The 119,798-nt window shown below is 36.2% G+C and overlaps 2 protein-coding genes and 3 long non-coding RNA genes across 12 annotated transcripts in view; 1 reads left to right on the top strand and 4 right to left on the bottom strand.

The window, feature by feature from the left end:
- Positions 1-24,006: 24,006 nt before the first annotated feature.
- On the top strand, positions 24,007-101,407 carry pde4cb (phosphodiesterase 4C, cAMP-specific b). Of its 4 annotated transcripts, none has more exons than XM_058072585.2 (15): positions 24,007-24,213; positions 77,408-77,599; positions 79,989-80,025; positions 80,117-80,190; positions 80,269-80,318; positions 80,477-80,589; positions 87,128-87,221; positions 92,429-92,601; positions 92,675-92,773; positions 92,851-93,015; positions 93,093-93,192; positions 94,254-94,408; positions 96,419-96,541; positions 96,713-96,895; positions 98,472-101,407. In XM_058072585.2, the coding sequence occupies exons 1-15, from the start codon at positions 24,011-24,013 to the stop codon at positions 98,925-98,927; spliced, it is 2,217 nt and encodes a 738-aa protein (XP_057928568.2). In that variant the 5' UTR covers positions 24,007-24,010; the 3' UTR covers positions 98,928-101,407. The 4 variants fall into 4 exon arrangements, with proteins under 4 accessions (XP_057928568.2, XP_078646509.1, XP_057928571.2 ...); XM_078790383.1 differs by lacking the exon at positions 24,007-24,213 and adding an exon at positions 41,413-41,798; XM_058072588.2 differs by lacking the exon at positions 24,007-24,213 and adding an exon at positions 45,628-46,179.
- On the bottom strand, positions 25,115-25,902 carry LOC144898375 (uncharacterized). Its single transcript, XR_013627315.1, has 2 exons — positions 25,666-25,902; positions 25,115-25,327 (listed from the first exon to the last, which is right to left on the bottom strand). It is a non-coding gene; the product is annotated as an uncharacterized LOC144898375 (long non-coding RNA).
- Positions 52,490-72,812, bottom strand: LOC131129259 (uncharacterized). Of its 5 annotated transcripts, none has more exons than XR_013627312.1 (5): positions 72,188-72,812; positions 71,795-71,872; positions 69,215-69,394; positions 66,840-66,973; positions 58,320-58,976 (listed from the first exon to the last, which is right to left on the bottom strand). It is a non-coding gene; the product is annotated as an uncharacterized LOC131129259 (long non-coding RNA). The 5 variants fall into 5 exon arrangements; XR_013627311.1 differs by lacking the exon at positions 58,320-58,976 and having other exon boundaries at positions 66,737-66,973; positions 72,188-72,268; positions 72,582-72,810; XR_013627313.1 differs by lacking the exon at positions 58,320-58,976 and having other exon boundaries at positions 66,737-66,973; positions 72,188-72,265; positions 72,582-72,809.
- A 7,278-nt stretch (positions 101,408-108,685) lies between the features above and the next one.
- On the bottom strand, positions 108,686-109,197 carry LOC131129265 (uncharacterized). The gene is made up of 3 exons (XR_013627225.1): positions 108,975-109,197; positions 108,790-108,862; positions 108,686-108,720 (listed from the first exon to the last, which is right to left on the bottom strand). It is a non-coding gene; the product is annotated as an uncharacterized LOC131129265 (long non-coding RNA).
- Positions 109,198-119,783: 10,586 nt separating this feature from the next.
- The window catches only part of LOC131129103 (phosphatidylinositol 3-kinase regulatory subunit gamma-like), a 15,395-nt gene continuing 15,380 nt past the window's right edge, over positions 119,784-119,798 (bottom strand). Inside the window, exon 12 of the mRNA XM_058072261.2 lies at positions 119,784-119,798. This exon is cut by the window's right edge and continues 1,105 nt beyond it. The gene's annotated coding sequence lies outside the window, so the exon portion shown is untranslated.

Here is a 119,798-nt window from a genome sequence, read left to right as displayed (position 1 = left end):
TAGAGCCATAACCTTATTAATGTCAATAATAATGTGCGTCTCATTTACTGTGATTCCAATTGTATTTTACAGTACAGTACAATTTAATACAGCCTAACACGTAATGATAATATTGTTTGTAATTGTGTTGTAATATAAGCAGCAACGTGTTGGTATGTATGTCCTTAAACTATTTATGATTTCCCTCCTGCTGTCTTTTTTTTTTTATCTCCTTCCTTCCACTATTTATCTGCTTCCTTTATTCTGCTGCCTCACTAAGACAGACAGACAGGGCTTGATGTGGATTATTTCTTCTTTCCTGTATCCTGTATTTCCTGAGGGAATTTAGAACCTCCTAAACTCGATTTTAGTGGGGGCTAAATTGCTTTTTTTGGAGAGAATAGAAATAATCAGTTCCAGCATCAAACTGCTGCCACAATAAATCCTGAAGCAACGTTGTCAACTCTGGTACAAGTGTAAAAATAAGCAAGTTAATATTTAGACACAGAAACAATAAAACACTCCAGTGTTAACTTTAATGATAAATATATAACGTGAAAGGTTTCTGTGTTTAAGTGTAAAAAGAAGTAAAAAAAAAAAAACCTCAGTAAGTGATGAAAACGAGAGTTCATCCTTTGAACTGGGCTTTGGTGGTGAAACATCACCTTCAGCGGTGTGACATCACGCGTGACATGGAGGTTTGAACTCCAAAGTTTTGTGCGTCATGAAAGGCAGGATTTTGTCACAATTTTATAACTTCACCGACCTTGAGGGCAAAGTTTTTTTGTTTTTTTTTTTGTGCTGTAGTTCTTGTTCCTGACTTACCCTTGGCCCAATTAAAATTAATATTTTGTTAGATAATACACTCATTTGCTGATGATGGTGTGATGTTTTGTTCATATGGATTAAGAGATATTGAACTGCATTCAGGCGAGGTTTTATATGGCACACTTTTTTTGGCGTTGACTTTAATCTCTGACATAATGTGGCACCCAATTTACACAGTTAACAATTACAACATAATAATCTTATAAATAAATGAAGAAATAATAGTAAAAAATTAATAGTAAAAATAATAGTAAAAAAAGTACACAAAAAAAGTAAAAATAGATTTTTAAACAATTTTTTGTTATTAATGGGCAATTAATTGATTAATTGCTGTTTAATTGATTACCCAATTAATCAACAGCTATTTTGGTAAGCAATTAATGGCACGCTTGCTACGCATCCAAAAGAAATCGAACTAAATGGCTTTTTTTTTTGGCGTTGACTTTAATCTCTGACATAATGTGGCACCCAATTTACACGGTTAACAAATTGCAACAATCACAACATAAAAATCGTATAAATAAATGAAGAAATAATAGTAAAAAAAATAGTAAAAAATTAACAGTAAAAATAATAGTAAAAAAATAGTTTTGTAAACACAAAAAAATTTTGTGTTTACAAAAACTTGTAAACCCAACTGGAGCTGCAGCAATTAATAGATTAATTGCTATTTAATCCATTGCCCAATTAATCGACAGCTATTTTGGTAAGCAATTAATGGCACACTCGCTACGCATCCAAAAGAAATCGAACTAAATGTCATTTTTTTTGCCTTGACTTTAATCTCTGACATAATGTGGCACGCAATTTACACGGTAAACAAATGGCAACAATCGCAACATAAAAATCGTATAAATAATGAAGAAATAATATTTTTAAAAAGTAGTAAATAGAAAAAAAAAAGTAAAAAAATAATAGTAAAATAATAGTAAAAAAAGAGTAAAAAAAAATAGTACAAATAGTTTTGTAAACACAAAAAAATTTTGTGTTTACAAAAACACAACTAGAGCTGCAGCAATTAATTGATTAATTGATTACCCAATTAATCGACAGCTATTTTGGTATGCAATTAATGGCACACTTTACTAAATAGTAAAAAATTGTAAAAAAATTAATAGTAAAAAATAGTAAAAATAGTTTTGTAAACACAAAAAATGTTTGTTTACAAAAAAAACTAAATCTAACTGGAGCTGCAGCAATTTATCGATTAATTGCTGTTTAATCGATTACCCAATTAATCAGCATTTGGTAAGCTATTTTGGTAAGCAATTAATATTTTTTAAATTGAAATATGCACATATCCACATATTTGTCCATCCAACTATCCATTTTTATACCGCTTATCCTCATTAGGATTGCGAGGGTATGCTGGAGCCTATCCCAGCTGGCTTTGAGCGAGAGGCGGGGTACACCCCGGACTATTATGTCTGTTGTAGCCAAAACACAAAGATATTCACACAGATCAGCTTTGACTTTGGAAAACTGGGAACAACCTGGTGTTTGTGCACTTATTTGCTCTGTCAGTTCAAATCTTCTATTTCTGAATAAATATGCAGGCAATCAATGAATTATTGACTAATTGTTGCCCTGGTAATAAGTACTATTAATATACTGTATATAGGATACATTTTTGCCAGCTTTGGCGCCCCCTGGAGGGCACGTCGCTCGTAGCATCTGCTTGTATTGCCTAATGGAACAACTGCCTCTGCCTGCATTGGGTTGCTTTTAGCATCATTAATAGCATCCTTAAATTAAAATCTCTTTATGCGATACTTGGTAGAAGAAATTGGACCCCCCCTGACTGACACAAAGTAATACGACTGAATACAAAAGCTGTGTCAACAACAGGACTATTACTATGGCTGTGCTTTACAGTGGTGTACAGTTGCACCACATGATACTTGGAGCTGCTTCTAATGTTTCTTTACCATGGGGGTGTCTAAAGTGTGGCCCGGGGACCCTTTGCGGCACACAGCTGTTTTTTTATTGGCGCTCAGCACATTCGAAATATAAAATTAAACAAGAAAAGTAATGAAAAAAAGAGCATAAATAGAATTTTAAAAATGCAAATAAAGTTTAGTAATAATTTAGAGTATTAATTTTAGAGTCAAAGTGGTTAGCGTGCAGGCCTCACAGCTAGGAGTCTCGAGTTCAATTCCACCCTCAGTCATCTCTGTGTGGAGTTTGCATGTTCTCCCCGTGCATGCGTGGGTTTTCTCCCCGGGTACTCCGGTTTCCTCCCACATTCCAAAAACATGCTAGGTTAATTAGCGACTCCAAATTGTCCATAGGTATGAATGTGAGTGTGAATGGTTGTTTGTCTATATGTGCCCTGTGATTGGCTGGCGATCAGTCCAGGGTGTACCCCTATTCTTGCCCAAAGACTTTATTTTTATTTTTATTTTTATTTTTATTTTTATTTTTATTTTTATTTTTATTTTTATTTTTATTTTTATTTTTATTTTTATTTTTATGAATGAATGAATGAATGAATTTTCGAGTCAAAGTCATACTTTTAGTCACATTTTTAAGTCTCATTTGGGAGGAAGAAAAATTAATTTTAGACGCATAAACTTGAAACTTTTAAAGAAATTAAGTTATTTCTTGAAAATTAGGTTGGGGTACTGTAAAATCTAAAATAACACGATAATAAAGTCATATTACGAAACAAAAAAATGACGAGTAGAATGTTAAAATATGCAAAATAAAGTTGTTAATAAACCAAATATTATGTTAGTAAATAATACAAGTTAGTCATTAAAGAAACAGTAACACAATTGGGGAAAAAAAGCAGTCAATATGATAGCTTTTCTACCACATTTATTACTACAGGAGCATTGGATATAGTTTTTAAATGTACTAAAATTGGAGTTAAAATGGGATGAGACCATAATTTTGATTTGAGGTATAAACAGGTTAAGTCAAGCATGCAGTGAATGCACCACGGCCCTTAGGCTTCTTAGGCGTCATCACTTCTTTATATCCATTAGGTGGCACTCTGTTCCTGCAGTATCCGCCATCCCTACCATGCATATCTGAATAATTGAAAGGGGAAATGACTATAGGTTTATTTTTCTTTGAAGAAACGCCTCATGGGGTTAAATGTGAAATAGTGGTCACAGTGACAGGTGATGGTAGTAAATGTCAGCTGCTCTCTTTCCTCCTCTGCTGTCTGTCTGATGACATCCATTGCAGAAAAAATATCACTTGTCATAGTTCTTTAGAGAATTCCCTGCCACTGCTTTCCGATTCTAAGTCTGACAAGATAACGACACGTTGACATTTTTGCCTTCTGATACCGCTGATACCGGTTCCGACAGCTTATGTCATCTTTTTGGGACTTTTATCTAGTTTTTCAATGCTTAATACATAGCTTTTATTGAGGTCTTCCTACATTTTTTAAAATGTTTTTTTTTTTAATTTTCCAAATATTTCAACTTTCTTTCAAATTTTCTTTTAGTAATATTATGATTTTATTCACATAATATTAGAACTTTTTCCCTAACCTAATTTTCAAAAAATGACAAATCTATTTCATAATTTTACAACTTTGAAGAATATTCTTTAATATTTCCAGTCATTGCTTCTAAAATGAAAAAAAAATATGATGAAAAAAAGTTCATTTTCATAATATTGGAGATTATTCTCGTCAGATTGCCAATTTTTTTCTCAGTCATTGCCGGAGAAAACCCAAAATGTTAAATTTTCCAAATATTTCAACTTTCTTCAAAATTTTCTTTTAGTCATATTATTATTTTATTCACATAATATTAGAACTTTTTCCCCAACCTAATTTTCAAAAAAATGACAAATCTATTTCATAATTTTACAACTTTGAAAAATATTCTTTAATATTTTCAGTCATTGCTTTTAAAATGAAAAAAATATTATAAAAAAAATAATTTTCATAATATTGTGAGTTTATTCTCATCAAATTGCCAATTTTTTTCTCAATATTTTGACTTTATTCTTGCAAAATTACAGCTGATTTTCCAGTTCTGTTAACTATTTCAACTTTCTTCTTGTAAGTTTCTATGCCGCTTATCCTCACTAGGATTGTGGGGGTATGCTGGAGCCTATCCCAGCTGTCTTCGGGCGAGAGGCTGGGTTCACCCTGGACTGGTGGCCAGCCAATCACAGGGCACATATAGACAAACAACCATTCACACTCACATTCATACCTATGGACAATTTGGAGTCGCTAATTAACCTAGCATGTTTTTGGAATGTGGGAAGAAACCGGAGTACCCGGAGAAAACCCAAAATTTTTAATTTTCCAAATATTTCAACATTCTTCAAAATTTTCTTTTAGTAATATTATGATTTTATTCACATAATATTAGAACTTTTTCCCCAACCTAATTTTCCAAAAATTACAAATCTATTTCATAATTTTACAACTTTAAAAAATATTCTTTAATATTTCCAGTCATTGCTTCTAAAATGACATTATTTTTTTCATAATATTACAAGTTTATTCTCGTCAAATTGCCCATTTTTTCTCAATATTTTGACTTTATTCTTGCAAAATTACAGCTGATTTTCCAGTTCTGTTAACTATTTCAACTTTGTTTTTGTTCACCCTGGACTGGTGGCCAGCCAATCACAGGGCACATATAGACAAACAACCATTCACACTCACATTCATACCTATGGACAATTTGGAGTCGCTAATTAACCTAGCATGTTTTTGGAATGTGGGAGGAAACCGGAGTACCCGAAGAAAACCCAAAATTTTTTATTTTTCAAATATTTCAATTTTTTTCAAAATTTTCTTTTAGTAATATTATGATTTTATTCAAATATTAGAATTTTTTCCCCAACCTAATTTTCAAAAAATTACAAATCTATTTCATAATTTTACAAATTTGAAGAATATTCTTTAATATTTCCAGTCATTGATTCTAAAATAAAAAAATTCTAAAATAAAAAAAAAAAAAAAAATATTTCATGAAAAAAAGTTTTCATAATATTGGCGATTATTCTTGTCAAATTCCCAATTTTTTTTTCAATATTTTGACTTTATTCTTTACGCTTATCCTCACTAGGATTGTGGGGGTATGCTGGAGCCTATCCCAGCTTATAGGACCCTGGACTGGTGGCCAGCCAATCACAGGGCACATATAGACAAACAACCATTCACACTCACATTCATACCTATGGACAATTTGGAGTCGCTAATTAACCTAGCATGTTTTTGGAATGTGGGAGGAAACCGGAGTACCCGGAGAAAACCCATGCATGCACGGGGAGAACATGCAAAATCCCCCAATTTTTTATTTTTCAAATATTTCAATTTTCTTCAAAATTTTCTTTTAGTAATATTATGATTGTATTCAAATATTAGAATTTTTTTCCCCAACCTAATTTAAAAAAAATTCTAATCTATTTCATAATTTTACAAATTTGAGGAATATTCTTTAATATTTCCAGTCACATTCATACTTATGGACAATTTGGAGTCGCCAATTGAGTGGGATTGAACTCGTGTCTCCTAGCTGTGAGACCTACGTGCTAACCACTCAACCACCGTGCAGCCTCTTTTCTTTTCATTTACTCGGTTGTCTAAAAACAAGCAACAACTGTGTTTAGCCAAGTGGCCAAGCATGTCTCCAGACTTGAACCCAATTCAGCACCGGGAGCACAAGGTGGCAACCATCACCAGCTTTTCCAAGCTGTACACAGACTACTCCAAATGAACTCTAACCGTATTTACAATCATGAATGTTTAGCATTGTGTGACAATCACGTTTTCCCCCTCAGCGGATTTACAGTTTGATGACTAAACTCTTGAACGTTGCTCAGACTCTACGAGGCCTTATCAGCTTTTGTTATAACCCGTCATATCTGCTCTGCGTCACTGCGGCGATACCATCACAGGACGTTTTGTTTTCACTTCATGATGGCGGACTTAATATCCGCAGACTTTTTCTTCTTTGGAAATCATCGGAGACCTGAGTTCCGAATATCATTTTAATCACTTCAAAGCATTTTTATTGACTTTAAAATCTAAAAGGTTTGCACAGGAAGTACCTCAGGAAAACACTGTGCTGTTTATTTAAATTGAGATTTTTTTTTTGTAGCAGCGGGAGAAAGCTGTATGCTTGCTGCACATCTGCAATACTAATGAGCACCATATTAGGTTTTTGCATGATGGCCGTCATAAAAGGTTGTTGACCTTCCTAAAGCAGTTAGTCCTTAGTGGGCTACTAATAAGATGACTCATTAGGATTGAAGAGCTGGTTAAGCGTTCATTTGAACATTTGTGGTTGTTTTCACATCGTGTGAGGGATACAGCTGATGGATGATTTAGATACACTATTTCATCTTCCAGGAAAATGACACCAACGGGGATTTATACTGATTTGGCTTCCCTCGGCTCCAGCTCCCATTGTTGTTTCTCAGTCAGTAGTCCCTTAAGTAGTTATGAAGTTATCAAGTAATTATGAAGTGATTTGTAGCCAGCCATTCATTTTCTATGCCGCTTATCCTCACGAGGGTCGCAGATATGCTGGAGTGATTTGGATTAGAATTTTATTTATTTATTTAGATTTTATTTTAATGTACAACCAATCCAGGGTGTACCGTGCCTCTTGCCCAAAGACAATTTTAATTTTAATAAAAAAAACTAATTTTAATTAAAATTTAAAAAAATGAATTTTAATTTTAAATTGTCTGGAGTGATTTGTATTAGAATTTTTATTTATTTATTTTAATTTTATTTTAATGTACAACCAATCCAGGGTGTACCGTGCCTCTTGGCCAAATACAATTTTAATTTTAATTTTAATTTTAATTTTAATTTTAATTTTAATTTTAATTTTAATTTTAATTTTAATTTTAATTTTAATTTTAATTTTAATTTTAATTTTAATTTTAATTTTAATTTTAATTTTAATTTAATTATTTTTTTCTTAGTCAGTAGTCCCTTAATTCAAGTAATTATGAAGTGATTTGTAGCCAGCCATTCATTTTCTATGCTGCTTATCCACATGAGGGTCGCAGATATGCTGGAGTGATTTGTATTAGAATTTTTATTAATTTATTTTGTTTTTTTTTGTTTTTTATTTTATTTTAATGTGTATTTTTATGACAATTGTCTGGCGACCAGTCCAGGGTTTACCGTGCCTTTTTTAATTTTTATAACTAATATTTAACTATATATTTAACTATTTAACTAACTAATTTTTAATTTTTAATTTTTAATTTTTAATTTTTAATTTTTAATTTTTAATTTTTAATTTTTAATTTTTAATTTTTAATTTTTAATTTTTAATTTTTAATTTTTAATTTTTAATTTTTAATTTTTTTTTTAATTTTTAATTTTTGAAACGTCATGTCTTTAATATTTCAAGTTTATGCTTCTAAAATTATTTTTCTTCCTCCCGAATAAGACTTAAAAATCAACAAAATCAATCAAAGGCCTACACATTCTTGTCGTTTTTCAACTGTTTTTAAGATTGTGCTCAGAAGGGTATAATAGGTTATTCCCAGTTCTGCCCATGAATCCATTAATTGGCCATTCATTGGCATAGGTCATTGGGCAAAGGGCAATAGGGCAATACACCATAAATGCTGTCATTATAGCGAGGCTTTCAGAGGTTGGTGGTTCTTTCCAGTTAATTGGAAGCAGGCGGTTGTGATTTCCCAAATGTCAAAACTAACATGACAAGAAGTCCTTGGTCCTCGCTATGAGTTCCTTTCCTGCGACGGCGAAGTCAGTTGAGTTTTAGTTAAAGTCACTCACACTGTACACAGAACACATGAAGGATATATGAAATACAGTAATAAAAAGACGTAAAAGACAAAGTATATGAAACGAAGTACCTGTGTTTGAGGAAGATAACGAAACATATGACCATGCTTAGTTAGCACTGTCCATTTTTGTCTGCCGTTTTTTACTGTAGTGCATTATTAATAATTTATGGGGGTGCGTTGTAACCACAAAATGTCAGAACTACAGGTGTCAAATTAGTTGTGATCAATTCATTAGAATAATATTATTTAGTGCTTTTTTATTTAAAAAAATGTCCTTGATGCACTGCCATCAGACAAATCTGCCTCTTTTTACTGTTGTGCATTGTTAATAATTTATGGGGGTGCGTCGTAACCACAAAATCCTAACTACGGGTGTCAAATTAGTTCTGATTAATTAATTAGAATAATATTATTTAGTGCTTTTTTTATTTAAAAAAAAATTCTCGATGCACTGCCATCAGACAAGTCTGCCTCTTTTTACAGTAGTGCATTATTAATAATTCATGGGGGTGCGTCGTAACCACAAAATGTCCAAACTATGGGTGTCAAATTAGTGATGAATTCATTAGATTAATATTATTTTGTGTTTTTTTATTTAAAAAAATGTCCTTGAGGCACTGCCATCAGACAAGTCTGCTTCTTTTTACTGTAGTACATTATTAATAATTTATGGGGGTGCGTTGTAACCACAAAATGTCCAAACTACAGGTGTCAAATTAGTGATTAATTAATTAGAATAATATTATTTAGTGCTTTTTTATGTAAAAAAAATCCTTGATGCACTGCCATCAGACAAGTCTGCTTCTTTTTACTGTAGTGCATTATTAATAATTTATGGGGGTGCGTCGTAACCACAAAATGTCAGAACTACAGGTGTCAAATTAGTTGTGATTAATTAATTAGAATAATATTATTTATTGCTTTTTTAATTTTTTTTATTTCCTTGATGCACTGCCATCAGACAAGTCTGCCTCTTTTTACTGTAGTGCATTATTAATAATTTATGGGGGTGCGTCGTAACCACAAAATGTCAGAACTACAGGTGTCAAATTAGTTGTGATTAATTAATTAGAATAATATTATTTAGTGCTTTTTTATTTTAAAAAAATCCTTGATGCACTGCCATCAGACAAATCTGCCTCTTTTTACTGTAGTGCATTTTTAAAAATTTATGGGGGTGCGTCGTAACCACAAAATGTCCTAACTACAAGTGTCAAATGAGTTGTGATTAATTAATTAGAATAATATTATTTAGTGCTTTTTTATTTAAAAAAAATCCTTGATTCACTGCCATCAGACAAATCTGCCTCTTTTTACTGTAGTGCATTATTAAAAATTATAAAAAAAATGTCCTAACTACACGTGTCAAATTAGTTGTGATTAATTAATTAGAATAATATTATTTCAATGACAGGATGTTTTTCTTTTGTTTCAGCTGCTGACTTGCTGCAACAACTTGACTAGCGTCAATGTCTTGGCATGAGGTAAACACACACACACACACCCACACACACACACACACACACACACGCACATACAGTGGGTAACAAAAAGTAATATGGTAATATTTATCCTAACAATAAACCGCTAAGCTGCCATGACAAGATGAATTACTGCCTAATTGCCGCTGTGTTCCCTTTGAGGTACATAGGAAATATAATTACTCAGTCATGGTAGCTTATAACCCTTAAGAGAATATTTTTATTAATTTATGTGACTATTAGACATGAGTCAGAATGAATGTGAGTTATGAATATGATTAATCAGGTTTTGTCATAACATCAAATCTCTCCAGTTATGATCTATGACTGCATGGTAATTGACGTTGCACATGCGGTACCTGTAGGTTACAGTACTACGTAAGGAATGCAGAGACAGGTTCTATTCCGGGAATGATGTTAATCACAGCCTTTGCACCCGCGGGTGTCATTATGTATTCAGTATGGGTGAAAGTTTTCTAGCTTTGCTTGCCCCCCCCCCCCTGCTGTGATACATGCTCATAAATCAGACTCACAGTGGGACGGTCATCATGCTGCCGTTTTCCCACCATTGCCAGCGATTATTATTATTATTATTATTCACTTTCTCAATTAGGGAAATAGCAGCGGCTTTGATTGCTCCCATGCATATTTACAATATCAGCACGTCGTAATGAAATGCTCTCATCTCTGATTACATCATGCTGGTACACACTGTTCCTGTGTGTGTGTGTGTGTGTGTGAAAGTTATTTTCAAGGCATAGTGCCATGTTGTTAAATTCCTACTCAATAAATTAATCTAATCTCACCAGCTTTGTATTGGTGAATATTTGAACAAAAGTAGTGGGACGCTATAAATAAAGCTATAACAGATTTCACTTTTCAGGGATGTGTTTTTACAAAAGGGCTGCACGGTGGATGAGTGGTTAGCGCGCAGACCTCACAGCTAGAAGACCCGAGTTCAATTCCACCCTCTGTGTGGAGTTTGCATGTTCTCCCCCGTGCATGAGTGGGTTTTCTCCGGGGTACTCCGGTTTCCTCCAACATTCCAAAAACATGCTAGGTTAATTAGCGACTCCAAATTGTCCATAGGTATGAATGATTCAACCCCCATTGTAAATATAACACACAACAATAACAACAAAAAAAACAGCAGCAAAAAAAAAAAGAAAATTCTGCAGTAGTTTTACAAGAATAAAGTCAAAATATTGACCCGGTCTTCCATTGCTAACCACTCATACAGCATTTATTTTATGATATAAAGTAATAATAGTTGAAGTTGACACATTATTTAGTACAGTCAAACCTCAATTTTCTTACAAAAACTCTGATAAAAAAACAAAATATACAAAACCGAAGCAAATTTTCTTCGAAGAAATAATTTAAATTCACTTCAGACACCCAAAAATCTTCAAAAAAATTATTTTGTAGAGAATAATTTATAGCTTTCCATGTAGAAAACAGTGAGAAATATCCATAAATACTGATGAAAAGGATGAAAAGGACACATAAATGTATCTTGAATTCAATAGTTATGAAAGCGCTCGCACTCGCAAGCTTCTTTGGCCCCATGGTGGGTTATTTAAGTATTATTTATTATTATTATTATTATTATTATTATTATTTATTTAACTTTATATAATGCAGTTTTGCTCCTAGCGGAGATTGGAACCCAGGTCTTCCCGGTCTTCCCATGCTAACCAGTCATCCAGCATTTATTTTATGATATAACGTAATAATAGTTGAAGTTGACACATTATTTAGTACAGTCAAACCTCAATTTTCTTACAAAAACTCAAATTTTCTCCAAAGAAATAATTTAAATTCACTTCAGACACCCAAAAATCTTCCAAAAAAATGATTTTGTAGAGAATAATTATATCTTTCCATGTAGAAAAAGGACACATAAACATATCAAGACTGTCAAGATTGGCCATGCGTATCTTGAATTCAATAGTTATGAAAGTGCTGGCACTCGCAAGCTTCTTTGGCCCCATGGTGGGTTATTTAAGTGTTATTAATTATTTATTATTATTATTATTTATTATTATTTATTTAATTTTATATAATGCAATTTTGCTCCGAGTGGAGATTCAAACCCAGGTCTTCCCGGTCTTCCCGGTCTTCCCATGCTAACCACTCATCCAGCATTTATTTTATGATATAAAGTAATAATAGTTGAAGTTGACACATTATTTAGTACAGTCAAACCTCAATTTTCTTACAAAAACTCTGATAAAAAAACAAAATATACAAAACCGAAGCAAATTTTCTTCGAAGAAATAATTTAAATTCACTTCAGACACCCAAAAATCTTCAAAAAAATGATTTTGTAGAGAATAATTATATCTTTCCATGTAGAAAACAGTGAGAAATATCCATAAATTCTGATGAAAAGGATGAAAAGGACACATAAAGATATCAAGACTGTCAAGATTGGCCATGCGTATCTTGAATTCAATAGTTATGAAAGTGCTGGCACTCGCAAGCTTCTTTGGCCCCATGGTGGGTTATTTAAGTATTATTTATTATTTATTATTATTATTATTTTTTTAATTTTATATAATGCAATTTTGCTCCGAGTGGAGATTCAAACCCAGGTCTTCCCGGTCTTCCCATGCTAACCACTCATCCAGCATTTATTTTATGATATAAAGTAATAATAGTTGAAGTTGACACATTATTTAGTACAGTCAAACCTCAATTTTCTTACAAAAACTCTGAAAAAAACAAAATATAAAAAACCGAAGCAAATTTTCTCCAAAGAAACAATTTTAATTCACTTCAGACACCCAAAAAAAATCTTCAAAAAAAGGATTTTGTAGAGAATAATTATAGCTTTCCATGTGAGAAATATCCATAAATACTCATGAAAAGGATGAAAAGGACACATAAATGTATCTTGAATTCAATAGTTATGAAAGTGCTGGCACTCGCAAGCTTCTTTGGCCCCATGGTGGGTTATTTAACACTCTGTAAAAAAAAAAAAAAAAAAAAACTCTGACCGGGCCGATATTCAAAATGAAGTGCAAGCAGACGGACCAGTTTGACCGCACGAAAACCGAGATATTCAAAAACTGGGTTACAATTTTGGTGAAAATTCTCATTGAAAACTACAGCAAATACGAAAACCAAACCGTATCAGAAATGATTTATGTTTTGCATTCTGCATCTACAGTACATCATGGCGCTGCAGTATCATTCAAGCGAATACGTGCATGCTGTGCTAAGCAGATAAAGCTAACACCGTGATATCTCTGAACGAGGTGTGGGAGCTTCCATCCATCCATTACGCTCTAACCACACTTCACACGCACGGACAGTGTGAAGATCAGGTGTTACTGTTTCTGGCAGGTTCAAACATTCGCCTCTGTTTGTCATTCCATGTTTTTCACTAACTTTATTTCATTTTTTTTTTTTTCCCAAGATGCCTGAATCAAAACTTGTTATCTTTGTTTTTAACAGACAATAAACGGGGTAAAAATGTCAAGCCACTGTGCTCATTCGATGAGACGAAACAACCCAGCGGCACCTTTTGATTTGTTTACCAAACCAGAGCACAAAAGGCTGTGATATAAAAGGCAATTTATGAAAGAAAATTATGCAGATTGGCGGCTGTCGTCGAGAGCCACATTTTAAGGATCTCTCTAGTGGCACGAGTGGCACTGCGGTTGAGTGCGTGTCGCATTTAAACGGCTTGAATCATTGACTTGTGAAAAGAACAGACGGTGAGCATATTTCCTGCATAATTGACTTTACCTTTCTTAATCTTCTGGATTCGGCTACAGTCGTCGCAGATATTTATTTGGAAACTTTTTACCGTGCAGGCAATGATTTAAGTCACAATCACATTGGTAACTGTCAAGGAGTGGAAAATAAGTTATGGATGCAACTTAATTACGTTTGTGGTCGACGGTCAGAAAAAATCAATACCTAATGCATTGAAACCAAAATTGAAACACCAACCCCACAGCGCTAGAACTGATTTCATTTTTAAAACATAATGAAACAGAATGGCATTATATGTACTTTTCCAAAATAAACACACTTTTTTGTTACTTTACTTTATTTGCCTTTTATTTAACCTACAAATGTGTCTGACCCTGTATTTTTTCCTCTACTTTTATTTCTGTATTTTTTTTGTAATTATTATTATTATTTTTCATTTATATTTTTCTGTAATTTTTGCTCGGTGATTAAGGGTGCAGACAATTATGATAATCTACCTGTTTTGATCTGACAAATTTAAGTAACTTTGATCAAATGCAAACAGCTGTCCCTACTAGCCATTTTTGGTTAGTAGTTAACAGGTGATGATGGAAAAACAACACTGACGCTGTGAATTCCGAGGTAATTATACAACCACTTGATAGACATGATCCCGTACCAGCTCCAAACACCATCTTGTTATGGGTTACCAACTTCAGAGCTACTGGATCTGCATTGAAACCAAAATTTAAACGCCAACCTCGCAGCGCGAGAACTGATTTTAATTTTTTAAACATAATGAAACAGAATGGCATTATATGTACTTTTCCAAAATAAAAACACTTTTTTGTTACTTTACTTTATTTGCCTTTTATTTAACCTACAAATGTGTCAGATCATTTTGTCTGACCCTGTATTTTTTGCTCTACTTTTATTTCAGTATTTTTTTTGTAATTATTATTTTTATTATTTATATTTTTCTGTAATTTGTAATCTGTATGTACCTGTTTTTTAATTATTAATATTTTTTTTTATTTATTTTTTTGTAATTTGTAATCTGTGCTTTTTATTTCTGTATTTTTTTTGTATTTATTTTATATTTTCCTGTAATTTTTGCTCAGTGATTAAGGGTGCAGACAAGTGCGATAATGTACCTGTTTTGTAATTATTATTATTATTTTTTTTATAATATTTTTCTGTAATTTGTAATCTGTACTTTTATTTCTGTATTTTTTTGTAATTATTTTATATTTTTCTGTAATTTTTGCTTGGTGATTAAGGACAAGTGCGATAATCTACCTTTTTTTGATCTGACAAATTTAAGTAACTTTGATCAAATGCAAACAGCTGTCCCTACTAGCCATTTTTGGTTAGTAGGAACAGTCGATGACGGAAAAACCACTTGGTGTTCGACTCCAGGATAAGTTTGTATTTATTGCGTCTTTTAGTTTTTATGTACCTACCGACCTTTTGCATCGTAGTACTGAAAAATCACTTTTGGTACTTGTGAGTCAGCCACGTCGACACGGCAACAGCCCCTTGATAAAATACACAAGCGTGTCGAACAAAAGCGTAATGATTTCATTGGTTTTTCAGAGGCGGAGGCCTGCTGAGCATCTTATGGTCCCATCTGATCACACACTGGCCTTCCTGCTTCCATCTCATTCACACTTCTTGGTAGTCGCGTGGCGGGACATCAGCCGGGTGGTAACGCTGCCGGCTGCTTGGCTGGAAGAGAACGTGCCACTCGGCTAACAAAAACAACATGTTGAAGACACTTCTGATAACGTGCGTACATTACGTTGGGTCAAGAGGTCTTGCGTTTAAAATGTCAGCCTTCGCGACCTGTTTCTTGCGAGCTACGGAAGTCGAAACGTGACCTGATTTCTTAAATGTTATTTTCATTCCAGACGAGCATTATTTAATGGCGGGGGACACTTGGCTGAAGTGGGTATTGATTTTTTTGTGGCGTGTGTTTTGCTTGGCTGCCTTGGTCTCATCTAACACGTTTAAAATAGTACTTAGGTTCCCCCTTTCACACAAGCAGGCAGAATGGATTAATCACATTCTCATTTGTCAAGTCTACCCCCCCCACCCCCCTCACGGTCATCTTTGAACTCTTGTTACACCGGATACATCAACAGCTATTCAGTGAGGAGAAGAGTTGCTAGTTCAGTGACTGTTAACGTGTGTAAAAGATCTGTTGGATGTCTGCAATATGATAATATGGTTGTATGCCAGCTTGTTTCAAGAGCGCATTTTGCATGTCGTATTCTCATGTGCTGTTTTAATCCCATTAATCACAGTTTTCAAATGAATTAGTCATGATTAATCACCATTTCAAATACAGTAATCCCGTGATATTTGAATTGGCTGCAAGAGTGCATTTAGTATTCTCATGTCTTTTATAATAAGTAGTGCTGTTTTAGTCCCATTAATCACAGTTTTCAAATGAATTAGTCATGATTAATCACCATGTGAAATACAGTCATCCCTTGATATCCCGTGATATTTGAATTTGCTGCAAGAGTGCATTTTGCATGTAGTATTCTCATGTCATTTATAATAAGTAGTGCTGTTTTAGTCCCATTAATCACAGTTTTCAAATGAATTAGTCATGATTAATCACCATGTGAAATACAGTCATCCCTTGATATCCCGTGATATTTGAATTTGCTGCAAGAGTGCATTTTGCATGTCGTATTCTCATGTCATTTATAATAAGTAGTGCTGTTTTAATCCCAATAATGAATTAGTCATGATTAATCACCATTTCAAATACTGTAATCCCGTGATATTTGAATTGGCTGCAAGAGTGCATTTTGCATGTCGTATTCTCATGTCATTTATAATAAGTAGTGCTGTTTTAATCCCATTAATCAGTTTTTAGTCATGATTAATCACCGTTTGAAATACAGTAACCCCTTGATATCCCGTGATATTTTAATTTGCTGCAAAAGTGCATTTTGCATGTCGTATTCTCATGTCATTTATAATAAGTAGTGCTGTTTTAATCCCATTAATCACAGTTTTTAGTCATGATTAATCACCATTTGAAATACAGTAACCCCTTGATATCCCGTGATATTTGAATTTGCTGCAAGAGTGCATTTTGCATGTAGTATTCTCATGTCATTTATAATAAGTAGTGCTGTTTTAGTCCCATTAATCACAGTTTTCAAATGAATTAGTCATGATTAATCACCATTTGAAATACAGTAATCCCTTGATATCCCGTGATATTTGAATTTGCTGCAAGAGTGCATTTTGCATGTCGTATTCTCATGTCATTTATAATAAGTAGTGCTGTTTTAATCCCATTAATGAATTAGTCATGATTAATCACCATTTCAAATACTGTAATCCCGTGATATTTGAATTGGCTGCAAGAGTGCATTTTGCATGTCGTATTCTCATGTCATTTATAATAAGTAGTGCTGTTTTAATCCCATTAATCAGTTTTTAGTCATGATTAATCACCGTTTCAAATACAGTAATCCCTCGATATCCCGTGATATTTTAATTTTCTGCAAAAGTGCATTTTGCATGTCGTATTCTCATGTCATTTATAATAAGTAGTGCTGTTTTAATCCCATTAATCAGTTTTTAGTCATGATTAATCACCGTTTGAAATACAGTAACCCCTTGATATCCCGTGATATTTTAATTTGCTGCAAAAGTGCATTTTGCATGTCGTATTCTCATGTCATTTATAATAAGTAGTGCTGTTTTAATCCCATTAATCACAGTTTTTAGTCATGATTAATCACCATTTGAAATACAGTAACCCCTTGATATCCCGTGATATTTGAATTTGCTGCAAGAGTGCATTTTGCATGTCATATTCTCATGTCATTCATAATAAGTAGTGCTGTTTTAATCCCATTAATCACAGTTTTCAAATGAATTAATCATGATTAATCACCATTTGAAATACAGTAATCCCTTGATATCCCGTGATATTTGAATTGGCTGCAAGAGTGCATTTTGCATGTCGTATTCTCATGTCATTCATAATAAGCAGTGCTGTTTTAATCCCATTAATCACAGTTTTAATTCATGAATGAATGAATAGTTGTGATTAATCCCCAATTGAAATACAGTAATCCCTTGTTTATCACAGTTACCCGACTGTGATATTTGAATTTGCTTCAAGAGTGCATTTTGAATTTAGTATTCTCATGTCATCTATAAGTAGTGCTATTTTCATCCAATTAATCACAGTTTTCAAATTAATTAGTCATGATTAATGGATGTTTGGTGATGAAAATACACAAAGAACACAATTTGGTTCGCACAGTGTTTTAATAACACGATAAGACACATACTAACTGGAACATGTATGCAAAACGAGGCAAAGTACACTAACCAGGAAGTACGCTAACCAAGGTTACACTGTGTTTTATTAACAGTAAAATAAAATATATTAATTAAATTTGTTAATAAATTTACGGCAGCGTGTATGTAACCCGAGGACCACCTGTATTTATGTATTTTTATAAGATATGAATAATAATAATAATAATATTGTTTATCAAATAATTGTCATTTTAAGGAGACACTTGAGTAGTGTCATGTTTTGTTAGTGGCCATCACCTTTCTATCTCTTGAACACTATCCTTATTTACAAGAGTGTTGCACACACACAGGAAATGGGACCTGAGAGCCGCGTGCTGCTTAGCATAATAGTGAATATGGATGTGCAGAGGATGGGATAAGAGGTTGGACCACGTGCGCACAAGACCAGATGGACTGTGATTTATGAGGGCCCTGGGTGTCAGCTGGGTCGCTTTTATGAATTTGATTTTGTTTTTATGCACATCATGTTTGTGCTTTACTAATATGACAATCATCGATACAGCCTCCGTGTCCACACCCCTTCGATGGAACTACAAGAGATGGATGGATGGATATTTGTTGTTTTTGTTAACAATATTATAAACATTCGTTTTTTGCTGCTTATTCTCATGAGGGTCGCGGGGGTGCTGAAGCCTATCCCAGCTGTCTTTGGGCGAGAGGCGGGGTACACCCTGGACTGGTGGCCAGCCAATCACAGGGCACATATAGACAAACAACCATTCACACTCACATTCATACCTGTTGGCAATTATTATGTCATCTTTTTGGGATTTTTTCACGGTTTTTCAATGCTTAATACATAGTTTTTCTTCCTAAATTAAATTTTTTTTTCATTTTCCAAATATTTCAACTTTTTTCAAAATTTTATTTTGGTAATATTATGATTTTATTCACATAATATTAGAACTTTTTCCCAAACCAAATTTTCAAAAAATTACAAATCTATTTCATAATTTTACAAATTAGAAGAATATTTTTTAATATTTCCAGTCATTGCTTCTAAAATGACAATTTTTATTCTTGTCAAATTGCCAATTTTTTTCTCAATATTTTGACTTTATTCTTGCAAAATTGCAGCTGATTTTCAAGTTCTGTTAACTATTTCAACTTTCTTCTTGTAAGTTTCAATGCCCCTTATCCTCAGCTTTATTTTGTCCCAGTTTTTCAATGCTTAATACATAGTTTTTCTTCCTAAATTTAAAAAAATGTTTTTTTTTTATTTTCCAAATATTTCAACTTTCTTTGAAATTTTCTTTTGGTAATATTATGATTTTATTCACATAATATTGGAACTTTTTTCCCCAACAAAATTTTCAAAAATTACAAATCTATTTCATAATTTTACAACTTTGAAGAATATTATTTAATATTTCCATTCATTGCTTCTAAAATGACATTATTTTTTTCATAATATTAAGAGTTTATTCTTGTCAAATTGCCAATTTTCTTCTCAATATTTTGACTTTATTCTTGCAAAATTACAGCTGATTTTCCAGTTCTGTTAACTATGTCAACTTTCTTCTTGTAAGTTTCTATGCCGCTTATCCTCACTAGGATTGTGGGGGTATGCTGGAGACTGGTGGCCAGCCAATCACAGGGCACATATAGACAAACAACCATTCACACTCACATTCATACCTATGGACAATTATTATGTCATCTTTTTGGGACTTTTTTCCCAGTTTTTCAATACTTAATACATAGTTTTTCTTCCTAAATTTTTTAAAATGTTTTTTTTTAATTTTCCAAATATTTCAACTTTCTTCTAAATTTTCTTTTGGTAATATGATTTTATTCACATAATATTATAACTTTTTCCCCATCTAAATTAAAAAAAAATTACAAATAAATTCTCTAGACTCATTTCCTCCTGCCGCTCGACAGGTTCGTAGGGAGTCTCTCCCCGTGGTCCACCAGGTGGTGAGACGACGCTACTCTGGGCAGTTGCATCTTCCCCCGCTGCGGAGGAGACACTCGTGTCAGGAGCACCCGTCCGACAGCCGGAGGTTTTCTGCAACATATGGCCTACCCCTGCACCGCCTGGAGGCTCTGTACCGTCGAGCGGTGGCCAGTCATGATGAACACCGGTCTGTTTTTCTTCATTTTTCACTAACACTCAGTAATGCAGCCATGTGTAATGCATAAATATGCTAAGAAAATATCCTTTTTCCCATTGCCTGAATTGTTGATATAGTGCAGCATTGGCACAAACTCTTCTGATTCTAGTTCTGTCACAAGATTGGGTCTATTTTTAACCTTTAATTTAAAAGTACAGTCCATAAATTGCCCCCAGACACAGAGACAAAGAGACTGTATGACTGACAAAAGGGTTCACTCCGTTCATGCTGTTGTTCTATGCAACAAGGTGCTGCAAGCCATGCACAGAGTGAACTCCCTTTTTGCAGGTTAGCAAAACGCACGCACATAGACATAGATACATAGACTTCCTTTATTGTCATTGCACAATAACACAGCAGTGAAATTGCCAACCAAATGTTGTTGCCTGGCTCCTGTGTAATAATAAATAATAATAATGTGGAGAATATATAGATGACATCAAATATGAACAACAATGTACAGCGTAAACAGTAATTTGTACAAATAATTCAAATAATTTTAAATAAGTAATAACATAGCAATATATTCAGGCTGGCAAAATTAGGATTTTTTTTTGTTTTTTAATTTTAATTTTTTCTTTTCTTTTTAATTTTAATGGTTGTTTTTGTTTTTAATTTTTATTTTTTATCTTTGAATTTTAATTTTAATTGTTGTTTTTGTTTTATTTTTTATTTATATTTTTTAATTTTAATTTTAAAATTAAAATTAATTTTAATTTTTTATTGTTTAATTTGATCTTTTATTAGTATTTTAATTTTAATTGTTTTTGTTTTATTTTTAATTTAATTTTGTTATCTTTTCTTTTTAATTTTAATTGTTTTTGTTTTTAATTTTATTTTTTTATCTTTTAATTTTAATGTTAATTTTTTATCTTTTAATTTTAATTTTAATTTTTTATCTTTTCTTTTTAATTTTAATTGTTGTTTTTGTTTTTGTTTTATTTCTTTATTTGTATTTTTTTATTTTAATTTTAAAATTAAAATTAATTTTAATTTTTTATTGTTTAATTTGATCTTTTATTAGTATTTTAATTTTAATTGTTTTTGTTTTATTTTTAATTTAATTTTTTTAGCTTTTCTTTTTAATATTAATTGTTTTTGTTTTTAATTTTATTTTTTTATCTTTTAATTTTAATTTTAATTTTTTATCTTTTAATTTTAATTTTAATTTTTTATCTTTTCTTTTTAATTTTAATTGTTGTTTTTGTTTTATTTCTTTATTTGTATTTTTTAATTTTAATTTTTTTATCTTTTAATTTTAGCTTTTATTAGTATTTTAATTTTAATTTTAATTGTTTTTGTTTTATTTTTTATTTGTATATTTTAATTTTAATTTTAATTTTAATTTTAATTTTAATTTTAATTTTAATTTTAATTTTAATTTTAATTTTAATTTTAATTTTAATTTTAATTTTAATTTTAATTTTAATTTTAATTTTAATTTTAAAAGACAAGATACCCCTACCTAATTCTTCCCCTTAGTGTTTGAAATCAGCTCAGGTAGCATCTTCAAATTGTCCTATTTTGGTTTACAGCCATGCAAACTGGAGCCTGGGTTTCCCGAGTACTTATTACTAGTGTCATCTCAGTATTATGTATTAAGTATTATGTGTTTTTTCTGCATGTCTCAATTGACACACATCATTTTTTAAGTAACATTTCTGCCAGCTCAATCCAGTCTGGTTCTTCTTCTCTGCCATCTTGGAGGCACTTGTGGCCCTGAGAAAGGACGTTTAATCTTTGCTCATACAATTCCCTGTCCAACTGGAGAGATTCTTCCGTGTGAATATCTCACTCAATTTGCAGCTGAAGCCTGGCATCAACAACCTGTATGTGATGCATATACTGCGGTCGTCTCCCACCATGCATTTCTGGTCTCTATTATGAGTTGGGTTATTTATTGGTATTTATTTATTCATCACAGGTGTGTGATGTGTGGTCAGTCATGGTTTTTGTTGATGCAGGTAGTTTTTCGGGAAAATTAATTCCAACATATACTGTGACATTTAACAATGATTACCTTTTTTAAAAAAAATCAAAAATATGTCAAAAACGTCAATACTTCATTGAACTCAATGGAGCAGTACCTGGAAATCGCCTGTTTTGGGATGTAGCTTAGTGAAAGGTCAGACTTTACCTGTTCCCATCATACATTCATAGTACATTACGTCCTGTGTGTATGGTAATGGTTTAATTTCATTTGAACATGCATCAGATTACAATTGAATGCATCCCATAATCAGTTCCCAGTTCCACATGTCCAAAAGGAGTAGGAAGAAGCAAAGCTTATTAAATCCTACCCCTCCATCTGGTACTTTTACAATCAGTAACTGTTACATTTGTTCACTTCCTGCTTTCCATAATACAGTTTAAGGTTTTTTTTTGTTTTTTTTAATAATGTACCTCGTACCGAAGTAGGAGGTGACATGAGCATCCAATGCCATAATGGGTACCATAGTAAGTGTCAATATAGTGATATATATAGCACATCATGACTGGTTCAAGACTCTTCATCCTTGTATTTAGCAAATTTATTTTATGTATAAATTTATTTTATTAATTTTTTTAATTTTTTTTTAGTTTTTTTCATTTTTTTACATTTTTTAATTTTTTAAATATTTTGTGACGTACCAAAGTACTCTGTGATATGAGCATCCAATGCCATAATGGGTACCATAGTAAGTGTCAATATAGTGATATATATATAGCACATCATGACTGGTTCAAGACTCTTCATCCTTGTATTTAGCAAATGTATTTTATTTATAAATTTATTTTATTTATTTTTTTACATTTTTCTTTATTTTTTTCATTTTTTTACATTTTTTAATTTTTAAATTAAAAAATTTTTTTTTTTTTTTTTTAATTTTTTGTCACATACCAAAGTCGGAGGTGATATGATCATCCAATGCCATAATGGGTACCATAGTAAGTGTCAATATCAGCAAGTTGAAGTATTTGTGATTTTAGAAATAAGGAGTTCTCTGTAGGCGGCATTATGAATTATCCTTACTGGCCTTTTTTGCAGTACATTTAGCGAGTGAAGATTGCTTTGGTTGATTGTAATGGTTGTTTGTCTATATGTGCCCTGTGATTGGCTGGCTGGCCACCAGTCCAGGTTGTACCCTGCCTTTCGCCTGAAGACAGCTGGGATAGGCTCCATCACCCACTGTGACCCTTGTGAGGATAAGCGGTAGAAAATGAATGAATGAATGAACAGTTAGCCTAATAGGTTCCATCTATATAATGAATGTATATAGTGTATGTTTGGTAATATTTTGATTGGATTTATGGTATTTTTAAATTTTTTTTATACGTTTCAGTCTCCGTCAGACACTTTGGAAGCGACTATAGATGTGTTAGTTCGATTCCATGAAAGCACATACATGCAGTATTTCCCTCTCACATGTCCATTAAACGCTTAGAAAATGCGCACTTAATGTTGACACGAATGATGGACAGATGGTGGGCAGCTCGATTCCAGGAGGGCGGAGAGAGAGAGAGAGAGCGAGAGAGAGAGAGCGAGAGAGAGAGAGCGAGAGAGAGAGAGAGCCACAAAGGCCAAGAGAGACAGGAAGAGGACTTAGCAAAGCAGAGAGTTGCAGGAAGCCTCGTAGCGTCTTCAGCACCGCAGAACGTGGACAGCAGCGCGCCATGTCCCGCCGCGAAAACCTCCTTTAGTGTCCTCGTTTCGTGTCACAACGTCCGTGTTTTTTTTTTTTTTTTTTTGTCTCCGTTTCCAGCAGATAATCGCCCACTAATCAAACAAAGTCTAAAAAAAAAATGGAGTGCGCGGCGCTGAGCAGAGAGGGAGCGGGTCTCGCCAAGCCACCCAAACACTTGTGGCGGCAGCCGAGGACCAACATACGGATCAAGCAGCGCTTCAACTCGGACACCGAGCGCTACCTGTGCCGTAACCGGACCCTGGAGAAGCTTCGCCCGGTTCTGAAGAAGCCGCGCTTGTCCTGGCCGTCCTCGCTCAAACGGTAAACAATATTAAACTTGGAAATATTCAATATACAATAATATATATGATATATTATATATTTAATAATATATAATATTCTGCTGAGTCTTTATTAAATATACAAGCACTTGGTTATTAACATATTTATCCCACTTGAGTGAGCTGCCGGTACATCCATTGCAGCTCTGTACTGCAACATATTAAAACAAGGGTGTCAAAAGTGTGGCCCAGGAGCCGTTTATGGCACATGGCTTTTTTTTGTGTGGAACTAAAGTAAATTAAAAACAACAGTGAAAAATGGTTAATAGAACAAAAAGGCATAATGTAATGATAAAAAAAAAGTGTTTAATGACTAATAACATGTCAAGGGCGGTCTTGGTAGCTTTGCGATGCAAATGTTTTTTTTTTTTAATATTTCAACTTTTTTCAAAATTTTCTTTTGGTAATATTATGATTTTATTCACATAATATTAGAACTTTTTCCCCAACCAAATTTCCCAAAAATTACAAATCTATTTCATAATTTCTGTATCAAAACATTGAAGAATATTCTTTAATATTTCCAGTCATTGCTTCTAAAATGACATTATTTATTTTTATTTTTTTTCTGAATATTTTGACTTTATTCTTGCAAAATTACAGCTGATTTTCCAATTCTGTTAACTATTTCAACTTCTTGTAAGTTTCTATGCCGCTTATCCTCACTAGGATTGTGGGGGTATGCTGGAGCCTATCCCAGCTGTCTTCAGGCGAGAGACGCGGGGTACACACTGGACTGGTGGCCAGCCAGCCAATCACAGGGCACATATAGACAAACAACCATTCACACTCACATTCATACCTATGGACAATTTGGAGTCGCTGGGTAGACAAATGATTTTTTTTCAGATTAAAATGAACAAAGCATTATTAGAGCCCTGTAGACATGACAAAACACGACTATAGTCACATTTATACTCTTTTTATTTACAACATATTGCGCAACTGCAGGGTCTTGAGACACATGCTAACTCGCAAACTAGAGAGCTAGCGACCTAAACGGTAGCCTTCATGTTATTTCCTTTCAACTTAAATAGCCAAAAACTTACCACTTCCACACGGATAGGGAGGATAACTATTAACAGTTATTTAACCTTTAACATGAACATTAATCAAACGTAATAATTTTTTCTGGGTACATGATACCATACAGCATCCATATCAAACTTGCACGGGCCGCGCTAACATTAAACTTTCATATCAAGGCGGGGGCCGCATGTTTGAGACCCCTGTAGTACACAGTGGCCACAGGAAAGCTGCAGGATTCCGTCTCTTGAGGAAAATGAGAATAATCTTTGCTGACTCGGTGTGTTTGTCAACTGGCTAGAAGGCATAATGAAGGATCGTTGCTTTCTCTTCATTCTCATGTTCTTGTTGTGCTTGAAGGACAACAACTTAGGTTTTTTTTGGGGGGGGGGGCGGTTGGCTTGACATGCGATGGCAATTAAATTCAAAGATTGTCTTGTAAAGATCCGTCATCACTGAACTAAATCCTAGCCAGGGCCTTCAGAGTGGTCTTAGTTCTTCATGAGTGTCACCAAGGTGTCAGTCACACATCCATGATCTCAATCACATCCCAAAGGTGACATTTTTGTGATTTGAGCCCTGAGATATGAACCTTCTGGAAGTAGTCATGGTGGTCGGTAAGAATACTATAGGCTGTGGAAAAGGGGGGGAGGGGGTCAATTGTATTATTTATTATTAAGTCGTTGACTGCCTGCCATTTTCAGAGAAACGAGATCCATACTGTCAGAGTTTTGGGGCATTTTTGCCGACACAAACAAAGGCTATTCAGTTTTAGGACTACATAAACACTGAAACTGGTCAAGAGGCGGGGTTAGCCCAACATTGAAACTATGTAAAGACAATTTCGACTCTCTTCTTTCATCAGAAAAAAGTTCGTTTTTTAGCCTTTTTGTATCTTTATAAATCGGTATTAGAAGAAAACACCTGATTTTGACCAAAAATTAGAGAGAATTAGCTTTTTCTGCAAATAATCAAATTTCGACTCTTTTCTTACATCAGAAAAAAGTTTGTTTTTATCCTTTTTGTATCTTTATAAATCGGCAGTAGAAGAAAACACCTGATTTTGACCAAACATGAGAGAAAATTAGCTTTTTCTGCAAAGAATCAAATTTTGACTCTCTTCTTTCATCAGTAAAAAGTTTGTTTTTAGCCTTTTTGTATCTTTATAAATCGGCGTTAGAAGAAAACACCTGGTTTGGACCAAAAATTAGAGAAATTAGCTTTTTCTGCAAAGAATCAAATTTAGACTCTTTTGTTTCATCAGAAAAAAGTTCGTTTTTAGCCTTTTTGTATCTTTATAAATCAGTTTTAGAAGAAAACACCTGATTTTGACCAAAAATTTGAGAAAAATAGGTTTTTTTTGCAAAGAACCAAATTTAGACTCTCTTCTTTCATCAGAAAAAAAGTTTGTTTTTATCCTTTTTGTATCTTTATAAATCGGCATTAGAAGAAAATGGCTGATTTTGACAAAAAATTCGAGAGAATTCGCTTTTTCTGCAAAGAATCAAATTTAGACTCTCTTCTTTCATCAGTAAAAAGTTTGTTTTTAGCCTTTTTGTATCTTTATAAATCAGAGTTAGAAGAAAACACCCGATTTTGACCAAAAATTAGACAAAATTAGCTTTTTTTGCAAATTATCAAATTTAGACTCTCTTCTTTCATCAGAAAAAAGTTTGTTTTTAGCCTTTTTTGTATCTTTATAATTTGGCATTAGAAAATAACACCTGATTTTGACCAAAAATGAGAGAAAATTAGCTTTTTCTGCAAAGAATCAAAATTAGACTCTCCTCTGTCATCAGAAAAAAGTTTGTTTTTATCCCTTTTTGTATCTTTATAAATCGGCATTAGAAGAAAACACCTGATTTTGACCAAATATTCGATAAAATTAGCTTTTTCTGCAAAGAATCCAATTTTGATTCTCTTGTTTCATCAGAAAAAAGTTTGTTTTTAGCCTTTTTGTATCTTTATAAATCGCCGTTAGAAGAAAACACCCGATTTTGACCAAAAATTAGAGAGAATTAGTATTTTCTGCAAAGAATCATATTTCGACTCTCTTCTTTCATCAGAAGAAAGTTTGTTTTTAGCCTTTTTGTATCTTTATAAATCAAGCGTTAGAAGAAAACACCTGATTTTGGCCAAAATTAGAGAGAATTTGATTTTTCCGCTAAGAATCAAATTTTGACTCTCTTCTTTCATCAGAAAAAAGTTTGTTTTTTATCCTTTTTGTATCTTTATAAATCGGCATTAGAAGAAAACACCTGATTTTGACCAAAAATTAGAGAGAAAATTAGCTTTTTCTGCAAAGAATCCAATTTAGACTCTTGTCTTTCATCAGTAAAAAGTTTGTTTTTAGCCTTTTTGTATCTTTATAAGTCGGCGTTAGAAGAAAAGGATAAGCCCATCTTGTTGTCGGTCACACCAAATTCAGACCCGTCCAATGTGATGTACAGAATCAGATAATGTAGCATTTTTCTTTTCCCCCCATTTTCCAAATTGTAGCCTCCATTCCTGTCTGACAGGACCGTCACCCACTGAAGCTCATCTTCTTTAAGGGTCTGTGCAGAGATGTTCTTCTGCACAGACATTTTGAGTCATTGTTGCATTTCTATCATCTCACACCATCTGGCCGTTCTTCTCTGACCTCTGCCATTAAACAAGGTACTTTTATCCAAAGACCTGTCGCTCAGTGGATCATTTCCCTTTGTTGGAGCGTTGGCTGGAAGGCTGGGATGGGATATTGGGGGGGGGGGGGATCACAGTCATTCAGTAGGATCCTACCAGGTTGGTATGCTGCTTAGAAAGCCTTTCTCATTCTGATGCTTGCATTCATCATTTGCTGGCATTTAATGGTAATGGTAATGGTAATGGTTTTATTTCATTTGAACGTGCATCAGATTACAATTGAATGCATCCCATAATCAGTTCCCAGTTCCACATGTCCAAAAGGAGTAGGAAGAAGCAAAGCTTATTAAATCCTACCCCTCCATCTGGTACTTTTACAATCACTAACTGTTATAAAACATTTTTTTTTAAATTTTTTTTTACATTTTTTAAAAACTTTTTTTAGTTTTTTTAAATCTTTAAAATTAAAAAAAAATGTTTTTAGCCCTTTTGTATCTTTATGAATCGGCGTTAGAAGAAAACACCTGATTTTGACCAAAAATTAGAGAAAATTAGCTTTTTCTGCAAAAAAAATCTATTTTAGACTCTCTTCTTTCATCAGAAAAAGTTTGTTTTTAGCTTTTTTTGTATCTTTATAATTCGGCGTTAGAAGAAAACACCTGATTTTGACCAAAAATTAGAGAGAATTAGCTTTTTCTGCAAAGAATCAAATTTAGACTCTCTTCTTTCATCAGTAAAAAGTTTGTTTTTAGTCTTTTTATAGCTTTATAAATCGGCGTTCGAAGAAAACACCTGATTTTGACCAAAAATGAGAGAAAATTTGCTTTTTCTGCAAAGAATCAAATTTTGACTCTCTTCTTTCATCAGAAAAAAGTTTGTTTTTAGCCTTTTTTGTATCTTTATAATTCGGCGTTAGAAGAAAACACCTGATTTTGACCAAAAATTAGAGAGAATTTTTTTCTGCAAAAAATCAAATTTAGACTCTCTTGTCTCATCAGAAAAAAGTTTGTTTTTATCCTTTTTGTATCTTTATAAATCAGCGTTAGAAGAAAACACCTGATTTTGACCAAAAATTAGAGAATTAACTATTTCTGCAAAAGAAAAATCAATTCTTTCATCAGAAAAAAGTTTGTTTTTATCCTTTTTGTATCTTTATAAATCAGCGTTAGAAGAAAACACCTGATTTTGACCAAAAATTTGAGAGAATTAGCTTTTTCTGCAAATAATCAAATTTAGATTCTCTTCTTTCATCAAAAAAAAGTTTGTTTTTAGCCTTTTTTGTATCTTTATAATTCGACGTTAGAAGAAAACACCTGATTTTGACCAAAAATTAGCGAGAATTAGCCGGGATAGACTCCAGCTCCCTGCATCCATGCTCAGGGAAAAAAAAAACCAGATGTCAGATAATGGATGAGAGGTTTCTTACATTTGCAGAACGGTGCTTTTCCATTTCTAGCGTGAATAGCGTGATTGATGTTTTAGCTAACGAGGAACTGTTCCGTGCACATCATCAGTCAAACTAATGTAGGAGGCGGCCATTATTTATGTGTTCTTGTTGGTTTTCTACTGCGTCTCATTTCTCACTGCCTTGGTTGAAGAGACTATAACGTTTGACTGCATTGTTAGCTAGCTCATATTAACTTGTTTTGTGTTATAATGCACAGAAAGGGAAAAAAATATGTGTTATGTTTGATATAAAGATAGATTCCGGTAAAATGACAACAAAATTAGTTGATTTTAAATTGCTAACTACTGGAAAAAGTCACATTTTTTGGTCTGTGCGGTAACTATTTTTTTGGCAGCAACAAAAGGCTTTAATTAAAATGGTGTGTGTGATTGGCTGCTACCGAGTGGATGAGGCATGACAGGCGCCTTAGCTCACCTCTCTCTCTCTCTCTCTCTCTCTCTCTCTCTCCATGACACTTTCTGTCAACAAGCGCCGCCGCCGCTCATCTCAGGCGTTTCGCTCACAAGACGAACTGTTGTGTTAATCCCCTGATAAATAGAATAATAAGATTTTTCCTTGTAAGATATCTCCGTCATGTGAAAAGATGGATATGGAAGTGTTGCAATTGGAAGGAAGTTTGATTAATGAGAATTTAAACACATGTACACAATGTAAACACATACACTGAAAGTAGTTTTGTTTACTGCTGTTTTCCATAGGAAACAATGTGTGAATATACATGAATATATATTTATAGGAACTATACATAGGAATATATATAGGAACTTCATTCATTCATTCATTTTCTACCGCTGGAGCCTATCCCAGCTGTCATTCCAAAAACATGCTAGGTTAATTAGCGACTCCAAATTGTCCATAGGTATGAATGTGAGTGTGAATGGTTGTTTGTCTCCAGTCCAGGGTGTACCCCGCCTCTCTCGCCCCAAAACAGCTAGGATAGGCTCCAGCACCCCCACAACAGTATCACTCGGATATTGTGAACATCCAGCAGCAACACAACATTTTGGTATGACTACTATTTTGATGAAAAATATACTGAACCAGGGCTGCACAGTGGATGGGTGGTTAGCACAACAGGCTTCACAGCTAGGAGACCCGAGTTCAATTCCATCCTCGGCCATCTCTGTGTGGAGTTTGCATGTTCTCCCCGTGCATGCGTGGGTTTTCTCCGCGTACTCCGGTTTCCTCCCACATTCCAAAAACATGCTAGGTTAATTAGCGACTCCAAATTCTCCATAGGTATGAATGTGAGTGTGAATGGTTGTTTGTCTATATGTGCCCTGTGATTGGCTGGCTGGCGACCAGTCCAGGGTGTACCCCGCCTCTCGCCCGAAAACAGCTGGGATCGGCTCCAGCACCCTCCGCGACCCTCATGAGGATAAGCGGTAGAAAATTAATGAATAATATTAATATGAGGCTGCACGGTGGGCGAGTGGTTAGCACGCATGCCTCGCTGCTAGGACACCCAAGTTCAATTCCACCAATTGCATGTTCTCCCGGTGCATGCGTGGGTTTTCTCCGGGTACTCCGGTTTCCTCCCACATTCCAAAAACATGCTAGGTTAATTATCGACTCCAAATTGTCCATAGGTATGAATGTGAGTGTGAATGGTTGTTTGTCTATATGTGCCCTGTGATTGGCTGGCCACCAGTCCAGGGTGTACCCCGCCTCTCCAGCACATTCTGCAACCTTTGTGAGGAAAAGCGGTAGAAAATGAATGAATGAATGAATGTTGGTGCAAACCAAAAACTGAAGTGCCCTTTAGCCTTTTAAAAGCTATTCAAATAACTGATATTGTCTTGACCACATTAGGGTCATTGCAAGGTCAGCATTAAAAATGTCAATTCCACTTGGTACATTCCCAGAGGGGGGAGCACCAGTGTTGACTTTTATAGCTTTTCTTGCTACGTCCACGTAGCCGAGAGGTGGTAGATATATTCCGTGACGGCGAAGTGCTCAATCACCATGCAACTGCCGCGCTGTCGACAGACGGATCAGAATCTCGATTGGCCGTGGTGATTGCTTTCGTCTCGGTAATAAGCGGAGGACGACTGAACAAATACGTCTACCTGCGCGGATGAGCTCGCCCGGATTTACTCCAGGATTCCCTTTTTTCCTTCGGGCTCACTGTGACCAGGAGACGACGAAAAAATCATCAGTGGGGTCAGTTTTCCATGAATGTTTTCACTTACTGGCTGAGCTTTTCCCACCATTTGTGGGAATTGTGTATCTGAAGGATCCCTTCAGGTTGTTTTCAACATCAGGCCAAGAGTTTAATCCAGTCCCAAAGGAAGATACTAAGCAGATTTGGGGGGTGAAAAATTGGATTTGGATACTGAAACTACTTCAAAGTCATTGAAGTAGTTCACTACTTCACGTTTTTATTGAGTTGTGGACTCCTGTAGAGTAGCTACACGCAATAACCAGAACATAAAGCTTTCTAGATCTTCCAGAATCTGCACCTATTCCAGTTGTATTTCTTTAGATTTTGTGTTTTCCGCGAAAAGTTTAAATTTATTCCACCCACGCCCCGCCTCTAGGCACTCAGCACTTTGTATTGAGTTGTGGACTCCTATAGAGCATCTACACACAATAACCAGAACTGAAAGGTTTCTAGATCTTCCAGAATCTGCACCTATTCCAGTTGTATTTCTTTAGATTTTGTGTTTTCCGCGAAAAGTTTAAATTTATTCCACCCACGCCCCGCCTCCAGGCACTCAGCACTTTGTATTGAGTTGTGGACTCCTATAGAGCATCTACACACAATAACCAGAACTGAAAGGTTTCTAGATCTTCCAGAATATGCACCTATTCCAGCTGTATTTCTTCCTATTTCATGCTTTCCGCAAAAAGTTTGAATTTATTCCACCCACGCCCCGCCTCTAGGCACTCAGCACTTTGTATTGAGTTGTGGACTCCTATAGAGCATCTACACACAATAACCAGAACTGAAAGGTTTCTAGATCTTCCAGAATCTGCACCTATTCCAGCTGTATTTCTTTAGATTTCGTGTTTTCCGCGAAAAGTTTGAATTTATTCCACCCGCCTCCAGGCACTCAGCACTTTGTATTGAGTTGTGGACTCCTATAGAGCATCTACACACAATAACCAGAACTGAAAGGTTTCTAGATCTTCCAGAATCTGCACCTATTCCAGTTGTATTTCTTTAGATGTCGTGTTTTCCGCGAAAAGTTTGAATTTATTCCACCCACGCCCCGCCTCCAGGCACTCAGCACTTTGTATTGAGTTGTGGACTCCTATAGAGCAGCTACACGCAATAACCAGAACTGAAAGGTTTCTAGATCTTCCAGAATCTGCACCTATTCCAGCTGTATTACTTTAGATTTTGTGTTTTCCGCAAAATTTTTTATTTATTTATAAAATATACTCCACCCACACCCCCGGACTATACAGGGTTCAATTCCACCCTCGGCGATCTCTGTGTGGAGTTTGCATGTTCTCCGGGTACTCCGGTTTCCTCCCACATTCCAAAAACATGCTAGGTTAATTAGCGACTCCAAATTGTCCATAGGTATGAATGTGAGTGTGAATGGTTGTTTGTCTATATGTGCCCTGTGATTGGCTGGCCACCAGTCCAGGGTGTACCCCGCCTCTCTCGCCTGAAGACAGCTGGGATAGGCTCCAGCATACTCCCACAATCCTAGTGAGGATAAGCAGCATAGAAACTTACAAGAAGAAAGTTGAAATAGTTAACAGAACTGGAAAATCAGCTGTAATTTTGCAAGAATAAAGTCAAAATATTGAGAAAAAAATTTGACAAGAATAAACTTGTAATATTATGAAAAAAAAATGTCATTTTAGAAGCAATGACTGGAAATATTAAATAATATTCTTCAAAGTTGTAAAATTATGAAATAGATTTGTAATTTTTTGAAAATTAGGTTGGGGAAAAAGTTCTAATATTATGTGAATAAAATCATAATATTACTAAAATAAAATTTTGAAGAAAGTTGAAATATTTGGAAAATTAAAAAAAAACATTTTTAAAAATTTAGGAAGAAAAACTATGTATTAAGTATTGAAAAACTAGGAAAAAGTCCCAAAAAGCATCCCCCCCTTTGTGAGGAAAAAGCGGTAGAAAATGAATGAATGAATGTATTGTATATGTACTTTATTCTGTATTATTATTATTATTATTATCGCTATGTTCTTTAATTTTCCAATACTGGCCCTCATCGTGTCCTGCGGTAAAACGCATCGCCTGACGTTATTACACGTAATGAATCTCTTGATGTTATGACTAGTACACACTTGTATACACAGGAGATCCTTCAGCTTTGGGTGTTGACACTTTTGTGTGATTGATATTGATCCGCACGCACTCCGGCTCTACGAGACTCGTTTCTAGTTAGTTCTATTGCAGCCGGAACGACAATGATGAATGGCTTTATGAAAGCGCAACAAGAGAGAAGCAGACCATTACGGTTAAACATCACATCCTAAGTAAATCCAAACAAACACGTTTATCAAGCAGCCAGCCATAGCCGTTTCCTAGAAACACCTCGACTGTTTTTGCTACGGGTGAACCGTCTGCATTGGGAAGGAGGAAACATGATGGCTTTTTGTGACGGACTAAAGGACTAAAAGGCAGCATGCAAAAATGGACACTAATTATTGTTAAAGGTGTTTTTTTAGGTGCTTTAGGTTAAAATAGTATCAAAGTTTGACTGGAGCCTATCCCAGCTGTCTTCGGGCGAGAGAGAGGTGGGGTACACCCCGAACTGGTGGCCAGCCAATCACAGGGCACATATAGACAAACAACCATTCACACTCACATTCATACCTATGGACAATTATGTCATTTTTTTGGGGACTTTTTCCCAGTTTTTCAATGCTTAATACATAGTTTTTCTTCCTAAATTATTATTTTTTGAAATATTTTAACTTTATTAAAATTTTTCTTTTTCTTTTCACATAATAATATAACTTTTTCCCCAACCAAATTTTCAACAAATTACCAATCAAATTCAAAATTTTACAGCTATATTATTTATATTTCCAGTCATTGCTTCTAAAATGACATTATTTTTTTTTCATAATATTCCGACTTTATTCTTGTCAAATTGCCAATTTTTTTCTCAATATTTTGACTTTATTCTTGCAAAATTACATCTGATTTTCCAGTTCTGTTAACTATTTCAACTTTATTCTTGTAAGTTTCTATGCCGCTTATCCTCACTAGGATCGTGGGGGTATGCTGGAGCCTATCCCAGCTGACTTCGGGCGAGAGAGAGTACACCCTGGACTGGTGGCCAGCCAATCCCAGGGCACATATAGACAAACAACCATTCACACTCACATTCATACCTATGGACAATTTGGAGTCGCTAATTAACCTAGCATGTTTTTGGAATGTGGGAGGAAACCGGAGTACCCGGAGAAAACCCACGCATGCACGGAGAGAACATGCATTGTATGACATAAGCCCCCCGTGCCCTGAAGACCCGTTCAAGCCATCTGTCTGAAGTCTTCTATCAACTCATCACCAGAATCCCACTTCTGTTAAAAACATCATTAGTGGTCCCAATGCCTAAGAAAGAACATCCTGCGGCATTGAACGATTGGCTCTGACCTCCCACATAATGAAAGTTATGACTCGATGCTATGGAGAACAATGTCTCTCATCCTCTCAACAACAGCCTGAAGAGCAGCCACAGCATCAGACTGTGGAATTTCAGAATGTCGTTCATATGTGGCCTCCACTCAGTTACTCTTATTATTTTTCATTTTTATAATAACTACACATTTAGTCCATTTTTCTACATTGTAGTTTTTGGTTTTGATGTTCTGGAACAGAAACTGAGGTTTCACGACGGTTGAGTGGTTAGCGCGCAGACCTCACAGCGAGGAGATCAGGGTTCGATTCCACCCATTGTGACGCCGATTTATAAAGATACAAAAAGGCTAAAAACTAACTTTTTCGGATGAAAGAAGAGAGTCGAAATTTGATTCTTTGCAGAAAAAAAAATTCTCTCTAATTTTTGGTCAAAATCAGGTGTTTTCTTCTAACGCTGATTTATAAAGATACAAAAAGGCTAAAAACAAACTTTTTTCTGATGAAAGAAGAGAGTCTAAATTTGATTATTTGCAAAAAAAAAGCCAATTCTCTCTAATTTTTGGTCAAAATCAGGTGTTTTCTTCTAACGCTGATTTATAAAGATACAAAAAGGCTAAAAACAAACTTTTTTTTGATGAAAGAAGAGAGTCTAAATTTGATTCTTTGCAGAAAAAGCTAATTCTCTCTAATTTTTGGTCAAAATCAGGTGTTTTCTTCTAACGCCGATTTATAAAGATACAAAAAAGGCTAAAAACAAACTTTTTTCTGATGAAAGAAGAGAGTCTAAATTTGATTATTTGCAAAAAAAAAGCGAATTCTCTCAAATTTTTGGTCAAAATCAGGTGTTTTCTTCTAACGCTGATTTATAAAGATACAAAAAGAATAAAAACAAACTTTTTTCTGATGAAAGAAGAGAGTCTAAATTTGATTCTTTGCAGAAAAAGCAAATTTTCTCTAATTTTTGGTCAAAATCAGGTGTTTTCTTCTAACGTCGATTTATAAAGATACAAAAAGGCTAAAAACAAACTTTTTTCTGATGAAAGAAGATTCTAAATTTCTTTTACATAGATTCAATGTTGGGCTTACCGACTGGTTAGCACATCGGCCTCACAGCTAGAAGACCCGAGTTCAATTCCACCCAATTCTGTGTGGAGTGTGCATGTTCTCTCCGTGCATGCGTGGGTTTTCTCCGGGTACTCCGGTTTCCTCCCACATTCCAAAAACATGCTAGGTTAATTAGCGACTCCAAATTGTCCATAGGTATGAATGTGAGTGTGAATGGTTGTTTGTCTATATGTGCCCTGTGATTGGCTGGCCACCAGTCCAGGGTGTACCCCGCCTCTCGCCTGAAGACAGCTGGGATAGGCTCCAGCACCCCACGACCCTCGTGAGGAAAAAGTGGTAGAAAATGAATAAATGAATTTTTAATTTTTTAATTTTTTAATTTTTTAATTTTTTAAGTTTTTAATTTTTTAATTTTTTAATTTCTTAATTTCTTAATTTTTTAATTTTTTAATTTTTTAATTTTTTAATTTTTTGAGTTTTTAAGTAAATTTGTAAATTAAAAAAACTTGAACTATATTGTGAAAGCAGTGCATGCGTGGGTTTTCTCCGAGTATAAAACATGCTAGGTTAATTAGCAACTCCAAATTGTCCATAGGTATGAATTTGAGTGTGAATGGTTGTTTGTCTATATGTGCCCTGTGATTGGCTGGCCACCAGTCCAGGGTGTACCCCGCCTCTCTCGCCTGAAGTCAGCTGGGATAGGCTTCAGCACCCCCACGACAGTATCACTCGGATACTGTGAACATCCAGCAGCAACACAACATTTTGGCATGACTACTATTTTGATGAAAAATATACTGAACCAGGGCTTCACAGAGGCCGGGTGGTTAGCACACAGGCTTCACAGCTAGGAGACCCGAGTTCAATTCCATCCTCGGCCATCTCTGTGGCACCCAGCACCCATTCTTTGTTACGGTTGTTGTTTAATGGAATAAAGGTTCCATGATGAGTGAATGTGATCTACTGTACCATGGAACCATCTGCTGCATCATGATAGCCCTGTAAGTGAAGATTGCCACATTGGTGGATGGGATCATTCACACAGGAAGCCATTGTCATAAACGTAATTTAGTTTCCTCGTTAAACACGACAAGCGAGGACGATTGACGTGATCCATTAGCGTAGTCAAGGGAAATCTTAGCATCAATTAGTCTGACAAAAGGTTAAAATCGCTTACATTTGTCACTTTTTGCATAGGTCAGTGCAAAAGTCCTAAATGTCCCCCCTTCCTGACATCGTAAAGATGATAATATGATGCAGTTTTTGTCGTCGTTATTTCCGGATTCTGTGACAAGCACGGGTTCCACAGCCAGGTGGAGATGATTTATAGCAGGCCCCTCCAACCCAGCTTACCTCGGGGGCTTGCCGGAGTTAGACTTGCAATCAATGGCGACCAGCCTGTCAGCTGATGATGACACCGCAGGAGGTGATTACTCTCCATGGCGAGCTGACTCGCTGTGTCAGAAAAGAATAATAATCATCATCACAACTCCAAACACACACACGTATATATAACACACACACACACACACACACACACAGAGCAGTCACGACAACGACAACAATAACAACGACTGTATGCTAACAAAACATAGCAACTTGCAACTGGAGCCGACATCACTCCCGTACTCCCAGCATGCTTTGCGGTGCTTGCCAATTTAATATATATACATTTCTAAATGTATTATACATTTATAATACATGTATCATTTATAATGGATACATGTATTATAATATCATATTAAATTATAATATAATAATATATAAATTAAAAAATGTAAAAATTGTTCCAAATTGTTCTTTACATGATCCAAATTGTTCTTTCCATGATCCAAATTGTTCTTTACATGATCCAAATTGTTCTTTCCATGATCCAAATTGTTCTTTCCATGATCCAAATTGTTCTTTACATGATCCAAATTGTTCTTTACATGATCCAAATTGTTCTTTCCATGATCCAAATTGTTCTTTACATGATCCAAATCGTTCTTTACATGATCCAAATTGTTCTTTCCGTGATCCAAATTGTTCTTTCTGTGATCCAAATTGTTCTTTCCTGATCCAAATTGTTCTTTACATGATCCAAATTGTTCTTTTTGTGATCCAAATTGTTCTTTACATGATCCAAATTGTTCTTTACATGATCCAAATTGTTCTTTACATGATCCAAATTGTTCTTTCCGTGATCCAAATTGTTTTTTTTGTGATCCAAATTGTTCTTTACATGATCCAAATTGTTCTTTACATGATCCAAATCGTTCTTTACATGATCCAAATCGTTCTTTACATGATCCAAATTGTTCCTTACACGATCCAAATTGTTCTTTCCATGATCCAAATCGTTCTTTCTGTGATCCAAATTGTTCTTTCCATGATCCAAATCGTTCTTTACATGATCCAAATTGTTCTTTCCGTGATCCAAATTGTTCTTTCTGTGATCCAAATTGTTCTTTCTGTGATCCAAATTGTTCTTTCCTGATCCAAATTGTTCTTTACATGATCCAAATTGTTCTTTTTGTGATCCAAATTGTTCTTTACATGATCCAAATTGTTCTTTACATGATCCAAATTGTTCTTTACATGATCCAAATTGTTCTTTCCGTGATCCAAATTGTTTTTTTTGTGATCCAAATTGTTCTTTCCATGATCCAAATTGTTCTTTACATGATCCAAATCGTTCTTTACATGATCCAAATCGTTCCTTACACGATCCAAATTGTTCTTTCCATGATCCAAATCGTTCTTTCCGTGATCCAAATCGTTCTTTCCGTGATCCAAATTGTTCTTTCCGTGATCCAAATTGTTCTTTCCGTGATCCAAATTGTTCTTTCCGTGATCCAAATTGTTCTTTACGTGATCCAAATTGTTCTTTACGTGATCCAAATTGTTCTTTACGTGATTCAGATCATTCCTTACGTGATCTAAATTATTCTTTACGTGATCTAAATTGTTCTTTACATGATCCAAATCGTTCTTTCCTTGATCCAAATTGTTCTTTCCGTGATCCAAATTGTTCTTTCCGTGATCCAAATTTGTCTTTCCGTGATCCAAATTGTTCTTTCCATGATCCAAATTGTTCTTTCCATGATCCAAATTGTTCTTTCCATGATCCAAATTGTTCTTTCCATGATCCAAATTGTTCTTTCCATGATCCAAATTGTTCTTTCCATGATCCAAATTGTTCTTTCCATGATCCAAATTGTTCTATCCATGATCTATATGTTAGATTCCTTAAATGGCCCATAGTGACCAGAATGAGCAGTAGAATAAAAACCAGTTTCTCACAGAACTGTAATGTATTTGTCACATTTGCATAACTGATGTTGTGCCTTAAGGTAGCCTGGGTCCTCCAGCATCATCCTCCCATACAGTATAGTATAGTTATGATAATGAGTAGGCAAGTTAGCGTAGGTCGTACCAAATATACAAACATGACGCAGGATACGCTTTTTGTACAAATAAACCTTAGAGTCCACGTTTGGCTTCAGGTGTGTATGGTGTGTATGTTTCCTGTTGAAGGCCTTTCAGGTGTTTGAACACAGATTGTGTGTGTGTGTGTGTGCGTGTTGGATGAGGAATTGCGTGTCTTTGTGTCACCTTTTGTGCGTCTGATCCGGTGGTGGGAGGAAGAACGGTATGTGAGTCACTCTAATAAATGGTTCCAATCCCAGCGTTAGTCACACAAAAGGGATTCAGTGTTGGTCTTATCTCGCTCAAAAATCATTTTATGCATTGTGATTATTTTCTACATACCCTCCAGGTAACCCCTTTGTCAGTTGCAAGTGGTATCATCTTAGAATGTGACAAGGACTACAGACTACAAACTTGAAAGTTGGCAAATTTTTTCATAATAAAAAAAAAATCCCCAGAATTTCACCCTAAATTAGTAGTAATATATAGTAGAAATATATGATATCCATAGGCTGCATGGTGGTCGAGTGGTTAGCGCGGTTATAAAAGCAATCTTCACTGGCTAAATGTACTGCAAAAAAGGCCAGTAAGGATAATTCATAATGCCGCCTACAGAGAACATACTAACTCCTTATTTCTAAAATCACAAATACTTCAACTTGCTGATTTTGTTCATCTTCATTTAAATTAAATTAAATTAAATTAAAGTAAATTAAAGTAAATTAAAGTAAATTAAATTAAATTAAATTAAATTAAATTAAATTAAATTAAATTAAATCCGACATCCTTAAATAATATTAAGCTAACAGTCCAAATTTTACTTATTTTTTATTTTACTAATTTTAGTATTATATTTTAGCAATATTACGAGAAAAAAACAACTAACCTAACCAACAACAAATAAAGTTGTATTTTTTGGAAAATTAGGCTGAGGAAAAAAAATCACAATATTATAGCAAAAAAGTAAATATTTTACTAGAATAAAGTCATAATAGTATGAGGAAAAAATAGTCACTTTTAGTGAAATATTAAAGAAGAAATAATATTAATAACATTAGTAATATATTTTAGCAATAGTATGAGGAAAAAAAAGCAACTAACCTAACCAACAAATAAAGTTGTAATTTTTGGAAAATTAGGCTGAGGAAAAATAAAAATTAATTAATTAAATTAAATTAAATTAAATTAAATTAAATTAAATTAAATTAAATTAAATTAAATTAAATTAAATTAAATTAAATTAAATTAAAAACATTAATTTCATCCGACATCCTTAAATAATATTGTGCAAAAATTCAAGATTTTACTAGAATAAAGTTGTAATATTATGAGGAAGTCACTTTTAGTGAAATATAAAAGAATAAATAATATTAATATTATATATATATTAATATATATAATATCAAATAAAATTAAATTAAATTAAATTAAATTAAATTAAATTAAATTAAATTAAATTAAATTAAATTAAATTAAATTAAATTAAATTAAATTAAATTAAATTAAATTAAGAAAGCAGGAAGTGAACAAATGTAACAGTTAGTGATTGTAAAAGTACCAGATGGAGGGGTAGGATTTAATAAGCTTTGCTTCTTCCTACTCCTTTTGGACATGTGGAACTGGGAACTGATTATGTGATGCATTCAATTGTAATCTGATGCATGTTCAAATGAAATAAAACCATTACCGTTTGAGTGGTTTGGCTACGGTAGCTGCATCAGGATGTTAGCGTCTAATTTTTCCCAGCACCCCTGAACCTGGCTGGGAATCAGCTTTCCCTCGAGAGGGCGGTTAAAAGTTGAGATGACATTGTCAGGCTTCTCGTTATCTTTTATCTGTGGCGGGCTGTTTTTAGATCCAAGGGGGGGGGGGGGGGGGGCACTGACCGCTACAGTGAAAATCTCTATGTTGACACTCAACAGCTATTTGGTATTTGTGTGTAATCGCTACTTCCTGTCTGGTGTTGAAGGAACCAGACTGGTGTTGCTGGTTTACTTGCGCAGGAAGTGGTTTGCCGGGGTGTTCGATGACGTTTGTAATTCAGGCTTGGCCATATTTAGGCAGGGCTTAGCGCTTTGTAAACAGCAACTCTCGGCAGCAGGGAGGGCTTCCTGTGTTGTCCCTTCAGAGTATACAGAAATGCAGCTTTGTTCGACAGCTCAAACCGCTCTTACGCTAACCGGGTTTGAAAATGGACGGCTCGACGTTAAGACGCTGCGTTTAACGTTTTTTTTTTTAGCCTTGACAGCAACATGAGCGAGGGCCTAAGATTAGTCGGCTCACCTTGCGGATCCCCGAGGATGTCACCGTGCGGATCTCCTCTGATCTTCCGAAAATTCCTGGTGAACCGCGGCATCGCCAAGCAAAGACGATTTACGTTGGCACAGGCAACCAGGTACTGCCATTAAAACTTTTAGTCTAGTCCAGTCTAGTCTAGTCTAGTCTAGACTTGCTTTTCATTGCTTTGTGGTTAAAACAAAGTGTTGTCTAAAAAGGAATTGTGTATTTTTTTTCTTCTTTTACTGGTGGAATTTAGAAAAGTTCACTACGTTACGTTCTGTGTGTATGCTAGCGAGCCCCGTCTCCACCCACCAAGACTGTAAGACTGTAAAAAAAAAAAAGTCTCACTCCGTTCATGCCGTTGGTCTTTGGAACAAAGTTGGCGATGCACAGAGTGAACTCTCTTCCTGCCTGTTTGAATATTGTTATAAATCGTATTTAGAAGGTTTTTATTTATTTTTATTCTTTCATTATTCATCATTTTCTACCGATTATCCTCACAAGGGTCGCAAAGGGTGCTGGAGCCTATCCCAGCTGTCTTCAAGCAGAGATAATTATCATATGGAAGCAATATGATGTAAATACATTTCACACATTAGATTTCAAACAACCATTCACACTCACATTCATACCTATGGACAATTATTATGTCATCTTTTGGGGACTTTTTCCTAGTTTTTCAATGCTTAATAGTTTTTCTTCCTAAATTACAAAAGAAATAATTAAAAAAATAATTAATTTAATTAAATAAGTAATTTTAAAAAATAATCATTTTTTTAAATTTTTTTTTTTTAATTTTCCAAATATTTCAACTTTTTTCAAAATTTTCATTTAGTAATAGTAATTAGTCATTTTCTTTTCATAATATTATGATTTTATTCACATAATATTAGAACTTTTCCCCCCAACCTCATTTTCAAAAAATTACTAATCTATTTCATAATTTTACAACTTTGAAGAATAATCTTTAATATTTCCAGTCATTGCTCCTAAAATTACATTATTTTTTTCATAATATTACAAGTTTATTATTATAAAAATGTTTTTTTTTAATTTTCCAAATATTTCAACTTTCTCAAAAAAAATCTTTTAGTAATATTATGATTTTACTCACATAATATTATAACTTTTTCCCCAACCTAATTTTCAAAATCATAATATTACCAAAAGAAAATTTTGAAGAAAGTTGAAATATTTGGAAAAAAAAACAATTTACATTTTTTTTTTTTTTTAATTTTCCAAATATTTCAACTTTCTTCAAAAATTCTTTTAGTAATATTATGATTTTATTCACATATTATAACTTTTTCCCCAACCTAATTTTCAAAAATTACACATCTATCTATTTTATAATTTTACAACTTTGAAGAATATTATTTAATATTTCCAGTCATTGCTTCTAAAATGACATTATTTTTTCATAATATTACAAGTTTATTCTCGTCAAATTGCCAATTTTTTTTCTCAATATTTTGACTTTATTCTTGCAAAATTACAGCTGATTTTCCAGTTCTGTTAACTATTTCAACTTTCTTCTTGTAAGTTTCTATGCCGCTTATCCTCGCTAGGATTGTGGGGGTATGCTGGAGCCTATCCCAGCTGACTTCAGGCGAGAGAGGCGGGGTTCACCCTGGACTGGTGGCCAGCCAATCACAGGGCACATATAGACAAACAACCATTCACACTCACATTCATACCTATGGACAATTTGGAGTGGCTAATTAACCTAGCATGTTTTTGGAATGTGGGAGGAAACCGGAGTACCCGGAGAAAATCCACGCATGCACGGGGAGAACATGCAAACTCCACACAGAGATGGACGAGGGTGGAATCGAACTCGAGACTCGTAGCTAGTTTGCTATTTCAAGGCCAAGGTCCTGTTTACATGAGAACAATCCATCAAAACACCAGTTTTGTTTCTTTGCGTCTTTGAAACGTTTTTACGACCGCCCCCATTTCACACGGAGCCGCAACACCGCTTGAGGACAGAATCATTAGCATGCCTTGCCCGTGTCACGCAAGATACTTTATTACTGGCATTTTACTCTGCAGGAATTTGAATTTGAAAACGCATTATGAAGCGTTATTATGCTGCATGACAAACACACACACACACACACAAACACACACACACACAAACAACAACAGCCCTTGTTGTCATCCATTCATGAATGAATGTGACCTACTTGGCATGCTAACATCCTGTGTGCTACTAACCAACGGACAAAATGGAGTTTTTATGGGGTTTTATTTTGAAAAAAAAATCAGACTGGCTTTCCTGTCTGTTTATGGTTCCATATATTTATTCATTTATTCATTTTCTACCGCTTTTCCTCATGAGGGTCGCGGGGGGGTGCTGGAGCCTATCCCAGCTGACTTCAGGCGAGAGAGGCGGGGTACACCCTGGACTGGTGGCCAGCCAATCACAGGGCACATATAGACAAACAACCATTCACACTCACATTCATACCTATGGACAATTATTATGTCATCTTTTGGGGACTTTTTCCTAGTTTTTCAATGCTTAATACATTGTTTTTAAATAAAAAAAAAATATATTTTAATTAAAAAAATTAAAAAGTTTTTTTTTTAATTTTCGAAATATTTCAACTTTTTTCAAAATTTTCTTTTAGTAATATTATGATATTATTCACATAATATTAGAACTTTTTCCCCAACTTAATTTTCAAAATATTACAAATCTACTTAATAACTTTACAACTTTGAAGAATATTCTTTAATATTTCCAGTCATTGCTTCTAAAATGACATTATTTTTTTCATAATATTGCAAGTTTATTATTTTTATTCTCGTCGAATTGATTTTTTTCGTCTGCCTAATTTTCCAAAAATTACAACTTTATTTGTTGTTGGTTAGGTTAGTTGCTTTTTTCTCATAATATTGCTAAAATATATTACTAATGTTATTAATATTAATATTATTTCTTCTTTAATCTTTCATTAATAGTGAATTTTTTCCTCATAATATTACGAATTTATTCTAGTAAAATCTTGACTTTCTGCTATAATATTTTGATTTTTTTCCCTCTGCCTAATTTTCCAAAAATTACAAATTTATTTGTTGTTGGTTAGGTTAGTTGCTTTTTTCTCATAATATTGCTAAAATATATTATTAATATTAATATTATTTCTCCTTTAATATTTCACTTAAAGTGATTTTTTTCTTCCTTATAATATTATGACTTTATTTTCGTAAAATTTTGACTTTTTTGCTATAATATTATGATTTTTTTTTTCCTCTGCCTAATTTTCTAAAAATTACAACTTTATGTTTTGTTGGTTAGGTTAGTTGCTTTTTTCTCATAATATATTAATAATATATTACTAATATTATTAATATTATTTTTTTAATATTTTACTAAAAGTGAATTTTTTCCTCATAATATTACGACTTTATTCTAGTAAAATCTTGACTTTTTCCGAAAATTCCAAAAATTGCAACTTTATTTGTTGTTGGTTAGGTTATAATATTGATCAAATGTATTACTAATATTATTAATATAACGGGGAGAACATGCTGATGGTTCCATAAAATAAAATAAAAATAAATGCAATATTTATCAAGTCTTGCTGTGCATCCATTTTCAGTATTTGTTTGATTGCATGTCCCAACAAAAACCGAGCTAATCCAGCTCTACCAGACACTAAAACACCCTGCAGACATGCAGTAGAATCGGGTCTCCCTAAATCCTAAACGATGTAGCAACCCCAAATGCTATTATGCTAAATGCTAAATGCTAAATGCTATTTTATTCAGTCTTTGAATGCTTAACATTCTCGTCCGCCTTGTTGGTCATCCTCTTGTAACTCGATGCCGATGCTTTTAATGTGGCGGGTTTGCATGAGCGTGCTGGCATTGGATACCCAGCTTAGGGGGCTGTCCTCCACTGCAACCTCGAGGGGGCTGGGGTGGGGGCGGGGGGGGGGGGGGCAGCACAAGCGCTAACATTGCTAGGACGAAGAAGTGGACGCTACATTGCAAGAGCAACATCGAGAGACGAATTGAGAGTCGTGCTCCAGTCTTGTCTTGTCGAGACTTGTCTGGGACCTTACTGGATCATCTGTTCGGCATTCCTCTGCTTTTCTTACCCCCCCCCCGTCACCCGCCCCCCACCCCCCACCCGCCACCTTTACATCCCGAGGCACTGAGGATTAATCAGATCCTTCCTGCATTTGCCTGTATCACTTTTGTTTGTCTCTCTCACCTGTTTGCTTGGTGAAAAAAAAAAAAAAAAAAAAAAAAACTCATGAAGTCGGTCCACACCCAATCCGCTGGTACTTCAATGAAAACACGAAAACAAGTTTGAGAATTTCCATAAGAGGATCGGTTCAGATGTTGGCCTTACTGACTGACTGACTGACTGCAGTTGACAGCCTGAGTTAAGGGTTCAGACTCACGATGAACAGAGACTCTAGACTGGCAAGGAAATCGGTGGCGGCAGGTTTTGGACATGGCCGAAGACACTCATGCTTGGGGTAGGTTGGAATTTTTCCGTATTATTACAAAGGAATTATTGCTACCGAATTCAATAAGCTGATTTAGTGGTTGATGTTGGAAAAAAAACGGTTGATCGGTGGTCGAGTGGTTAGAATGTTGGCCACATAGTCAGGAGATCGGGATGACTTGGGTTCGATTCGCTGTGTGGAGTTTGCATGTGTGGGTTTTCTCCGGGTACTCCGGTTTCCTCCCACATTCCGAAAACATGCTAGGTTAATTAGCGACTCCAAATTGTCCATAGGTATGAATGTGAGTGTGAATGGTTGTTTGTCTATATGTGCCTTGTGATTGGCTGGCTGACCACCAGTCCAGGGTGTACCCCACCTTTTGCCGTGAAGTCAGCTGGGATAGGCTCCAGCATACCCCCACAATCCTAGTGAGGATAAGCGGCATAGAAACCTACAAAAAGAAAGTTGAAATAGTTAACAGAACTGGAAAATCAGCTGTAATTTTGCAAGAATAAAGTCAAAATATTGAGAAAAAAATTTGGCAATTTGATGAGAATAAACTTGTAATATTATGAAAAAAATAATGTCATTTTAGAAGCAATGACTGGAAATATTAAAGAATATTCTTCAAAGTTGTAAAATTATGAAATTGATTTGTAATTTTTTGAAAATTAGGTTGGGGAAAAAGTTCTAATATTATGTGAATAAAATCATAATATTACTAAAAGAAAATTTTGAAGAAAGTAGAAATATTTGGAAAATTTAAAAAAAAACATTTTTAAAAATTTAGGAAGAAAAACTATGTATTAAGCATTGAAAAACTAGGAAAAAGTCTCAAAAAGATGACATAATAATTGTCCATAGGTATGAATGTGAGTGTGAATGGTTGTTTGTCTATATGTGCCTTGTGATTGGCTGGCTGGCCACCAGTCCAGGGTGTACCCCACCTTTTGCCGTGAAGTCAGCTGGCATAGGCTCCAGCATACCCCCACAATCCTAGTGAGGATAAGCGACATAGAAACCTACAAAAAGAAAGTTGAAATAGTTAACAGAACTGGAAAATCAGCTGTAATTTTGCAAGAATAAAGTCAAAATATTGAAAAAAAAATTTGGCAATTTGATGAGAATAAACTTGTAATATTATGAAAAAAATTATGTCATTTTAGAAGCAGTGACTGGAAATATTAAAGCATATTCTTCAAAGTTGTAAAATTATGAAATTGATTTGTAATTTTTTTTTAAAATTAGGTTGGGGAAATACCGGGTCATTTTTGACCCACTTATGGAAGGTTGGGGTAGTAACATAAAAACAAAAAATTCTTAAAATGTAAGTTAAAAATGTGAATGGCATGATATCAAAAATATGTTTTTTTAGGAATACCAGAAATATGAAATGATTAAAAAAAATTTCATTATGAAGATATTTCAAGAAAACAACCTGACCGGGTCATTTTTGACCCACTTATGGAAGGTTGGGGTAGTAACACAAAAACTAAAATTTCTTAAAATGTATAAAAGGTAAGTTAAAAATGTAAATGGCAAATGGGATCCTTTTATTGACAACTCCTTTCTCGTGTTCCCATGAATGGAATTCACATTCCTAAAACAGGAAGCTTGAGGAAGTGGCGTCTCTAAGTAAAAGTATTTTAATTGAAGGGTGCGACATGCAACACAGGAACGTCCACAGTCAACACAGTTGACACATTGTTGCTTAAGGGTTGAAATAAATCCACAGAAATAGTTGGGCAATTCCGAGGATGGTTCCTGAAATATATTATCATTCTATTTTGTTTTGAGCGTGACTTCCTGTTTGGTGAAAATGTTTAAATCGATATGAACCAAACACAGTTAGCGGTTGTGTCGGCAACCTATTAGAAAACAGGCAAAAATGTTCATCACTGATTTCTAAAGTCAAAGCTTTTACAGACTTTATTGATTCCAAAAACATGCTAGGTTAATTAGCGACTCCAAATTGTCCATAGGTATGAATGTGAGTGTGAATGGTTGTTTGTCTATATGTGCCCTGTGATTGGCTGGCCACCAGTCCAGGGTGTACCCCACCTCTCTCGCCTGAAGACAGCTGGGATAGGCTCCAGCATACCCCCACAATCCTAGTGAGGATAAGCGGCATAGAAACTTACAAGAAGAAAGTTGAAATAGTTAACAGAACTGGAAAATCAGCTGTAATTTTGCAAGAATAAAGTCAAAATATTGAGATAAAAAATTGGCAATTTGACAAGAATAAACTTGTAACATTATGAAAAAAATAATGTCATTTTAGAAGCAATGACTGGAAATATTAAATAATATTTTTCAAAATTGTAAAATTATGAAATAGATTTTTAATTTTTTTTAAATTAGGTTGGGGAAAAAGTTCTAATATTATGTGAATAAAATCATAATATTACGAAAAGAATTTTTTTAAGAAAGTTGAAATATTTGGAAAATTAAAAAAATATATTTTTAAAAATTTAGAAAGAAAAACTATGTATTAAGTATTGAAAAACTAGGAAAAAGTCCCAAAAAGATGACATAATAATTGTCCATAGGTATGAATGTGAGTGTGAATGGTTGTTTGTCTATATGTGCCCTGTGATTGGCTGGCCACCAGTCCAGAGTGTACCCCGCCTCTCTGCCGGAAGACATCTGGGATAGGCTCCAGCACCCCTTGTGAGGATAAGCAGTAGAAAATGAATGAATAATTGTTGCTCATTATAGTATCTCCATTGCTTGATTGTTTCAGTGTTGTGTATTTTGTACTACAAATTCCTGTGTGTTTGTATTCCCTGTCCCGGTTGGGCGGCTGCACTGGGACTATTGGGTGCGCTGGGATTATTGGGCTTTCCACTCGACTGCTTTGTTGGCTCAGCTTCACGTCGCACACCCCACCATGACCACAAACATGTCACATGTCACGCCACGAGCTGCTTCCATTAAAGAGCTTGTAATTGTACTCGTCACTTCATGTCGAAGGTTAGCGCTTTCATTTACACTGTCCTGGCTTCAAGTGGGGGGGGGGTTGGGGGGGGTGCTTTGCTGAACTTGAATGAATCGTCACGTACGCCATCTTATTGGTCATTGTCATTTCACTAGCTTTGAGGCTTACCTGTAAAATTAGCTTAGTAAGTGCTAGTGATGAAGTCATTACAGTCCTCCCTCGTTTATTGTGGTTAATTGGTTCCAGACTCGACTCTTGTTGTGACTTGAGACTTGAATTGGGCATACACTTGAGACTTGACTTAAGATGAAACATTTAGACACCCTTGCGTCGTGATGAAGTCATTACAGTCATCGCTCGTTTATTGTGGATAATTGGTTCCAGATCCGACTCTTGCCATGGCTTCAGACTTGATTTGGATATGTACTTGAGATGTGTCGTGGACATATATTTGAGACTTGTCTTGGATATATACTTAATTCTTGTCTTGGATATATACTTGAGACTCGACTTGGACATACGTATACCTGAGACTTGACTTGGACATATACTTGAGACTTGTCTTGGACGTATACTTGAGACTTGTCTTGGATGTATACTTGAGACTTGTCTTGGACATGTACTTGAGATGTGACTTGGACATATACTTGAGACTTGTCTTGGACATACTTGAGACTTGACTTCGACATTTACTTGAGACTTGACTTGGACATATACTTGAGACTTGACTTGGACATACGTATACTTGAGACTTGACTTGGACATTTACTTGAGATGTGACTTGGACATATACTTGAGACTTGACTTGGACATTTACTTGAGACTTGACTTGGACATACGTATATTTGAGATGTGACTTGGACATAAAATTGACTTGGACATATACTTGAGACCTGTCTTGGACATACTTGAGACTTGTCTTGGTTATATACTTGAGACTTGTCTTCGACATATACTTGAGACTTGTCTTGGTTATATACTTGAGACTTGTCTTCGACATATACTTGAGACTTGGCTTGGACATACTTGAGACTTGTCTTGGACATTTACTTGAGACTTGACTTGGACATACGTATACTTGAGATGTGACTTGGACATATACTTGAGACTTGGCTTGGACATATACTTGAGACTTGACTTGGACATTTACTTGAGATGTGACTTGGACATATACTTGAGACTTGTCTTGGACATACTTGAGACTTGTCTTGGTTATATACTTGAGACTTGTCTTCGACATATACTTGAGACTTGTCTTGGACATACTTGAGACTTGTCTTGGACATTTACTTGAGACTTGACTTGGACATACGTATACTTGAGATGTGACTTGGACATATACTTGAGACTTGTCTTGGACATACTATACTTGAGACTTGACTTGGACATTTACTTGAGACTTGACTTGGACATATACTTGAGACTTGTCTTGGACATACTTGAGACTTGTCTTGGTTATATACTTGAGACTTGTCTTCGACATATACTTGAGACTTGGCTTGGACATTTACTTGAGACTTGACTTGGACATACGTATACTTGAGATGTGACTTGGACATATACTTGAGACTTGTCTTGGATATATACTTGAGACTTGACTTGGACATACGTATACTTGAGACTTGTCTTGCACATATACTTGAGACTTGACTTGGACATTTACTTGAGACTTGACTTGGACATATACTTGAGACTTGTCTTGGTTATATACTTGAGACTTGTCTTCGACATACTTGAGACTTGTCTTGGACATACTTGAGACTTGTCTTGGACATTTACTTGACACTTGACTTGGACATACGTATACTTGAGATGTGACTTGGACATTTACTTGAGACTTGACTTGGACATATACTTGAGACTTGTGTTGGACATACGTATACTTGAGACTTGTGTTGGACATACGTATACTTGAGATGTGACTTGGACATATACTTGAGACTTGACTTGGACATATTCTTGAGACTTGACTTGGACATATTCTTGAGACTTGTCTTGGACATACGTATACTTGAGACTTGTGTTGGATATATACTTGAGACTTGACTTGAACATTTACTTGAGACTTGTCTTGGATATATACTTGAGACTTGACTTGGACATATTCTTGAGACTTGTCTTGGACATACGTATACTTGAGACTTGTGTTGGATATATACTTGAGACTTGACTTGAACATTTACTTGAGACTTGTCTTGGATATATACTTGAGACTTGACTTGGAAAAACATATGACATGTCACAAAAAAACATGTGAAAAGAAAGACAGCTCCTGATTAGGAGAGCCAAATGTATTTGTGGCTGTCCAAATGTATCTGTGGTGGGCTGGCAAACAGGGACTAACCCTTCTGCAAGCTTATATATACCATAGTACATCTTACATTGGAAGCCTGGTGTGTGTTGTACCACCCGTCATCGCCAGTGCAACCCGCTGCAAGAGCGATAAAGGGGCAAACAATAATAAAGCAGGCCCCCAAAATAACCCCCCCCCCCATGCCTGGAATAGTTCCACAGCCCCGCCAACCTGGCTGCTCATTACACGTGAATGTGACATGTGTTTCTCGTTTCCCATGCATGCACGCACTTGAACGCACACCCCGTCTCTGACGTCATTCCCATTCTCGGATATACTGGTGTTTAACGAGCACTGGTAATCCAGGCCCTGGTGACGTTTCCCTTTAAATGTTGAGGCGAGTTTTGGGGTCAATTAATTGAGGGGTGTAATGTGTTTGCATCCTTGGCATGTGGGCTGGTGCCATTGTGGTTGTTGGTCGCCTGGGTGCTGGTTCACTTTCTTTCCTTGGCATAGGGGGACATCTGCTGGCAAATGTTATTATGACTTTATTACCATATTATTATGGCTTTTTAATCAACCTAATTTGACAAAAATTACAACTTGTTTCTCATTGTATTAATTAAAAAAATATTTAATATTTCACTTCTATGCTACTAAAATGAAGTAATTTTTCCTAATTTTATTTAATTTATTTTCCTTATTTGATCTCCTCAGGTTATTTTTGTAAAATGTCCTTAAATTATTTTTCTTGTAATTATGACTTTATTTCCATAATTTACAATAATTACAACTTGTTTCTTATAGTATTAATTAAAAACTATTCTTTAATATTTCACTTCTATGCTACTAATATGAAGTATTTTTTCCTAATTTTATTTTTAATTTATTTTCCTTATTTGATCTCCTCATGTTATTCTTGTAAAATTTCCTCAAATTATTTTTCTTGTAATTGTCATAATTACAAGAAAAATAATTTGTCATAATTACAAGAAAAATAATTGGAGGAAATTTTACAAGAATAACCTGAGGAGATCAAATAAGGAAAATAAATTAAAAATAAAATTAGGAAAAATAACTTACATAATTTACAAAAAATACAACTTGTTTCTCATAGTATTAATTAAAAACTATTCTTTAATATTTCACTTCTGTGCTACTAAATTAAAGTTATTTTTCCTAATTTTATTTTAATTTATTTTCCTTATTTGATCTCCTCAGGTTATTTTTGTAAATTTTCCTCAAATTATTTTTCTTGTAATTATGACTTTATTTTCATAATTTATAAAAATTACAATTTGTTTCTCATAGTATTAATTAAAAACTATTCTTTAATATTTCACTTCTATGCTACTAAAATGAAGTTATTTTTCCTAATTTTATTTTAATTTATTTTCCTTATTTGATCTCCTCAGGTTATTCTTGTAAATTTTCCTTAAATTATTTTTCTTCTAATTATGACTTCATTTCCATAAGTTATAAAAATTACAACTTTTTTCTCATAGTATTAATAAAAAAAAAATCACTTCTATGCTACTAAAATGAAGTTATTTTTCCTAATTTTATTTTATTTTATTTTCCTTATTTGATCTCCTCAGGTTATTCTTGTAAAATTTCCTCCAATTATTTTTCTTGTAATTCTAACTTTATTTCCATAATTTACAAAAAAATACAACTCGTTTCTCATAGTATTAATTAAAAACAATTTTTTAATATTTCACTTCTATGCTACTAAAATGAAGTTATTTTTCCTAATTTTATTTTATTTTATTTTCCTTATTTGATTTCATCAGGTTATTCTTGTAAAATTTCCTCAAATTATTTTTCTTGTAATTCTAACTTTATTTCCATAATTTACAAAAAATTACATCTTGTTTCTCATAGTATTAATTAAAAACAACTCTTTAATAGTTCATGGCTATATCACTGAAGGTTGATGTTGACTCACCGTAATTATTGGATTGGAATGAATGCCCGGGTATGATTCATAACCCTGTAGAGCTAAAGAGCAGTATTCCCAAGTAATGACTTGGGAATGACTCTGCACCTGTGGGAAAGCACATGGACGTTATTACCATGATGACTAGCACACTTCATACAAACAGGATTAGTATTTTAGTATAAATGTTTGTGTCCGAGGCTGCGCGGTGGAGTGGTTGTTATCACGTCTGTTGGAGCAAATCTACGTAGAGGCCGTATGCTCTTCCTGTGCTTGTATGGGTTTTTTCCAGGTATTCCCAGGCGTCCTCCCACATATCCAAAACACGCATATTCGGGTAATTGCAGCGTCTGATTTGCTTGTTTGTATTTGCCCTGTGGGTGGAGTCTACCTTTCATAGAAGGTCAGCTGGGGATAGGCTCCAGCTCACGTGCTGCAGTGTCATAGCTTAGTTTTTCCACAAGGTGGCACAAATCATTTAGTATACAGTACCGGGGGTGTCATATTTTTGTCATATTTCCATGTTATTATGACTTTATTCCTATATTATTATGGCGTTTTAACCAACCTAATTTGACAAAAATTACAACTTGTTTCTCATAGTATTGATTAGAAAAAATATTTAATATTTCACTTTTATGCTATTAAAATGAAGTTATTTTTTCTAATTTTATTCCAATTTATTTTTCTTATTTGATCTCCTCAGGTTATTCTTGTAAAATTTCCTCAAATTATTTTTCTTGTAATTATGACTTTATTTCTATAATTTACAAAAATTACAACTTGTTTCTCATAGTATTAATTAAAAACTATTCTTTAATATTTCACTTCTGTGCTACTAAAATGAAGTTATTTTTCCTAGTTTTATTTTTAATTTATTTTCTCGTCAGGTTATTCTGGTAAAATTTCCTCAAATTATTTTTCTTGTAATTATGACTTTATTTCCATAATTTACAAAAAAGTATTATTAAAAACAATTCTTTAATATTTCACTTCTATGCTACTAATATGAAGTATTTTTTTCTAATTTTATTCAAATTTATTTTTTCTTATTTGATCTCCTCAGGTTATTCTTGTAAAATTTCCTCAAATTATTTTTCTTGTAATTATGACTTTATTTCCATAATTTACAAAAAATACAACTTGTTTCTCATAGTATTAATTAAAAACAATTCTTTAATATTTCACCTCTGTGCTACTAAAATGAAGTTATTTTTCCCAATTTTATTTTTAATTTATTTTCCTTATTTGATCTCCTCAGGTTATTTTTGTAAAATTTCCTCAAATTGTTTTTCTTGTAATTATGACTTTATTTCCATAATTTATAAAAAATTACAACTTGTTTCTCATAGTATTAATTAAAACTCCGCACAGAGATGCCCAAGGACGGAATTGAACTCGTGTCTCCTAGCTGTGTGACCTGCGTGCGTACCCGGCCGCTGTGCAGCCCTGGTTCAGTATATATTTCATCAAAATAGTAGTCATGCCAAAATGTTGTGTTGCTGCTGGATGTTCATTATATCCGAGTGATACTGTCGTGGGGGTGCTGGAGCCTATCCCAGCTGTGCAGCATACCGAGCTAGACATAGACTAAATATTGCGTAAGGTAGTGTTGTGTATGTGTTCTATAAACAATTACCCAGTGCATATAAAGAGCCGTATTGTTATAAATGCTACCAAAAATCATAATAAAAAATCATAATACAAATTCCAGACAAAAGTCAGCATTATGTCTGAGACAGGTTAACAATAATTTCAGTTCTCACCTCCTCACATAAATCATACTCCCCCGTCACAGCTTATTCTCATTAGCAGAGTTAATGTTGTCATAAGAGCCGTCAGCCAGCTGGGCTGCAGAAGCCATTTGGCGGGCGGATTCGGTTACAGCGTGGCCTCACAAACACCTCATTCTCAGCGAACGTCCACCCCGGCATCTGTTTTGAGGTCCAGCATGTTTCACAAGCACGTTGCACAAGGAGGGAAGTGACCATGAGTGGGCGGAGTGTGACGTTTGGGGTTTGGGTTAGGTTAACAAAAGAGCAAGATTCTAACCGCACGTTTGTAAGCAGGATGTTCTTGTGTATTCTAGAGCCGTGTTTTCCGACCTTTTATTGAGCCGAGGCCCCAGAAAAACTGCGATGGAATTTATATCGGGGGTCTCAAACACGCGGCCCGCGGGCCAAATCTGGCCCGCAGGACACTAGTTTGAGGCCCCCCGCCTTGATATGAAAGTTTAATGTTAGTGCGGCCCCGCGCAAGTTTGATATGGATGCTGTATGGTATCATGTACCCAGAAAAAATTATTACGTTTGATTCATGTTCATGTTAAATGTTAAATAACTGTTAATAGTTATCCTCCCTATCCGTGTGGAAGTGGTAAGTTTTTGGCTATTTAAGTTTAAAGGAAATAACTTGAAGGCTACCGTTTAGGTCGCTAGCGGTCTAGTTTGCGAGTTAGCATGTGTCTCAAGACCCTGCAGTTGCGCAATATGTTGTAAATAAAAAGAGTATAAATGTGACTATAGTCGTGTTTTGTCATGTCTACAGGGCTCTAATAATGCTTTGTTCATTTTAATCTGAAAAAAATAATTTTTAAAAAGTTTTTATTATTTGCCGTTTTATTATTATTATTATTATATTTTTCTGTTTTTAATAAATGCATTTTTTTTTTGTTTTTTTCGCCAAGACCCTAGCTCCAGTGGCCCCCAAGTAAATTGAGTTTGAGACCCCTGATTTATATTGTGATTCTATGTTCAAGGCCATGTGCTTATGTTAGATTTGTTATTATTTTTATTATTTTTCACTATGTCTTGAATTGATAGGTGTTCCCAGGCCAGTTTTTAAATATAATCCATCCAGCGTATTCTAGTTCTGTTCCTTCTCTTGGCTAGGCAGGCATGCCCATAACACCTCACCAGAAAGTAAACACAGGCAGCTCTGTAAATTAAAATAGTCTTACAGCTACTTACAATATCTGCAAATGACAAGCACGAGGGGTGGTGCATTCAATTCCGCAAATTTAATCCGTCATCTGAGGTTGAATATACGTAAAAAGGAGTACCTAGATTAAAAGGATGCTTCGCCAAAGCGATAAAACTTTCAGAGGAAACACAAATATCCAAAAGACGGCAAAAAAAGGAAGAGCGGATGACTAAAAAGTGGTGGATTGCAAGGTTTCTGACCTATTTTCCTTCGTGATGTGCCCGCCAACACGTCTGATTCGGCCCCTTTGCCCTGTGTCTCAAAAGACAAATATTTGTCTGTGATGGCGACAGCGGATGACACACCAGGTCCATCGAGTCCATCCATCCTTGATTTTTTTTTTTTTATAAACTGAAATGGATTATTGGTATGTTTATGTCAAGAAGTGTCAATTTCTGATGATTTGGACTGATTTTCACAGCACACATAATATTGTGTTTTAGGGCTATATATGCTATATATGGTATATACCAAAAGAAAGGTTAGCCTCTCATCTTTCATGAGAAGAAAAAGTTTGTGTCTACCTTTTTCCGTTCTTTAGTAATCAGCAGTAGAACATAGATAAGTTTCAGCAAAATGTGAAAAGACACATTTCAAGCATAACTTTCACTTTGACACAAATGCCATACATATTTAGCCAAAATTTATAAATCCTATGCCACCGCATGAACAACACAAAAAACGGACACTGTGCCTTTTCACTTCCTGGTTGCTGTGCAGTGTGTATTTCTATTGGAAAATTGCAGGCAGAGCTCTTATAAAATGCACTAGTGCCACTTTGTGGCCGTTTTTCTGTCGTAAACCTGCACCAAACATGATCTCTTTTATAGTGGAGTTGCGTCATCACGTCTTTTTACCTCTAGCGCAGGGGCCGCATGGATTTAACAAAATTGACGGGGGGCCAGACTATATATTTTACACGTAACAGTCCACCTGGAGTTATTGTATGCAATCATGCAATCTGCTATATGTGCACTTTGAGATCATTTATTTCATGTAAAGTGCGTTAAAAATTATTATTTATAAAAAATTTATTAAGATTTTTTTTCCTCTGCCCATTTTTCCAAAAATTACAACTTTATTTGTTGTTGGTTAGGTTAGTTGCTTTTTCTCATAATATTGTTAAAATATATTACTAATGTTATTAATATTAATATTATTTCTTCTTTAATATTTCACTAAAAGTGATTTTTTACTCATAATATTACAACTTTATTCTAGTAAAATCTTTTTCTTTTAATATTATGATTTTTTTTCCACTGCCTAATTTTCCAAAAATTACAACTTTATTTGTTGTTGGTTGGGTCATAATATTGCTAAAATGTATTACTAATATTATTAATATTAACATTATTTCTTCTTTAATATTTCACTTAGAGTGACTTTTTCTTCCTCTTACTATTATGACTTTATTCTAGTAAAATTTTGACTTTTTTGCTATCATATTATGATTTTTTTTTCCTCTGCCTAATTTTCCAAAAATTACAACTTTATTTGTTGTTGGTTAGGTTAGTTGCTTTTTTTCTCATAATATTGTTAAAATATATTACTAATGTTATTAATATTAATATTATTTCTTCTTTAATATTTCACTAAAAGTGTTTTTTTCCTCATAATATTACAACTTTATTCTAGTAAAATCTTTTTCTTTTAATATTATTTTTTTTCCTCTGCCCAATTTTCCAAAAATTACAACATTATTTGTTGTTGGTTGGGTTAGTTGCTTTTTTCTCATAATATTGATAAAATGTATTGCTAATATTATTAATATTAACATTATTTCTTCTTTGATATTTCACTAAAAGTGACTTTTTCTTCGTTATAATATTATGACTTTATTCTAGTAAAATTTTTTTGCTATAATATTATGATTTTTTTCCCCCCTCTGCCTAATTTTCCAAAATTACAACTTTATTTGTTGTTGGTTATGTTAGTTGCTTTTTTCTCATAATATTGTTAAAGTATATTACTAATATCATTATTTTTTTATTATTAATTTTTTGTTGTTATTATTTAATATTTTTAAATTTTGTAATTTTTTGTTTTCATGCATTTTAGTAAGGGAACTGATATTTGAGTGTGTATTACCCAACTTTCCCTGTCCAGTAATCATTTATGGCCATTCCGGGTTCCTCTAACACTGCATGTAGTGTTACTGACTGCTCCGACCCACGTGATGCAGCTACAACAGCCACACTAAGTTGCCCAACCACAGACCCTCCTCTCCCTGACACTTTTACGCACACGCACACACACACACACACATGCATCGTGGACATACACACGCACATAGTTCATGTGTTTTTTTTAAAGGCCCACTCTGGCCATGTGCCCGGGGAGGAGGAGCCAAACAGAAAGAGCCATAGAGGGGCAGAGTGAAGGAGGAGTGTACCCTCAGAGAGTTCCGCTCACTTTGGATTTGAAACAAACCGCCTCGGTCTCCGCTGTCACGTTTTTGCGTCCAGCTCTTCGCCACCACATGAATCAGCGATGTGAGGAAATGGCTCTTTAATAGCCGCCGCTCCCTTGGCTTTGGCCGCGCGTTGGACGGGAGGCATGCGGCTGGAACACAGCGAGGAGGGCTTTCCTCCGTCTGTCCGTGCGTCAAAGGAAACCCGGTGCGGCGTGAGGGGGAAGGAGAGCGCGCACAAGAGCCGAGGAATAGTGGAGTGTCCCTGGGAGGAGGAAGGGGACGATTAGAGGAGAACAATCACAAAGAAAGAAAGAAAGGACACCACCGCGACTTTAAACATGAGTTTGCCGACTAACTGTGTATATCTGGCCCCCTCGTTCCAGGACCGCTACTTCAAAATGCGCAATGGGAATATCTGCGGGTCACCGTGCGCCGTCAATAGACCCATCGATATTGTGCAGAAACGAAGACGGTAGGCAAGATGTGGAGTCAATGCATTACACTCAATTCTCTTATCATCCTCATTAATGAAGCCCCTCTCATTTTTAGTCATATTCCATTAAAAATAACACAAAAAATGTTTTTCATGTAAACATTTTTATATTTTTTAATATTTAATATTTGTAATGCATTACACTCAATTCTCTTATAAACCTCATTAATGAAGCCCCTCTCATTTTTAGTAATATTCCATTAAAAATAACAAAAAAAATGTTGTTCATGTAAATATTTTTATATTTTTTAATATTTGATATTTGTAATGCATTACACTCAATTCTCTTATAATCCTCATTAATGAAGCCCCTCATTTTTAGTAATATTCCATTAAAAATAACAAAAAAAATGTTTTTCATGTAAATATTTTTATATTTTTATATTTTTTAATATTTTTAATGCATTACACTCAATTCTCTTATAATCCTCATTAATGAAGCCCCTCTCATTTTTAGTAATATTCCATTAAAAATAACACTAAAAAATGTTTTTCATGTAAATCTTTTTATATTTTTATATTTTTTAATATTTAATATTTTTAATGCATTACACTCAATTCTAATGAAGCCCCTCCCCATCTATTTTAATCTATTTAAATCTATTTTAATCTATTTTAATCTATTTTAATATTTAATATTTTTAATGCATTACACGCAATTCTCTTTTAATCCTAATTAATGAAGCCCCTCTCATTTTTAGTAATATTCCATTAAAAATAACAAAAAAAACAAAAAAAAATTTTTTTGTAAATATTTTAATATTTTAATATTTTGTGACTAATTATATATATGACTAAATATATGTGACTAATTTTAGTGTATTTCCATAGTATTTTTGTCTTAGTGAAGTCAAGCTATACACTGCAAATATCCAAGATGAAATTAATGTATTTATTTTAATTTATTTATTTACTACAAATATGTTTTCCTATCTTTCCGCAATTTTATAATCTGAATTTTCAATGTTTTTTATGATATTTTTATACATAGTGTAGTGCTTGATAAAAATGACATTTGATTGACGCATGGCAGCTTTAAAGGCACTGTGACTTTAAACATTTATTATGACTGTCCACCCCTTACAATTGTAACAGTTCATTTGGAAGAAATTTGTTCAAAAACTGGATATATTAATATATGACCTGAATTGTTATTACAGCATTTATCATTGAATGGCTGATGATGATGATGATGTGGCTTTGGTCGAATGGGAATGTTTGCGAAAACTCTTCTCAATCAGGATTACACACATGTCATCTCCCTCTTTGTCAGCTGTGTTATTCTTCTGGTCAAGACCTTCAACAAAAACTGCATCCATGCATTGGTTGTTGATGTCATCTCATTTACGTAATTGGCTATGACGCATGTGCATTTACAGCGGAATCTAAGTTCGCGTCCTCGGGCCATTCAATCGATCGCAACTGGACTGTTTGGTTGTCTTGAGAAGACGTTTCGCCTCCCATTCGTGTAGTCTGAGAGCTCGGTGCAAGATCCAATCGGTTTATCCTCTAAAGGAGGAGACAGGTTGGTTCTTGTCATATGACCAACTGAATATTTGAAATGACATTATTTTTCCTCACTCGTCAAACTGCAACTTCTTTTCTTGTTAGAATATTTTTTTATATAATAGTTTTTTTATATTTAATATTTTGACTATTTTAATATTAACATTATTTCTTCTTTAATATTTCATTAAAAGTGACTTTTTCTTCCTCATACTATTATGACTTTATTCTAGTAAAAGTTTGACTTTTTTGCTATAATATTATAATTTTTTTGATTGCTAAAATATATTACTAATGTTATTAATATTAATATTATTTTTTCTTTAATATTTCACTAAAAGTGACTTTATTCCTCATAATATTACAACTTTATTCTGGTAAAATGTAGACTTTTTTACTATAATATTATGATTTTTTTTCTCTGCCTAATTTTTCAAAAATTACAACTTTAGGTTATTTGCTTTTTTCTCATAATATGGCTAAAATGGCTAATATGGCTAAAATATATTACTAATGTTATTAATATTATTTCTTCTTTAATATTTCATTAAAAGTGACATTTTCTTCCTCATACTATCATGACTTTATTCTCGTAAAATTTTGACTTTTTTGCTATAATATTATGATTTTTTTCAAAGTATTGAAAGTATATTTTTCATCAAAATAGTAGTCATACCAAAATGTTGTGTTGCTGCTGGATGTTCGCAGTATCCGAGTGATCCGAGTCGTGGGGGTGCTGGGGCCTATCCCAGCTGTGTTCGGGCGAGAGGCGGGGTACACCCTGGACTGGTCACCAGCCAGCTAATCACAGGGCACATATAGACAAACAACCATTCATACTCACATTCATACCTATGGACAATTTGGAGTAGCCAATTAACCTTGCATGTTTTATACTCGGAGAAAACCAACGCATGCACGGGGAGAACATGCAAACTCCACACAGAGATGGCCGAGGGTGGGATTGAACCCTGGTCTCCTAGCTGTGAGGTCTGCGTGCTAAACACTCGACCGCCGTGCAGTCCTGATTGATTAAATTCCCTGAATATTCATAAGCTTAGTTAGCTTAGTTAGCTTGGTTAGCGTCAATCTGTTGTAAACATATCATCATGGTCCATAGGACATTAATAACAAACACAACAACAAGACGGTAAAAAGATGGCTTACTTAAGGTAGTACTTTTTCCACAACCTAGAAAAGAACCCGACCAAGCTTTGTACTACACGTATGTAGTAGTACATGTATGTATGTAGACCTAGAAGTGTAAAACTATGAAAGCATGTTTTGTGTTAATTAACCTTCGTACAAAGAACCACAAGTCAATCACCGATAAGTACTTCTGCCAGTACTTAATATGCGTGTTTTCCACCAGAAGGAAGTATGACTAATTTTTAAGACAGTCCTGATGACGTGAGCCTTTTTCAGGACTAAAATGTCTCGAGGCTGTCCCACTGGTGAAACGCCTTCACGGAGACACGGATAATGATGGCAGGGTCAACCACATTCACGGGCCTGATGCATAAACCACATGTGTGTAATAACACGTGTGAAAAAGCGGCAGAGGAAGGCTTCACTCTATTATTACTTGGAATGGTTTCAACCCAGTCTTTGTGCTTTTTCCATATAAGAACGTTGTAAAGACTGCTGGATTATGGGTAGTTTTTTGTTAGACGTGCGCATCCAGGCCGGGATTTCATGTGTGTGTTCAAATGTGACACGAGTGGTGTTGAAGCTTACTTTTGTACTGATGGTTATCAGCTGTTTTCTCATAGGACTCAGTAGTACGTAATAAGATCTTTATTGGGGCTAACAGTCTTTTCTACTGTTTGGTTTTATCCAAACATTGCATGTGTATTTTATGGATTATGGTAATGGTAATGGTTTGATTTCATTTGAACATGCATCAGATTACAATTGAATGCATCACATAATCAGTTCCCAGTTCCACATGTCCAAAAGGAGTAGGAAGAAGCAAAGCTTATTAAATCCTACCCCTCCATCTGGTACTTTTACAATTAGTAACTGTTACATTTGTTCACTTCCTGCTTTCCTAATATAGTTTAAGGTTTTTTTTTGTTTGTTTGTTTTTTTAATTTTTTTGTCCCGTACCGAAGTACATTATTTTTCCTCACTCATCAAACTGCAACTTCTTTTCTTGTTAGAATATAATTTTTTATATAATATTTTTTTTATATTTAATATTTTGACTTTAATCTGGTAAAAATGCGGCTGTTTGTTTGGCTTTTTTTCCAAACCATATTTTGACTTTTTTTGCTATAATATTATGATTATTTTTCTTCTGCCTAATTTTCCAAAAAATATTATCATAAAATTAAAATTATAAAAGAAATAATAAATAAAATTATTATTATATAAATAAAATATTATTCTAACTTTATTTGTTGTTGGTTAGGTTAGTTGCTTTTTTCTCATAATATTGCTAAAATATATTACTAATATTATTAATATTAACATTATTTCTTCTTTAATATTTCACTAAAAGTGACTTTTTCTTCCTCATACTATTATGACTTTATTCTAGTAAAATTTTGACTTTTTTGCTATAATATTATGATTTTTTTTCCTCTGCCTAATTTTCCAAAAATTACAACTTTATTTGTTGTTGGTTAGGTTAGTTGCTTTTTTCTCATAATATTACTAAAATATATTACTAATATTATTAATATTAACATTATTTTTTCTTTAATATTTCACCAAAAGTGGCTTTTTCTTCCTCATACTATTATGACTTTATGCTAGTAAAATTTTGACTTTTTTGCTATAATGTTATGATTTTTTTTTCCTCTGCCTAATTTTCAAAAAATTACAAATTTATTTGTTGTTGGTTAGGTTAGTTGCTTTTTTTCCTCATAATATTGTTAAAATACATTAATAATGTTATTAATATTAATATTATTTCTTCTTTAATATTTCACTAAAAGTGATTTTTTTCCCTCATAATATTACGACTTTATTCTAGTAAAAGTTTGACTTTTTTGCTATAATATTATGATTTTTTCCTCTGCCTAATTTTCCAAAAATTACAACTTTATTTGTTGTTTGTTGTAATATTAACATTATTTCTTCTTTAATATTTCACTAAAATTTACTTTTTTCTTCCTCATAATATTACGACTTTTTTCTAGTAAAATTTTGACATTTTGCTTAATATTATGTAGGGATGGCGGTACAGATAATTATTGGCCCGATATCAACATAAAAATGTGGTTGATATCGGTATAAGATTTTTTTCCCGATCATGAAAACCAATATTTAAAAAATGCTGTGTGCAGTATCGGTATTAGCTGATATCGGTATCAGAAATTTAGAAATGGACCATATCGGTTTTTGGCCAAAAAGCTAATATTGGACATCCCTAAAATGTTTATATATATTTTTTTACTTCTTAACTGTCAGTAATGATTACTGTATTGTAATGATTGTTCTTTTAATGTCATTTCCTGATGTTAGTCTTTGTCTATGGTGTTAATAATTACATTTAGACCGGCTTGCTGGCTTACTAAATCCTGACTGTTGTACTTCTAGACTACTCAACTCAAACATCAGCGTTAAATATCCCAACGCAACACACGCGGATATTGCATGACTTTTCCGGCTCTCCGCTACCAGTTCAGCTATGAGCTGTGACCTTTGGCGGTGTCACAGCAGGTTAGCTAACCCCGTGGTGCCTCGGCCCGTGTCATCACACTGAGACATGACGCACAGCTCGCTCATGATGAGGTCAAAGTTCACCGCGAGCTGCCAGCCTGTTGTGACATAATATGAAGAGTTGTGGAAGCTCTGCCAGAGCAGCCAAATTCTTGGTGAGTCAGACGTAATTCTAATTGACAATATCAGCGCCGGCTTTGTGTTTGTGCGGCCAGTTCCTCATTTGGACTCGACCTGCTGATGAAGATCCAAATCCTGTTCCACTGTGGTGACATCAATGCATCCACAGGTGGTCCTCCGGTTATGACGCACTTTCATAAGCCGGAGTTCCATCGTGTGAGGTTTTCCTGCGTACATGCAGGAAATTATTTCTTACCGCCCAAAGGTTTTTTTTTTTATTTACTCCACCCCTGGTCCTCCTCCAGATACGCCCATACCGCGATGATTGGTCACATTGCCATGCGATCCCGGGGACTTCCCGGACAGCTGCCGAGCTCATTTTGTCCGTTTACCTACACCAAATAAACAGTTAGGATACGGATGGATAGATGGATAGATAGATAGATGGATGGATAGATGGATAGATGGATAGATAGAGAGAGAGAGAGATGGATGGATGGATGGATGGATGGATAGATAGAGAGAGCGAGAGAGAGGGGGGATGGATGGATGGATGGATAGATGGATAGATAGATGATAGAGAGAGAGACAGAGAGAAAGAGATGGATGGATGGATAGATAGGGAGAGAGGGGAATGGATGGATAGATGGATGGATGGATAGATAGATAGATGGATGGATGGATAGATGGATAGATAGATAGATAGATAGAGCGGGTGGATAGATGGATAGAGAGAGGGAGGGGGGGTGGATGGATGGATGGATAGATACGTAGATGGATAGAGAGAGACAGAGAGAAAGAGACGGATGGATGGATGGATGGATGGATAGATGGATAGATAGAGAGAGAGGAAAATGGATGGATGAATAGATGGATAGAGAGAGAGAGACGGATGGATAGATGGATAGAGAGAGAGAGGGGGGGTGGATGGATGGATGGATGGATGGATGGATGGATGGATGGATAGATGGATAGAGAGAGAGACAGAGAGCAAGGGACGGATGGATGGATGGATAGATAGAGAGAGAGGGGAATGGATGGATAGATGGATAGATGGATGGATGGATGGATGGATGGATGGATGGATGGATGGATAGAGAGAGAGACAGAGAGCAAGGGACGGATGGATGGATGGATAGAGAGAGAGGGGAATGGATGATAGATGGATAGATGGATAGATGGATGGATGGATGGATGGATGGATGGATAGATAGATGGATAGAGAGAGAGAGACGGATGGATAGATGGATAGAGAGAGAGAGGGGGGGTGGATGGATGGATGGATGGATGGATGGATGGATGGATGGATGGATGGATAGATGGATAGAGAGAGAGACAGAGAGCAAGGGACGGATGGATGGATGGATAGATAGAGAGAGAGGAGAATGGATGGATAGATGGATAGATGGATGGATGGATGGATAGAGAGAGAGACAGAGAGCAAGGGACAGATGGATGGATGGATAGATAGAGAGAGAGAGGGGAATGGATGATAGATGGATAGATGGATGGATGGATGGATGGATGGATAGATAGATGGATAGAGAGAGAGACAGAGAGAAAGAGAGGGATGGATGGGTAGTTGGATAGATAGAGAGAGAGGGGAATGGATGGATGGATGGATGGATGGATGGATGGATAGATAGATAAAATGATAGATAGAACGATGGATGGATGGATAGATAGAATGATAGATAGATAGAACGATAGATGGATGGATGGATAGATAAAACGATAGATAGATAGATAGATAGAACGATGGATGGATGGATAGATAGAATGATAGATAGATAGAACAATAGATGGATGGATAGATAGATGGATAGAACGATGGATGGATGGATAGATAGAATGATAGATAGATAGAACGATGGATGGATGGATAGATAGATGGCTCCCGTATTATAATAAATAATAATAACAATGTGGAGAACAAATAGATGACATCAAATATGAACAACAATGTACAGCATAAACAGTAAATTGCACCAATAATTTTGGCTTAATAATATAATAATTATAATAATATAAGGAAGTCAACCTCAAAGTCGGTGCTAAGCTCGGTTTTAGCCACCCAAAGCATATTTTCAGGGCTCACTTCCAAATGCGCAAACCTAATTATGTGACACTTTGGCGTCGTTTATCAGGAGAAAATGGAAAAATCATAAATGTTACCTTTACAACCACAAAATTCACCTGAAATAATTGAAACGACCATCAAAGTTCCAATTCAGTAACACCATCACCCCATTCCGTTCTAAGTACCAATACATCAGAGAGATTATTCTGGAATATTATTGGCTAATGACGTGAAAGAATAAAAGGGGCACAGCAAACCTTCAGAAAACAGCCGTGATGTGTTTTTGCCACGTCCGTCCCACTGTGAGCACAAGGACTGGATGCTCCTTAGCTGCCTCCAGCTAATTAGAGGAAGAAGTGGCCCAATCGTGTCTCTCCGTCGGACTCAATCACTGTAAACCGAAAGGCGCCAATTAGTGCTATATGAACACGATTAGAGTAGAGCGCAGCATGGCCTGTTAGCGGCCCCGGGTAGAATCCGTGTATGTGTGTGTGTGTGTGTGTGGCCTGAACCAGCCCACCCAGTTGTGTATCAGTGTGATGTCAGGTTGTTCGATTTTTTAGATCGATGCCGGAGCCAAAACTCTGTTTGGGGCTGCTGGGTGGGTAATGACTATGTGTGTGTGTTGTGTGCTTGTGGGTTGTTGTGGCCCCGTGTGTGACTGTCCTTTGCAGCTTCTAATGATGTTAATGCTGACCAGCCACTGTATTGAACTCTGCACCGCTGGGCGGACAGAGCTAATCACTGCCCATAGACTCTTTGATCGATACTTTTTCTGGGGGAGTGAATCAGCCTTTGGGGTAGTTCAGAAATATCAATCGCAATTATATTTATATTTAAATATATAAATGGTCATAAAGGGAAAATGCTAGTCTTTCTTTGTCAAATGTCTTTGAGCGTCCATTCATTGTGGGAATTCTGAGTGTCGAACATTTACAATAATTCCACTCAGCAACGGTTGGTATTATTTATATCAGGCCAAATGCTCAAATGCTTCAATGTTTAAAAAATGTGGCTTGTTTCTGCAAGAAAATCCAAATTGTTGTGATGTTTTAACCAACATAAGGTTCCTCTTGTGTTTGTTGACAAGCTTAACCAGGCATAACTTAAGGACAATGTGTTTTATTGTTAATTCATAATGACTGATGTGAACCAGGGGCGGCATGGCGGTCGAGTGGTTAGCATGTAGACCTCACAGCTAGGGGACCAGGGTTCAATTCCAGGGATCTCCCCATGCATGCGTGGGTTTTTACATTACCGTCAGCAGTCATGAGAGGGCGCTAGGCTAGCAACACAGAGGATGAAGAATTCAATGGATTTTGGTGATGTGGAAAGAGATCGGGAGCTTGGTGAACTCGTTGGCTTGTTATGTTAATTAAGGTTATTCGATTAAGCCTTGGGTTTGTTCTTGATGCTGTTTTGTAGCTCATTCATTCATTCATTTTCTACCGCTTATCCTCACGAGGGTCGCGGGGGGGGGGTGCTGGAGCCTATCCCAGCTGTCTTTGTAGCTGAATAACTGTAAATGTGTCACGTTAATAAGCCTGTCACGATAACAAACTTTTCTGGACGATAATTGTCCTACAAATTTTTGCCAATAAATTCATTCATTCATTCATTTTCTACCGCTTATCCTCACGAGGGTCGTGGGGGTGCTGGAGCCTATCCCAGCTGTCTTCGTAGCTGAATAACTGTAAACGTGTCACGTTAATAAGCCTGTCACGATACAAATTTTGCTAGATGATAATCATACCTATGGGCAATTTGAAGTCGCTAATTAACCTAGCATGTTTTTGGAATGTGGGAGGAAACCGGAGTACCCGGAGAAAACCCACGCATGCACGGAGAGAACATGCAAACTCCACACAGAGATGGCCGAGGATGGAATTGGAACTCGGGTCTCCTAGCTGTGAAGCCTGTGTGCTAACCACCCGGCCGCTGTGCAGCCCTGGTTCAGTATATTTTTCATCAAAATAGTAGTCGTGCCAAAATGTTGTGTTGCTGCTGGATGTTCACAGTATCCGAGTGATACTGTCGTGGGGGTGATGGAGCCTATCCCAGCTGTCTTTGGACGAGAGGCGGGGTACACCCTGGACTGGTGGCCAGCCAATCACAGGGCACATATAGACAAACAACCATTCACACTCACATTCATACCTATGGACAATTTGGTGTGGCCAATTAACCTAGCATGTTTTTGGAATGTGGGAGGAAACCGGAGTATCAGGAGAAAACCCACGCATGCACGGGGAGAACAAACTCAGAGATGACCGAGGGTGGCATTGAACTCGGGTCTCCTAGCTGTGAAGCTCCTAGCTTTTTTCTGCGGGAGCTACGGATCAAAATCTTATGCAATTGCCAAATTTGAACTATGAAGTAATGCGGGGCGTATACTAGTATATGTATTTTATGTATTCTATGTATATAACATACACGACAGCACCCTATAACCTTTACAGGTGAACTTCATTTGACCTTGTCTAAATGTTTGAATGTCCAACTGTTCAATGTTTCAGTGCTTTCTGCACAAGTTGCTGTTCTTAAAAAATAGCTGACTAGCAAAATAAATACTACATAGTGTATGCATACTGTATGTGTACAGTATATGTACTAAGCAGAGCTGATGACCTGCCTTGAACGTGATCTTGTCCTCTCCGCAGCTATATTTAGACGTGAGCTGCTCTGAGATGTTGATGTTGGACGCCGAGTATTTGCTGTGTTTTGACAGTCGTCCGCGGTGCTGGGTCAGGTTGGTGGGGTGATCAGCTGGCTCGTGCGCGTTTCGACGCCGTCATCGTTGCATTGTAGCACGCTGCAGCAGAGATCATATTGAAAGTAGTTCGTTAAGACGTAAACAAACAATGTCACGATGAAAGAAAAGATCAGTTTGACATGGCGCTACAAAGGGGAAGTAGGAGTATCCCCGCCCCCTGCTGCTTTTAGAGCAAATACACAATTGGTTTGAGGTGCAAAGAAAACATATGCACGATTAAGCGCCATCACGTGGTCAATTTAGCATGTCCAAAAAGTAGCATGGCTGCTTTTCCATGTCTGTAATTGCTAATTCATTCACTCCATAACGTTTACATGTTGACGCTTGTAATATTTCATTGGCTTACATTTGGGGATTTACAGTTTAGTAAGTTTATTCACTTACTTTTTTTATTTTTTATTTTTATTAAAGACAAAAAAATAGAGAATGCATAGCAATGGATAGATTGTTTAAAAAATTAATAATAATACGCACATATGAGTGTAAAAAAAGAAAAAATGATAAATAGTAAATGGCTTGAGTAAACAAAAAAAATAAGGTCATTACTCATTATAACCGCCTGACTCACTGTGTCATCCTACAAACAACATTAAAGTCATCATACAGTAACTTAACACTCCCAAGGTACCTAAGAATTATACATTACACGTACCAATACCGGTTTAAGATTCATTCATTCATTTTCTACCGGTGCTGGAGCAGGCGAGAGGCAGGGTACACCCTGGACTGGTGGCCAGCCAATCACAGTGCACATATAGACAAACAACCATTCACACTCACAATGGACAATTTGGAATCGCCTAGTTAATTAATTAAATAACCTCGCATGGTTTCGGAATGTGGGAAACCCGGAGAAAAACCCACGCATGCACAGGGAGAACATGCAAACTTGAGAATTGAACCCTGGTCTCCTAGCTGTGAGGTCTGCGCGGTAACCACTAGACCACCGTGCCGCCCACTTTTACATGTTGACGCTTGTAATATTTCATTGGGTTTATAATTTGTTCACTTAATTTGTCAAAGACAAAAAATAGAGAATTCATAGCAATGGATAGATTGCAGAATGTGTTGAAAAAAAATTAATATGCACATATGAGTATTAAAAAAGAAAAAAATGGTAAATATAACTAGCTTGAGCAAAAAAAAAAAAGTCATTACTCATAATAACCGCCTGACTCACTGTCATCTTACAAACACCATTAAAGTCATCACACAGTAACTTAACACTTCCAAGGTACCTAAGAAGTATACATTACATGTACCAATACCGGTTTAAAAGCAACAAGCAACATAGATGAATAGTGCTCCAATGTTGCTTATTTGCACCAGAGGGAGCCACAGGAGCCAGGGATAGTCTGAGGGGAGGCTGATGTCATTGCAGCGCCCCAATGAATGTGTTGCTTCGACGGAATGTCATGTGGGAAAACATTAAAATGTTGGGAGGTGTTAATTTTGAACTTGTATTGGCGCTTGTTTGTATATTTCTGAGGTATAATTTTGGAGTGTTAAGTTGATGTGTGATGAATTCAGTGTTTTCACTGAGATGACACTGTGAGTCATATTGTTATACTCATATATACTGACCTCCACCGATCTCCAGTGGGTCGACGAACGGGTTGTGAGTGCATCAACAAGTATAGACATTAAGAATAGATATATAACTAATGGAGTAAAAATGTAGATTAATCTTTATTCCATGTCTGCTCTTAGCCCTTCACGTTCATGCTCGCTACGTTTGTTTTTAATTAAAGAGTTTCCTCTTCGTTTTTCACTCATTTTAAAAGTTTCGTTGTAATACACACACTCACACAAATGAAGTGTTCTCTGATATGTTTTGGTTCTCTCCTCCTCACCACCAGCCTCCTTCCTGGTGTGGTGTTTGAGGCCTCCCAGCCAATTCCCACGCTACAAAGAATGAAAACAGGAGGGAGCGTGTGTTTATAGATGCGTGGCTTGACCTTTGACACGGGTCCCGTGTCATTTTCCCATCTAATACTCCCAAATACCATCTGGCCGTTCAGTGTTCTATACTGTATCACTCTAACACGCATCACAGAATCAAACTTAAATCCCTCAGCCCCAATTCCCATGAGCACACACACACATTGGCTGTCATTACCCATCCAGCCATTCAAACATGCTCTGCTAATTGACAGGAAATAGCTATATTAAGATAATATATAAGAAAAATATATACATCCATTTTGTTCCTTCACTCATTCTTTTGTCTATCTACTTCACTTGCACCTAAAATGGCTGCTAAAGGCGGCCAGGCTTCGGTTCTCACCGCTAGGCCTGTTAGCATTAGCAAATATATACACATGTATATACACAGACTTTCTTTTCTCACATAAACAACAAACATACAGTACATCAAAAGTCACTCTACATGACTATACTACATATCGTGGTGTACTTAAAAACTTCTTTTTCACTAACCTGAAACACACAAAAGAGCGGGAACAGTTGGTCGTCTCTCCAACACAGCAGTTGATTTATTTCTTCTTTAAGCAGGCTCTGCTAATTGACAGGAAATAGCTATATTAAGATAATATATATAAATATATGAGAAAATATACATTGAAATATACATCCATTTTGTTCCTTCACTCATATTTTTTGTTTATCTACTTCACTTGCACCTAAAATGGCTGCTAAAGGCGGCCAGGCTTCGGTTCTCACCGCTAGGCCTGTTAGCATTAGCGAATATACACATGTATATACACGGACTTTCTTTGCTCATATAAACAACAAACATACAGTACATCAAAAGTCACTCTACATGACTATACTATATATCGTGGTGTACTTAAAAACTTCTTTTTCACTAACCTGAAACACACAAAAGAGCGGGAACAGTTGGTCGTCTCTCCAACACAGCAGTTGATTTATTTCTTCTTTAAGCAGGCTCTGCTAATTGACAGGAAATAGCTATATTAAGATAATATATATAAATATATGAGAAAAATATACATTGAAATATACATCAATTTTGTTCCTTCACTCATATTTTTTGTTTATCTACTTCACTTGCACCTAAAATGGCTGCTAAAGGCGGCCAGGCTTCGGTTCTCACCGCTAGGCCTGTTAGCATTAGCGAATATACACATGTATATACACGGACTTTCTTTGCTCATATAAACAACAAACATACAGTACATCAAAAGTCACTGTACATGACTGTACTACATATCGTGGTGTACTTAAAAACTTCTTTTTCACTAACCTGAAACACACAAAAGAGCGGGAACAGTTGGTCGTCTCTCCAACACAGCAGTTTATTTAGCATTATTTAGCATATTTAGCATTCAAGCATGCTTTGCTAATTGACAGGAAATAGCCATATTAAGATAATATATAAGAAAAATATATACTACCATTTTGTTCCTTCACTCATATTTTTTGTTTATCTACTTCACTTGCACCTAAAATGGCTGCTAAAGGCGGCCAGGCTTTGGTCCTCACCGCTAGGCCTGTTAGCATTAGCAAATATATACACATGTATATACACGGACTTTCTTTGCTCATATAAACAACAAACATACAGTACATCAAAAGTCACTGTACACGACTGTACTACATATTGTGGTGTACTTAAAAACTTCTTTTTCACCAACCTGAAACACATAAAAGAGCAGCAGTTGATTTATTTCTTCTTCTTCACCCCTGTGTGCGGCCTTCCCAACAACCAAGCCGCAACGCCCCCCAGTGGCGCCACCGTGCAACAGCACCTAGTGCCCTACTTTCAACCACAAATTATAGGAAGATTAAATGAAAACCCCTTTTGTTTTTTTTTTGTGTTTTTTTCACACTTTTACACCTGAAAGGAGGCTGATGTCATCGCAGTCCCCGAATTAATTTTTTTAAGATGCATTTTTTAAGATGCTGCAAAGCAAATTGACCGATCAGAGTTGAAAAGTCAATAGAAATAACTTTTTTTTTTTTTTTTCAAAGTTTTAACGCCAAGCTTGTTTTGTTTTCAAATAAACTGAAGGAAGGCAAGGCTGTGAGGTGTAAACTGCACATCCTGGGAACAAAAGCAAACTTTAGGATGTGGGTGTGTGAGAAAAGCTGCAAAGTGGACCAGAGTTAAAGAGAGAAAAGGAGGCGGCGGGGGGCGACTAGGTGGGGGGGGGGGTACTGTCATTTACGTCAGTACAATAGAGAACAATGCTGGAGGCTGAAGACCTACCAAGGTCAACTTGTTATGAATGTTCACGCTGCACAAGACGCCAACAAGTTTTACTCTTATGTTTTAGTCCTTTGTTGTATTAAATACTAATAATTCTAAGCGTTATTAATATCTTTTTTAAGTATATTCATATTGTAATCTTACATAAACAAATCTGCTGATCAGTAGCCACACTGGTTATATTAAGTCTTGTATTTACAGGAAAAGTCCACTAATTCCTTTGGGGGGTGAATTTTCAACTGTTGTTGTTGTTGTAGTACACCATTTTTATCAATAGAGGGCACTATCTACCCTTTATAGATTTGTGGATTTTTTTTTATTTAAGAAAGAAATTTAAGAAAAATATTTAAGAAAAATAGGCCCAGTGTATATTTTCATGTAAAAATAAATCACCATTTTTAACTAAAATTCAGTTATCCTTTAAAGTACTCGGCTGCTAAAGTACTAGGTGTTATACTATCAAAACCTGCTGGTGTTATTACATGTTAAATTACATGTTAAAAAAATAAAGTTATTCAAAACCAAAGTTGTATATCTATACTTTTTTTTTATAAACTCGAACTTCCTATCCCGAAGATGTATTAGTACACATGAAATCCAAGAGGTAGTGATAAAGCGTGAAAATTGTTAATACTTCATGGTACTATATTTGTAAATGAATAGTTATTTTTATGTAAAACAACCCTTTTTTGGAGTTGTTTATGTTGTGGTATATTCATTCTATATATATTCCATATTTTCAACTGCTTATCCTCACAAGGGTCACAAGGGTGCTGGAGCCTATCCCAGCTGTCTTCAGGCAAGAGAGGCGGGGTAGACCCCGGACTGGTGGCCAGCCAATCACAGGGCACATATAGACAAACAATATTGTGGTATAATTGTTTATAAATGTGAACTGTCACATGTTTTAGTTTTAGTTGGGAACTGATATTTTCCTGAAACTTCCTTTTTTTTTTTACCCTGATGAAGTATTTCTTTAATAATAATATTCCATGTGCGTTAAAATAATCGGTACAAAATCATCTGAAATGGTCGAAAACTACCACTTCCACACAAAATAGGAGGAGAACTCATTCATCCATTTTCTACCGCTTATGCTCAAGACCCTAGCTCCAGTGGCCCCCAAGTAAATTGAGTTTGAGACCCCTGATTTATATTGTGATTCTATGTTCAAGGCCATGTGCTTATGTTAGATTTGTTATTATTTTTATTATTTTTCACTATGTCTTGAATCGATAGGTGTTCCCAGGCCAGCTTTTAGATATAATCCCTCCCGCGTATTCTAGATCTGTTCCTTCTCTTGGCTAGGCATGCCCATAACACCTCACCGGAACGTAACGTAAACACAGCCAGTTTTGTAAATAAAAATAGTCCGCTTACAATATCTGCAAATGACAAGCACAAGGGGTTGGTACTGGAGCTGCGTTCAATTCCACAAATTTAATCCGTCATCTGAGGTTGAATATACGTAAAAAGGAGTACCTAGATTAAAAGGATTTGGAAAACCTGATGCGGCCCAGCCTCACCCAGACCCTAGCTCCAGTGGCCCCCAAGTAAATAGAGTTTAAGACCCCTGCGTTAAAACCTCATTTCTTTAAGCATCCGCTATTGAAAAGTACCACAAAATATCCCACAAATATAAAAAGCATGAAGTGGGGCAGGATGGGGCGGGGTACATATATATATATATATATATATATACGTACATACGTAAGCTCCCCTCAACACCTCCCTCAGTTCCCCAGGCAGATCTATTTATAGCTTCTGACGTCACCGATGGAGCCTCGTCACGGCCACTTTCACTGAGCTGGCAGGGCTGGAAAGCGAAAAAAACGGGGCCCCCCGGGTTAGGCGGACGGTATCATTGCGGAGGTAAAGCCCAGCCAGCTTGCAAGCCCCGCCTCTCTTGGTGATGTCACACCAATCATGTGCGAGATACTCTCTCTCTCTTTCTCTCTGTGTTGTGAATCGGGTTGGCTTCATTCAGCATCAGTTGCATAATCGCCCATAGTCTCCCATTTTTCAGTCCCGGTTATAAGTGGAGCGTTGGAGACAGGTTGTGCTAAAAATAGACCGCAGCAACCTTCACTTGCTTCTGTGAGCGCTCTGATTTTTAATTGTTACAATACAACCAGACCGGGGGGGGGGGCGCCCTATTAGACGTGAGAGAAACACCTAAATCTCACATAGCAACGTTATTTTTCATGACCTTCAAAGAAGGTTATTACTGGAATTGATCATGCACTTTAACAACGAATGACCTTCATTTGGTCCATTTGCGTATATGTTATATGTTAGCGTAGCATAGCGTATGAGAGAGTGCATTAAGCGGGTGTAGCGGCGTTATATGAATAAGGAGCGCTACTGATGTAACATGCTTAACGTCAGTGTTGATGTCATGTTGATGTAAGGAGCCGGGGGGGGGGGGGGGGGGGGGTGCATAAAGGACACTATGAAAAGCAAGGTCGCCTGCTTGAAAAGGTGCTCGCTAATCAAGAAAGCATGGATAGATTCTGAACACACATGGAAATAATGTATTTGATATACAGTACTCGTACATTAGCAGTATTATTTCATTTAGTAATATATGAAATATTGTAGTTGTAGTTTGCAGATGAGCACATTTTAGCCCGTTCTGCAATTTTAAACATTAACTGTAACAGTTTACCTGAATGATTTGGGGTTGGCACGGTGGTCGAGTGGTTAGCACGCAGACGTCACAGCTAGGAGACCAGGGTTCAATTCCACCCTCGGCCATCTCTGTGTGGAATTTACATGTTCTCCCCGTTTTCTCCGGGTACTCCGGTTTCCTCCCACATTCCGAAAACATGCTAGGTTAATTAGCGACTCCAAATTGTCCATAGGTATGAATGTGAGTGTGAATGGTTGTTTGTCTATATGTGCCCTGTGATTGGCTGGCAACCAGTCCAGGGTGTACCCCGCCTCTCTCGCCCAAAGACAGCTGGGATAGGCTCCAGCACCCCCACAACAGTATCACTCGGATACTGTGAACATCCAGCAGCAACACAACATTTTGGCATGACTACTATTTTGATGAAAAATATACTGAACCAGGGCTGCACACAGGCTTCACAGCTAAGAGACCCAAGTTCAATTCCATCCTCGGCCATCTCTGTGTGGAGTTTGCATGTTCTCCCCGTGCATGCGTGGGTTTTCTCCGGGTACTCCGGTTTCCTCCCACATTCCAAAAACATGCTAGGTTAATTAGCCACTTCAAATTGTCCATAGGTATGAATGTGAGTGTGAATGGTTGTTTGTCTATATGTGCCCTGTGATTGGCTGGCCACCAGTCCAGGTTGTACCCCGCCTCTCTTGCCCGAAGACAGCTGGGATAGGCTCCAGCACCCCCTGCGACTCTCGTGAGGATAAGCGGTAGAAAATGCATGAATGAATGAATGAGTTCTCCTCCTATTTTGTGTGGAAGTGGTCACTTTTTGGCTTTTTATTTTGTCTTTCCCCACCCTCGGCCATCTCTGTGTGGAGTTTGCATGTTCTCCCCGTGCATGCGTGGGTTTTCTCCGGGTATAAAACATGCTAGGTTAATTAGCGACTCCAAATTGTCCATAGGTATGAATGTGAGTGTGAATGTGTGTGTGTACCCCGCCTCTAATGCACGGGGAGAACATGCAAACTCCGCACAGAGATGGCCGAGGGTGGAATCGAACTCGGGTCTCCTCGCTGTGCGGTAACCACTCGTCCACCGTGCATCCATGACTGTTTATTTCTATTTTCCATTGAAATCCATTGAGGTTTTTGTCGTAGGTTTTATATGATCCACATTTATTTCGATTTCTTTCCACTTTCCAAAAACACTAACATGAATGTTTCTCTCTTTTTAGTTTTGACGTGGAGAATGGCCTTTCGGTGGGTCGCAGTCCTCTGGACGCTCAGACCAGCCCGGGCTCAGGCCTGGTCCTCCAGTCCAACGTCCCTCATAGTCAGCGTCGTGAGTCCTTCCTCTACCGCTCCGACTCTGATTATGACCTGTCTCCCAAAACCATGTCCCGGAACTCATCCACGGCCAGCGACTTGTGAGTACTTCCTTCTTAGATCCGTCCTAATACATGAACTGGTAGAACCGCTACACCATCTCATGATATGAATATGAATATGAACTTATTTTCATCAATCAGAAGATGTTGCTGCTTTGTTTTGAAGGGAGGAAGGATCGAAGCAATGCGAAGTCAGTTGGCTACCTCGGTGAGGCAGAGTGTGACGATTGCTGTGATTTAAATCCACCTACTCGTTTTACGTATATATACTATATCACCCTTCTTTGAGCATGATCATCACACAGCAACTTAACACCCCCAAGGTACCTAAGATAAGGTACCATAATGCAGTTAATTGTAGGACAAAGCAACATAGATGGATGGTGCTTCAATGTTGCTTATTTGCACCAGAGGGAGCCAGGGGAGTTTTGAGGGGAGGCTGATGTCATTGCAGCGCCCCAATGAATGCGTTGCTTCGACGGAATGTCATGTGGGAAAACATTAAAATGTTGGGAGGTGTTAGTTTTAAACTTGTATTGCCGCTTGTTTGTATATTTCTGAGGTGTTAAGTTGATGTGTGATGAATTCAGTGTTTTCAAAGTTGTTATACTCATATATACTGACCTCCACCGATCTCCAATGGGTCGACAAACGTGTTGTGAGTGCATCAGGAAGTAAAGTAAAGACATTAAGAATAAATATATGATTTGTAGTTGCATCATCATATCTGCAAATATTGACCGTCAAAATATTGACCGTCATGCAGGATGTACAGTATTGCGTCACTTACTGCTTTATTTGTCACTGTCACCGTGCGTTGACATTCCGTATTTTCCCGATTATAAGTTGCACTTTTTTTCATGCGACTTATACTCCAGTGCGACTTGGCCTTGTGCGACTTATACTCTGGAGCGACTTATGTATGTTTTTTTTTCTACCTAATTATGCATTTTTGGCCTTGTGTGACTTATACTCCGGAGCGACTTATGTATGTTTTTTTTTCTACCTAATTATGCATTTTTGGCTTTGTGCAACTTATACTCCAGAGCGACTTATGTATGTTTTTTTTCTACCTAATTATGCATTTTTGGCCTTGTGGGACTTATACTCCAGAGCGACTTATGTATGTTTTTTTTCTACCTAATTATGCATTTTTGGCTGTGTGCGACTTATACTCCGGAGCGACTTATGTATGTTTTTTTCTACCTAATTATGCATTTTTGGCCTTGTGCGACTTATACTCCGGACTGACTTATGTATGTTTTTTTTCTACCTAATTATGCATTTTTGGCCCTGATGCGACTTATACTCCGGAGTGACTTATATATGGTTTTTTTCTACCTAATTATGCATTTTTGGCTTTGTGCGACTTATATTCCGGAGCGACTTATGTATGTTTTTTTTTCTACCGAATTATGCATTTTTGGCCCTGATGCGACTTATACTCCGGAGTGACTTATATATGTTTTTTTTCTACCTAATTATGCATTTTTGACTTTGTGCGACTTATATTCCGGAGCGACTTATGTATGTTTTTTTTTCTACCTAATTATGCATTTTTGGCCTTGTGCGACTTATACTCCGGAGTGACTTATATATGTTTTTTTTCTACCTAATTATGCATTTTTGGCTTTGTGCGACTTATATTCCGGAGCGACTTATGTATGTTTTTTTTTCTACCTAATTATGCATTTTTGGCCTTGTGCGACTTATACTCCGGAGTGACTTATATATGGTTTTTTTCTACCTAATTATGCATTTTTGGCCCTGATGCGACTTATACTCCGGAGTGTCTTATAGTCCAGAAAATACGGTACTTACATACATATGTGCATGTCTTAACTTTTCACACACAGCCTTTGGCAGCACCTTATGCATGAACACATTCCTAATCCATGCATATGCAACTACTACTTTCTACCGCTTATCCTCACGAGGGTGCTGGAGCCTATCCCAGCTGACTTCAGGCGAGAGGCGGGGTACACCCTGGACTGGTGGCCAGCCAGCCAATCACAGGGCACATATAGACAAACAACCATTCACACTCACATTCATACCTATGGACAATTTGGAGTCGCTAATTAACCTAGCATGTTTTTGGAATGTGGGAGGAAAACCGGAGTACCCGGAGAGAACATGCAAACTGGAAGGGTGGAATTGAACCCTGGGTTTCCTAGCTGTGAGGTTTGCACGCTAACCACTCGACCACCGTGCAGCCTGTACAATGCTATACATAAAGTCAATATGCAGTGGACAAGCACTTTGCTAGTATAAATAAAGTCATTCCATTCTCTTAAAGCTACACACACATCATTTCCATAGTATAAATAACATGTCTTATGTAGACTAAAAATAAAGAACCATTGTGAATTTGTCCAAAAGAAGATCTTCTAAAGCTGATGTTTGTGTTTGATTTTTTTTTTTGCAGGCATGGAGAAGACATGATAGTTACTCCATTTGCACAGGTAGGTAACATTTACCGTATAAACATCTGGGCATCTACTGTATTTAATATCACCCTCAATCAAATGTCAATCAAATGTCGATACTTTTCAGATTCTGGCCAGTCTACGGACGGTGAGAAGTAATTTTGCTGTTCTCACACACTTGCAAGAGCGCGTGGGGAACAAGTAAGAACGAGCTAAGAGGATCAAATGAATGCCCGCTAGCTTCTATTCTACCCGTTCTTCATCTGTTCCGTGTCGCAGGTGGCCGTCCAGCAGCAACCAGCCACCTCTGTGTAAGCCATGCCATGCAGGTCAGTGCACGAACGACCGTATGTTCGAATCCATTGACTTAATACAGTACATAATAATAGCCGTTCTCGGTTTATTTAGTATCTGCAGACGTTGCATTGAAACAGGAGACGAAACAATGAATGTTGGTCAACCTGGCAACCTGTCTTTGTTCATTCAGAGGAGCCTCATCAAAAACTAGCAATGGAGACTCTGGAGGAGCTGGACTGGTGTCTGGACCAGTTGGAGACGCTTCAGACGAGGAACTCGGTCAGCGAGATGGCTTCGAATAAGGTGAGAAGTCCGGACGGACATTGGTGCACGTGTCATCAGTCAACGAGGCAATGTCCATATCAAGGAATTAGCACATAAAATGTAGCGATGTCCGATAATATCAACTGGTCGATATTATTATAAAATATAGATATCGGTTCATATTGTATTGGTTTATTTTTAGTGTGAAATAATAAATGAATAAGTCGCTCTGGAGTATACGTAACACAAGGCCAAAAATGCATAATTAGGTAGAAAAAAAAAGCATACATAAGTCGCTCCTGAGTATAAGTCGCACAAAGCCAAAAATGCATAATTAGGTAGAAAAAAACCCATACATAAGTCACTCCGGAGTATGAGTCGCACAAGACTCAAAATGCATACTTAGGTAGAAAAAAAAACATACATAAGTCTCTCTGGAGTATAAGTCGCACAAGGCCAAAAATGCATAATTAGGTAGAAAAAAAACCCATACATAAGTCGCTCCGGAGTATAAGTCGCATACTTAGGTAGAAAAAAAAACATACATAAGTCGCTCCGGAGTACAAGTCGCACAAGGCCAAAAATGCATAATTAGGTAGAAAAAAAACATACATAAGTCGCTTCGGAGTATAAGTCGCACAAGGCCAAAAATGCGTCATTAGGTACAAAAAAAACATACATAAGTCGCTCAGGAGTATAAGTCGCACAAAGCCAAAAATGCATAATTAGATCGAAAAAAACATACATAAGTCGCTCCGGAGTATAAGTAACACAATGCCAAAAATGCATACTTAGGTAGAATAAAAACATACATACTAAGTTGCTCTGGAGTACTAGTCGCACAAGGCCAAAAATGCATAATTAGGTAGAAAAAAACATACATAAGTCGCTCCGGAGTATGAGTCGCACAAGGCCAAAAATACATAATTAGGTAGAAAAAAAACATACATAAGTCGCTCCGGAGTATAAGTAACACAAGGCCAAAAATGCATAATTAGGTAGAAAAAAAAACATATATAAGTCGCTCCGGAGTATAAGTCGCACAAGGCCAAAAATGCATAATTAGGTAGAAAAAAACATACATAAGTCGTTCCGGAGTATAAGTCGCACAAGGCCAAAAATGCATAATTAGGTAGAAAAAAACATACATAAGTCGTTCCGGAGTATAAGTCGCACAAGGCCAAAAATGCATAATTAGGTAGAAAAAAAACATACATAAGTCGCTCTGGAGTATAAGTCGCACAAGACCAAAAATGCATAATTCGGTCGAAAAAAACATACATAAGTCGCACTTGACTATAAGTTGCATTATTTTCCAAACTACTTGACCAAAACAGACATTACGTCATCTTGGAAGGCAAGTTCTAATATTAATAAACAAATATAGAACAGGCTGAATATATGTAAGATATGCTAACACAATGCTTATTCAGCTACATAAAAATAAACATGAACAGAAAAGGTGTCCAGTGTTTATTTAACATAAACACTTTTTTCATGTATAAGTCGCTCTGGAGTATAAGTCCCAGGAACAGCCAACCTATGAAAAAAAGTCCTACTTATAGTCGGTAAAATATGGTATATTTCAGGAATCTTTGCATGTAAATGTACTACGGTACCATGAGACTCGAGAACGGTGCCTTCAATGAAAGAGTTAACGCCCACCCCCCCGGTCCCCGCCTGCTTCTCTCAGGCTGCCAGACTCAAATCTCCCCCAGTCAGCGAGTCAGGATTCTCTCCTCTGCCCAACCTCTGAAGGAGAGCGCTCTGATTGGACAGAGTGAAGCAAACACTATGGGCGGGCGGGCGGGGGGGCGGGGGAGGCACCGACTCCCCTTCTTTCTGTTTCTCATTGACGGTTTGTATCAGTAGTTGAATGGGCGACTCAGTCGCTCCTTGTTCTTCCCGTTCGCAGACCACATTCCCAGTTTTCCCCACTGCACGCCCCGAGACTCTTTCCCCCAACAACCCCTACTATCCCTCAGCTACATTTATTATTTCCACGGAGGGGGGTTCTTTTGCGTCTTGAAGCATCTGAGCGAGCAGCTTGGAACTAAAACAATAAATGTGTCGACTCGTTGGATTGGATTTGAATCAGCGAAAGATCAACATGCGTATGATGGATATGGAATGGGATTGTCCGTGTTGGCTCTCTGGGCTGGTCTGGAATGGAGACTCAGACAGGTGAGCGATGAAGACATCTGCCGGGTTGCCTTGTTTACATGTGACGTCGCATTGATCAGAAGCTCGAGGGGGGGGGGAGGGGGGGTACCAGTGAGTGAGACAAGGATGCATCTTAAGTTGCATTTTTTTTTTTACACAATATAGATATGACAATCGGTTGGGGGTAAACGCCTGGAGCGGTTGTCGTACAAATGACGTTAGCGCATACGTTTTTCTTATGATGCATGGGATGCCAGAGATGTTACATAACCGCTTGCAGTACCGTACTATAGTGCTGATGTTTGCACAAAAAAACAAAAGCCATTTATGGCAACCATGAGTATGGATACAGAGATAATATTTCTACCTCCATGCCGCTGATGCTTTTTTTTCTACCTAATTATGTATTTTTGGCTTTGTGCGACTTATACTCCCGAGCGACTTATGTATGTTTTTTTTCTACCTAATTATGTATTTTTGGCTTTGTGCGACTTATACTCCCGAGCGACTTATGTATGTTTTTTTTTCTACCTAATTATGTATTTTTGGCTTTGTGCGACTTATACTCCCGAGCGACTTATGTATGTTTTTTTTTCTACCTAATTATGCATTTTTGGCCTTGTGCGACTTATACTCCGGAGCGACTTATGTATGTTTTTTTTCTACCTAATTATGCATTTTTGGCCTTGTGCGACTTATACTCCGGAGAGACTTATGTATGTTTTTTTTCTACCTAATTATGCATTTTTGGCCTTGTGCGACTTATACTCCCGAGCGACTTATGTATGTTTTTTTTCTACCTAATTATGTATTTTTGGCTTTGTGCGACTTATACTCTGGAGCGACTTATGTATGTTTTTTTTTCTACCTAATTATGCAGTTTTGGCTTTGTGCGACTTATACTCCGGACTGACTTATGTATGTATTTTTTCTACCCAATTATGCATTTTTGGCCTTGTGCGACTTATACTCCGGAGCGACTTATGTATGTTTTTTTTTCTACCTAATTATGCATTTTTGATCCTGATGCGACTTATACTCCGGAGCGACTTATGTATGTTTTTTTTTTCTACTTAATTATGCATTTTTGGCCTTGTGCGACTTATACTCCGGAGAGACTTATGTATGTTTTTTTTCTACCTAATTATGTATTTTTGGCCTTGTGCGACTTATACTCCGGAGCGACTTATGTATGTTTTTTTTTCTACCTAATTATGCATTTTTGATCCTGATGCGACTTATACGCCGGAGCGACTTATGTATGTTTTTTTTCTACCTAATTATGCATTTTTGGCCTTGTGCGACTTATACTCCCGAGCGACTTATGTATGTTTTTTTTCTACGTAATTATGCATTTTTGGCTTTGTGCGACTTATACTCCCGAGCGACTTATGTATGTTTTTTTTTCTACCTAATTATGTATTTTTGGCTTTGTGCGACTTATACTCCCGAGCGACTTATGTATGTTTTTTTTTCTACCTAATTATGCATTTTTGGCCTTGTGCGACTTATACTCCGGAGCGACTTATGTATGTTTTTTTTCTACCTAATTATGCATTTTTGGCCCTGATGCGACTTATACTCCGGAGTGACTTATGTATGGTTTTTTTTCTACCTAATTATGCATTTTTGGCCTTGTGCGACTTATACTCCCGAGCGACTTATGTATGTTTTTTTTCTACCTAATTATGTATTTTTGGCCTTGTGCGACTTATACTCCGGAGCGACTTATGTATGTTTTTTTTTCTACCTAATTATGCAGTTTTGGCTTTGTGCGACTTATACTCCGGACTGACTTATGTATGTATTTTTTCTACCCAATTATGCATTTTTGGCCTTGTGCGACTTATACTCCGGAGCGACTTATGTATGTTTTTTTTTCTACCTAATTATGCATTTTTGATCCTGATGCGACTTATACTCCGGAGCGACTTATGTATGTTTTTTTTTTCTACTTAATTATGCATTTTTGGCCTTGTGCGACTTATACTCCGGAGAGACTTATGTATGTTTTTTTTCTACCTAATTATGTATTTTTGGCCTTGTGCGACTTATACTCCGGAGCGACTTATGTATGTTTTTTTTTCTACCTAATTATGCATTTTTGATCCTGATGCGACTTATACGCCGGAGCGACTTATGTATGTTTTTTTTCTACCTAATTATGCATTTTTGGCCTTGTGCGACTTATACTCCGGAGAGACTTATGTATGTTTTTTTTCTACCTAATTATGTATTTTTGGCCTTGTGCGACTTATACTCCGGAGCGACTTATGTATGGTTTTTTTTCTACCTAATTATGCATTTTTGATCCTGATGCGACTTATACGCCGGAGCGACTTATGTATGTTTTTTTTCTACCTAATTATGCATTTTTGGCCTTGTGCGACTTATACTCCGGAGAGACTTATGTATGTTTTTTTTCTACCTAATTATGTATTTTTGGCCTTGTGCGACTTATACTCCCGAGCGACTTATGTATGTTTTTTTTCTACCTAATTATGTATTTTTGGCTTTGTGCGACTTATACTCTGGAGCGACTTATGTATGTTTTTTTTTTCTACCTAATTATGCAGTTTTGGCTTTGTGCGACTTATACTCCGGACTGACTTATGTATGTATTTTTTCTACCCAATTATGCATTTTTGGCCTTGTGCGACTTATACTCCGGAGCGACTTATGTATGTTTTTTTTTCTACCTAATTATGCATTTTTGATCCTGATGCGACTTATACTCCCGAGTGACTTATGTATGTTTTTTTTCTACCTAATTATGCATTTTTGGCTTTGTGCGACTTATACTCCGGACTGACTTATGTATGTTTTTTTCTACCCAATTATGCATTTTTGGTCTTGTGCGACTTATACTCCGGACTGACTTATGTATGTTTTTTTTCTACCTAATTATGCATTTTTGGCCTTGTGCGACTTATACTCCGGAGCGACTTATGTATGGTTTTTTTTCTACCTAATTATGAGCTACTTATGTATGGGTTTTTTCCAACCTAATCATGCATTTTTGGCCTTGTGCGACTTATACTCCGGAGCGACTTATGTATGTTTTTTTTTCTACCTAATTATGCATTTTTGGCCTTGTGCGACTTATACTCCGGAGCGACTTATGTATGTTTTTTTTTCTACCTAATTATGCATTTTTGATCCTGATGCGACTTATACGCCGGAGCGACTTATGTATGTTTTTTTTCTACCTAATTATGCATTTTTGGCCTTGTGCGACTTATACTCCCGAGCGACTTATGTATGTTTTTTTTCTACGTAATTATGCATTTTTGGCTTTGTGGGACTTATACTCCGGACTGACTTATGTATGTTTTTTTCTACCCAATTATGCATTTTTGGCCTTGTGCGACTTATACTCCGGAGCGACTTATGTATGTTTTTTTTTCTACCTAATTATGAGCGACTTATGTATGGGTTTTTTCCAACCTAATCATGCATTTTTGGCCTTGTGCGACTTATACTCCGGAGCGACTTATGTATGTTATTTTTCTACCTTATTATGCATTTTTGGCCCTGATGCGACTTATACTCCGGAGTGACTTATGTATGGTTTTTTTTCTACCTAATTATGCATTTTTGGCCTTGTGCGACTTATACTCCGGAGAGACTTATGTATGTTTTTTTTCTACCTAATTATGTATTTTTGGCCTTGTGCGACTTATACTCCGGAGCGACTTATGTATGTTTTTTTTTCTACCTAATTATGCATTTTTGATCCTGATGCGACTTATACGCCGGAGCGACTTATGTATGTTTTTTTTCTACCTAATTATGCATTTTTGGCCTTGTGCGACTTATACTCCCGAGCGACTTATGTATGTTTTTTTTCTACGTAATTATGCATTTTTGGCTTTGTGGGACTTATACTCCGGACTGACTTATGTATGTTTTTTTCTACCCAATTATGCATTTTTGGCCTTGTGCGACTTATACTCCGGAGCGACTTATGTATGTTTTTTTTTCTACCTAATTATGAGCGACTTATGTATGGGTTTTTTCCAACCTAATCATGCATTTTTGGCCTTGTGCGACTTATACTCCGGAGCGACTTATGTATGTTATTTTTCTACCTTATTATGCATTTTTGGCCCTGATGCGACTTATACTCCGGAGTGACTTATGTATGGTTTTTTTCTACCTAATTAAGCATTTTTGGCCTTGTGCGACTTATACTCCGGAGCGACTTATGTATGTTTTTTTTCTACCTAATTATGCATTTTTGGTTTTGTGCGACTTATACTCCGGACCGCCTTATGTATGTTTTTTTTCTACCTAATTATGTATTTTTGGCCTTGTGCGACTTATACTCCGGACTGACTTATGTATGTATGTTTTCAGTCTTCACCAAAATATTAACTGTATGCGTGTTTGTCCTTTTGATGTCTCCACACAGTTTAAGAGGATGCTAAACCGAGAACTGACCCAACTATCAGAGACCAGTCGCTCAGGGAATCAAGTGTCAGAGTTCATCGCCAATACCTTCCTTGGTGAGTTATTGATGACTTATTGTTACCTTTTTGTGTTTAGTTGGTTCTAACTAAGATAAATGTTGCTGTCCAATTACAAAGCATGTATTTTGTACATGTAAATGTATTGTTTTATAGTAAACGGTGGTCGAGTGGTTAGCGCACAGACCTCACGGCTAGGAGACCAGGGTTCAATTCCACCCTCGGCCATCTCTGTGTGGAGTTTGCATGTTCTCCCCGTGCATGTGTGGGTTTTCTCCGGGTACTCCGGTTTCCTCCCACATTCCAAAAACATGCTAGTTTGCTAACATGCTAAACATGCTAATTGGCGACTCCAAATTGTCCATAGGTATGAATGTGAGTGTGAATGGTTGTTTGTCTATATGTGCCCTGTGATTGGCTGGTGCTTGTCCATGCTTTTATTCATTCATTCATTTTTCTACCGCTTATCGTCACAAGGGTGCTGGAGCCTATCCCAGCTGTCTTGGGGCGAGAGGCGGGGTACACCCTGGACTGGTGGCCAGCCAATCACAGGGCACATATAGACAAACAACCATTCACACTCACATTCATACCTATGGACAATTTGGAGTCGCTAATTAGCATCTTTAGCATGTTAGCAAACTAGCATGTTTTTGGAATGTGGGAGGAATGGGGAGAACATGCAAACTCCACACAGAGGGTGGAATTGAACTCGGGTCTCTGAGCTGTTGAGACCTACGCGCTAACCACTCGACCACCGTGCAGCTTATATCTAATATTCATTCATTCATTTTCCACCACTTATCCTCACAAGGGTCGCGGGGGTGCTGGAGCCTATCCCAGCTGTCTTCGGGCGAGAGGCGGGGTACACCCTGGACTGGTGGCCAGCCAATCAGAGGGCACATATAGACAAACAACCATTCACACTCACAATTTGGAGTCACCAATTAGCATCTTTAGCATGTTAGCAAACTAGCATGTTTTTGGAATGTGGGAGGAATGGGGAGAACATGCAAACTCCACACAGAGGGTGGAATTGAACTCGGGTCTCTGAGCTGTGAGACCAAGCGCTAACCACTCATCCACCGTGCAGCTTATATCTAATATATTCATTCATTAATTTTTCTACCGCTTTTTCCTCACGAGGGTCGTGGGGGGTGCTGGAGCCTATCCCAGTTATCTCCGGGCGAGAGGCGGGGTACACCCTGGACTGGTGGCCAGCCAATCACAGGGCACATATAGACAAACAACCATTCACACTCACAATTTGGAGTCCCCAATTAGCATCTTTAGCATGTTAGCAAACTAGCATGTTTTTGGAACGTGGGAGGAATGGGGAGAACATGCAAACTCCACACAGAGGGTGGAATTGAACTCGGGTCTCTGAGCTGTGAGACCAAGCGCTAACCACTCGACCACCGCGCAGCCTATATCTAATACATTAAATATATTAGATAATAGTTTTGCCCTCATGGATGACGAAGGAAATGGGATATTTACATATTTAAATTTTAAAAACAAATAATCAGTTGGTGATTAACTGGGTAATTGATTAACTGTGGATTAATTGCTGCAGGTGTAGTTCTTGTCTTGTTATGGTACAGTAGTATGCTAAAACAAAAGTTTTGTAATATCTAGTCTATGTATTTCTATGAACAGATGTCATTAGAATGGTATTGTTTTTAAGACGACCGTTTCTGGTGTGTAGTCGGGGTGATCCCCGCCCCTCCCCTCCATATTAAAAAAAAGAAGGAGGTTCTGTGAGCGACAGCATTCCCGGACACATTGTGTTGCGTTGTCGTAGCAACAGGGTGCAATATTATTAGCGGGCATGTTGCATCAATAGAAGACTCGGTCGACATCGGCCCCGGCGGGGAGGATGGCGGGGAGGATGGCGGCTCAGCGATACTCAGGGAAGCGAGCTGTCAGTCACACAGGGTTTTGATATTATGGCCGCCTCGACGTCAAGACCGGCTCTACTCGGAGATGACCACCATGGTTTCGGGTTTGAGGAAAAGGAGGCACTATGAGAGAGGTGAATGGGGGGTTCGGGGGGGTGCTAGTGTGATGCCGGTGCCGTGGTTGCTTTGTTAGTATTTTATTATTATTATTATTATTATTATTTTATTTGGATGTTGGTTTAAAGCTCGTAGCCGTTTGGTAAAAAGCTGTTAGCGCATCTTAAGGCTCCACAAAAAGTGATGAGTCATTTTAAACGTGCTGTGCGTATGGAGACGGCGTGTTTGTGTCATATTAATATTCAGGCTTTTCCTCTTTCATTATTTCTATGGTGGATGATGATGATGATGATGGTGACTACCTTTATATTAAGTACAGTAAAAAAAAATAGTCGTTCAGTGTTTTTACAAGAATATGAGACCTGATTATCAATTCAATATTTATTGTCTATCTACTATTTCTACTGTCAGTAATATTATAAAGAAATACTCCATTAGAAATCGCTTCACTTCCTGCTTTCCTAATTTAATTTAATTTAATTTAATTTAATTTAATTTAATTTAATTTAATTTAATTTAATTTAATTTAATTTAATTTAAATAAATCACTTGTTGTATTTATTACAACTATCCTGTTTTTTCACTTTTCAGTAATATTATAAAGAAATACTCGAACAACTGAAATACTCTATCCTGTTTTTTTTTCAAATTAATTAATCATGATTAATCACCATTATGTCTGAAATATTAAGAAGCAAAGCTTATTAAATCCTTCCCCCTTCCTCTGGTACTTTTACAATCAGTAACTGTTACATTTGTTCACTTCCTGCTTTCCTAATTTAATTTAATTTAAATAAAAGAAATCGCTTTTTGTATTTATTACAACTATCCTGTTTTTTCAACTTTCAGTAATATTATAAAGAAATACTCGATTAGAACTCACTTATTGTATTTATTACGACTATCCTGTTTTTTCAGATTAATTAATCATGATTGATCACCATTATGTCTGAAGTATTCTCATTCTCATTTTTACTGTATTCATTACGACTATCCTGTGTTTTTCAACTGTTAGTAATATTATAAAGAAATACTCTATCCTGTTTTTTTCAAATTAATTAATCATGATTAATCACCATTATGTCTGAAATATTAAGAAGCAAAGCTTATTAAATCCTTCCCCCTTCCTCTGGTACTTTTACAATCAGTAACTGTTACATTTGTTCACTTCCTGCTTTCCTAATTTAATTTAATTTAAATAAAAGAAATCGCTTGTTGTATTTATTACAACTATCCTGTTTTTTCAACTTTCAGTAATATTATAAAGAAATACTCGATTAGAACTCACTTATTGTATTTATTACGACTATCCTGTTTTTTCAGATTAATTAATCATGATTGATCAGCATTATGTCTGAAGTATTCTCATTCTCATTTTTACTGTATTCATTACGACTATCCTGTGTTTTTCAACTGTCAGTAATATTATAAAGAAATACTCTATCCTGCTTTTTTCAAATTAATTAATCATGATTAATCACCATTATGTCTGAAATATTAAGAAGCAAAGCTTATTAAATCCTACCCCTCCCTCTTGTACTTTTACAATCAGTAACTGTTACATTTGTTCACTTCCTGCTTTCCTAATTTAATTTAATTCAATTTAATTTAATTTAAATAAAAGAAATCGCTTGTTGATTTATTACAACTATCCTGTTTTTTCAACTTTCAGTAATATTATAAAGAAATACTCTATCCTGTTTTTTCAAATTAATTAATCATGATTAATCACCATTATGTCTGAAATATTCTCATTCTCATTTTTACTGTATTTATTACGACTATCCTGTTTTTTTCAACCGTCAGTAATATTATAAAGAAATACTCGATTAGAACTCGCTTATTGTATTTATTACGAATATCCTGTTTTTTCAACTTTCACTAATATTATTAAGAAATACTCGATTAGAAATCGCTTATTGTATTTATTACGACTATACTGTTTTTTTCAACTGTCAGTAATATTATAAAGAAATACTCGATTAAAAATTGCTTATTGTATTTATTATGACTATCCTGTTTTTTCAAATTAATTAATCATGATTAATCACCATTATGTCTGAAATATTCTCATTCTCATTTTTACTGTATTTATTACGACTATCCTGTTTTTTTCAACCGTCAGTAATATTATAAAGAAATACTTGATTAGAACTCGCTTATTGTATTTATTACGACTATCCTGTTTTTTTTTAAATGTCGGTAATATTCTAAAGAAATACTCGATTAGAACTCGCTTATTGTATTTATTACGACTATCCTGTTTTTTTCAACTGTCAGTAATATTATAAAGAAATACTCGATAAAAATCGCTTATTGTATTTATTACGACTATCCTGTTTTTTTCAAATTAATTAATCATGATTAATCACCATTATGTCTGAAATATTCTCATTCTCATTTTTACTGTATTTATTACGACTATCCTGTTTTTTCCACTGTCGGTAATATTCTAAAGAAATACTCGATTAGAAATCGCTTATTGTATTATTTTGACTTCAATCTGGTAAAAATGCAGCTGTTTTTTTCCCAACCATATTTTTTTGCTATATTATGATTATTTTTCCTCAGCTTAATTTTCCAAAAAATACAACTTTATTTGTTGTTGGTTAGGTTAGTTGCTTTTTCTCATAATATTGCTAAAAGCTTATTAAATCCTACCCCTCCATCTGGTACATTTGTTCACTTCCTGCTTTCCTAATATAGTTAAATTTTAAAATTAAATTAAATTAAATTTGTTCTATGTTCTCTGTAGGCGGCATTATGAATTATCCTTACTGGCCTTTTTTTGCAGTACATTTAGTGAGTGAAGATTGCTTTTATAGTTATTATCCCATATTTCCACACAATAAGTAAGATATGGTAGAACCAGAGAGCAATAAAAAGTGTGGAGTGATTTCTGATTGAGAACAAATTTTTGCTTTGTTCAATATTGAAATATTTCTGGCCCAAAAAAAAAAAATAAAAAATACGGCAACAATATGAAATAGTTATGAAATAGTTATCAGGTTCTCAATGTCGACACTGCTAAGTTATTACTGTCACTTTAAGAGGATCAGTGTCATGGCGGTTTGTGATTTCCGACCATCAGCGTGTGTGGTTGGACCGTTGAGTTTGCTGATGTTGTTTTGGCGTGGTTCGGTCCATATAGATGTCCTTCAAGGACCAACCGTATTGAATATATATTTTACGTTTATGATAATTCCATCCATGTGCTTGTCGCTGCAGAGAAACAACACGATGTGGAGATCTTGTCTCCACCGCCAAAGGAGAAGGAGAAGAAGAAGAGGCCCATGTCACAGATCAGCGGCGTGAAAAAGACCACACCGAGCCCCGGCCTCGCATCTACCTCCATCCCTCGTTTTGGAGTCAACACCCCGCAGGAGAACCTGCTGGCTGGCGTGGGTCTCCAAATAAAGAACACAGAAGAAAGAAATAAAATATATTCTAAATTATCACGTTTGATTCCCTCAGGAGATTGAGGACCTTAACCGTTGGGGTCTGGATATATTCAAGATAGCAGAACTCTCCGGAAACCGCCCTTTGACGGTTTTAATGTTCTCCATCTTCCAGGTAGAAAGTAGATCAAGATTGTTTCAAGAGCGGGAAGAAAAAGAAAGTTAAAATTCTTCTTCTTTGAATCCTAACAGGAGCGAGAACTTTTAAAAACCTTTAAAATCCCGATGAACACCTTCATCACGTTCATGATGACGTTAGAGGACCATTACCGTGCTGATGTCGCTTATCACAACAACATCCACGCCGCCGACGTGGTGCAGTCCACGCACGTTCTCCTGTCCACGCCGGCTCTGGAGGTGAATCCGTGGATCATGGAGAACACTTCCTGTCTAGAATGACTTCTAATTCTTCTTCTCTTGGTGTTTCTTCTCAGGCTGTCTTTACAGATTTAGAGATCATGGCTGTTTTGTTTGCTAGTGCCATCCACGATGTCGACCACCCAGGCGTCACCAACCAGTTCCTGATAAACACAAGTAGGTATTTTTTGGTTTTTTTTGGTTTCCGTATTTATTCATGGAATATTTTCATACCTAAAGTATAGAAAAAAAATGTCATTATGAAGATATTTCAAGAAAACAACCTGACCGGGTCATTTTTGACCCACTTATGGAAGGTTGGGGTAGTAACACAAAAACTACAATTTCTTAAAATGTATAAAAAATAAGTTAAAAATGTGAATGGCATGATATCAAAAACATGTTTTTTGAGGAATACCTGGAATATGAAATGCTAAAAAAAATTTCATAACGAAGATATTTCAAGAAAACAACCTGACCGGGTCATTTTTGACCCACTTATGGAAGGTTGGGGTAGTAACACAAAAACTAACATTTCTTAAAATGTATAAAAAATAAGTTAAAAATGTGAATGGCATGATATCAAAAACATGTTTTTTGAGGAATACCTGGAATATGAAATGCTAAAAAAAATTTCATAACGAAGATATTTCAAGAAAACAACCTGACCGGGTCATTTTTGACCCACTTATGGGTTAAAGTATGATTCTTTTACATTATTAGAGCCCTCTAGACATGAAATAACACCCCTATATTCACCTTTACACTTGTATTACCCAAATATAGTAGTCATAATAACAGAAAATAAGCCATATAAGACATGAATATGACTTACACTCTAAGTCAAAGTAAATTTAGGTAGCATGGACGTCGGGGTTTCAGAGTCGAGTTTTAGCATGGCGTGGTTTAGCATTATTGTATTATATTATTATTTATTGTATTAATATTATTTAGCGTGGTATAGATTATTGTGGCTGCTGTGAGATAATTCAAACGTGCAATAAACGGATGTTGTTCCGGCGATCAAATCTGGTGCTTGTGTATCTTATCGAACATTACAGTAACATTACTGACACTTGGTGATTAGTGTGACCAGAATTTAGGTACTTAATATGCAATGTTTGTTTGAATATGCATATTTTTAAAAGTAATTATTGTGACAGTGATGATTTATTAGTGTGTATTACTGTAAAAGTAAACTATTCTTGTACTTCCAACTTCCACCTGGGCCGTCGCAGGTTCTGAGCTGGCGTTAATGTACAACGATGCCTCGGTGCTGGAGAACCATCACCTCGCCGTGGGCTTCAAACTGCTCCAAGGGGACAACTGTGACATCTTCCAGAACCTCAGCAAGAAACAGCGAGATTCCCTTCGCAAGATGGTGATCGACATGGTGAGGATGTTTTAGTAGCATCGGTATTGGCGTGCCGGGCATGTGGGGCCTTCAGTGTGGGGACTTGAGCCACCCAATCCAACAACCCAGTTAACCCCAGTTAATCTTTGAATTAACACCAAATCGCTACACCACAACATTCATTCATTTTTTACCGCTTTTTCCTCACGAGGGTCGCAGGGGGTGCTGGAGCCTATCCCAGCTGTCTTTCAGGCGAGAGGCGGGGTACACCCTGGATTCTTGTCAAATTGCCAATTTTTTTTCGCAATATTTTGACTTTATTCTTGCAAAATTACAGCTGATTTTCCAGTTCTGTTAACTATTTCAACTTTCTTCTTGTAAGTTTCTATGCCGCTTATCCTCACTAGGATTGTGGGGGTATGCTGGAGCCTATCCCAGCTGACTTCAGGCGAAAGGCAGGGTACACCCTGGACTGGTGGCCAGCCAATCACAGGGCACATATAGACAAACAACCATTCACACTCACATTCATACCTATGGACAATTATTATGTCATCTTTTTGGGACTTTTTCCTGTTTTTTCAATGCTTAATACATAGTTTTTCTTCCTAAATTTTTTTTTTTTTTTTTTTATTTTCCAAATATTTCAACTTTCTTCAAAAAAATATTTTAGTAATATTCTGATTTTATTCACATAATATTATATTTTTTTTCCCCAACCAAATTTTCAAAAAATTACAAATCTATTTCATAATTTTACAACTTTGAAGAATATTCTTTAATATTTCCAGTCATTGCTTCTAAAATGATATTTTTTTCATAATATTACGAGTTTATTCTTGTCAAATTTCCAATTTTTTTTCTCAATATTTTGACTTTATTCTTGCAAAATTACAGCTGATTTTCCAGTTTTGTTAACTATTTCAACTTTCTTCTTGTAAGTTCCTATGCCGCTTATCCTCACTAGGATTGTGGGGGTATGCTGGAGCCTATCCCAGCTGTCTTCGGGCGAAAGGCGGGGTACACCCTGGACTGGTGGCCAGCCAGCCAATCACAGGGCACATATAGACAAACAACCATTCACACTCACATTCATACCTATGGACAATTATTATGTCATCTTTTTGGGACTTTTTCCTGTTTTTTCAATGCTTAATACATAGTTTTTCTTCCTAAATTTTTTATTTTTTTTTTTTTAATTTTCCAAATATTTCAACTTTCTTCAAAAAAATATTTTAGTAATATTCTGATTTTATTCACATAATATTATAATTTTTTTCCCCAACCAAATTTTCAAAAAATTACAAATCTATTTCATAATTTTACAACTTTGAAGAATATTCTTTAATATTTCCAGTCATTGCTTCTAAAATGATATTTTTTTCATAATATTACGAGTTTATTCTTGTCAAATTTCCAATTTTTTTTCTCAATATTTTGACTTTATTCTTGCAAAATTACAGCTGATTTTCCAGTTCTGTTAACTATTTCAACTTTCTTCTTGTAAGTTCCTATGCCGCTTATCCTCACTAGGATTGTGGGGGTATGCTGGAGCCTATCCCAGCTGTCTTCGGGCGAAAGGCGGGGTACACCCTGGACTGGTGGCCAGCCAGCCAATCACAGGGCACATATAGACAAACAACCATTCACACTCACATTCATACCTATGGACAATTTGGAGTGGCTAATTAACCTAGCATGTTTTTGGAATGTGGGAGGAAACCGGAGTACCCGGAGAAAACCGGAACATGAGTTCAATTCCACCTTCGGCCATCTCCGTTCCAAAAACATGCTAGGTTAATTAGCCACTCCAAATTGTCCATAGGTATGAATGTGAGTGTGAATGGTTGTTTGTCTATATGTGCCCTGTGATTGGCTGGCCACCAGTCCAGGGTGTACCCAACATCTCGCACAAAGACAGCTGGGATAGGCTCCAGCATACCCCCACGACAGTATCACTCGGATACTGTGAACATCCAGCAGCAACACAACATTGATGGTTAATCTAGTACTTGAATATACAATAAGTACTCTGTACGTCTTCAACAGGTGCTAGCCACAGATATGTCCAAACATATGAACTTCTTGGCGGACATGAAGACAATGGTGGAGACCAAAAAAGTCACCAGCTTGGGAGTTCTCCTTCTTGACAACTACTCGGACCGAATCCAGGTTAGAGTGCTGTTTTTTGGTTTTTCAATTGTTTTCTAAAAAGTAAGCAAGCCAGTGAATGTGAAATCTGTAAAAATGCTGCCCCCTGGTGGACAAATACTGTACTGTTACCGGGTGGTTACATTTGTTGTCTTGAATGACGACAGCTTTTGACCTGCGTGTCTCCTTCAGGTTCTTCAGAACATGGTTCATTGTGCCGACCTGAGCAACCCGACCAAGCCTCTGGAACTTTACCGACAGTGGACGGACCGCATCATGGTGGAGTTCTTCACACAGGGAGACAGGGAACGCGATAAGGGAATGGAGATCAGTCCCATGTGCGACAAACACAACGCCTCCATTGAAAAGAGCCAGGTAGCACAATCTGGAATACAGTTGGAAATGATTGGCGTTCATCTAATGACATCCAATTCAAGAGTGGCATAAAAAATCTAGTTATATATCTGCAAAATGCATAATTAGGTAGAAAAAAACCCATACATAAGTCGCTTCGGAGTATAAGTCACGTCAGAGCTAAAAATGCATAATTAGGGAGAAAAAAACATACATAAGTTGCTCTGGAGTATAAGTCGCACAAAGCCAAAAATACATAATTAGGTATAAAAAAAATACATACATAAGTCGTTCCGGAGTATAAGTCGCACAAGGCCAAAAATGCATAATTAGGTAGAAAAAAAACATACATAAGTCGCTCCGGAGTATAAGTCACACACAGCCAAAAATGCATAATTAGGTAGAAAAAAAAACGTACATAAGTCGCTCCGGAGTATAAGTCACACACAGCCAAAAATGCATAATTAGGTAGAAAAAAAACCCATACATAAGTCGCTTCGGAGTATAAGTCACGTCAGAGCTAAAAATGCATAATTAGGGAGAAAAAAAAACATACATAAGTTGCTCTGGAGTATAAGTCGCACAAAGCCAAAAATACATAATTAGGTAGAAAAAAAATACATACATAAGTCGCTCCGGAGTATAAGTCGCACAAGGCCAAAAATGCATAATTAGGTAGAAAAAAAAACATACATAAGTCGTTCCGGAGTATAAGTCGCACACAGCCAAAAATGCATAATTAGGTAGAAAAAAAAACGTACATAAGTCGCTCTGGAGTATAAGTCGCATCAGGGCCAAAAATGCATAATTAGGTAGAAAAAAAACATACATACGTAAGTCGCTCCGGAGTATAAGTCGCACCCGGCCAAAAATGCATAATTAGGTAGAAAAAAAACATACATAAGTCGCTCCGGAGTATAAGTTGCATCAGGATCAAAAATGCATAATTAGGTAGAAAAAAAAACATACATAAGTCGCTCCGGAGTATAAGTCGCACAAAGCCAAAAATGCATAATTAGGTAGAAAAAAAACATACATAAGTCGCTCCGGAGTATAAGTCGCACAAAGCCAAAAATGCATAATTAGGTAGAAAAAAAACATACATAAGTTGCTTTGGAGTATAAGTCGCACAAAGCCAAAAATGCATAATTAGGTAGAAAAAAAAACATACATAAGTCGCTCCGGAGTATAAGTCTCATTTTTTGCAGGTAATTTATTTTTCAAACTACTTGACCAAAACAGACATTACGTCATCTTTTTTATTTTTTTTTCCATCTGTGATTAAATACGATTAATTGCGAGTTAATTACAGACAAAAATGTGATTAATCACAATCACGCTAACCACTTGTATATTATAATATATATATCAAAATATATACATACATCCGTATATGAAGTTCACAAGTGAAAAACGACAACCAACTGAAACCACACTGATCCCTCCTGCTACGTCTTCTTATTCTCTGGTAGACCATGTGTTAAGAAGCAGACTTACGATACCATCTACTGTACGGAGTTACAGTAGAACAGGAAGCTAATCTCTTATTTACAAATGCAAATATGGACGGGTCATTTCTGACGTTTGTGTTTGCTAGGTGGGTTTCATCGACTACATCGTACACCCGCTGTGGGAGACGTGGGCGGACCTGGTGCACCCCGACGCTCAGGACATCCTGGACACGCTGGAGGACAACAGAGAGTGGTACCAGAGCATGATCCCTCGTAGCCCCTCACCGTGCAGCCCCGAGGATCCCCACGCCGAGGTAAGACCAGGAGGAACCGTAGCGGGTCCTAACCCCGCTTCGGGTCTAAGCGGGGACAAGTTCCAGTTTGAACTCACACTGGAAGAAGAAGAAGAGGACGAGGAATTGGACTCTGACTTGGAAAGTCCACTCGAGGATGACCCCCAGTCGGGGGTGGAGCGGCACCGGGACTCGCCTTCCCCGTCGACGTCCCCGGACACCGGTAGCAGGTACCGCCCACCTTCACCTCATTCTTTATGGGCCTTGATGGGACTTGAGTCTGACGTCGCAGAGCGCCCACCATCATAGGCCCGGTCCGGGCGGACGCAGAGGTCACATGACAACCAGCACAACCCGCCCCTGCCTTTGAAGACACAGCAGCACGGAGTGGGCGGCAGGGCGGGCCCTTATGTACCAATAAAGTCTGTAAAATCACCACGGTCCCTTTACACTGGAGACAGCCTCTCTGTAGACGGAGGGACGCTCGCCCCCCCCCCCCCCCTCTTTTTCATTTCATATTCGGGTGCCTAGTAAGTTTATTTCCCATCATGCTTTGGGAGCGTCCACGGAAGAAGAGTAACGGCGAGGCGACGCCCCTTCCAGAACGAAAGGTAAACGAAACGTCTTCCTTTTAAACTACTGTAACAATCGGACACAAGCGAATGAGAATTATTACGGAATTATTTTTGCACCATTTAGAATCGGAGAATCCATTTTTTTTTTTTGGGAATTTTTTCGGAATTTTCATGTTTAAGAGTTGAATTGATTGTTAAGGAGCAGCCAGAGAATCAACGGACCTAAACTAGACCTCAGGGTGTAGAAAAGTCAAACGGAATGTAGCGTGGATGTATTCCCGGAATTCCGCCTTCCTTGTTTGACTTATCTCGGGAGGCGGAGTTGGCGGAGTTGGCGGAATTTTGAAGTGAAACCCTTTAAATTCGGCATCTAAAGCAATCATCAAACCAGCTTGTAGCAGAACACGGATCCAGCACTAAAGAAGACACTACCTGTATCCAAGCTTTATTGTTTTTTTTTTTTTTTATATAACTTTATTTAAACGGTGTCCTTGTTTCAAAAGTATGTCTTTTATCACTTCTTTGTTGTACATTTGCTGGTCTCGTCTGTGTTTATGTGCTTGAAAAGCATTTTTGCGTATTTGATCAGGGTGCCTCCAAGTCCGCAAGTAGCACTTTACCATTTTTTTGTCGCTCTTTACCATTTTTTTATGTGTTTCCAAAGGGCTTCACCCCACTGTAGGCGTCCACATTATGAATACAGCAACCGGGTACCTGAAGGCGGGGCAGGAAAAGGACCCGTTTCTTGAAACTAGTTAAAAAAAAAAATCATGTTATAAATAAGTTTATGATTATGCCAATAACGGTCTTAACTTGTTTTTGCACAAAATGTGCTTGATTGGCTTGTCAAGCATCAGTAAAGCCAACAATATGAAAAATGATCCTAATTGCCTTTGGCCTTAAACCATATTATTGTACAGACTCATATTTTTTTTATTATATTTTGACATATTTATTTCCAGATTTAAATACTCTTATTTAAAAAAATACATCAAAATTATGCAGAAAATGCCGCTTATTTTAAAAAATTTGTCAGTTTTTAGTAAAATTATTTTAAATTATTTAAAATTATTTTAAATTAGAATGTATGATTTTTTTACTGTAAATAAAAAATACATTATAGATTAATTAATTACATACATTATTACACAAGTTGAGTAGTTAGCGCGGAGGTTCGATTCCACACTCGGCCATCTCTTAATTAATTAATTAATTAATTAATTGGCGAATCCAAATATCAGTATCACAGTATCACTCTGATATTGTGAACATCCAGCAGCAACACAACATTTTGGCATGACTACTATTTTGATGAAAAATATACTGAACCAGGGCTGCACAGATAGGAGACCCGAGTTCGATTCCATCCTCGGCCATCTCTTAATTAATTAATTAATTAATTGGCGACTCCAAATATCAGTATCACAGTATCACTCGGATACTATGAACATCCAGCAGCAACACAACATTTTGGAATGACTACTATTTTGATGAAAAATATACTGAACCAGGGCTGCACAGCTAGGAGACCCGAGTTTGATTCCATCCTCGGCCACCTCTTAATTAATTAATTTATTAATTGGCGACTCCAAATATCAGTATCACAGTATCACTCTGATACTGTGAACATCCAGCAGCAACACAACATTATGGAATGACTACTATTTTGATGAAAAATATACTGAACCAGGGCTGCACAGCTAGGAGAGCAGAGTTCGATTCCATCCTCGGCCATCTCTTAATTAATTAATTAATTAATTGGCGACTCCAAATATCAGTATCACAGTATCACTCAGATACTGTGAACATCCAGCAGCAACACAACATTTTGGAATGACTACTATTTTGATGAAAAATATACTGAACCGGGGTTTCACAGCTAGGAGACCAGAGTTCGATTCCACCCTAGGCCATCTCTTAATTAATTAATTGGCGACTCCAAATATCAGTATCACAGTATCACTCGGATACTGTGAACATCCAGCAGCAACACAACATTTTGGAATGACTACTATTTTGATGAAAAATATACTGAACCAGGGCTTTACAGCTAGGAGACCCGAGTTCAATTCCACCCTCGGCCATCTCTGTGTGGAGTTTGCATGTTCTCCCCGTGCATGCGTGGGTTTTCTCCGGGTACTCCGGTTTCCTCCCACATTCCAAAAACATGCTAGGTTAATTAGCGACTCCAAATTGTCCATAGGTATGAATGTGAGAGTGTGAATGGTTGTTTGTCTATATGTGCCCTGTGATTGGCTGGCTGCCAGTCCATGGTGTACCCCGCCTCTCGCCCCAAGACGGCTGGGATAGGCTCCAGCACCCCCCACGACCCTCGTGAGGAAAAAAAGCGGTAGAAAATGAATGAATGAATGAATAATTACATACATTATTATTATTGTGGTTAGCGCAGAGGCCACACAGCTAGGAGACCCGGGTTCGATTCCACCCTCGGCCATCTATTAATTAATTAATTGATTATCACTCGGGTACTGTGAACATCCAGCAGCAACACACGGAAATGGTGCGGTATAAGCTCTTAAATTAAACTCTTATGATCTATTTTTGTTGTCGTCAAATGAACAAAATATATAAAATATTATTAGTATAATTGTTTGATATAGATGTATTTATTTGTACAAACCACTGTATCAATTGCGGGCGCCAGCAGCACTAAATACACTAACAGACCTGCCAATCTTGAAGAAATGTTACGAGTCGTAGCCCCCCCCCCCCCCCCCCCCCCCGCTCTGCTCTATCATGACTTGTTGGAAACGACCCACAATGCATTAACTCTAGTGCCTTTAAAATAAAAATGAATGTAGTTTCATGTAGTTCAACTTATTTATTGCTACTTTTTTAGTGGGGAACCATTTCCTGCCCAGCCCACAGGTACACTCGGTTAAAAAAAAATAATCATAAAAAAAAAAAAGGAAAGAAATGACTGTAATTCAAACTGATTGTCTTATTTGGTAGTAAAGTGCTTGACTGGGATAAACGTGTGCCAACGGTGTTAGAATCCCACACACACACACACATACACATCTGCCAGCCTACGATGCTACATTTCTACACTAGCAATTTCTTCGATTTTTGTGCCACTTAGTAGCGCTCCACCGTTCTAATCCGATAGCCGAGTGTTTGAGGAGCTCTTTGCGTCCGTGTGTGTGTAGGTGTGTCCCGTCTAGATCAGTATTTGTGGCCAACACACAGGTAGAAAGACCAGGAAGTAAGCCAGCACCACACTTCCTGGTCAGGCGGTGGTAGAAAACACTAGTGAGTTGTATTGATCAGCCTTATATTTAGAATGTTGGCGCGTGACGTTCAAGGACCATTGGACTGTTTTTCAGATGCTGAGTTCAAAAATAGATTGCAATTCTACAACAAGCCTCCTTAAAAAATGTTTGTCGCAAATTTAACACTTTTAATAAGGTTGTAAATTTACGACTTTATTTTCTACTTTACTTATTATTCTTATTCCCGAAAAAATTGCAAGAGTAATGTAAAAAAATTTACTCAAACTCTGTTTTTTTTTTAATTGAATTTTGTGGTAAATTTACAATTTTATTTTTGAAATCGCAGATTATTTTAATAATTGGTCATTACATTTTTTTTCTTGTAAATTTACAGGAAAAAATTCAAAAAAAAATAAAAAAAAATCAAATCATGTTATGAGAATAGTCATAAATTTATGACTTTTGTTATAAAAATAAGCCTCGAAGGATTTAAAAAATAAAGAGGAAATTAGTAAATGTACGACTTTATTCTTCTTAAAATTTCAGATTTTATTTTTATTTTGTGAAAAATTTAGAATTTACTACTCTATTCTTGTGCTTGAAAAAATTCCCCCAAATTCTCAAAATCAGTAACATTTTTAAATCAAATTTTGGGGTAAATTTACAATTTTATTCTTGAAATCGCAGATTATTTTAATAATTGGTCATTACACATTTTTTTTGTAAATTTACAGGAAAAAAAGAGAAAAGTTGTAATATTACGAGAATCAAGTCATGTTATGAGAATATCGTATATTTATGACTTTTCTTATAAAAATAAGTCTCGAAGGATTTCAAAAATAAAGATGAGGAAATTAGTAAATTTACGACTTTCAAAATCTCATTTTATTTTTATTTTGTGAAAAATGTACAATTTACTACTTTATTCTTGTGCTCAAAAACTTCCCCAAATTCTCAAAATCTGTAAATTTTTTTAATCAAATTTTGGGGTAAATTTACAATTTGAATTCTTGAAATCGCGGATTATTTTAGTACTTGGTCGTTACGAATTTTTTCTTGTAAATTTACTGGAAAAAAAGAGAAAAAAGTTGTAATACGAGAATCGAGTCATGTTATAGAATAAAGTCGTAAATTTATGATTTTCTTATAAAAAATAAAGACAAAGAAATTAGTAAATTTACGACTTTATTCTTCTCAAAATCTCAGATTTTGTGAAAAAATTTACAATTTACTACTTTATTCTTATGCTCGAAAAAAATTCCCCCAAATTCTCAAAATCAGTAACATTTTTAAATAAAATTTTGGGGTAAATTTACAATTTTATTCTTGAAATCGCAGATTATTTCAATACTAGGTCGTTATGAATTTTTTCTTGTAAATTTACAGGAAAAAAAAGAACAAAATTGTAATATTACGAGAATCAAGTCATGTTATGAGAATAGTCGTAAATTTATGACTTTTTTTCTTATAAAAATAAGTCTCAAAGAATTTTAAAAATAAAGACGAGGAAATTAGTAAATGTACAACTTTATTCTTCTGAAAATCTCAGATTTTATTTTTATTTTGTGAAAAAGTTACAAATTTATTTTTATTTTATTTTTATAAATTATTATTTTTATTTTAACTTTTATCTTGTGCTCCAAAAAAATTCCCACAAATTCTCAAAATCAGTAACATTTTTAAATAAAATTTTGGAGTAAATTTACAATTTTCTTCTTGAAATCACAGATTATTTTAATACTTGGTCGTTATGAATTTTTTCTTGTAAATTTACAGGATAAAAAGAGAAAAAAAAAATTAATATTACAAGAATCAAGTCATGTTATGAGAAGTAAATTTACAACTTTATTCTCAAAATCTCAGATTTTTTTAAATTTGGAAAATGTACAATTGACTACTTATTTATGATTTTATGCTTATGCTTGAAAAAATTCCAAGAGTAATGTAAAAAATGTATGACTCAAAATCTGTAAATTTTGGGTTATTCTTGAGATCACAGATTATTTAAATACTTGGTTGTTACAAGTTTTTTCTTGTAAATTTACAGGAAATAAGAGACAAAAGTATGACGAGAATCAAGTCATTATGAGAATAAAGTCGTAAATTTTTTAATTTTCTCGTCTCTATTTTTTAAATCCTTTTTTCTCAGCAAAAAGGGTCATGATTAGACTTTGAAAATACGGGGGAGTTGAACTCAGCACAGTGGTTCTTGACACGAAAACATCAGTGCCAAAAAAAAGTATTCCAATAAACGTGTACACGGGTGTTCCTGCGCTCGCTTACTTTTTGTGTTGAGCCGACATCATTCATGTTGATCATGTCAGGCAAACTTCTCGAAAGCTATTTATTCCTACATGTCTGTCTGTCCAGGACAAAGTACTGTAAAAAAAAAAAAAAATGTTCTGGAGCCGAGAGATCAAATATACTTTCCAAGTATACAGTAGATCTACCACTCTGAAAGCTTTTGCATTTTAAAAACCAAATGATTTTCGGGAGGCCAGGGTGTACTATGTGGGGAAAATGCCAATAAATGATATGGAAATTGATGTCGCTGTTGGTCCTTCATTGTCTCTAACGTCACCTGCTACTACTAGCGACATGGAAAAAAAACCCAAACAGTTTATACGTCATTAATTGTGCAACTGTTACTTTAACTGCATTTGTATAAATGTATTCACACCCGTGGAAAACGCAACTGATTCACAAACGGGTCACTAAAACTTAGCCTGCGAGTGGAGTTTTCACGGACTCACGGGTACTGGATGAAAACTTGACTTGTTGAATCATAGGTCCTCAACAAAGACTCACGTTTTTACTGACGGGTACTCGGCAAAAAACAGTTTCTAACTCACATTTACTCAACAAAGAGTTTCGAGTTTCACTGACAAAGAATCGAATGTCATTGACTCAAAGGCATTTGATGAAGATTGGAGATTCTGACTCATGGGTACTAGACAAAGACTCAAGTTTCACTGACTTATGGATACTCGACAAGACTCGGGTTTCTGACTCATGGGTACTAGACAAAGACTCAAGTTTCACTGACTTATGGATACCCAAAAAGACTCAAGTTTTTGACTCATGAGCACTAGACAAAGACTCAAGTTTCTGACTCATGGGTACTAGACAAAGACTCAAGTTTCTGACTCATGGGTACTAGACAAAGACTCAAGTTTCTGACTCATGGGTACTAGACAAAGACTCAAGTTTCAGTGACTTATGGAAACTCAAAAAGACTTGAGTTCCTGACTCATGGGTACTAGACAAAGACTCAAGTTTGACTGACTTATAGATACTTGAAAAGAATCAAGTTTCTGACTCATGAGCACTACACAAAGACTCAAGTTTCTGACTCATGAGCACTAGACAAAGACTCAAGTTTCTGACTCATGAGCACTAGACAAAGACTCAAGTTTCTGACTCATGGGTACTAGACAAAGACTCAAGTTTCTGACTCATGGGTACTACACAAAGACTCAAGTTTCTGACTCATGGGTACTAGACAAAGATTCAAGTTTGACTGACTTATGGATACTCAAAAAGACTCGGGGTTTCTGACTCATGGGTACTAGACAAAGACTCAAGTTTCAATGACTTATGGATACCCGAAAAGACTCAAGTTCCTGACTCATGGGTACTAGACAAAGACTCAAGTTTCAGTGACTTATGGAAACTCGAATAGACTCGAGCTCCTGACTCATGGGTACTAGACAAAGACTCAAGTTTCACTGACTTATGGATACTCGAAAAGACTCAGGTTTATGACTCATGGGTACTAGACAAAGACTCAAGTTTCACTGACTTATGGATACCCGAAAAGACTCAAGTTCCTGACTCATGGGTACTAGACAAAGACTCAAGTTTGACTGACTTATGGATACTCAAAAAGACTTGGGTTTCTGACTCATGGGTACTAGACAAAGACTCAAGTTTCACTGACTTATGGATACTCAAAAAGACTCGGGTTTCTGACTCATGGTACTAGACAAAGACTCAAGTTTCAGTGACTTATGGAAACTCGAATAGACTCGAGCTCCTGACTCATGGGTACTAGACAAAGACTCAAGTTTCACTGACTTATGGATACTCGAAAAGACTCAGGTTTATGACTCATGGGTACTACACAAAGACTCAAGTTTCACTGACTTATGGATACTCGACATGACTTGGGTTTCTGACTCATGGGTACTAGACAAAGACTCGAGTTTCTGACTCATGACCACTAGACAAAGACTCAAGTTTCAGTGACTTATGGAAACTCGAAAAGACTCGAGTTCCTGACTCATGGGTATTAGACAAAGACTCAAGTTTCTGACTCATGGGTACTAGACAAAGATTCAAGTTCGACTGACTTATGGATACTCAAAAAGACTCGGGTTTCTGACTCATGGGTACTAGACAAAGACTCAAGTTTGACTGACTTATGGATACTCAAAAAGACTCGGGTTTCTGACTCATGGGTACTAGACAAAGACTCAAGTTTCACTGACTTATGGAAACTCGAATAGACTCGAGCTCCTGACTCATGGGTACTAGACAAAGACTCAAGTTTCACTGACTTATGGATACTCGAAAAGACTCAGGTTTATGACTCATGGGTACTACACAAAGACTCAAGTTTCACTGACTTATGGATACTCGACAAGACTTGGGTTTCTGACTCATGACCACTAGACAAAGACTCAAGTTTCAGTGACTTATGGAAACTCGAAAAGACTCGAGTTCCTGACTCATGGGTACTAGACAAAGACTCAAGTTTCACTGACTTACGGATACTCCACAAGACTCGGGTTTCTGACTCATGGGTACTAGACAAAGACTCAAGTTTCTGACTCATGAGCACTAGACAAAGACTCAAGTTTCACTGACTTATGGATACTCGAAAAGACTCGGGTTTCTGACTCATGGGTACTAGACAAAGACTCAAGTTTCTGACTCATGAGCACTAGACAAAGACTCAAGTTTCACTGACTTATGGATACTCGAAAAGACTCGGGTTTCTGACTCATGGGTTCCAGACATAGGAGTAGGAAGAAGCAAAGCTTATTAAATCCTACCCCTCCATCTGGTACTTTTACAATCAGTAACTGTTACATTTGTTCACTTCCTGCTTTCCATCATACAGTTTAAGGTTTTTTTTTGTTTTTTTTTTTTAAATAAAAAATAAACCAAAGTACTCGGTGATATGAGCATCCAATGCCATAATGGGTACCATAGTAAGTGTCAATATAGTGATATATATAGCACATCATGACTGGTTCAAGACTCTTCATCCTTGTATTTAGCAAACATCAACTGCTTGTATTGTTTCTTGAATTGGCTCATCGTTGTGCATTGTTTGATTTCCTTACTCAATCCATTCCATAGTTTGATTCCACATACTGAAATGCTATGGCTAGCATAACGTAGTCCTTGACTTCATCATCTTCTTTGTATTCCTGTCAGAGTTCAGGGAGTTGTTTCCACAGGCCGGTCTGTGCTTAAGCTCCCCCTTGTGGTCGCATCATGAATTACACCTATGTTTAATTCAATGGACCACAATATTGACCTCATTAACACTTATTGCGTTTGCATGAAACCTTATGCAATTATGCTAGAAATGTTTTTTTTTTTTTACGTACTAACTACAGTGGCCGGTTGGGGCAAACCTGACCTCACAGTCCTATGACAGAAATCACCCATAATGCAACAGGATACTGCTGCAATGACATGAATGCTGCAAGATTTTTGATAAAATATGACAAATATAAAAAGAGAAAGGATGCAAATTCCAATAACATAAACAAACTCCTCTCCTAACTTGCAGTATTTCTCTCATTCAGTTGTTTAACTGGGTGTTTTTTTTTCTGTTTTGGGAATTTTGCATCATTTCTGTCTTGTATTTGTTATTCATCATTCATGCAACAAACTGTATAGAAACATGCATGGCAAAATTAAACATGGCGTCGAGTCTTTTACCCCGTTGAAGGTGACCCAGGTGTGTGTGCAGGGCTCAGCGCTCTCATGGCAGTGCATAAGTCTGCGGTGTCAAAGGACATGATGGAACCGCAGCTCCCCAGTGCCGGCGGCACTCTTGTAGCCCTAGACCGTGACTCTACCACCACTATGCATGACTTATTACTCACTTGTGTTAAATAGCTGACAAAATAAGTTTTTTTTTAAGAGGATAGACTGTTCTAAAGTACATCCGTGTTTCATTTTAAATTGTACTTAACCTCATTCGGACATTCGGAATGCTACTCACAGATTCCATGCAGAAGATGATGCATGGTCTGACGGATGCAGGATGCAACCCTAGGAGAACAGTTCATGGATTGGAAGATTGATTCCAAGAAAAGTGCAACCCATTGACAAACACCAAACCTCAATCATATTCCCATGGCATTCCGGTTCTCCATGATGGCAGGTGAAGGTAAGTATTGCCTGACAAAAGCTCCTGGAAAACAACAAGTAAACACATGTTTAACTTCATGGTAGCTTATGATGGAGACTTTTAGCAATGACTAACTATTAGCTAACATCTCTAACATCAACAACTCTCCACTCACCTTGCATTCAAATAGCAATCTCCAAAAGAGCGACACCACTGTAATGGAGGATAGCGGCAATCTCAGTGGAGGACAACAAAAGCGACAAAAGCTGTTAGCTTCATGGCTGCTGAAAAAATGAAGAAGTTTCCACAAACGGAAGCTATTTAGCTCCGTGTTTTTACTGGCGCGCTTCCGTATTTTCACGTCAATAAGTATACAATACTGTGTACTTAAGTTTCCGAGTGCGTGTAGTGTTGTCCCAAATCCATTACTGTCGTATTTACCGGAAATGACGATGCAGGTATGTATTAGCAACCACTTCCTGTTAGTACTTAGCATTGGAATGCACTCAAGTGTGAAAAGTGCGCGAATTGAAACACAGCAATACTATCAGTAGACCGCATTCAAGTGTGAAGGCTGGTGATGCTTTCACTGACCCTCGTCCACACCAGTGTCCCGTCGTAGTGAATCCCCGGGGGGACAACTTTTTTGAACATATATAATTAGATTATTGAACATACATGTTTGAACACTTATTTTATAGATTAGCAGGTAACTAGTTAGATGTTTTTTTATTTAGTTGATAACTTTTCAAGAAAAACCCGAACAGTCCCTAATGGCATTGAAAGAAGCGTATTAAACAAGTACGTCTGTGCGCCATCTTGGATTGGCTTCCTACCGGAAAGCCTGGTGTGCTCAACTGGATCACGTTGAAACTTGTAAGACTCGCCGTCAAGCCCAGAACCAAGTATTTATCTCTATTGTTGTAGTATGACAAGTATGAAAGAGTAATCTGTCTGTTGAGTCTATTGTAGTATGAAAGAATCATCAAATATGACACTGCTTTGAAGCAGAATCCCTGGTAGCTCTATGCTAACTCGCTGATGCCAATAAACACAGGTGAGTCTGTGTCTTAAATAAGACACAGAAATAGAGCAAACGCTAATTTTAATGGTAATTAACCCTCAATAATTAAAAGTATTGTGTAGTGTCATAGATATGTCAAGCAATGGTACGTGTAATTGTGGTTTAATTAATCGCATCTGTTATTTATATTCCATGATACAGTAAGTGTCCCATGTGTAATATGGATAGTATTATAGTGTAAGCTTTGGTGACATCTAGTGGTGAAATTGTTGAATCTCTCTATTGTTGTAGTATGAAAGAAGTATGTTGTAGTATGAAAGATTAATTAATCGCATCTGTTATTTATATTCCATGATACAGTAGTGTCCCATGTGTAATATGGATAATATTATAGTGTAAACCAGGGGTCTCAAACTCAATTTACCTGGGGGCCACTGGAGCTAGGGTCTGGGCAAGGCTGGGCTGCATCAGGTTTTCCAAAAAAAAAAGATACGCATTTATTAAAAACAGAAAAATATACAAACTTTTTCAGTGCTTTACAACATATTGCGCAACTGCGGGGTCTTGAGACACATGCTAACTCGCAAACTAGACAGCTAGCGACCTAAACGGTAGCCTTCAAGTTATTTCCATTCAACTTAAATAGCCAAAAACTTACCACTTCCACACGGATAGGGAGGATAACTATTAACAGTTATTTAACCTTTAACATGAACATGAATCAAACGTAATAATTTTTTCTGGGTACATGATACCATACAGCATCCATATCAAACTAACATTAAACTTTCATATCAAGGCGGGGGCCTCAAACCAGACACACATCTTTTACAATATTGACTTTATTTGGTAATTAAAGTGCAATACATGAACAATGGAAGAAGTTAAAGAAGGACAATAAGTTTTACACCAACAAAATGGTTTTAAACCAACACGTGTCCTCAGGTGACTGCAGACTCCTAAAAGAAAGACAAGCTACCGCGACAAAATGCACAATGCCATTGCATAATTGAAGTAGTAAACAAACATTTACGTTAACAGTATTTCTCTTCACAGCAATAAACTATTAAGTGCAGCTAAAAGATTTGTGATGGGACAATTTCCTACAGTCACAAAAGCAACAAGTCAAGGTCACGGAAACAGTTGAGTGAAATACACAAACACGTAGAGAGGTATTTGATCATATGCACAGCTCAAACTGAAACACAACTTTCGTAAATCTGTAATCTTGTTTTAGATTTTAGATCATTTTTTTACCCCCATGCTAAATAAGTCTTCTGGTTTAACTCGTGTTTTTATAAAATGGGTCATTACGGTGTGAAGAGAACAAAAACCTAAAACATAAATAAGTTTTGAAATCCAAACTAACTTTCTTTGCTTCTTTTTCTGTTTTTTGTAGCAGGACCCCGCTGCTCGTTGAGAAGAGCAAAGCTGACCGGAATATGTCGCTACAAAGGAGTCTGAATACTCGGTAAATATAATGACAGTTGCTAAGTTTGTAACGCCGATCCCTCTTGCAACATCTTCTTATTCTTTAGCCGATCGGGTGTGTTATGATGATATCTATGGATCATGTAAAGAACAATTTGGATCATGTAAAGAACAATTTGGGTCATGTAAGGAACAATTTGGATCATGTAAGGAACAATTTGGATCATGGAAAGAACAATTTGGATCATGGAAAGAACAATTTGGATCATGTAAAGAACAATTTGGATCATGTAAAGAACAATTTGGATCATGTAAAGAACGATTTGGATCATGGGAAGAACAATTTGGGTCATGGGAAGAACAGTTTGGATCATGGGAAGAACAATTTGGGTCATGGGAAGAACAATTTGGATCATGGGAAGAACAATTTGGGTCATGGGAAGAACAATTTGGATCATGTAAAGAACAATTTGGATCGTGTAAAGAACAATTTGGATCATGTGAAGAACGATTTGGATCATGGGAAGAACAATTTGGGTCATGGGAAGAACAGTTTGGATCATGGGAAGAACAATTTGGGTCATGGGAAGAACAATTTGGATCATGGGAAGAACAATTTGGACCATGGAAAGAACAATTTGGATCATGGGAAGAACAATTTGGATCGTGGAAAGAACAATTTGGATCATGGGAAGAACAATTTGGATCATGGGAAGAACAATTTGGATCATGGGAAGAACAATTTGGATCATGGGAAGAACAATTTGGATCATGGGAAGAACAATTTGGATCATGGGAAGAACAATTTGGATCATGGAAAGAACAATTTGGATCATGGAAAGAACAATTTGGATCATGGAAAGAACAATTTGGATCATGGAAAGAACAATTTGGATCATGGGAAGAACAATTTGGATCATGTAAAGAACAATTTGGATCGTGTAAAGAACAATTTGGATCATGTGAAGAACGATTTGGATCATGGGAAGAACAATTTGGGTCATGGGAAGAACAGTTTGGATCATGGGAAGAACAATTTGGATCATGGGAAGAACAATTTGGATCATGGGAAGAACAATTTGGATCATGGGAAGAACAATTTGGATCATGGGAAGAACAATTTGGATCGTGGGAAGAACAATTTGGATCATGGGAAGAACAATTTGGATCATGGGAAGAACAATTTGGATCATGGAAAGAACAATTTGGATCATGGAAAGAACAATTTGGATCATGGAAAGAACAATTTGGATCATGGAAAGAACAATTTGGATCATGGAAAGAACAATTTGGATCATGGAAAGAACAATTTGGATCATGGGAAGAACAATTTGGATCATGTAAAGAACAATTTGGATCGTGTAAAGAACAATTTGGATCGTGGGAAGAACAATTTGGATCATGGGAAGAACAATTTGGATCATGGAAAGAACAATTTGGATCATGTAAAGAACAATTTGGATCATGGAAAGAACAATTTGGATCCCTCTTGCAACATCTTCTTATTCTTTAGCCGACCGGGTGTGTTATGATGATATCTATGGAGTCGTAATTGCAAGCTTCATTTGCATCAAATCTGTTTTTTGGTCCGCCACCGATACATTTGAGCCGCCGCCGATACATCTGGGCCGCCATTAATAAATGAATGTGTATTAAACATTGGTCTATTATGGCACATTTTGGTAGACATTATTTTTGTTTACTTCCATTAAAAAAAAACCTGGTTATTGCCATTAAATCGTAATTTCTTGAACATAAGGTGCAAAGTAAAATTAGACAACTAGATCTGGTTATATCAATAAAATTGTACAAAGTGAGCATTTCACGTGCATTAAACTAGGCTAAGTTTGTTTCTTTTTGCACAGTGACGAAATATTTACACCAACACAAAAAGAAATGGCGCACACTTAGGGGAATACAAAGTCATCTACTTGAAATAATAATAATAATAATAATAATAATAATAATAATAATAATAATAAAATACTGTTGTGGACGTGGTTTAGATGCCACACACAAGCACTGTCTTCTTAGTGCTCGTTCAGTCGTATGACATCAGTCAGCACACTTAGCACCGTCACGAATCGGCTTGCTTTCAGTTACAGTGATACGACACGACAACATGGAACAGTCATCAGAACTCCACATCGGATCAGATGCATTAGTGCAAAAAATATGCTTCATGTTGCCCCTCTTTTGGAGCTGCTGTGCAAATTCCTGTCACGTGTGCTTTAACCCTCCCCTTGTGTTAGGGTCGGCATTGACCCGTTTTACATTTTAATGCATAAGAAGAATCACATAACATTTGTTTATTGCATCAAGGCTTTTTGACTTTGTCAGGAAACTCTATTTCAACTAAATAAAACAAAAAAAAAAAATTTTAATTACATTTTAAAATGGTTTGGTTGAAATTATGACCACTGTATTGTTAGGGTCGGTTTGGACCTGGTTATAATAATAATAATAATATGACTATAAAGCAATATTTGGAGCCCCAAGTGAAATCATAAGTGTACAATTAGCCAACACAATGACAACCAGCTCCTCTTCTCATCATGGAAGCTTCAGGGGATTCTCATTTTGACCGCTTTTCCAGTATACCAGCAGAAAAACAAGGTCCAGACATGGGAGGGGAATTCACTCATTTGACTGATGGATGATTTCACATTTACTATTTGGATCATGGAAAGAACCATTTGGATCATGGAAAGAACAATTTGGATCATGGAAAGAACTATTTGGATCATGGAAAGAACCATTTGGATCATGGAAAGAACAATTTGGATCATGGAAAGAACTATTTGGATCATGGAAAGAACAATTTGGATCATGGAAAGAACAATTTGGATCATGGAAAGAACAATTTGGATCACGTAGAGAACAATTTGGATCATGGAAAGAACAATTTGGATCATGGAAAGAACAATCCGAATCATGGAAAGAACAATCCGAATCATGGAAAGAACAATCCGGATCATGGAAAGAACAATCCGGATCATGGAAAGAACAATCCGGATCATGGAAAGAACAATTTGGATCGTGGAAAGAACAATTTGGATCGTGGAAAGAACAATTTGGATCGTGGAAAGAACAATTTGGATCATGGAAAGAACAATTTGGATCATGGAAAGAACAATCCGAATCATGGAAAGAACAATCCGGATCATGGAAAGAACAATCCGGATCGTGGAAAGAACAATCCGGATCGTGGAAAGAAGAATTTGGATCGTGGAAAGAAGAATTTGGATCGTGGAAAGAAGAATTTGGATCGTGGAAAGAAGAATTTGGATCGTGGAAAGAAGAATTTGGATCGTGGAAAGAAGAATTTGGATCGTGGAAAGAAGAATTTGGATCGTGGAAAGAAGAATTTGGATCGTGGAAAGAAGAATTTGGATCGTGGAAAGAAGAATTTGGATCGTGGAAAGAAGAATTTGGATCGTGGAAAGAAGAATTTGGATCGTGGAAAGAAGAATTTGGATCGTGGAAAGAAGAATTTGGATCGTGGAAAGAAGAATTTGGATCGTGGAAAGAAGAATTTGGATCGTGGAAAGAAGAATTTGGATCGTGGAAAGAACAATTTGGATCGTGGAAAGAACAATCCGGATCGTGGATAGAACAATCCGGATCGTGGATAGAACAATCCGGATCGTGGATAGAACAATCCGGATCGTGGATAGAACAATCCGGATCGTGGAAAGAACAATCCGGATCGTGGAAAGAACAATCCGGATCGTGGAAAGAACAATCCGGATCGTGGAAAGAACAATCCGGATCGTGGAAAGAACAATTTGGATCGTGGAAAGAACAATTTGGATCACGTAAAGAACAGTTTGGATCATGTAAAGAATGCCAAGAAGTAGAGTGAACCAAGATGTGGACCTGTTCTGCTTTTTGATTTCACTTTATACTAAAGTTGTGTTGCTGAAAACAAGAACTTTTTCTACCTTTTCTTGACATGAATATATATGGGTCAAAATTGACCCCAACACCATAGATGTTTCTTTAGTGATGAATACTAAAATGAGAAAATAAATCAAACTCATTGATTTAAGAGATATGTTCTATATCCCTCAGTAATAGCCAGGTAACAAAAGAACCTTCCATTTATGAATTTAATAATATTCTTTTGAGGTTCATGTGACCATTTTTGTAAATTAAAATGGAGGGGTATAGTGACAAAAAAAGGCCAAAAGTATTAAAAGCAACATTTTCATGGATGAGGAAGCCTAAGAAGGTAACCAAGACATAAGAAGCAAATTTGATGGTTATTGTTTTTAGTGTATTTTATATCTGATTTAATACATGGGTCAAAACATAAGAGATGCTACCAGAAAGCTAACACAAGAGGAAGGTTAACTATGTTTCTCTTTCTCGATGTTGAAAATGTTTTTTAATATTTACATCAAAATATATGCATGTGATAAATTGTGAAACGGAAACAAAAAAAAACACAAGCACTCACGCACACATTAATAGTTCTTATGAATCGGGTACTCGATTTTTACGGTACTGCAGTCTTCGAGCAACTGTGAGTCTGTGAGATTCGAGTCTCTGTCGACTACACGTGAGGAACTGACTCGAGTACCACAAGTGTTTGTGGAATACACGTGAGTCGGTGAAACTGGAGTCTTTGTTGAGTACCCCATCTTTTGTCGAGTATCCATAAGTCAGTGAAACTTCAGTCTTTGTCTAGTACCCATGAGTCAGGGACTCGAGTCTTTTCGAGTTTCCATAAGTCACTGAAACTTGAGTCTTTGTCTAGTGCTCATGAGTCAGAAACTTGAGGCTTTTCGAGTATCTATAAGTCAGTGAAACTTGAGTCTTTGTCTAGTACCCATGAGTCAGGAACTCAAGTCTTTTGGAGTTTCCATAAGTCACTGAAACTTGAGTCTTTGTCTGGTACCCATGAGTCAGAAACTTGAGTCTTTGTCTAGTACCCATGAGTCAGAAACCCGAGTCTTGTTGAGTATCCGTAAGTCAGTGAAACTTGAGTCTTTGTCTAGTACCCATGAGTCAGGAACTTTGAGTCTTTTCGAGTTTCCATAAGTCACTGAAACTTGAGTCTTTGTCTAGTGCTCATGAGTCAGAAATTTGAGTCTTTTCAAGTATCTATAAGTCAGTGAAACTTGAGTCTTTGTCTAGTACCCATGAGTCAGGAACTCAAGTCTTTTGGAGTTTCCATAAGTCACTGAAACTTGAGTCTTTGTCTGGTACCCATGAGTCAGAAACTTGAGTCTTTGTCTAGTACCCATGAGTCAGAAACCCGAGTCTTGTTGAGTATCCGTAAGTCAGTGAAACTTGAGTCTTTGTCTAGTACCCATGAGTCAGGAACTTTGAGTCTTTTCGAGTTTCCATAAGTCACTGAAACTTGAGTCTTTGTCTAGTGCTCATGAGTCAGAAATTTGAGTCTTTTCAAGTATCTATAAGTCAGTGAAACTTGAGTCTTTGTCTAGTACCCATGAGTCAGAAACCTGAGTCTTTTTGAGTATTCATAAGTCAGTGAAACTTGAGTCTTTGTCCAGTACCCATGAATGAGAAACCCAAGTTTTGTCGAGTATCCGTGAGTCAGTGAAACTTGAGTCTTTGTCTAGTATCCATGAGTCAGAAACCCAAGTCTTTTTGAGTATCCATAAGTCAGTCAAACTTGAGTCTTTGTCTAGTACTCATGAGTCAGAAACCCAAGTCTTTTTGAGTATCTATAAGTCAGTCAAACTTGAATCTTTGTCTAGTACCCATGAGTCAGAAACTTGAATCTTTGTCTAGTACCCATGAGTCAGAAACTTGAGTCTTTGTGTAGTGCTCATGAGTCAGAAACTTGATTATTTTCAAGTATCTATAAGTCATTCAAACTTGAGTCTTTGTCTAGTACCCATGAGTCAGGAACTCAAGTCTTTTGGAGTTTCCATAAGTCACTGAAACTTGAGTCTTTGTCTGGTACCCATGAGTCAGAAACTTGAGTCTTTGTCTAGTACCCATGAGTCAGAAACCCGAGTCTTGTTGAGTATCCGTAAGTCAGTGATACTTGAGTCTTTGTCTAGTACCCATGAGTCAGGAACTTTGAGTCTTTTCGAGTTTCCATAAGTCACTGAAACTTGAGTCTTTGTCTAGTGCTCATGAATCAGAAATTTGAGTCTTTTCAAGTATCTATAAGTCAGTGAAACTTGAGTCTTTGTCTAGTACCCATGAGTCAGAAACCTGAGTCTTTTTGAGTATTCATAAGTCAGTGAAACGTGAGTCTTTGTCCAGTACCCATGAATGAGAAACCCAAGTTTTGTCGAGTATCCGTGAGTCAGTGAAACTTGAGTCTTTGTCTAGTATCCATGAGTCAGAAACCCAAGTCTTTTTGAGTATCCATAAGTCAGTCAAACTTGAGTCTTTGTCTAGTACCCATGAGTCAGAAACTTGAGTCTTTGTGTAGTGCTCATGAGTCAGAAACTTGATTATTTTCAAGTATCTATAAGTCATTCAAACTTGAGTCTTTGTCTAGTACCCATGAGTCAGGAACTCAAGTCTTTTGGAGTTTCCATAAGTCACTGAAACTTGAGTCTTTGTCTAGTGCTCATGAGTCAGAAACTTGATTATTTTCAAGTATCTATAAGTCATTCAAACTTCAGTCTTTGTCTAGTACCCATGAGTCAGGAACTCAAGTCTTTTTGAGTTTCCATAAGTCACTGAAACTTGAGTCTTTGTCTAGTGCTCATGAGTCAGAAACTTGAGTCTTTTCGGGTATCCATAAGTCAGTGAAACTTGAGTCTTTGTCTAGTACCCATGAGTCAGAATCTCCAGTCTTCATCAAATGCCTTTGAGTCAATGACATTCGATTCTTTGTCCACGACTAAAAAACAAAACAAAACATGAGTATTCATTGAGTACCCGTGAATAAGTGAATCTTGAGTCTTCCGGTACCCGTGGGTTAGTGAAACTTGAGTCATTTGTGAATCATTGTCTGCTACCTGTGAGTCAGAAACACAAGTCTTTGACGAGTACCCGTAAGTCAGTGAAACTCGAAACTCTTTGTTGAGTAAATGTGAGTTAGAAACTTTTTTTTGCCGAGTACCCGTCAGTAAAAACGTGAGTCTTTGTTGAGGACCTATGATTCAACAAGTCAAGTTTTCATCCAGTACCCGTGAGTCCGTGAAAACTCCAAGTTTTAGTGACCCGTTTGTGAATCAGTTGCGTTTTCCACGGGTGTGAATACATTTATACAAATGCAGTTAAAGTAACAGTTGCACAATTAATGACGTATTAACTGGTTTTCTTTTTTTTTTTCCATGTCGCTAGTAGTAGCAGGTGACGTTAGAGACAAATACCCGTGAGTCCCGATTTAGTAAAAAACTTTAGAGTTTCAAACGGCCGGTTCATGAGTGTCAATTCCACAGCAAATCACACCAGGCATGCATGACTTTTAGTTTTTTTTGATATGTCAGGAATAACGAAAGCACTGAGTTATGAGCCCAAGTAGGCTCCATATTGTGTTATTAGAACATATGTACTGTAACATACTGTAATATTCATACGCGCAAGCACAATCAAAGAGAGCACATCTGTCTAGACCTAGACCTGGACAGATCTGAAATGTAAACGCATTAAATCCAAGAGTAATCCTTACCGCCGACTGCTATGTTGATTGTACCGAGTCATCCTAACACGGCTGATGGATTTCATTTTGACTTGTCAACCAAACTGAATTTGCTAAAAGTAGAAATAATGGCTGAACTGGAACCAAATCTTCCAGTACAGTACTCCAAATGGGCTTTTTATTGTGCTTTTTTTTCACCCCCGTGTGGACACACATGTATATAAATAGATGATTTACTCCAGTTTAAATCTTATCATTTATGAATCAGACTGGACTTTGTTATTAAATTACTACCACTACACTGTACTGTTCGGTTTTGGGTATTTAATTTGTTCTGAAAGGTCAGACCAGGGGTGACGATAACAAGAAAACGTAAATAAAAAAAAAATAAAAATAAAGAAATGGAAAAATCTGCAGTAATTGTACAAAAATAAAGTCAAAATATTAAAAAAGTGGACAAGTAACATCATAATACTATGAGAAAAAAAATAACATAATTTTTGTGGCAAAAAGCTAATATATTAGAGAAAAAAGATGCTAATTTTCAAAAAGTCGAAATATTATGAGAAACCAACGAAATAACAAATGACGTAACTTGATGTGGAAAAAGTTTTGTGATGCGAGTAAAGTCAACTTATGGGAATACAGTTGGAATTAAAAAAACAAAAAACAAAAAAAACAAACAAAAAAAAATATATAATGCCATTTTAATAATAATAATGCCATATATGTAATGCCATTTTTGTAGCATAGTGTTAAGCAAACAAAACAAAACGAAATTGTAATTTTTGTAAAAATTCAACTTAGGGGGAAAAAAGTTAAATTATTGAAATAAAGTCAAAATATTGCGGAATAAAATCAATATCACAAACGGAAAATTTACGAACATTATTTAAGAAATAAAGTCATAAAATTAATTAAGAAATATATGGAAAATAAAAAAAGAGGTCTGAGTGCTAACCACT

The sequence above is a fragment of the Doryrhamphus excisus genome, linkage group LG4 (genome assembly GCF_037039965.1).
Source record: "Doryrhamphus excisus strain RoL-2023G ecotype Guam linkage group LG4, RoL_Dexc_Guam_v1.1, whole genome shotgun sequence".
In the NCBI taxonomy this organism is placed as follows: domain Eukaryota; kingdom Metazoa; phylum Chordata; class Actinopteri; order Syngnathiformes; family Syngnathidae; genus Doryrhamphus; species Doryrhamphus excisus.
Note: the sequence above shows the minus strand (reverse complement) of the source record. Positions and strands in the feature narration are given on the sequence as shown.

What these genes read in the sequence shown, in the direction of transcription:
- pde4cb (XM_058072585.2), top strand. Translation starts at nt 24,011, where the DNA reads ATGGAGTGCGCGGCGCTGAGCAGAGAGGGAGCGGGTCTCGCCAAGCCA. An exon ending in TGGCCGTCCTCGCTCAAACG is followed by an intron (nt 24,214 to 77,407) that starts GTAAACAATATT and finishes CTCTCTTTTTAG; the next exon opens with TTTTGACGTGGAGAATGGCC. An exon ending in AGGAGAACCTGCTGGCTGGC is followed by an intron (nt 92,602 to 92,674) that starts GTGGGTCTCCAA and finishes TGATTCCCTCAG; the next exon opens with GAGATTGAGGACCTTAACCG.